At 37.1% G+C, this 132031-nt stretch overlaps 2 protein-coding genes across 2 annotated transcripts; one reads left to right on the forward strand and one right to left on the reverse strand.

Moving 5' to 3' along the window:
* Positions 1-3820: 3820 nt before the first annotated feature.
* CLDN1 (claudin 1) lies at positions 3821-18519 on the reverse strand. The gene is made up of 4 exons (XM_004460834.5): positions 18297-18519; positions 10295-10459; positions 7950-8034; positions 3821-6289 (listed from the first exon to the last, which is right to left on the reverse strand). The coding sequence occupies exons 1-4, from the start codon at positions 18517-18519 to the stop codon at positions 6127-6129; spliced, it is 636 nt and encodes a 211-aa protein (XP_004460891.1). The 3' UTR covers positions 3821-6126.
* On the forward strand, positions 18184-120812 carry CLDN16 (claudin 16). Its single transcript, XM_004460835.5, has 9 exons — positions 18184-19388; positions 78384-78633; positions 83884-83967; positions 97173-97241; positions 98297-98510; positions 110525-110627; positions 114791-114955; positions 117564-117755; positions 118392-120812. The coding sequence occupies exons 5-9, from the start codon at positions 98397-98399 to the stop codon at positions 118523-118525; spliced, it is 708 nt and encodes a 235-aa protein (XP_004460892.2). The 5' UTR covers positions 18184-19388; positions 78384-78633; positions 83884-83967; positions 97173-97241; positions 98297-98396; the 3' UTR covers positions 118526-120812.
* The last annotated feature ends 11219 nt before the right edge of the window (positions 120813-132031 follow it).

Here is a 132031-nt window from a genome sequence, read left to right on the forward strand (position 1 = left end):
TGAAGTCTATCACAATATTTCATGTTTTCTCTTCTGAAGTCAAATCAAAACATAATGTGGAAACCATGCTTTTTTCTAGCATTATCCTAACCACTATCTGATAGGTATTGAAAATATGGGAATCCAACAGAAGCAATTAATCAGAATTTGAAAATTATGAAAATTAAGAAAACTCTCCTACACATTTTTATAATACTATAGACAAGCTGTATTCATGTTCACATTTAAAAAATATAAAGTATCAAATGCATGCCATGTGCAAGCTCCCAAGCTAGATACTTTCTCATAATTCTCTAAATTTTCAAGTTTGAGTTTGTAAGGGTTGTCAGGTACATAGGCATATACAGAAACAATGGTTGTGCTATATCAGGATTCTGAGAATTAAAGGATTTACAGCTTGCAATAAACTCAGGGAAAAAAGCATGAATATTACAAGTTTCTGAGAAAAAACAAGTTTTTATAAAAGCAATTTCCCTGTCCCTAAAAACCTATAGCTTGTGTTAGACTGAGAGGATTATCCCTGATATTTTCCTTGGAGGATATTTTTTCCCCCTTTTCTTCTGAGCTGAACACCCCACGGTGAAGTTTAAATTTTAAAAGATTTTAAAAGATCAAATAACACAAAGAATTTTATCTCAACCTACTTAATTTCCTAGGATTCCTGGCCCAGATACTAGGCTGTTCTACAAATGTACAACAACCTGAGATCATGGAAGGGTTTTAATTTATTGGTGCAGTCAGCTAAGCAATAGAGTGGAAAAAGACCAGGACTTGGATTCAGAACATCCAAGGTTAAGTCTTGGCTCCCTCACAAATTTTGTAAGCTTGGGCAAACTCCTTTTTCTAGGTTTCAATTTACTTGTTTGACTATAAGGAGCTTAGTACCTCCCAAAGTGGATTGTCTTCTTACTTCTTTATTGTTTTTGATGAACTGAAGTTCTTCATTTTAATGTAGTTGCATATATCCATTTTTTAAATATGGTTCATTTTTTTGTGCCTTATTTAATACAAAATTTCTCTAACTCACAGTAAGAACACTATTCTCCTTATTTATGGAAGTTTTTAGGTTTTGCTTTACTTAGTCATTTGAAATTATTTTTTACATATGCTATGAGTTGGAGATCAAGTTTCCTCTCCACATGTATAACCAATTGTATCACATAATATACACAGTATATATTGATCTGCGACTGTCACCGTCTTCTATCACAGTCCATACGTGCTTGGGTTTATTTTGGATCTATTCTATCCCACCAGAGAGTTTGTGTTTCCTTTTGCTGAGGATTTCTGGGAAAGTTTTGATATTCTGACACGTGTACCATTAATTTCTCCTTGTGTTCTTCCCCTTTTTCTTCATCATCTTCTTGCCTGAAATAATAGGCAGAAGGTAGAATACCCTTCTTAAAGCCATAAAATGGTATGAGAGGAAACCACATGCTAAGGGGAAGCACATCCTCAATGGAAACAGGAAATATAATAGAAAAAATGACCAAAAAGGGGGTGGGGAAGCCACTTTGTGGAAACTACATGCTCCAATTCAGGTCATTTCATTAAAAAACACTTGTCCGATTTTCAAACTTTAGCTTTTCCTAATTGGTTACATTTTGGGCTTGTGTGTGTGTTTTTACATTTTCTTTTTGGGTGGTGGGAAGATCAAAGCAAACAAATATATAATGAAATAAAATCACAAAAATGCTGTTCATTTAAAATTAAATGAATAATGGTTAGGGTTTAGCAAGAACTTCCTTGATAATTCTGCATAGCAAAGAAAAATAACTCAGGCCCCACTTTAGACGTTCTCATCTTCTTGAGCTAATACTTTTTGTTAAACAGAAGTTGTTCTTTTTTTTCTTTCTTTTTTATTAGAGACGTTGTAGTTTTACAGAAAAATCATGCAGAGTGTACAGAAGTTGTTCTTTAAAACAGAATTTGCTTTGTATTAATTACTGGGGGTAATTTTTAAAACATCAAGAAAGGGGTTATTGACCAAAGAAATATGAGAAAAGCATCTAAAGACCACTCCCTTTAAGCACCCCCCTCCAGTTTGCTCTCCCCAAAAATATGAAAGTAGAAAATAAAACTGTCACATTAGAGAAAGAGTGAATAGATAGCAGTATAATATATTAAGGGCCTGGATATGTGTTTACTTAGAAGACTTTTAAAGGAGTATTTGTCTGGAGAGATCACATAGACCGGTAGTTGGCAACCCAGACTGTACATTGGAAGAACCTGGGGAGCTCACAGCTACGACCTTTCTCTCAGACACTCTGATTTCCCCAGTTTGGGGTTGGCCTGTGAATTGAATGGTTCAAAAAACTCCCCAAGTGATTCTTGCATGCTGCTATGGAGAAGAATCTCTGGAGAAGTTCAAGCCCTTCATTTTATAGGTGAAGAATCAGCCATGGTTCATATAATCAATGACAGAACTACTACTAGATTTAAAGTTCTCTTCTCGTTCTACTTAACATTTTTCACACTGCTCGGGCCCAGGACAGGGTTTTATTCATTTCTTAACTTTTTTATTCTGTCTCCATTCAACAGGGCTGGACCTATGGAAAGAGATCAGTAAATATTAATTGAATGAATTCATATCTAGTTTCCAACCACCAATACCACATTAGAAATCCCTAGTCAATGGAAGATAAGAATGCAAAATACCATGAGGTTTGCAGAGGTTGAGAATGTTGAGAAAGTTTCTGGTTGCTTGTTTTCAGGACCAAAAAAGCTGTCCCCATATAACCACAGAACTTGCAATGGCTTCTATTATAGTTTCCATGGTTCTAGCTAACTGAAGAGCCTTTAGGGCAGGCTGGACTGTGGGATATATGTGGGATGGGGAAGTTGGGAACTGCAGAAATCTTACACTTGGGCCACATGGAAGAAGAAGGAAAAACTTCACAACCAGATTGTGTTAGGATTAAAGACAGGCTTAAGAATGGGCATGGTGTGGAGTTTGTACTGGACCTACGCACAAGTCCACAGAGAAGGCATTAAATAAGGGGAAGGAAAAATGACCTGGTTTGTAGAACAATGGCTTCCAGATAAGGGTGAGCTCACAAAGAGGTGGGTGCCTACTTGATCTGATTTATGATCCAGGTTTTAACTCAGGAGTTCTTGTTAAGAGCAACCAAGGAAATTTTTTCCTCTTGAACTTTATGGTCTTGGTCCTTACCTACAGATTTAAATTCTGTAGAAAGAGTGGGATTCTGATGCATTTGCTTAACATAAGGGGATTTCAAATCAAACTGTGACATGCAATGATCTTCTTCTGCACCCATTACAAAGCTAGTGACCCCATCATTAGTGCTGCAATCCTTTGTTTACAAACCTGGTCTCTTTAGTATGAGAATTTCCCAGGGTGAGGCAACATTAAGGACTTTATCGGGTCTAGATACTTTAAGATAAGTGAGTCTCATCATTTTCTTTCCTAAGAACTAGTTTTTATAATGATCATTACAAAATCAATAATGGATTTCTAGTCTTTCACTCTTCCATGGAATGAGGAACATAGCCCTTTAAGTTTGCACATGCTTTACAGTTAACAAAATACCTTCATGTCCTTTTTTAGACAGTCATTATATCATGTTTCCTTTTTTTTTGGATGGGAAATTGACTAACTTCTCAGGCATCCTCTTGTATCACAAGCTTCTATGAGAAGCTCAGTTTGAGAGAACTAGGGCATTCTAGTGGGTGGAGCCCCTGAAATATTTGATAGATGGCCTATAGGGAACATGTAGTGCCTCAGATCCTATCCCAAGCTACTTCTGATCTCTAGCATGACAATCTTGAAGTAAATGATTAAAAAGCAAACCAAGAATCATTTTTATATTTACTAAAAAACAAAAAGTTTATTGAAAAAGGGCAATGCTTTATACAAATTCCCATTACAAAACAAATTAAGAAATATTTATTGGCCTGTTTCTAGGTGTGTAGTAGAGTATAAAAGGTGAAAATTGTTTAAATTCTTGTGCAAAAATTCTGGTGGTCATTTCAGACTATAGATTTCTCTTTGGATTTTAGCAAATAGTATCCATTTGTATTTGCCATCACGTATCATTGGGATCTTTGCATGTGGCAAAGGGTTTTTGAATTATATCTTCAAGGAACACAGACACTCAAGTTTTGAAGACACACTAAAATTTACCAGACCCAAGTCCTTGTTATGATAAACTCCTTTGGATAATTTTCCCATGTTGTTCCACTATGAAGTTCTGTTTCCAAACTAACTATCCTGGTGGTGTTAGCTATCTGCTAATATCAGTACCTCTGAGAGCATCACTTTATAGATAGAACCTTTTTCATTCTTGGAAGTTATGATTCAAAATCTCTTATATTGCCAACACTTAAAGCTTTTAACATGTTTCACTAGCAGATGCCCTAGGCTTAGTCTACATAGCTGAAAAGAGAAAAGCTTAGCTACAAAAAGCATCAAACTGCAATGATTGAAATAAACTAAACCCTAGAATTCTTTTCATTTAGTGAGTTGAACTTTTAGTGTCTCATTCCTTGAGAGACTAATTCAAGTGAGAAATCTATTTCTCAAAATTTCGCTTTTCAGTCATTTAAAAAGTAACTCCAAAACTTTTTTACTTGAGCTCCTTAATTCTTTTTTCCTGGTACAGCAATTTTCACCTTACAAAACCACACTTGCATATATGCCATCTCACTGGATCCTCACAAAAGCTCTATGAGGTAAGCAGGCAAGGAATTACCAGCCCCTTTTTACAGTTTAAGCAAAAATCTATGGCAGTCAAACACCTTGCCCAAACACATATAGTAACTGATAGCACCAAGCTCAAATCCAGGCTTCTAGACACTAAAAACACAACTAAGGTATATTTCCAGGTTCAAAGAACAAGAGCAATAAAATCTAATTAATACAGTACCTCTACTAGCTGATTAAGTATCATTATCTCCATGTTAAGACATAGAAAGATTAAGTGACTTGCTTACAGCTACAGAGAGAATATTTGTTACCAGATTATCACCACTCTGAAAGCCTAGCACTTCATTCAGGCAAACAGACCACACCTCTCCCAGAGCAGAGGTAGACTATATGATAATTACATAGGGGAAAACCAATTCAGTTAAGGAGGGGGAGAGAAAAAATAGAGTTTGGAGAATACACAATTGTGAATAAGTAGCTCCAAAAATTCAATGAATAAAATTGTGCTGCAACACCTGGGAAAGGAACACACAGCCACTCAATACGACAAATATTTTTAAAAACAAACAAGAATGTTATAGGTCAAAGTAAAAGGATCATGTGTGGGAAGGTTGACAGGAATATATCATTTTGGTCATGCAGAAATATTTGCATTCAAAGTTTAAATTCCCAACCAACTCTTACTGACTTTAGGAATTAAAATGCAGGCTTATTAAATTTGCTGTCAAATCTGGGGGTTAGAGACCAACCTAATAAAGAACAAATAATGGCCTCAAGGATGACCTACTGATGAAGAAACAAATGCTACCAGGTCATGGCTAAAAAAAAAAAAAAAAAGGATACATACATACATATATATATATATACACACACACACACACATATATATATGTATATATATGAAAAGGGTACACATGAAGAATCGAAACTTTGTAGAGTAGGTTAGTTCTTTTGTCTAAGACATTAAAACCTGATTGAGAGTAAATCATTTTAGAGTTATTTGACTATATGTATACAAATAGAAGAGAAATTTAAAAATCAACCACTTATTTAATCAGTATGGAATTAAATATACATTTTTCTTTTTAAGTGATATTGAAGTGTGCTGGTACCAACATAATGAGAATAAGAGTTTTATTCTGTTTAATATTTTTTATAGAAAAACATGTATATATACATATCTATATATATTTAAGGAGTGCCCCACCCCCTTTGAGTATGATCACTCTGTGGGAAGCAATAATTAAAATGGACAGGCCTTCCCTCATGTACTGAGATAAGAGGGAAAGGAGATAAAATAAGACTAAATCATATTTAGCAATGGGCATTTTTTTAAAAACGTTTTTTTAATACCAAGTTTGGACTACAAGAGTCAGAAGTCTAAGGTCTTATTGTCGATGACTGTATTTCAGTGTCCATTTTCTGATTGCCCTAACAGAGTTGTCTTCTTTTCTTCGGTGTCACACGTAATCTTTCCCAGTGGAGGGTGGAGGGTTTGAATGAGGCCATGGTGTTGGGTAAGAAGTTGTTTTTCGGGGACAGGAGCAGCAGAGTAATGCACCTCCTAGAAGGCAGAGAGAAGCTGCAGCCCAGCCAATGAAGAGAGCCTGACCAAATTCATACCTAAAAAGAAAAGGCAATTCATTTATTTAACCAATGAACCACTGGCAAATTTTCTAATATAGTTAAGGAAGGAAATCATATTCATTCATTCACATTGAGAATTACTTCCCATAATCCCTTAGGAAGTACTATAAGGTTTGTGAACATATACACACAAGAATGAATACCTGTAATTGTTGGCAATTCGCAATAGATCAGACAATATGACATGCAATATCAGGTTAATTATAAATATTTCTAAAAACTTTTCCAGATATAAGTGTAAGAGACTTGTAAGCATAGTTATATATTTTGGAAGAAGATGTGTTTGAATCATGGTTCTTAGGCTAAAGTTTAACTTAACATGTTATGCTATCACCTGGTAGCAACCATATTCTACAATGAAATTGCTACAGAGTGTGTTGGAGATTAAAAGTTGATCTAGGCACCTATATAAACTGAAATTTCAAATTTCTGATTTTGTAAAAAAGATTTCTGTGGACCATTCTGGATGAAGCTGATTCTGGTGAATGTATTAAACCAGGCTCTTAGGGTGAGATATCTGTAATTGAGTGTGGACAATGAGGATGGAAAAGAACTGAATCTGAATTATAAGGACTGGGTTTCTGCATCCTGACACAAAACTCTCAACTGCTGGAGTGGTGGCCTAGTAACTTCACCTCTCAATCTTAATGTCTTCTTCTGTCAAAACAGGATAATCCCATTTGCCATATAGGACTGCTTTCAGGATCATGGACATAATTTGTACAGTGCCTAGCCACTTATAAAGTGCACATGTATTATTACTGGTAGTATTACACAGGTAAAATTTTAGCCCTTTGACCTCCAGCAGTTTCTGTCCCCAGGTCATAAATATTATGGGATGGGCTCTAACATAAACACTACAGTATGTGTTCTCCTATATGTGGGTAAGTATATAAAAAAGAACATACCTTAACTCTCCAACCACTGGGATTTTTCATCCATTCATCCTGGCACTTAACAAACAATAATTATGTCTTAACTACCTGACTCTGAATGTAGTTATTAGGCTTTAAAGATGTAAGGACTGTGAGATGAAAAGCCTTGCCCCTGATCAAAGTGTTCGGTTACATGAGAGCCAAGAGTCAGGTCTTTAATTTCAACAATTTGCAATACCAAGAAAGATGACCTTTGCAAAGTTGAAATGGAATATAAACTTTCAAAGTGATATCTCAACTTACTGAAAAATATACCATAGCTTTAGATGTAAAATTAAAACTTTTGGGAGTAAAATATTATTCATTAACACCAATGATAGTACTATTTTTCTATTAATCTATAAACTTTGTGTTAATTATAGATAATCATACTTAGGCACTGTAAACAAAGAACACTTTAAAGAGAAACGTTCTTGAAAAACAGAAAAGAGTAAAATCTCAGCATGCAGTCGGAAAGTAGAGAAGTTGGAACTTTCTACTTTGAGGTGCATTTTGTCATCAATACAGTCTGTTAATGCAATTATCAAATTCATTTTAACTTGAATCACAGGTCATTCAAATTGTTTATAAGACTGACATAAAATTCCAGAAAATTCTTTCAAGTAAATCTGGGAAGTCATGAACTAGCTGGACTCTGCAGAACATAAAAATAGTATTTTCTTAGGGAAAAAAAACACTATTTTATGCATGAACAGCATTACCTGGTATTGACTGGGGTTTTTGGGTCATAGAATTCTTGAACAATTCTATTGCCATACCATGATGTGGCAATTAAAACAGCTAGACCTACAGAAATTCAAAACAAAAGACAGTTATCACTCTAGAAACCTGAGCATACATAAATATCCAACCCGTTAAACCTAAAAGTATTCCATGAAAAATAAAATCTCTGATATTTTAATTTTAGAATTAGGAAAACTGGTGATTCTGCTATGACTTATTCAAAGTCTTCTGTGAAAACAGACAAAAATATTACGTTGGAGTTAGACATAGTTTATTCTCTTCAGTGTCATATTATTCACTTTATAGTTCACAGTCACTGGCACAAATGTCACTATTTTCTTTTTTTGAAAAAATTAAATAGGTCCATATTGTTCAAGATCTCCTTTGATGATATTATTATACATTAATGTACTAAAAAACATTTGATAAAATTGATATCTTTGTTAGTATACTTAGAGGCATTTCTAAAAAGGAGGATGAAAACCTTTCTACATTCTTCTTGAGCAAACTCAAAATTTACATTTCTGCAGGCCAAAAGGAAAGTAAGCTGCTACATAGCAGAGAAAAGCAGGACCTGTCTCAGACCATGACAACACCCAAGTTCACATTGCCCCACTGACCAGACTTAACAATTTTTGTCCTGAGATTTGCTAAGGGTGCCATAGCAGATCAATTTATGCAGCACAATCCCAATTTCCCTTAGGAGTTCATATTTTGATAATTTCAGAGAAACCATTTAGAATTTATTCCATAATTTATAAGAAGTATAAAATATCTAGATTTTTCTCATCCAAAGAAACTAATGAACTCTTTTTATAGAAACATCTTAGAATTCCTCAATATAGACAGATATTTTATTTCCATGCCTGCTCTTTTCCCTTTAAAAAGTGGTTCAAACTAATTGCCTCTAATATGTGACAGAAAATACCATTGCTTTTGGCTGCTCAAAGAGACCATTAGAATGCTCTGAGGCATGCAGCCCTCATTCCCTAGGAAGTCACGGAAACTGAAGATGGAGGATACAATCACTTCCAGGAGTTACGCAAAGGAAGTTGCTGTGCAGTAAATTTATTCATAGGCTTTGATGCAAAAGTAAACTGTTGTGAATAAAATGCCATCCGTGTCTTTTCTGACAGGAGCTAATTTGTGTTTGGATGAACTGAAAAGCTGATCACTTTAAACTACCATGTCTGTAACTAAGCCATAGACAGTCTCCCTCCATTATTGGCTAATACATGTTGTATGCTGGGGTAAAAGCCCCTACAATGTTTTTTGTCAAAGAGAAAATAAGAGAAGAAATTGTAATTCTAGGTTTTCCTAGTAGTAGACATATTACCGATGTCATTTTCAAAAACAATATACTACTACAGGATAACCTATTTCAAATAAACCTTATTATAAATTTTTTTTTAGGAGGTACAGGGGAATGAACCCAGAACCCAGGGGAATGAACATGGGAAGCAGGTACTCAACCACTGAGCTACATCCACTCCCCAGTGAGAGGTGTTTTTTGTTTATTTTTTCATTTGTTTTTGTTTTCAGGAGGTATGAGGGAAAAAACCTGGGACCTAAAAAGTTTTAAAATTGAGCTGTCCATGTCTTCTGGTTCATTTTCTCATAGCATATATGTTTAACTCATCATTCAGCACTTGAATAGAGCAACAAATAGATGTCTATTTTCTCTAGGAAATATAATCTCATTCTTCCTTCACTCTGTATTATTTTCTTTTCTAACTATTGAACCTAGCTTCCTACTATTCCAACATTCTACCTCCACTCCAATTGGCTTGTTTCTTCACTGACCTATGAGCAACTCATGTTTACTTTGCCATCAGTTTTGCCTACCTGGAATGTTGTCCTCATTTCTCTCCAATAATTCCACCATGCACCCCTCAAGGACCTGTGTGATTCATGTGTTCTTATATTTTCTCTCACTATTCCCCCAAATTCTCTTCTCTCAGGTGTTATCACATGTCTGTACCATAAAATGGGTGCTGAATTCTGAATGACATAGAATTGTTCCTTAGTGTTTGCCAGCATTAAACATTTCTTTTTCACCCAGAGAAAGAATGGTTCCAACAAACCAGTTAGCACCTGAAACTTCAGTGAATGGGCCGGCCCACAGATCTCAAATTTTCATTTGGTTCCTCTATTTGGGAACTAGAATGCCAACTAAACTTAAGGTTCATGTTTGCAGATTTTAAAGGGATCAAAATAAACCAAGTGCAACAAATCCAACATAATCTAAGGAAACTGAAAGTGAGATCTCAAACTATATAAGGGTCAAGTCAGTAAGGTGAAAGGGAGGCAGGGCCTTTCTTACCTGAAATAAAAAATATTACACCTCCGATGACAGCCATCTGCATCTTCTGCACTTCATCATGTTCCATGCACTTCATACATTTCATGCCTATGCTAGCCACAAAGATTGCCAGCAGTCCCAGCAAGATGCCAATCACCATAAGGGCGCGGGTTGCTTGCAAAACGCCTGATAGAAAAAAATTGGAACACTTAAAAATCATCATATCTAGACAAACATGAGACGAGTGGTAGAAGTAACTAGGTATATTTTAAGATTGCCTGGAAACCCCAGTCCTAGTGGTGTTTGTGCTTGTTACAAACTCTGAGACCTAGACCACTGAACATGGCAAAACAAAACCTCACTATCCCAGACACATTTGAAGACAATAAGGGGTCAACTGTTCAAAATCACTGCTTAGAACTATGTCTTGAGATAGATCTACCCATACAACCCTGGAATCTTTAGAAGCGTGTGTGTGATGTACCTGTGCACCCTAATGAGGATGTGCCTCTTTAGGTTTTCTTCTTTAGAAAAACAAAAGCTTTGTGAGTATGTGTATGTATGTGCCTGTGCATAAATAAGAGGTCCCCCAGCCCTAACATTTTATTATTTCAACATAATTTCAAAATCGACCAGAAAATAATGAGTTAGTTGAATAGATTTAGCTGAGTTACTATAGCTTTAATTTTTACTAATAGGGTATTTTAATTCAGAAATTACAGTCATATGTATTCTCCTTAATGTTAAATCATTGCAATTAAAATGATTTACAATATATCTTGGTATTAGTCAGCAGCTTTATAGCCCATTAATCAAGCTTCAGGAAAAACTCATGAATTTGGAAGATAAGAAATGGATTTTTATGGCTGGGTTATTTGTCTCTCCAGCGACTATGGGGAAATATGAGAATAATTTTCTTAAAAAAATCTTTCAGATGTTACTTTGGAATATAGTATGTTCTTATTTGGAGACATCATCAAATTTTAAAACTATTTAAACTGTCATGTTGTAAAATAGAGAATACAATTATGTGATACCATCATTGTGGCACAAAAATATAAACTAGAAAAAAATTATCTCACTGATACTGTTAATAGGTGACAAATATTTTTGCAAATATTAATATTAATTATACAGTAAGAAATCATGCTATCTTGACTAAGCCACTTAATATTCCTTAGGACCAAGTTTCTATTATGTAAAATGTGAATGATGATACTCCTTACAGTGAGTTTGAAAAATTGACCCCTTGATGGTCTTCAAAAGTGGGTGAGATGAAGGAGAGGTTTTATGTCAATTTCTATTTTAGACTGAAGCTTGGTCTTTTTACAATTTGAGAGATGTTTTGGAAGCCAAGATAAATTTTTACTTGATTTAATGAAAAAATAAAGCAGATAGCCTCCTGCCGACATATCTACCTTCTCATAGAGGCACAGGTACACACATACATACATCTGAAGATTCTAGGGTGGGAGAGGTGCTGGTGTCTCAAAACACATGTTCCATGAACCGAAGCTGCTTATAAGATTATTATAAAACTTCTTCCTTGGAACCCAAACCCCATTATGGCATAAAGAGGAAAGTACCAAGAACTCCATTGTTTAAGGCATACTTCCTTCTGATTTACCAGCAGATTTTGCAAAGAAAATCATTACTTAGTAGGTAAATGAAAAAATTCCCTAAGTTCTTATATGTAATACACATTTCATATTTGGTCATAATGAAAGCATTCCAGGCAGAGGAATGCTGGAAGAGGAGATGCTGAAAGAAACAAAGATGAACCATGTGCCTGGAAGAGAGGGTGACCACTCATCCTACTGAGGGATGATAGGATGTAGAAAGCAAAAAGATGTGGGTTTTGCGAGATAGGAAGAAAGCATATATCATGCAGGGTTTTACAAACTACAATAGAGTTTGAAGTTTGTTCTAATTGTAATCAGAAGTCACTGGAGGATCTTGAAGAATGGGTGAAGTGATTTGGGTGCTATGATATTCTTCCTGTGATATCCCTTGATATTCCTATACCTCTTACATATCTTGGCCACTTCTACTTTCTCCAAATTTTCCACTTGTTCGAGTTGTAGGGCTCCAAACATAACTCAGCTAATTTAGTCATCATTCTGATTCTACTTTAAGTAGAAACAGCAAGCTACCAGCCTAACAGGTCTGAGCACTTGGATCATAGGTACTCTTCACAAGGAGTCTACTGGGTATCAACCCATGAGCCAAACATGCTTAAAACCACTGACCTCCCAGGCAAGGGGTATACCCACAAAAACTACTCTGGGGACTCTGTCTCTACCCACCTGGAATTATCTAATTTTTCCCTTCAAAGTCTCAAAGAAAACATATTTGATTTTTATCACATCTGTCTTACTCTGGATACTTCTTTTGCAAACAAAGTTTCTAAGAAGGAAAGGGGCAGACATCTTGTTATATGCTTAAATTCTACCGTGCCTTATCTCTTTATAAAATGATGTGTTATTTGTATACTGCACAAACAAAATGGAGAAAAGGAAAAGCCTGTGTTTGGGAATCATAGAAATCACACAGACCAAGAGGATGGCATCAAGTATCATTTTTTAAAATCTGATAAAGGAGAAGTGTGAGAATGATATTTTGCAGAGCAATTGTTTTTCCACTTGTGCAATTTCTTTGTACTTTGCAATACTATATTGACAAACACAAAATTTCACCTAATTTCACTGGAGAGACATTGGATAAATACTACGCTATAGTGGTAGGTAACGAAAATGAAAAAAAAAAAAAAAAGGCTAAGAATCATAACAGCATGAAAATTCACTAGCCAGGCATATGTAATGATGGATTACAAGTCTAAGTAAGTGTTGCATTACAAGTTATGAGGGCATTATGCGCAGATAAAATCTAAATTGCACAGTTTTAAGCTGAAACCAGATGAACACGTCAAATTAGGGTGTTATGGAACCCTTGTGGGTCAGAGATTTAAGATACATAATTGTGAACTTCATGATGACTTGAGCCAGATATTTATTTACATTTCCATTCACTAAGCACAACACCTGGAAGCCAAATGTGTACCACAATTATTTTCAATGCATTTGAATTAGAACATTTCTTTATCCTTTAAAAGTACTAATGTGATAGGTAAAAATACTTGCTCCCCCATGTTTAGATGCATCTTTGAAATAACACTGATGAATTTCTCCCTAGAAAAGCTATGGATGCTCAGTCTTGCTACATAAAGCCAAACGTAGCTTAGAGCCTAAAACACCAGAAACCCATGCAGGAAGGAAGAATTTGTACTTTTTGCTCAAATGGATCTACTTTTTAAATTATGCATTCAATGAGTTCCCAAGATGAAGTGCTCCTCAAGAGGAATGATGGGTGGCAGGGAAGAGAAGATGATATTTGAAAGCTATAAAATAATACGCTGCACCAGAGAGATACGGTTAATTGCACTATCAACTCTGCTGATCTGAACAGATCAAATCTAGGAGCAAAGGTGTTCCTTTCAAAAAGGTTTCTAGGCACCTCTACACTATCATGATCACTGACTAAAACTGTCTATAAAGAATCTGGTTAGCAAACAGTCCAAACGTTACACTATTGCTTCTCATTATTTAGCAGTAAACAGAAAGGCAGTCTTTTAATTACACTTAGCTAGGCCGATAATCTTGAGATTACAGACCCCCTAAGAAGTTCTCACCACTTCAGCCCAAAAGTATAATTAAAAAATATATATTTACAAAGGTATCTACTTATAAGACAAGAACTAAGTTTGAAGTTACTGACTTACTACAGTTAGATTAATCAACATAAGTATAAAAAGACAAGCATTGACAAGTATATGGAATTTTTTCCTCTTAAGCTTTAAAAGCTTGTGAAACAAATACCAAAGTCTCCTGTAAATACCTGACATTGCATGTGCCATTTACGCCATAGTACCATTTTAGTACTCTATACTATACATCATGAAAAAAATAAGACTTCAATTGTGTCTGTATCCTCACATAATACCTTAGTAGCTGTTTAATAAATATTATGTGAATAAATGAACTGATCATTGGGTAATTAGAACAAAAAAATCTTTTCTCCCCCACAATTAAACAAGCTCAAAGACTGTCACAGAGCTACACTTTCATGAGTGTACCCTTATTAAGTCCTCAATGTTGGGATTTCCCTTTATTGGCCATGAGTTGGTAGCCACTGGTTATGATCTCAGAACACAAGCACAGTCAGACTTAATACTGTAGAGTCAGGATTCACAACTTTTCAGGATATCCTGAGACAGTTTCATTACCATTTTTTATGTGTGTGTGTTTCTTAGAGAAATTGTCTAACGATTAAATTTACTCTTCTGTGTTACCTCCATCCCACTGCCTCATCACTCTAATCAAGACAAGCTAAACTAAGCCACTTGTCCTTTTCCCTTCAGTTAATAACAAAATATATTGCAGTTAATAACAAAAAATATTGACACTGGAAGGACCCTAGAAATCATCTTAGCTGCATCCCTATGACTGAGATTAGGTTTAGGCTCAGATTAGTTAAATGGATTCATCTCTCCATTCCTCTCATTCTACCCTATTTTTCACGTGGGGAAACTATAGCCCAAAGAAATCAAGTGGCTCTCCATGATACATATGACTAGCTGGTCCAAAATCAGAGTAAGAATTGAGAACTTTTCATCTCAATCCTCATTTTTTGTTTCAATTTCCATCATTCCAAGAGTTCGAACCAATTCTTGAAACAGATCTGAGTACCAATGGACCCTTTGACTACCCTGGATTCAGCAGGGACACTTAGTCTGGGGAAGCATAAATGGGTGCCCTTCTTTCTATCTGTGTCAAAGCCCATTCAAGTTAGTGAGTCTGTCTCCCTGAGTGAGCCTGACAAAACAGTAAGTGCTGGGAAACCTCACTGACAACCAATGCCCATTAAGCACACCTACACACATGTAGATTCATGCAAAGCAAGTTAAACAGGCTTGAGGAGCTTATAAACATATTACAGAATCTCTGAGTTACATGAGACTTAGGAAGAGTCTAGCTTAACCTCTCATTTGTGGTGCTTGGATCTTCCCTACTACATTCCTGAAAAATAATTACTCATTCTCTGCTTGAACACCTTCTACCATTCAGCTGCCAAGGGCTTCTCAGTCTTTGGACAGCTCTGGCTATAAAGGTCAAGGAAGAAACAGCAGTTAACTAAGCACACAAAACAAGCACCAGTTTCTCAAATTTTGAAAAGTGGATTAAAATAAGGTAAAGTGTACTGGGTAACCAAGAAAAATCTGCCATAACTGTATCTGTGCTCTCCTTTGTATATTCTAATTTTCATCCATAAGGGTCATTAATTCCCAGTTTGGGCTGAATTGACTTGGCCATAATAAAACCACACTGTACAATGCAACCTTTGTTTCCCCTAAAAAGTTTCTCAGTTATTTTTTCATAAAGTGTGTTGCAAGAACCACGTAAAAGAAGCCCTTCTATACCTCATTTTCTATGCTGCTTTTACACAATGTATACCTCTTCAGATACCTGATGGAGATTATGTTTTGTTTGTTTTTTTTACAGCTGATACTTGTTAGAAAATTTGAAATGCTCAGTGCTAAAGGCTCGAGAAATGGGTGTATAGAGATTGTAACACATAAAGGGGTTTCACTGGAAAAGACATCAAAGTACATCAAGTTTTCAGGAAACTTGCAAACAAGCTTTATATCTTAAAAGCTCTTCTTGAAATGCAAACTTTTCTCAGGAACACTACTCATATTTACAGCTAATCCTTTTCATTTCTAGATGTCACAGAACTATACCAAAGGCATCCAGTGATTCACCATCCCTGGTCTCCACATCAGATGGGAGTGAGCACCACTGCCTAGGTGAAGAAATGGAGACAAGTTATCTGGGCTCAAGCCAAAGGCATCCAGTGAGTCATTGGCAAGTGAGGGGAGAGAACATGTGAGTCAAGTTCTCCCTTCTGAGAATCAGTTTTGAGAGAAAGACCTCAGCCCAACCTTGGATAAACTTTGACTATAGCCAAAATGAAAAGAAGACTCTAATCTGGAGGAAAAAAACAAAAACATATCAGGAGGAACTCTCCAAAGAGGGTATGTGTGTGTGTGTTGGGGGAATTCCATCACAACTTTAAAAACTTTAAAAGGGTATTACCCAGAAATAAATAAAAACAAAACATTTTACTGTATTATCATGTGTAGCAATAATCTGTTTGAGTATTTAAAACATGGATCAATCTGATTCCAAAAGGTCATTAAAGGAGGCTAAAGAGATATCTATTTGAACATGTTGAAAGTGAACTATTTTAATCAGAGGACTAAAATCGACAACGAGACATTTCTGGAATTGCCCTTAGAATCCTCTTAACTGCCAACCCCTGAGTATGGTTCTCCAAATGTACAATGTCTGACAAGATTTCCTTAAATATACTTATCTTTCCATAGGGAAATTCAATAATAACTTTAAAAATGTAAATATAATGTAGGATAATAAGCAATACATAATTACTAAAATTAGAGATTAGTTTCTGGTATAAAGGTGAACCTTGTCCCCTTCTGGTATAATGGGAACTTGAAAAGCCAAAATGATAACACTCAAGACCACCGCGCTGACTGAATTCCACAGGTGTTAGGTTTAAATGCATCTTTTATAACCCTAAACTGTATATGTATATAGTTTTTAAATTATTTTATTTTATTTTATTTTTCACAAAACCACAAGCACTATGCTCCACAATAGGAGGTGAAAACTGAAGTAAACTTGAGCAATGGCAAAGCTGTTCACCCTCAGCACACAAGGGGCTGATGGGGGGGCAGGGGGCAGGCTACTGTGTTGCTTGTTTAGGTAAAGACTAAGGGAACTTCAAGCAAGTTAGAGCATAACAGATACACAACAAAGGTGGTTTCTCAAGGAAAACACTCCAGCTATGGCTCATTATTACCAAGTAGATGGCAATTTAATAACATTCTGATGAGGTACTCAAAGTGTTTACTTAAAAAAAAAAAAAAAAAAAGAACACCACACCCTATCATCCTTCTCCCCATCATCCTTAGAAATATTTCTCTCTGCAAGATCCTTTCCAACTTGGCAGAAGTGAGAAGAGAACATTCATCATACAGAAATTCCTTTGTGGAAGATGAGAACTTGGAGTACACTCATTTCCCCTCACTCCCTCACCTCCTTCCTCCCCCAGCTGACCTTTGTTTTCATCACCTGTGCCTATTTTGTCTTCACTCAACATTTCTTATGATCAGGAGGTTATTTAGGATCTTTCTTCCTTGTCATTGCTTTTTCACCTGCCACCAACCTTCTCTTTCTAAAATATCACTACACAGCCTGACTCCTCTGAAGACCCCCAGCCTGAAAACTGAATTCCTTCAAGGAATTGCAAGAGGCTTCTTCAAGGTGCTAATCCTTGGGAGGGAATGGAAAAAGACCTCCTTGCCCTTAATGAATTTTTTTTTTTTAAATTCAACTGCAAGTGCAAGTATGAGAAGAACACACCGAGATGCAACATTCCATGTAGGAATGTGACTTGCACTAAGAAAGTCCTAGTAAAAGTAATGTTTTTTGAAAAAGCTTATTTTCCTAATACTTTGGGATTATCTATTTACTTAATTTTACAAACTTGAGATGTTACTAGGCTCCAAACTTTTCAAGGCATCTCATTTTCTTATTCAAACCTTACCACTCCTCAATTAACACAGGCTCAGACTGTCCAGGACGTGCCAAAGAACTCAAAGTTTGGCTGGATTTTCTGTCCATCTCGTTCCCCCCAGCGGAATTTAAGATGAAACTATATCATCAGGGAGGGAAAAGTGTCACACGGTGAGTTAAGAGGCAAAACTAGAGCTTAGCTTTGGGCTTTCTCAAAAACCAGGGTTTTCTCCACTATCTCACCACAGAGCACATGATCAGAAGACTTGAGCAATTGAAGACTGCTGATTACATGATCACACAACAGAATCAGCTGATAGCCGCTAATCCATAAGGGACCGCGGTTTTGGGGTGGGGAATGCACTCACTGTCCAGGCTCAGCAAGGAGTCGTAGACTTTGCACTGGATATGCCCGGTGCTTTGAGACACGCAGGACATCCATAGCCCCTGGTAGATGGCCTGGGCGGTCAGGATGTTGTCGGAGGCATAGGAGTAAATCCTCCACTGGGGCAGCGCCGTGCTGACGATGGTGCAGATCCAGCCCAGCGAGGCCAGGAAGAAGCCCAGCAGCTGCAGCCCCGCGTTGGCCATGGTTAGTTCCCCGCGTCTGCGCCAGCGCCGCGCGGGCTCAGAGGCGGCAGGTGGATGGCGAGGAGAGACTGCGGAGGCGGAGGCGCGGCGAGGAGCAGCTGTTAGCGCACCGCGAGCCCTGCTCGCTGCGCCGCCACTGGACAGGCTCTGGCTCCGGGTCTGCGTCGGTCCTGGACTCTGGATGGGAAAATGTGCTGCTGTTCCCAGGTTCCGGGAAGGAGATGCCGAACCGCTGGGCGCGGAGATTTAAAGCAGCCCCGCCCCGGGGCCGCCGCGCAGCACCTCCTGGCGGTTTCGGGGACGTGCTCGGCGAGCGCTGCAGCGCGCCGCCAATGCGCCCGCGATGGGCTCGGCACTGGTGGGCACCGGGCAAGGAGAGTGCGCCCCGCTCGCTCCTTCTCGTTTCTTTCCTTGTTTCTTTCCTTTTGCTGGACTTCTCAGGCTTTTCATCCACCCACTCATTTAATCCACGTAAATTTACTATGTACGTGTAAACACTAAAAATGCTTAAATATGAAAAAGCTCTCAAGAGTGTTTTGTTTTTAAACTTTTTTTTTTTCAGTATTTTATGAAAAGATCTTTCCACTTGTTACGGGTTGACTATTGTCCCACAAAAAGATAAATTCAAGTCCTAATCCTGTACCTCCTGCGGTGTGACCTTACTTGGAAATGGACTCTTTTAAGATACAATTAGTTAAAATGAACGCACTCTAGCTTCCAGTGGGCTCTAATGCAATGTGACTGGTGCCCTCGTAAGAAGGGGAAAGGAGACCGCAGCCAGACACCTGGGGAATAGCTTGTGAAGACAGAGGAAGCAGAGAGGCACGTCAAGGAAGCCGACTGCTGACAAACACCAGAACCCAGAAAAGGCAAGTAAGGATTCTTCCCTACCGGTTTCACCTGGAGCCTGTCCCTGCTAACACCTTTATTTCAGATGTAATGCCTCCAAAACTGTGAGACAATAAATTCCTGCCATTTTAAGCCATTCGGTTTGAAGTCTTTTAAGGCAGACCCAGGAGGCTAATACACTAACTCTGTTCTCCTCCTGTCCCGTTCCCCAAAACTTCCCTTTCTTTTTTTGTTCGGGTTCCTCCCCACTCTCCTTTCTTCCTTCTTTCTCCATTATTTCATGGGCTCCACTGGAATCATATCTCTGCAAATGTCATAATAATTCTTTATATTGGATCAATTAGGAAACTGAGTCCCAGAGAGGAAATAGGATTTCCATTAGATCACACAGCAAGTTAGTAGCATTTGCTGCAATGGTACTTGATTCCCAGCCTACTCTGCTTTCCACTGCGTATTAAGTTGACAGAAATATGTCTTTTAACCTATTATCATCCTTATGAAAATGCAGCCACCCTTCCCCCCCCCCCCATGGACTATTCCCCACAGCAGTTTGGCTTAAGATCAGAAATTCATTATCAGAGGGACAGAGGGCTCTGGTAGTGGTCCCAGTGCACAGGGTATTTCATTAATGAATTGGATGGAATTCATCATAGGTGATTCTATCAGAAAGTCTTTTCCCAAGTAGAAAGAGGATTGGGTTGAGGCTTAGGAAGTCTGAGCTCAGACTTTTGTAGCCACTGGCTCTTCCATCCCCTTAGGTTAAGGTCTAGTTGAGTCTATGGTTTCCCTCCATGGGTCTCTAAACTTCCATCTTTGTGGATACTCAGTGGTATTGTGGTTGGGAACAATTAAAATGTTTTCCCAACTCCTTCTTGTTTGCGATATGAGTGTGGTGGGAGGGGATGTTTTTATAGTTTTAGTAAAAACAGACTCTCTGTAGAGGCAGAAATAAACATGCTAAGGAGAAAAGATATAGCCAATATCTACTATGGGAGATCTACTATTGTGCACAGTATGATGGTGGGAATGTAAGAAATGAAAACAACCCCTATCACCCTTGTCTCTACCTGGCTATCTGCAGATTCCAGGAAGGCTCTAAACTCTGTAGAGAGGACCACATCCATGATATATTCCCAGAACCCAGGTCCATAGTCAGAGTTCTTTGTGAGGTCAGATCGATGTTCTATGGGGTTTTGTGGGTGTGGATGAAGAGATATTGATATTTGACTTTTTTATTCCCCAGTTCCTTACTCAGAGAAGGGTCTCTGAATTTGCTCAAAGTCTAGGCCAATCCCATGTGAATCATATAATCTTATCTTTTTGTTGTTGTTCTGGTCAATTCAGAATTAAAAATTTTTAAAGATTTTTTTTTGTTATTCAGATTTTATTAAATAAGACAAGATTTGAGTTCAAAACTATATTAGAACCTGTTTCTAATGTTCCAGATTGTTCCTCATTCTCCCTGGGGAAGTAGAGGGGTGAATTCTGTGGTCAAGGTAGCCCCGTGTTATTGTTTTGCTTTATTTGTTCTGTTTAAGTCTGTATGAGGCTGATTACTTCACTGTCCACAGCCCTGTTTGTGAGACTGAGTTGAATGCTGTTTGTTTTGCTGCTGTCCATGCCCATCCCCGGCATCCCTAATCCTGTCTAGTTTTCTGTCCTTAGCCTGGGAGCAGAGCACAGATGAGATAATGGCTCAGCATAAATCCATCAGCTCAAGAGGAAAAACAACTTAGAAATGCTGAAATTTGATGCATGTGGCACAAACAATAAAGGCTTTTGCACTGTGACCAAGTGGGTCCTAGAAAGGCCTGCAATGGGATGGCAAATCCCCTAACCTGTCGAGTAGGAAAATCTGCTCTCTCCTTAGACAAACCACTTCTATTCTCTCTTTCTGTTCCCCATCAATAAAAGTTAGGGACTGACTTGTAAAAGTCCACCAAGTGTAAAGCTTTTATGACTAATAATAGCTGGCACTTGTTGGTAACATACTCTGTCATCAGGTGTTGGGGTCAAGGCTTTATATACGCTGTCTCCTATGGAGAAGATGACAGAAATACAAGTCCCTTGCCCAGGGTCACACTTGGTAAATGGCAGCAATGGGATTCCAGTTACACAGTTTGACCCGTAGCCCACGCCTTTAACAATTATCCTATTTAATACATAACAAGTTCCCTGAGTAAACTAGATCAGTTGAGGACAGTTGGTGTTTTGAGGAGGCTTGGACCTCCTTATCATGTGTTTCTTGCTCCGGGCAGTGTGGAGGTGTTCCACTCTGACTGGCCTCTCTGTTCCTTCCTGTCCCATCCCAATCTGCTGCCCACTAAGGCATTGCTGGCAAGGAGGGAGGTGTATGTTTCTTCTTCATATATGTATGTGACTGATGCTTGGGCTCAGTCATGACCCTGAGAACCAGAAGTAGGCAGAAGAGATGTACACAGGGACTGAAGGAAAGGTGGTGGGAGAGTGTCAAGAAAAAATGCAGGAGGGCAGATTCTCACATATGGTTCATTATGAGAATAAGAAAGCCTTTGGGATGTAAATTTTTCACTTTGTGATAATACATGTTCACGTTGACTTTTCAACGCTTCTCAGGTGACAAAGGTAGAATGGCTGGACACACTACTAAACCATCTCCTGTGTTATCATTTAGGGCCAGAGGGAGGGATCAGAGTGCAAATAATGTGAAGATAACACATGAATTTTAGTATTGGAAAATGCAGGTTACTAATATTTAAAGCCATGAAACTTTAGTGCATGTTTGTAAAGCCATGAACGTTTGATGTATTTTGACATTATTTATAACATCTCTTTGAAACTTCTTAGAGGTTTTGAGAGGTAATAGGTATAGTGGTTAAGAGCATAACCTCTTTGAAAACTCATTCAGTCACTTACTGGTAGAGTAACACTGGAAAAGCAGCACAACATCCCTATAGCTTGGATTCTTTTTTCCTCTGTCACTTGAGCAAAACCCTATTTCACAGTGTTGCTGTGAACATTAAATTAATTACTTCCCAGCAAGCACACAAGAAGTGATAATTATTATTATTTTATTTTAGGAGGTAGCTATAGGCTACATACTGGAAAATGCAGACATAGGGCTTTTCCATCATCTCAGATAGTTTTTATGTTCAGCACTGAACTAGAGGATTCTGGTCATGGTTCTACAATTAACTTGATGAATTTCTAGTGAAATTTTCTTTTTATTTCCCTCTAAAAATGAGTTTATTAGTTTTCTATAGCTATTGTAACAAATTGCCTCTAACTTAGAAGGTTAAAACGGTACAATTTCTTATCTTACAGTTCTGTAGTTCAGAAGACACAAATAGGTCTCACTGGGCTAAAAGCAAAGTATTGGCAGGAATATGTTCCTTTCTGGAGGCTTTAAGGGAAAATCCATTTCTTGCCCCTTCTGGATTCTGGAGGCTGTCCATATTCCTTGGTTTATGACCCTCTTCCTCCATCTTCAAAGCCAGCAATATTGGGTTAAGTCTTTTCCATGCTGCCATGTCTCTGCTTCTCTCTTCTGCCTCCCTCTTCCATGTTTGTTTGATTACACTGGCACATTCAGATAATCCAAAATAATCTACCCATCTCAGCATCAGCTGATGAGCAACCTTAATTCCACCTGTGACTATATCCACCTTTGGCTGTACTATTACATATTTTAAAATTCCAGGGATTAGAATGTGAACATCGTTGGGGGTTATTTTTCTGTCTTCCCTGATAAATAAATATTTTATAAAGTGCAGTGAATTTTTTTGGAGAAACTATGTAGATATAATTTTAATGTTTCTGATTTATCCAAAATTCTGATTACATATCTTAAATTAGTTAAGTATAAGAGAAATGAAATACTTATAGCTTATACTTAATGTGACAGTAAGGACTTACATGTATGGACTCATGGACTTAGAAATTTTTTTTCTCTCTCCCCTCCCCACCCCCCACTCCCCACTCCCCACTCCCCACTCCAGTTGTCTGTTCTCTGTGTCCATTCGCTGTATCTTCTTCCTTGTCCGCTTCTGTTGTCATCAGCGGCATGGAAATCTGTGTTTCTTTTTGTTGCGTCATCTTGTTGTTTCATCTCTCCGTGTGTGTGGCGCCATTCCTGGGCAGGCTGCACTTTCTTTCACGCTGGGCGACTCTCCTTACGGGGCACACTCCTTGTGTGTGGAGCTCCCCTACGTGGGGGACACCCCTGTGTGGCACAGCATTCCTTGCACACATCAGCACTGTGCATGGGCCAGCTCCACACGGGTCAAGGAGGCCTGGGGTTTGAACCGCGGACCTCCCATGTGGTAGACGGTTGCCCTAACCACTTGGCCAAATCCGCCACCAGCCTTAGGAATTAATAGTACCTTAAGTAATAGTTTAAGATAAAGGAGACATGGATATTAATCAGGAAAATAGGCTGCTCATTCTGACACTGGCATTTATTCACCTGGGCAATGTGTTTGGATTTAAGTTTTTCACATAGATAAAAGAAGCAGACCAGATAAAATTATCTCTAAGATCCCTTCCAACTCTTAGATTTCTCCTTTATGAATTAAGGTAGAAGAAAAGATAAGCTTACTTTTTAAAAAGGACTGTATTGTGCAATGCAGAATTGTTCCATATTACTTTAAAGTAAAACAAAAGAGTAGATACAGGAAGCCTAAATAGAGATGACCAATCAAAGCTGGTAGAGCATGTTTCTGTTTCTTTTTACAGGTAAAATGATGCCATGGCTGAAAAGGTAATGAGTATAGGTAAAAGTAGTAAAACTAAGCCTGGAAACAGTGATTGCACACAATTTGCTTTATTAAAGATGAGATTAGGAGGAGGAATACTGAGAGGATACTTGTATTTCCATTAACTGTCATTAACTCTTAGTCCTAATCATATTTAAACAACTTTTTATGTCCCTCCTTTATTTTACTGAGGTGCTTAGAAACACATATGAATATTATTGCCATTAGAAGTGCTACATTTCTATCAAAAGCTATCAGACCACACAAATAAAACTTGTCCCCAATAAGGTTCATAAACAACTGAGACTGTCTACACTGTAGGCATTTAGCATGTGTATTATATAGGAACTCACTGAAAGGTCATCCCAAAGAATGAGATGAAAGCTTTTTCTCCATAACATTAGCAAGGAGAAGATTTTCGGATGAGATCAGCCTCGGGTTTGAGAATTCTGCAGAGCCATAATTTTCACATCAAGGTATTCTAGAATTTATTTCCTCCAAAATGTGTTATCCTGGTGATTAATCAGGTTCTTACAAATCTTTGAGTTGATGATACTCTAAATATATTAAGAAATTAACAATGTTAAATATCTAAAATATTCTAATAAGTATATCTTTGCTCAAAAACTCTAGATAGAATTGCATATGCTATCAATTGAAAATTTTTCCTTACAGGAAGTAAGAACTAAATAAATACAACTACTGTATCTACAACTACTGTATCTACATAATCTAAATATCTTTCTAGCAGTCCTTTAGCTTATATATCATTTATCTATATCTACTATCTATCTATATGATATCTTAACTGTTAACTAGCCCAATGAACATGCCATATTATTAAAATCCCATTGTAATTTTGAGTTCTTCTGATCTGAAAAAGGGAAATATCATTTTCCTGAAAATTCAGTGATTTTCTCATTGTCCATTACATTCTTTCATTTAATCAATCAATCAATCACTTTTTCATCTTTCATATTCATTAAGGGCCTGATATTCACCAAGCATTGGAAATACAGTGATGGTAAAGTCTCACATACCAATGGGGGAGACAAGCACCTAAGCAAACCATTGCAATGCTGTATGATAGGTTCTATGAAAAATGTAGGTAAAAGGTATTACAGAAACAGAATGGAGGGCAAATATAATTTGAGACAGGGAGGAGTGACCCCAGCTGGCATTAAAAATATATTATTTAAAACTTGATCTTGAAGGACATGAATGAATCATTCTTTCTTCCGTTCATATGGCTACTCTGTGCCAAAGCAATGCAGAAGCAAAGCCATCTGTGTCCTCAAGAAATTCCTAGTCTATATGAGAAGAAGATGTAAAATATTAGAGAGTAGTAGTTGTGATAAAACTCTGTGTGTGGGGGATTAGCACAGTTGGGAGGAGTTGTGATTGGGATGGCAGGAAAATAAACTGACATCGAGGAGGGAAATACCAGGCAAGAACTGTAGTGCAGAAGCAGAAGTCTGAGGATATATTATACCAAGTGTATGAAGGGTGAGGCCTCAGAGACAGGCAAGAAATAGACTTAAGAAGCCAACATACTATGGACTTTGTTTTTATCTCCAGGTGATGTGGAAGCTATAAATGATTTACATAGAAACATTGTATATTTTCTGTGAACTCCTCTACATCCATTTTGCAACCTTTTCCACCTTTTTCAGTGCCCCAAGAAGCTCACCTTTATGGTCGTATCATGGGCTCTCTTGCCCTCTGACTTTGGCCAAAGAACATGCCTTCTAGGATAATAGAAGGCAGAGAAAGAAATTGGTATATCAGATGCTGTTGGTGTCCTGCCTAATCCTCTTTGCTATATTGTCTCACCCGTTTCCCAAGTGCTATCTATATTGTCTGCCAACAGCTCACATTATTAGCAGCAAGGAGGAAAGCCCTAGGCTAGTGGGGACCCTCTCACCAGGAGATGCCTAGGAAGTTATGCAGCCCTCCGCCTGGGCAGTCACCAGAAACTAGCGGATGACTAAAGTGAGGATATAACAACCTAGCCCCCTTCCGTCTAGGCAATACCTCCTCAGTAAACAATTTTCATTCCAGAAATCCTTGTGGCTTTAGGCTGAGGACAAAATTCTTCTGCAACCACATCTTTGTCTAGTTAAATCCCTTACCCTATCCTGCTTCCCTTACCTCTTTAAAGGTTTCTCAGGGGAGCAATCCCCTAATAAATCACTTGCTTTGATTCTCTGTCTCAGACTCTGCTTCTGGGGAACCTGATTTAAGATATTGTTGCCAGAAATGGTCCTGTATAGCAGACTCTAACCATTTGATTCTAGAGTTGGATCTTACACCAGCTGAATGGCAATGGGAACTCCATCCCTAGTGGCAAATGGAGTTCCTTGCATGTTGTAACAGTGCAGTAGCTAAGGTGAACTGCAATAGAAAATAGGTGGCTGGAGATGCATTAGCTTTGCAGTGTCTGGCATTTTAGAGACACAGGGAAACTAAGATTAGGGAATGTGGAATTGGGTTACTGTTGGCAAATGCCTTTTTAAAAAAAATTAATTTTATTTTTAAAGAAGCTTTAGATTACATAAATGTTGTATAGAAAATATACGGGATTCCCATATACCTCACCCCCTCTCCCTCCCACACTTTTCCCCATTAACAACGTATTTTTTTAGTGTGGTACATTGTTACATTTTGAGAACATCTATTGAAGTATTGCTAATAACCATGGTCTATAGTTTACATTATGGTTTATACTTTGCACCCCACAATTTTATAGGTTTTGACAAAATGCATAATGGCATGTATTCATCATTGCAATGTCATTCAGGACAATTTCAATGTCACAAAATGCCCCGTGTTTTACCTATTCTTCCCTCCCCTTCCCCTCAAAACCTCTGGTGACCACTGCTTTTATATCAGTGTTATAAGTTCTCCCATTACTAAGGTAATAATAAATCTATTTTAGTCCATAGTTGTATTCCCCTCGTATGTTTGGGCATTCCTCAATCTTGAGGATTTGGGGATGGTGATGCTCACTCTGCTTCCGATTGAGAGGGGGATTAGATCGCATGGGGCAGATCATTCCACCCACCTGGTGAATGCCTTCTGGTACATTCAGGAGGGAAAATGACTACTCTTCAAATCAGAACTAACTGTGAAAGTCATAGAACCTCCTTGACAGAATATAGAGAGATCTTTATCACCTACACCTGGAGAGCAGATCATGCTGAAGACCAGGTATGGATTTAATTGTGGCAATAGCAGATTTTAAGGGAAGACTGAATTCACAGTCTAAGTGAGACTTTGGATATCATGGCCACCGTGATAAGAGACATGCACTTCAGAGAGTGGGAGATAAGCCATAAAAAGAGTCAGGGCTTTAACATCTGTGAAGCTTTTAGGGAGCCAGTGGATTGGTTGTGCTGGACCATCCCTGACAATATAAACGGCAAATTATTGTACCTTGTACCTCCCTACCACTAAAAAAAAGCATTGTACTTGGGAATATTGCACTGAACAATTGACCGAGTGATTGTGGAAAGCTGCCAATTGTCTATGAATTTGTGAACAAGAAAGGGCAGGTCTAAGCTACAGTACAAGCAGCCCCACCACTTAGATCATGAGACCCAGCAGCTCCCACAGTGGTGCAATAGGTTTCTGTAGGAGATAACGATGTCATGTGGTGTCTCTGGCAAGTCTCAACAGAAGACTTTCAAAGCAAAAACCTGAGATTCTAGAGCAAAGCCATGCTACCTGCAACAGAAAACACTGATCTAAAAGCAGCTGCTGGAATGCTACTGGATACTGAAAGTAAATGTCTCACTAAGAGGCTCCCAGTATCCTGAGATGAGAGTTGCCCATTGTGAACTAGGAGTTGGCAAACCTACTGACGCATAAACTCAAGCAGACCCAGCAGTAATTCTTTGTAAAATAGAAGTGTTACATCTTTGATTAGGCTTAAGTAGGTCCAGAGAGAATGTATGCTGCCCTTATCCTCAATAGATGTCATTTACAGCACTCGCAAAACACTCCCTGTCCCAGGCTCTGCTTCCAGGCCAGCTGACTTAAATCAGCTAGGTGTGGCAAAGGCTGCAGTCCTCTGCAAATGACCACGGTTCTTCCCTAGTGGTCATTTCTTGTACCTGCAGCTCTCTGGATCTGGCAAAGGTTTTCTCCCTTTTTCCTTTTAGGATTCCTTGTGGTGGTGTCCTTCTGCTGTTGATAATCCAGGGGACTTTACTCTTCCTTGCATGTTTCCTCTAAGCCTGCTCACATCTTTGAAATTAGTCCCTTCATTTAACTCTTCTCAATTCCCCATGTGAGTGTGACACTGTTTTCCTGTCGGGACTTTAATACAGAGGCAATAAGGGAATGGTATGATCAGATTTTAGAAAAGATTTAGAAAAGATTTAGAACTATTATTCTGGCAGCAGTAGAGGAGAGATTGTAAAAAAGTGAGGCTAGCTGCAACGAAATCAGTTAGTAAGTTATTATAATAATCCAGAAAATGACAAAAAGCCTAAACTTCAATATGTGTGGAAATAGCATGTTAGGGCAAATTTGAGAGACAGGTAGGCAGTAGAACTGATTTAAGAATTAAAATTTCCTAAGGAAAATGAAACCTGTATGTTGTCTTATGAATTCATTAAACAATGATCATGTTTCTACAGATGTAAACAAATTTACTCTTACCCTCTAATAGCTTGTGGTCTTAATCCCTTTTTTTTTCCATCCCTCTCCCCCACCCCCACCCCTTGTGGCTTTTTTATGTTCTGTTTGCTCTCTGTGTCCTTTCACTGTACATTCTTCTTATTTATTTCCCTTCCCCCCTTGCGGCTTGCTTGCTGTCTGCTCTCTGTGTCCATTTGCTGCGGGCTCTTCTGTGTTCCTGCTTGTCTCCCTCTTTTTGTTGCATCACCTTGTTGAGTGGGCACTCCATGGCATCTGTGGGCTGGGTGGTGCCCCACAGCATGAGGGCAAACCTGCCTTCACAAGGAGGCCCTGGGATGCAAACCAAGGGCCTCCCATATGGTAGACAGGAACTCATCTAATTGAGCCACAGCTGCTTCCCAGCTTGTGGTCTTAATGAGGAACCATGCTTATTTTATAAAATGTAAAACAAAGCAACTGTTAAAAGCAAAAGACTGTGAAAGCAAATAGTAAGGATTAGTTATCACTCTAAGTTAATAAAGTATGGAATTGCCTAATTTCTGTAGCTAAACATTTATCTTCCAAAAATTCCTTATATTTCCCAAATACCACTGAGTAGCTTCTTAAAATTTCCAGAAAGGCCATGTATGGATTTCAGGCAGGTGTCTCCCAGGGGCCATGGTTAATTATCTTGATCATCTCCAAAGTACTACTCTTAAAAGTACTCCTGGGTACTGATGGATTACTATCAAGTACTGGCTAGTGATGCAACTGAAAAAAGACCTTGAATAAAAGGGGGAAATGGTAAAGACAAATGAGTTTATATGACTAAGAGACTTCAAAATGAGTCTGGAGATCATCAGAGAGGTTGTTATGCACGTCTCAGCAGGATGTCATAGAGTGCCAAAGTAGATGCTACCCTAAATAGCGGGACTCCTGAGGACTCTAGAGACACCCAGGTCCTATGGTCATGGTAGATAGCTCCAGAGTTTAGGGGCTTGCCAGTGAACCCTAATTTGGAAATTGTGCTCCTGAGTTTGACAGAGTTGGACTCAGATATGACTTCTCTACACATGCCTCTTCTATCCCTTTTATTGAACCAATAGTTGGTGCTGAAGTTGGTAGGTTGTCCAAGAGACTTGACTCTCTGGGCTATCAATGTGTCAGGTAGGCCCTGAGCCTCAACAGAGTTGCAACATCTACTTTCCGGTTCATTAGACTCACCCAGGACAACTATAAAGGAGGTGAGAATGGACAACCACCACACCAAGGAATCAAGAGAGTCTACAACTGCAAGCAAGAGTCCCATCCATCAGCATATGTGATCAAATCCCCTCTAAATTAGAAGTGGAGTGGGCATCACCATCCCAGAATTTTCAGGACTGGGGACTAAAATATGGACTAGCATGGACTTACTGGTATTCTACTATAGACTTACTGTGATTCCAGCAATGAAAGAAAATTATATCATTGATGTGGAGGCAGTGGCCACTGGAGTTGCTGAAGGCAGGGAGAGGGAAGAAGAGGTATAATATGGGGACATTTTTGGGACTTGGAATTGTCCTGAATGACATTGCAAAGATAAATATGGGACATTATATATCCTGCCATAACCTACAGAATGGAGTGGGAGAAAGTGTAACTACAATGTAGACTTTAATCCATGCTGTATGGAAATGCTCCAAAATGTGTTCATCAATTGCAATGGATGTACTATACTAATGAAAGAAGTTGTTAATGTGGGAAAAGTGGGAGGTGTAGGGAGTGGGACATATGAAAATCCCCTATATTTTTTTATGTAATATTTTATGTAATCTATGTATCTTTAAAAAATAAATTAAAAATATGTTAAAATAGAAGTACTATAAAATTGCTGTTAAATATTTAAATAATCACTAATATATAAATGATTTAATATGCATATAAATTGAAAACTTTTCTATTTTCATGTTTGTGTGGTAGAATAATGAATAATTTGTATGTATATATGTAAACTGCATAAGTATTAATGTTATGTAGTCTATATATGTGTATATATGAAAATATATTAAAATAAAATATTAAAATTATATACCATATTAAGATTATATATATGTGTGTGTTTATATGTAATTTTAAACCAAATTTTTACTATGGTAAGACAGTCAGAATCAAGTGAACAAATGATCCCTTTCTTCTCCATAAATGAGTAACATAAACAAAGGTACTAACGTGTAAAAAATTCTTGAAGATTGTAGAGAACAGTATGGATAGAATATTGGGTATATGAAGACAAATGTCTGAAGAGAGGAGAGTAAAAGTTAGCTGGGGCCAAGGTATAAAAATTCTCGTAGGCCATGGTAGAAGTTTGGGATTTATGGACTGGTTGGATATTGCATGAAAGGTATCAGATAAGCCATAGATGAGTCCTGAAAAACTGGTGTTAATTTTCCAGATGGATTGATTTGAGTGCATAAAATGTGATTTGCCCATAAGTATAAGCCAGTGTTAACACTGGAATTTGTGGATTTAGGTGATGTTATGGGTTGAATTATGTCCCCCTGAAAGATATGCATGTGATTGTATTTGTAAATAGGATCTTTGAATACATGGTTAAGAGGAGGCCATACTGGATCAGTGTGGGTCCTCATCTAACATGACTGGTATCCTTATAAGAAGAGGGAAATTTGGGTACAGAGATGGACATAAGAGAGAAGGCCCTGTGAAGACAGAGGCAGGGACGGGAGTACTATGTCTACAAGGCCAGGCATGCGGGGGGATTTCAGGCAGCCACCAGAAACTGGATAGCAAGAAAACTTCCTCTCCAGGTTTCTGAGGGAGCATGGTCTATTCAGCACCTCAGTTTCAGACTTCTGGCCTCCAGAACTGTGAGATAATTACTTTCTCTGTTTTAAGCCACCTAGTTTGTCCTACTTTCTTGTGGTAACCCAAGGAAATTAAGATGGGGCAAAGAAATCTGACTAAAGATACTACCCATTCCCACCCTGACACGTGCAGTGTATCAGTGTTTAGCTGCTTTTTAAGGTCCTGCTTCCTGTTGTTTCACTAACTCTGATGGAAACTAGGGAGGTAGAGATGTGGCAAGAGCTTCTCGGAGCAGGTAGGCAGGCAGGCATAACTTATCACTTGGAATGGCTGTTACGAGAGAACTAGGCTGTCATAAATTTTCTCCTCCTGCTCTGGTATGTCTTAATTTAGGGAATTTTCTGCACTCCTCCTCCCCCCAGTCCACACACACACTGCACTTAAGGTATTTGATTTCTTTTCCTATAGTTACTCATTTTCTCACTGCTCTTAAGGAATTTGAGTCACTTCCTATCAGTTTGAATCACTTTATGTAGCAATCCTGGAATTATTTGAACATACTCTCATCTCTTTCATTTTTGCTCACTATAAACAATTTTAATATTTTTTATGGATAAGTTCCTTCAATTGTGATATTTCTCATTTATTTTTTAAAGGTTCTGGCTCCATTCCTTTTGAGTATAAGCAGCATAATGTGATTAAAAGACCATTTAGTGAGAGAAAGGAATTTGGTCCTAGTTTTGCCATTCATGGCTATATGGTGTAGGGAAAATGCACTAGCTCAATGGACTTGAGGTTACTTATTCATGAACTATAGGAAAGGGCTGAAATAAATGCACTTTAGGGACTTTCTTACCCATAAAATGCCATGATACCTCAGTTTGCCTTGGATGACCTACCAGCCATCTTTTTTCCCATAAACTCATGATGTTCATTATCATATTTATTACATTGTACTTAAATAATCTTATTTATTGTCTACTTATCAATTTATGGTCTAGATATTTATCCAGCTAATGCTGACTCTATGCCAAGTACTGGACTAGGAACAAAGAACAGGACAGTCATGGTCAGTCCTCATGTCACTTACAATGTAACTGGGAATAAAAAATGAATAACACAAGTGTCCAAAAGTAACAGAAGATTGAAGTAGAGGATACAAGGGATATTCAACAGGGCAGTTTCTCTCCTGATCAGGAAATGCCTCCCTTAATGCAGAACTTTACACAGAGATCTGAAAGATGAAAAAGTGTTATTAGAAAAGAAGAAGGAAGAATGCTCCAGACGGAGAGAACAACATGTTTGAAAATCAGGAGATAGGAAGGAATAAGGATTTGAAAGACATTCTTTATAGCTGGAGAGGAGAGAATGAAGGAGAGAGAAGTATATAGAAATAAGTGTATAACCAGGGTATTTTGAGCCATGTAAAGTTTTTGGTACTTTATCCAAGAGTTGGGAAACTATATTATGTCCCTTTTGTAGAAAAAAAAAACAAAAACCCAACATTAAAGTCACATAGCAAAGTCTGTGGAATCAGGAAATAAACATAAACACTTGGGTGCCATTGATGAAAATCACCTTAAATAGTCATCCTACCCTAGTACTGTCTTTCATCTGATTGAAATTAATTTGTTAAATATTCACTGACACTATTTTGTGCAAGAGATTTTGCTTGACATTGGAATAACCACTTTCAGTTGAGTGGGGGAAACTTATATAAGCATATTATTTTCTTCCTTCTGGTCTGATCACCTCTTCTCCATGAAACCTAAGTCTCTATGAGACTTAAATTAACTCAGGCCTGTGTTCTAGGCCTTTGTTTTTCCACACTCTGTTCAGTCTCCCTGGGGGATATCTTCCATTCCCTTTGCTTAAATTAAACAAAAGCCAGCTTCTGTTCCTTTCAAACACACATACACGTGCATTCACCTGGAGGCTTCCTCTTCACTCGGCATCCCAGCTGCATCCTCTGCTACCTTCTTTCTCCTCCCTAGGCTTCCTAAACTCCAGCCATGCTGGCCTTTGTTCTGTCCCTCACAAACTATGGGGTCGTTCCTGCCTCTGGGAAAATGTTCAAATCAAGGCAGTACTTTCTTCCTGAAGACAGGCTGCTGGTGATCCTTGGCTCCTCTGTCACATGGCAAGGCACATGGTGGCTCTGCTGGTCTCTCCCTTCTTTTTTGGGTTTCATTGATTTCAGCTTCTTGCTTCTGCGGCTTCCTCTCTCTGGACTTCATTCTCTTATAATGGACTCCAGTAAGAGGATTAAGACCCACCCTGAAGGAGGCGAGTCACACTTTAACTGAAGTAGCCTCATCCAAAGGTCCTACTTCTAATGGGTTCACATCCATAGGAACGGTTTAAATTTAAGAACATGTTTTTTGGGGGTACATACAGCTTCAAACCACCACAATATCCAAAATGAGAGAACATGCAAAGATCATGAAAATCTAATAAGGTAAAGGGAATGCACTCTGGAATCAGGGACATAAAGAGTTGAATTTCAGCTTTTCTGCCTATCAGTGGCACCCATGAGAATGCACCTCCCACACCTGCAGGAAAGACAAGGAGCATAATTGGCTAATGACTCCAGCTGTTGACTTTGAAATCCAACACTGCATTTGGGCTAAGGCCATGCCTCCCAAAGGCTGCTTATACCAAGTACTTAGTGTGGCATAGACACTAGGGCATATTTGTTCCTGGGAGTCAGGGGACTCTTGTCAGTGACTTTGGCTCAAGGACTCCTGACAAATTTTCTAAGCTTCCTTAGCCTGCAGTCTTTCTAGGATATTTCCACCCAATCTTCACTCCCTCTCTCCTCTACTCTAGTCAGACTTGCATTGTGGTCTGGTACTTTTCCCAGGCTTCTCTACCTCTCTCCCTATTTTCTTTCACAGATACATGTGCATTTTCCCTTGTTAATTTTTTTCATTAGCCCATCTTGGCAACTGCTCCTTTAGCTGCCCCCCCCAAAAATGCACTAACCTCATTAACCATCAGTTTCCTCATGTGTAAAATAGAACCCGCGCCATAGGACTGTAATAAGGTTTAATAAGCCAAATGAATTTAAAACAAAAATTGAACAGTAACTGGCACTTATTAAGGGTTGGATTAACTAATGGAATTTTATTTTTATTGTTGTTCTTATTTTTAGTAAGTTGGTTTTTTGTTGTTGTTTTTTTTTTTTGTCAAAAACATTTAGCACATCAATAGTTCCTGGACTGGGGAACATCTCTTGCTGAGGAGAGACAGCCGTAAAACAAATGGAAAACAAAATAGAGCCTAAGAAATAAAGTAACAGAACAATTAATACAAATATAGTAGCCAAAAAAATCGAGAAGATCTAGGTTTCTTTCACCTATTAGCCATCTGAAGTGAAGGGAGATATTTGATCCCAGAGTTGAATAACATGACCTTGGTATTATAGGGCCATAAGGTGCTAAGCTCCTTTTTGGTTGTGGAAAAATTCAAGAGCATTCAGGTTAAACTGGGCCTTCTCCCAAATATGAAACAAAATGTCAGGAAAATCTCCAGCAAGAACAACAAAATGTTTTTTGGCTCGAATTATCCCAGTAATTGCATATATTCTATGTATTGCTTAGATTGAGAACATACAACTAATGGCCTTAATTTGATAATGATTATAATTTTAGGACCATGGTTTCCTCAAAATTGTCTGAAACTGAAACTGGACTGCAACTGAAGGGGTGTTAAAAATAAAGAAAAAAAATGAAATAGAGGATTTCAGGATTGTCTAATTTTAAACATCATTAAAAATTTTAAAGAAAAAAGGATTACCAAGGGAATATAGTTTCTCTCTTCCTAGATCTTGGCAATTTATTCTCAATAAGTATTTGTTGTATTTAATTATATTTGAAAACTTCAGAAATAGGATTCATACAAAGGCTTTTCTTCATGTAGATCTGCCCTGAGGTAGAAGGATGAACAAGATGAATGGTCAAGGTTTTTTCCAGCTTTGGGCATATTTACAACACAATTTGGGGCATTTCTCTAAAAGTAAATTTCACTTTCTGTAAGGTGTTGTTTGAATCACTTATCCCAGATAACTTATCAGGTTAGGTTTTAATCATGTAATTAAAAATCATATTAGCAATGGTTAAGAAAAGTTGCACAGAAAACTGTTGTATTTGAATGTGATGACTTTCTTTCTCTTCATGGCTCCTTAGTATAAGCCAAAGCTGCAATACCAGGACATCAGAAGGACATTGATATGCTACTGTTGCTTTCAGAATCATTTGAGGCCTGTGTTGAACACCCTTTAGAACTCTTCAGGACTCTATTGCTTTCTCAGAAAAATACTCTTTTCTCACTTCATTTGCCTCTAGGTAATGGTTAAACCCCTGGTTTTAAGCAATTCCAATCCTGCTAAGTAATTTCACAATTATACTTTCCTCTTTCTTCTGCCCTTTCTGTAATAGAATAGGTGTGAGACAGATATGATATCTCAGGATTTAGATCAACTCAATATTTAGAGTTTGTGTTGCTGAGAACCAGCTTGGCAATAGGTTTGCTCACAGGGAAGGCGACGCAGAACTTACAGAAATAACGGACAAAGTGAAACACGAGAGAGGAACCAAGGAATGAACCCAGGGGCTCGCAGCTTCTGGAACTGAGAGCCGCGACCCTAGTTTCTGCATCGTATTTATTAGGAACTCCAAAGCAGCTGTTCCTCCTCAGCATGGCAACGTTTACAATAACTGGGGACAAGTGCAACAAATAGGGAACAGGTATGCCAGTTTCCTACAACATTTCCCCCTTTTTGTTTTTGTAAAGCAACGAAGGTGGATTCAGTGGATTTTTTTTTTTTTTTAAGATTTATGTATTTATTTTTCTCCCCTTCCCCCTCAGTTGTCTGTTCTCTGTGTCTATTTGCTTCGTTGTCTTCTTTGTCCGCTTCTGTTGTCAGCGGCACGGGAATCTGTGTTTCTTTTTGTTGTGTCATCTTCTTGTGTCAGCTCTCCCTGTGTGTGCGGCACCATTCCTCGGCAGGCTGCACTTTCTTTCCCGCTGGGCGGCTCTCCTTACGGTGGATTCTTCCTGCTTCATACCCTGAAGGGCTCATTGCATGCTTCTGAGGACTAAGTTCAAAAGAAACAAGACAAACAAGCAATATTTCTCCCAGAATACCTCCTCCCCGACTTTTCCCCAAATCATAGGGTTTAGTGACTATAGTCCATCGGCAGTTCCAGCCATTGTTACATTTTATAATTTTTCTTCCAAGTTTAGAACAGCATTTTATACATAATCCATAACTATAGCAGATTATACAAACTTCCAACTAGCAATGACTTATTTCTTTTGGGTTTAAGATTTCCTACCAGCAAGACTATAAAGGCCAGTACTCAATCAAAAAGACCTCATTTTCTCTAATTTGTAAAGGTTGAGGCATAGGGACTGACAACTTATTGTTTCTTTCCCATTTTGGGCTGTGGGACAGCTGGACGTTTATCACATAATTTCAATGCCTTCATTAGTCCTGCTCTTAGCATCTTCACTGAGCCTGGGGCCGCAACTCAGTGTTGAATTTAAACTTAGTCCATCATTGTGAGGACTCTTTTCCCAGGCAGAAAACAATAGCTGACCTGTTATAAGAGTCCCGTTGCAGTGTCTGTAGTAGTGAAAGCGTATCTTGCCCCTTCCAAGAACAGGAGGGTGCTGATGTCACAGTCACTGAAGTGAGCATTAAGGCCACAAGCTGTTGGTGAATAGCAGGCAGCGGGAACTGCTGCACTGGGCACCACAAGGTCTGGTGTTCATGATGTTCACTTTTCCAGTGGAGGTACTCTGCTTCATTCTCAGGTGTCAGTTGTATGGCTCTGGGTCTCATGAGGCATCTGCCTCAGCAGTCCTGAGATGGACGTTAGAGGGGTGGGCAGGGACATGACAGACATTTACCTGTCACTACTTGCAGGCGTCCAGATGTTCTTCTACAAATCTCTTCCCCATAGAGGGTAATTCACAACATTCCATTGTTTCCGTTTTGCAATCTACCTCTGGAGAGGGATGGCAGTCTTCACAGTGACCAGACGCTATTGGATTAGATCTTTCACTTTCAGCAGGACTTGCTATGCTGCACAAAATCGCTTTTTTATATTGCACTTTTGGCCTCTTCCCATATTTGTGACTAAAACCCTAAGGGTACCCAATTAGAATATTGCCTTTGCCACAGACCCCACTCCAAAGCCAATATTGGTGCTGGCCACAGCCAATTCACAGGCTAAGTCAATATCCACCTTCCCAACTTTTTTTATTTTTTAAATCCCCCTGCTGGAGGTCCTACTCCCATGAAGGACCTTTCCGAATTAACACATCTTAGTGAGGGATAAAAGATTTTTAGTATTCCAACAATATTGCCAATTCTATTAACATGAGAAAACATTGTACTTTATCAAATACAGTAGATGGTATAGTTTTGCTTTACCCAACCAAACAACATTTAAAATTTGATAGAGTAGCAGGGACCTTACAACTTGTCCCAATTGTTTTCCTGTTTCAGGCCCTTAAAATATCATTGTCTCTGATGTTCCTTATAGGGTCACTGCCACAGGTTTCTTCTATGCAGCCAGATTCACTGTCATCAGGCCAGGGCAGAAAGCCTTGAGAAAGAACTGCAAAAGTCCATTGCTGACCTTTTCACAGTTTTTGTACTTTTTGCATTCATTCAGGTTCGTTTTACTTTTACAAAACACATTAACTCACTGAATACTATCACAATACTTTTACAACTTGCTATATGCATACTAGTTCTGTCCCACATATCTCCATTTTCTGATTTTATAAAACTAACCATTTTATTTTAAGACAAAATACACCTTAAATTTCAGTTAGCATTCCCGGAAATCTTTTACCTTTTTCAATATTTGCTTAATTTTTACATCCCATTTTATATTAGGACAAAATACACCTTATAACATTTCAGTTAGCATTCCCACAAACTTTTTACTTTTTCAATATTCACTTAACTTTTACATCTTTCATTTCATCCTATGAAGAAAAATAAATTATTCATTTCAATTTAAGCAAGAACTGTTTTTTATGAAGAGACATAGTAATTCTATTAATCAAGACTTACACTTTTTATTATTATAGAGATCTATTAACATTTTAAACTTAGGTAATAATATCAGCTCTTATTTATTTTTGGGCCATTTGTATAGAGCTCTTTGTTTTGGTTTTTTTTAATCAAATTATATCACCATCCAGAGGTATTAGAATATATACTGACAATGAACAATCACAAACAGTTACAACATACACTGAAACAATTACAACATACACAGTGACATTGAACAAACACAAACGCAGTTCCAAATCTAACTTAGAATTTCTTCATTGATTTTAATTTGACTTTTTATATGCTCTCAAGCTGCCCTGCCTTTTCTGTTTCTTTCCTCTAACATTCTTTTTGTTAATTCTTCTTGCTTTCTTTTATAATCCAACATTTCTTTTCCAGGTTTCCTCCTCTCAATTTCCTTCTTAATCTCTTGCTGTCCCCAAACCATACTTGCTTTATGATGCCATGCTTTAACAAGTTCTGTAGTTTAGATACTTTGATGTAAAGTCATTCTAGTCTTCGGAATGAGACCCAGCCATGTAGTTTTCAGCATCCATTTCTCCATCTACATGACCGGAGGTTCTGGGTTCCACAGGAACTTTCCTTGTCTTTTGGTGTTCCTGGTATGACTTTATCTGATGAGTTGGTACCCACACAGGACATTCTCCATCTCCTGGGGAAATGCAAGCAAACCCTCTTCCCCGAGTTAACAGCTTCCCTGTTGACCATTCATTGGTCAGTGGATCATTCCATCAAATTAAAGGTTTTTCAGACAGAATTTGGGTTTGAATTTTAGAAGTATTTTGGAAATGCCTTTCAGCTGCTGTCCCTTCCAGGGTTGTTCCACAGTTAAGAAAATTAAGAGTGAATAATGCTTTGTGCAACTGCACCTGCGGTGTCTCCCTGTCTCCCCACTTTAGTTTTTGTAACATGAGTTTAAGGGTTTGATTTGCTCACTCAACGATAGCTTGTCCTTGGGGGTTATAAGGAAGTCCTGTAGTGTGTGAAGTACTCCAAGTACCTAGAAACATTTTAAGAGAGACACTGGCATAAGCAGGAGCATTGTCTGTTTTCAGAGACTGAGGAAGACCCATTACAACTAAGCAAGCTAACAAATGCTCTCTTATGTGTCAAGCAGTTTCTCCAGTCTGAGCTGTAGCACAAATGAATCCTGAACAATTATCTATAGAGACATGAACATAACATAATTTTCCAAAGGAGGAAATATGAGTCACATCCATTTACCACAGAGAGTTAACAGTTATTCCAGGTTCTGATTGTTTTGGATTATTGAGAATTTGACAGGATGGACAAGTGTGAACAATGTCCTTTCCTTGCATCCATGCTAAAGGGAAACGAGCCCTGAGGCCAGCTGCATTCAGATGGGTTAAATTATGAAAATGAATAGCTTCTTGTAAAATAGGAGTAACTAATTTATCAGCTTCATCATTGCCTGGTACCAATGGTCTGGGTAAATATGAATGTGATCGAATGTGAGTAATAAAAATGGACTTTTTCTATTCCTAAATATCTGTTGAAGTGAAAAAGTATATAAAGTAATTGATTTATATTGGGTTTGATAAATGCTGTTTCAATTGATTGAATTACTTGAACGACATAAGCAGAATCCAAAAGAACGTTTATGGACTTTGGTATGACCTGCAATGCAGTAAGCACTGCTACTAATTCAGCCTGCTGAGCCAAGAATCCAGGAGTAGGAATTTTCTTGGTTTTATAACCAGTATACCCAGCCATACCACTTCCAGACCCACCAGTAAAGATTGTAGGGGCATCAGATATTGGTTGAAACCTAGTTATGTTAGGTAAAAGCCATTGAGTGCACTAAATGAATTGTAATATATGATTCTTAGAGTAGTCGTTATCTATTTATCCAATATAATCAGCAAGGGCTATTTGGCATTTGTAAGTGATTTTGTAAGCAAGCCTCAACTTCTTTGCATAAAAGTGGTAATATAGCCTGTGCATAAATTCAAAATTGTTTCCAACTGTATCTAGTCTCTAGAAATCCAAATAAGTAATACAGGCCCTACAGTCTTTGAATGTTCAGAAAGGATGTAAGACTGCATGTGCATTCAAGGTTGCATCCAGACAAAATGTAGAGGATATGCTAAATTCAGGCTGGCTTGGAATGTGGGGAATATGTGTTAAATCAAGCTTACCTGCAGGAAATAACCTATCTAATACTCAGATAAAACACTTGAAAAAACTAACAAAAAGTCTTTTTGCATACAAGCACTGTTTGTCTCCCTACTCTTATATCCTCTGTATAAAAGGGACTGAAAAATTCTATTTGGGGCTAGGTTTTTATTAGGACAGGAGTCCACCGAGTCCAGCCGGTCAAAATTAATCAACTTCCTTCTCAGAGTTCTCTTGTCCTGGCCTTCCATACCGCGTACACCCGACTTCTCTACAACATTTCGAGAATGATATGAGAAGGGTCCTGTCAGTGAAGGGCACGAGTGCGTGCACAGCCTTTAAGTATAATCTGGGCCGTAAAGTTCCCATAAGAAGTTAAAGTTTAAACAACACTATTAGGCAAAAATATCCATTCTACAGTATGATCTTGCTGCATAAGGACTCCCATGGGAAAGTGTAAAGAAGGCAAAATAAGCAATTGCAGTGAATGTTCTGGATTAATGCATTCAACTGGGACACTTTGAATTTTTTCCTCTATAAGTTTTAATTCTTGTTCTGCTTATTTTGTCAGAACACAGGGGCTGTTTAATTGAGGATCTTCTTGTAATAAAGAAAAAGGATTAGACATTTCTTATGTGGAAATGCCCACTTTGGGCCTCAGCCAGTTTACGTCTCCTAATAATTTTTGCAAATCATTCAAAGTTTTAATAGAGTTTCCACGAATCTGAACTTTCTGAGGCTTAATTTTAATTTTATCAACAATAGTTCCGAGATAAGAAATGGGAGTAACCTTTTGAATTTTCTCAGGGGCAAGTTTTAACCCTGCTTCAGTTAAGCTCTTTTCTAAGGCCTGATATGCTAAATCTAAAGTTTGGGAAGAGGCAGCAGCACATAATATATCATCCATATAATGTATAATGTAACAGGAAGGAAAAGCCATTCTGACTGGATCTAAAGCTTTGGCTACAAAGTTTTGACATAGAGTAGGGTTATTAAGCATTCCTTGAGGAAGATATTTCCACTGAAATTGCTTCATGGTTCTTTGTTATTGAAATAAGGCACTGAGAATGTAAATTTCCCACAGTCTTGGGGAGCCAAAGGTATTATAAAGAAACAATCCTTTAAATCAATAACAAGTGGACAGCTAAGAGGGATCATAGCTGGTGTAGGCAAATCTGGCTGCAGTGTACCCATATGTTGAATGACTGTGTTTACTGCTTGGAGGTCTGCTAAAACCCTCCATTTGCCTGCTTTTTCTTAATAGGAAACATTAGAGAGTTCCAAGGACTAAAAGATTCTTCAATATGCCCCTTATCTAACTGTTCCTTAACTAATTTATGAAGTGCCTCCAATTTGTCTTGAGTTAATGGTCACTGTTCCACCCAAACCAGAGAAGTTGTAATCCACTTGAGAGGAATGGGTTTGGGCGATCCAAGAAGGCTAGACTGAGCAGTGGCCATTATGGAAAAGGTGAATATCCTAATCCTTCACGATTACCATGAGCTGTGGGATCAATTGGTTTAACAATTCCCTGATGGAGTTCACCCAACCCTAATCCTGGAACATGTCCTTGTTTCCTCATTAATTATTGACTTTGTTTACTTTATTGGTCCTCCTAGGGGATATAAATTTCAGCCTGCCACTGTTCTAATAGATTGCATCCCCAAAGATTGATAGGTAAGTCTGCAAAATATGGCTGCAGCATGGCAGGTTGCCCATCAGGTCTCAGACATTGAAAAATCTGCACACTTTGTTTCAGACCTCTGGGAGTGCCAAGTCCCACAACAGAAATAGATGTATCTTGTAATGGCCAAGCAGGGGGCCAATGGTTAGAACTAATGATAGAAATGTCAGCTCCAGTATCAATAAGTCCTTTAAACCATTTGTTTTGAATGGTTACTTCACAAACAGGACGAGATTCTAAAAATTTTTCAGTTAAGAATACTCCTGTCATTCCTGTACTTCCAAAATCATCTTTCCCTTGAACTTTCTTACTAGCTCCTATCGATACATAAGGGAGCAACAACAATTGTGCTATGCGATCTCCAATATCGGCTTTCCAAGGAATTGAGGTGGACATAATAACTTGAATCTCTCCTTGATAGTCACAATCAATTATTCCTGTGTGTACTCTAACTTTCTGTGAGATAAGACTGCTTCTCCCAAGGAGAAGTCTGACTGTGCCAATTGGTAAAGGTCCTTTTATTCCCATTTTTACACAGACTGGGGTATCCCCTGGAAGCAAGATAACAGGTTCAGCCATAGGGATATCTATGGCTGTGCTTCCAGCTGTGGTGGGGGATAAATCCAGGACACTGCGGAGTGCTAGGGAGTGCTGGGGTTGCTCTACTGAACCGGGAAAACCCCCTTTTGGGGCAGGGCTGAGAGCAGGCCCAGGGGGGAATTCCCAAGGGGGTGCCATTCTTATGGTATTTGGACCGACATAGGTTAGACCAATGATATCCTTTACCACAGCGGGGGCACAGCTCAAGTCATGTCCAAGCTGAAATATTCTGTCTGAATGGCATTTTCCCCTCAGACCTTTTCCAACAATCTTTTTACATATGACCAGTTTTTCCACAAGTTAAACATTTTCCAGAAAACCTCTTATCGATTTTCATTCCAGCCATAGCCTGAGCCATCGTTGTATCATGTTGACCGTCTGTCCCTATATCCTGGCAAAATTTAATATATCCAGTCAAATCCACTTTACCCTTTATAATCCCTATAGCTTTCTGACAATCCTGATTAGCATTTTCATAAGCCATTAGCTGCAAAATAGTATATGCAGTCTCTAGGTATTGACCTGTTTTTTGATAGTCTCTTGTAACCAAGCAATAAAGTCAGGGAAGGGTTCTTTAGGTCTCTGTAACATTTTCTGGAATGGCACCGGAGGCTGACCTTTAATTTCAATCTTTTCCCAGGCTCTTAAGCAACAGCAACGAATCTGTGCCATGGCTTGATCATTCATCACTAATTGCTGATCTACTCCCACCCAGTTCCCCACCCCACTAATTGGTCCAAGGAAATGGGGATATTATGGGCTCTATTCTGAGCAGCCTGAGTCTCTGCATGATCTGTTAACCAGGTTTTGAATTGTAAAAATTTTCCAGGCCCTAGGATGATGTGTACTAACGCAGACCAGTCTGCTGGGATCAGCCTAGAGCCTTCAGCAAGCCCCAGCACTGCACCATAGGTAAAAGGAGAATTTGGACCATACTGTTGCACTGCTGATTTTAACTCTTTCAATATTTTAAATGGGACAGGTTTGTGGGTGAACTCATAAACTCCATTTGGGTTTTAAGTATCTACTCCGGGAGCTATTCTTTCTTGTATGTTAACTGGAAAGGCCATTTGAATGCCTCCAAATCACCCTCCCTTCTAGCCTGTAAGATGCCCTGTTGTAGAGTGGACAGCTTTGGCTGAGCATCTCCAGATATGGGAGGGGGAGGGAGAAGGGGAGAGGGAGTCGGTCGAGGGGAAACTGATTTTCTAAAGTGAGTTAATGAAGGGACTGGAGGCAAGACAATGGGAGGAATTTCCTCACATTCTCTATCTTCATCCTCTTCTGTTTGTGAGGGTTCTAAAACAGATTTAATTATAATCAAAGTGGGCCAGATTAGGGAACAGAACACCATGTACAGGTAATTTTTCTAACTCTTTTCCCACTTTTTCCCAGTCTCCTAAACTTCCTATTGCTAGGAACCATGAGCAATATTATTCTGTAACCTGTAACAATTCCAAAATACAAGGCTCAGTGACCATAGCTCCTTTTGCTTTGAGAAGTTGTTTCAAGAGACAGACATACAGGTGATATTTTGTTGAATTGTCTCTGTTTCCCATTGTAACCCTGCAAAAACACCTGAGAGTATCCTTACTTACTGAGGACTTGGAAGGTTTTCTGTACCACTCAGAGCTTTATGCCATTACACCACCTTTTAGTTTCCCTCCAAGGGAAAGTTCTTCCCTTCAGGCCCCACATTGGGCACCAGTTGCTGAGAACCAGCTCAGCAATAGGTTTGCTCAAAGGGAAGGCGATGCAGAACTTACAGAAATAAAGGACAAAGAGAAACATGAGAGAGGAACCAAGGATGGAACCAGGGGGCTCACAGCTTCTGGAAGTGAGAGCCTCGACCCTAGTTTCTGTATCATATTTATTAGGAACTCCAAAGCAGCGTTCCTCATCAGCACGGCAATGTTTACAATAATTGGGGACAAGTGCAACAAATAGGGAACAGGTAAGCCAGTTCCCCACAACATTGTGTGACCTTGGAAAGACCCCGTACCCCAATTTAATCTTTTTTTTAAAATATATTTTCAATTTATTTTTAAAAGATACTTAAATTACATAAAATGTTACATGAAAAAATATAAGGGCCAACTTAATTTTCTCCTTGGCCCCTATTATAGTACTAACACTCTAGTAACTCTTCATGTAATAGTTGTTGAATAAATTATTTTGTAAAATGAGAACCAACATACTACCTGCCCCAAAGAGTTATAATGAGGATTAAGGCACACAGTTGGTCATTTATGTTATTAGCCTTATTAACTATAGGACTATGCTATTTTAGTCCAAAATTTAGTCTGTGCACTTAGTATGAGTAATCTAACAACCTCTTAATTGATCTTCCTTCTATTAGTCTCTTCTTTCCAACCCACTTTCCATACAACTACCCTACTACCAAAATTTTGTTCTAAACATATGTTTTTAGAATAAGCCCATGACCCCAAGATTCCAAAAGTTTCCCATTTGTTATGGCTATGGCCTTCAAATTTTTTTGGTCACCTATTCCTAACAGTAAAAAAATAAAGCATATACCCCTAAAATATGTATATTTAACTATTTATTAATTAATCCATAGATCACTGAATTATTGCATTACTTTCAATAAAAATGCCTAAAAATAATTCTTAATAAAGGTTGAGATTGAAATGAAACACCATTTTAAAGGGTTTTGTTAATCATAGTGACTGTTTTAATATTCAAGGCACAATATTTACTTAAGATTAAGGTGTGTTTTTCACAATTGAGCTATAAATCCATATTTAAATAGTTCTCTTGATATTCCCTCTTTTAAAATGACTATAAGTCTTGCTTGTATCATAATCATTTCTATTTGTAGAGTTGCTAATGAAGAGCTGATGGTAGTATTAAAAGTGATACTCTCCTCAAGTGGTGGAGTTTGTCCATTCTTACATCATTAATCTTCAACCCATAGTTTCTATATTCATTTCCCAAGTTTGCTGTAACAAACAAACTTGGGGGCTTAAAACAAAAATTTATTCTCCCACAGTTCTAGAGGCCAGAAGTGGGAAATTAGTTTTACTAGGCTGAGATCAAGGTGTCAGCAGAGCGGTGTTCCCTTTGGAAGCACTAGGGAGGAAGCCATTCCTTGCCTCTTGCAGCTTTTCAAGGCTGGACTTGTGGCCCATTACTCCATGATGGCAAATCAGGGGGATCAGTCATCATATCGTATCCTGGTACCTGGGCCATAGTCATTGGTCCCAGGGATAGCACATGACCCAGTCTAGGCCAGTAAGAGTACTTTTCTGCCTTTTAGAAGTGGTGCCAATAAGAAAGAATTCTGTCCTCTTTGTGAGATTGTGGGGACTATAAGCCCTGGACTGCTTAAAACTATATGAAATTTCTGCCATTATGGAATAAAGTCAATAGATACAAAGAAGCAGATAGAAGAGTTGGGAAATCCTAAAGAGTTTAATACTCTGCATTTGGATGGCCCAAGACTGATGTGGGCTATGGGTGGGAGGCTCTTTGTCTCTTCGGAGAGAACCTTAACCTAAGCTGTCTGTCCTGACTTGTGGGTGTGGGATGGTGAGAGGCTGCAGTCCTGCCCTTGGTGACCATGGCAACGACTCCAGTCCCAGGAAACAGTTTATCAATGCAAACTCTATAAACTTTAAATATTCAGGGAAAATGCAAACCAAATGTGCTAAAAGCTTATCTAGAATGTATAAAGTCCATGCTAAAAGCTTACCTAGGATGTGAAAGATATATATACTAATTCAAACCTACTGAGCACTGAAACAAAGAACAAGTTAGCCCTTCCTCTGTATAAAAGAAACTCAAAATTCTTGTTTAAGGTTTGGGTTTATAACAGAAAGCTCCTGAGTACAGCCAGCCATCAATAAACCATTTTTCCTTCTCAAAATCATTCCTGAGTCCTGGCCTTTCTATATGCAAATAATTGAACCTCTTACAACTGCTACAACAAGACTAGATCTTATCTTTTGCTTAGTATAATTCTGGTGGGTTTCTGCACACCTGAGAGAGCTCTACTTAACACATTCTGAGTGCCCAACAAAGTATCTGGCTCACAGAATGTATTCACAGTAGCTGTTCAATAAATCTGCTTTGCTTATTCTAAAGTCTTCCATTATTTTTCTCTATCATATTTATCTGAAGAAAAGAAACTAAAAGAATCTCCTGTATATATAAAATAGTAAGAAGTTATTTTTAGACTTACTTTATGTTAGACTTATATATAACAAACTCTCCTAGTAATCTCATCTCTCTTTCCCACACCATTATTATACAATGTCAGATATAATTTCAAATGTCTATAATAAATAGGGTTTGGCATGGCTAGACTTAGAATCATTTGCCTTTTAGTTGCTGACACTTTTAATTTGTGGTTTTATATTTCTATATCCACCAAAAAACTGAATTGTGTGGTCATTCCCCATCCTACTTCAGCCAAATACTAAAAGAATAATTACTGACTTCTTGAAAATATCCAAGTCCTTTTTTTTTTTTTAATTTAAGGATACAAAGTCAATATACTATGGGTGTCTGTTTCTGTTGTTTGTTTTCTTGAAAACTTTCTAAAAGAAAAGTTTTTTTGTGTGAATAATTCCACCTTTTCTCTAGGATGGCTCAAACTTAATAGACATTTACAAGTAATCATCAAATCTCAGATTATTAGAAAGTTGTATATGTTATGGGCTTTACATATTCTGATAATTCTAAAAATAAGCATTTAGGTATTTGTTATAATTTATTTTTAAAAGGAACTTTTCCTCATAATCCTATGAGAATCAGTTTAGGGCATTTTAATGTACTATTTATATTCACTAATATTCCATGGCATGACTCCAGCATATAGTCAATGCCAAGAGCTCATTCATATACATAGGAAAATTGCAATAAAATAATCACTGTTTTAGCTGAGCAATGAAGTAAAAAAGGAGTGGGGGGAGAGGATGTGGCTCAAGCAGTTGAGGACCTGCCTCCCACATGGTGGTTTTGGTGCCTCCTAAAGAAATAAACAGACAGAAATAAGCAGACAATGAGCAAAAAAACAGCAAGAGGAAAATGAGTGCAAACAATGTGGAAAAAAATAACAACAACGAGCAAACAGTTGAGGAAGCCATCTTGCTGGGGGAAGGAATGGACAAATTCTCAGGTCCGTACTTAGATTTTTGGTTAGTGTTTGTTTGTTTGTTTTCCTATCTGTGGGAAATGTGAAGCCCTCAATTTCTAGCTTTTACAGTCTTTCACATGAAGAGATGCAGGGCCAGTAAAAAATGAACTGAGCCTAAAAGAAATCAAAGGTTAAACTATATGACTTTCGTATAAAAGAATAAAAAACATCATTTTGGTGGGCTAATCATGTGAAAAATTCTTTTCAGTTTCTTTTACCAAACAAGCATAAACAATATATTAATAATTACATTCTTTGGCTATTTTATAATGGCATTTATAAGGTTAAAAAACAGGTTTGACTATGTTTCTCTTTTTTTTCAGATTGTCCTGCTTTAATTGCTGATAAAATACTCCAATAGTCTGCTTAATATGATCTTAAAATTATAATAATGTCTAAATATAGATAATTATTGTTTATAACAAAATAATTGCAAGCATGGAGCATAGATACCTCATGTCTGGACAAATCTACAGATTTCCAGACGAATGTGTCTGTTGATGGAAATTTTTTGAATTGCCAGGCACAAATAAAACTGACGTAAATTACCTATCTGAGGCAAACCAAACACATGTTTATCCAAAATGATTACATACTCCTTCCTCAGTCTCATTTAAAACTCAGTGTTATTCATACTCAAACATAAGATAATTTGCTTTGTAATAAAGATGGCACTTTAAAACAGTAGGGAAAGATTCAGTAAGTGGTATTGAGATATCTATTTTGAAGAAAAATGTTGTGTTCTTCCCCCACATTATAAAATCTTGCTGAAATAAAAACTCAATGTTACAAAAGAGAGCAGTAATTTTCATTACAACTATAAATCATTTATATAATGGAGCACTGTTATTTCAGATGCCATATTCATCATTCAGGCTAACAATATTTATTATTCAATTATTAAGCACATAATATGGTATTGCATTCAAAATGACAAATTACCCTGTGTGAATTAATATGCAACTATATTAGTATAGTTATTATATTATTCTTTATGCTAGTTTATAGTCTTGTATTTTATTTTCTCAAAAGATAAAAATTAATACTTCATATTATAAAAAGGCTTATTGATTATCATCCTTGTCAGAGTCCTTGTCAATATATTCATTTTAAAAGAATTTGACTTAATTATAATCTTTTTTTTTATTCAAAGGCATTGCCTCCATCTTCATATGGAATGAATATCCTCACACGGAGTGTGTCCTGATACCAAATTCCAGCAGAATGCAGCTAGTCAATGGGAGAGCTGGGATTAAATTCAAACAATCTTGACTCTACATAAGCAGTAGTCCATAATCTTTTCTACCTGAGAACTTGGAGTTTTGTCTCTAAAAATGTTTTCAAATCCATTGTCTCCTCTCTACCATCACAACCAACACTTTGGCTCTTGTGTTGTTACAGTATCTTTGACTGGACTAGAACAGCCCTTTAGCTCTTTTCCTTTGCCTACTTTTTCCCCCCTCTTTCTAGTTTCTCTGCCACACTTTACTGCTATTCTAGAGAGATCTTTTTAAACCCCAAGCATGATCTTTAAGAGCCTCTGACTTCCCAGACTTAAATCCAGTTCCTTAGTATAACATTCAAGGTTTTTCCCAAACATGATCTGAATTTTCCTTTTTGGCTCCTGCACCATGCCCTGCACTCTGAATATGTGTGCCTACATTTTTCACTTTCACACTTTGGTGCTTTGCTCTGATTTTCAGACCAGATTGCAGGTCTACTTCTTCCTTGCCATCTGTAAATCTTTTCCTTCTTTTAATATACAGCTCAAACATCACAGCCTGTCTAAAGCCATCTTTGAGCCTATCATTAATCACATCCTTCTCCATAATCTCATAGCACTCTGTTCTAGTCTCATTATTCCCAATACATTTTGATCCATATTAACATTAATTAATTCTCTGTCACAATTTGTAAATTTCTTGAGGGGACGGATTTTTATTTTGCTTTTGTGTCTGTATCTTTCCTTGGACATAAGGACTAGTGCAGAGGTCTATAAATAATAGATGCTCACTATGTATTTGTAGACTAGGTTTCTAAACATATGCCTTATACATATTGAGGCATAAAAAGTGTTATAAAATAGGAGGGCTCTCAAACAAAGCTGCCTTGGAGTATCTCCTTTACATTTCCTCCTCAAAAGAGATTGGATATAATTTGCTTTGTGATTTGGTACTAAGGATTTATTTTTCTCAATTCCTCAAATTCCTCTTTTGTAGGCTCAGATTGTGACTCAGTGAATTTTATAACATAATAAGGGCCACTGAGAAGTACTATAAAGATAAATCAGAAATAAAATATGTTTTAAATTGCATGTTTTCTCACACAATGTAAGAATTTCTAACTACAAATGCACTCATTTTCCCAATTCAGCAACTTTCAAAGTAGAAATACCGCATAGGATTGAAACCTTAGAGTAGAATAAAAGTCTGGTTAATCCTTCCTCAGTACAAACAAATGGGTCAGATAGAGGAACTCACTTTACAAATTGTCTACCACATACAAAAAGTGGACTGGAAAGCAAAAGCATCTCCAGTGACTGCACCAATTGTATAATGATCGAAAATTGTGTGGGGTTTTGAGATGAGATTTAGCTGTTTATTCCCAGAATGTCTTAAGTGGGGGAAAAAAAAAGTCTCATCAGTGAAAATTTCCTGGAAGATTCAAATATGAGTTTGTTTTAGTTTGCTAAAGCTGCTGGAAGCAAAATACTAGTAATGGCTTGGCTTTTGTAATAGGAACTGTAAATGTCTAAATCAGGGCATCAAAGAGATTTCTGTCACCAAGGTCAGCTGCTGGCAGAGCCTGGACTCCTGCCATGTGGGAAGGCAAAATGGCAGCTCTCTGTCTGGGTCTCTGCCTTCTCCTCCAGGCCACTTTTTACCTAAGGTCAGCTGGGGGAGATCAAGTACATGGTAGGGCTCATCTCTGCAGCTTTCATCTGCTTCATGGGCCCTGCCTCTGGGAGGCCTCTTTCCATGTCTCTGTGCTGTACTTTCCAGCCTCTGGCATCTAGGACCTCTCTTGCGGTCTCTTGGGGTTTCTTTGTTTTTCTGTAACTGTTCGTGATCCTGGAGTCCTTCTTCACGTGGCAGGGTAAATGGCAGCTATCCTTCTGTGTGTGTGTCTGCTTTCAGTTCTCAGTTTATATAAGTCTCCAGAAGATGGATCATACCTCGTTGATGTAGTCAAATCAATCTAACCAAAGTGATCTAATCAAAGGTCTCTTAACTGAATCTAATACAATCAACGAGTTCCACACTCACAGGAATAGACCAGCTCCAAGAATATGATCTTCTCTGGGATTCACAGAAAACTTTGAACTGTCACATTGGCTGACCTATTGTACTGGCCTGCCTAAATCAAAATTCAAAAGGCATAGTGTTTAATTAGATCCAATTCTGCTGTAGATTGTGTTTTGTTCTTCCAGTTGCCATCCTTCAAGGACTGTAGTAGTTATTGAAATTTATAGTCCAATGTAACTAGTTCCTATTTTAAAAGCCAAGCCATTTCTGGTATTTTGCTCCCAGCAGTTTTTAGCAAACTAAAACAGCCATCATATGGTTTTTAGTACAATCTTGGCTTGTTAAAGTCTGAATTCTGCACAAATTAACCTTTAGCTTTCCATTCTCTAACCTCATTCTATTTTCTGTTGACCTTATATTCATGTTATTAACTCCATGAGATTAAACAACATATTTAGTTTATTATAACACAATCATACCATATGTGTTCTTTTATGTCTTGTTGGCTTCACTTAACATAATGTCCTCTAGGTTCATCCATGTTGTCATATTCTTCATGACTCATGACTTCATTTCTTCTTACCACTGCATGATAATTCATCATGTCAATACAACACAATTTGTTTATCCTTTCATCAGCTGGTGGACATCTGGGTTGCTTCCAACTTTTGACAGTCATGAATAATGCCACTATGAACATGGGTGTGCAAATGTCTTTCCATTGCTCTCAGTACTTCTGGGTATAAACTCAGTAGTGGTATTGCTGGGTCATGTGGAAAATCTGATTTAACTTCTTCAGGAACTGCCATACAGTCCTTCACAGTGACCGTACCAGTCTATATTCCCAACAACAGTGAATAAGAGTTCCTATCTCTCCACATCCTCTCCAACTCTTATAGTTCTGTCTTTTTAATAGTGACCATTCTGAGAAGTGCAAAATGATATCTCATTGTAGCTTGATTTGCATTTCCCTAATCGCTAGTGATGCTGAACATTTTTTCATGAGTTTTTATTTGCCATTTCTTCTTTGAACAAATGTCTTTTCAAATGTTTTGCCCATTTAAAAAAAATCAGGTTTTTGTCTTTTTATTGTTGATTTGTAGCATCTCTTTATATACAATAGATATTAAACCCTTATTAGCATTGTGGTTTTCAAATATTTTCTCCCATTGAATTGGCTGCCTTTTCACCCTTTTGACAAAGTCCTGAGGTGCAAAAGTGTTTAATGTTAAGGAGCTTCCATTTATCTCTTTTTCATTTGTTGCACATGCTTTGGGTATAAAGTCCAAGAAACTACCAGCTACCACAAGATCTTTAAGAAGTTTTCCTACATTTTCTTCTAGCAGTTTTATAGTTCTGACTTTTATATTTAGTCTTGATCCAGTTTGAGTTGTTTCTTTTATGGGGAGTGAGATAAGGGTCCTCTTTCATTCTTTTGTTTATGAATATCCAGTTCTTACAGCACCATTTGTTGAAGAGATTGTTTTGTCCTATTAGCATGGACTTGGGAGGTTTATCAAAAACCAGTAGGCTAGAAGCAGATGTGGCTCAAGCGACTGAGCTCTTACCTACCATATGGGAGGTCCTGGGTTCAGTTTCTGATCCTTCCTAAAAAAAAAGACAAGTACACAGCAAACATACAGGAAATGCAAACAAGGTAGGGATAAATAAATAAATTAAATAATCTTTAAAAAAAATAGTTGGCTGTAGAGGTGAGGGTTTATTTTTGAACTCTCAATTCTATTCCACTGATCAATGTGTTTATCTTTATGTCAGTACCATGATGGTTTGATACTGTAGCTTTTTAATATGTTTCCAGGTCAGGCAGCAAAATTACTCTCATGTCATTCATCATTTTTAGAATTTTTTGGCTATTCAGTGTACTTTCCCTTCCAAATGAATTTGGTAATTGTCTTTTCTATTCCTGATTGGTATTACATTTTATCTATAACTCAGTTTGGGTAGGATTGAGATTTTTACAATATTTAGTCTTACAATCCATAAATATGCAATGTCTTTCCATTTGTTTAGGTCTTCATGATTTTTTTTTAGCATTGTTTTGTAGTTTTCTGCAAGTAGGTCCATACTTCTTTGGTTAAATTGATTCCTAGATATTTGAGTCTTTTTATTGCTACTGTTAATTGAATTTTCCCCTTGATTTCCTCCTCAGATTGTTCAGTACTACTTTTAAAAAATTACTGTTTTTTGTATGTTGATCTTATAGCCTGCCACTTTGCTGAACTCATTTATTAGTTCAAGTAGCTTTGTGGCAGACATTTGAGAATTGTCTAAATGTAGGCCTTGTCATCTGCAAATAGTGAGACTTTTACTTCCTCTTTGCCTATTTGGATGCTTTTAATTTTTTTTCTTGTCTAATTGCTCCAGCTAGAACTTCTAGTACAATGTTGAATAAGAATGGTGACAGTGAACATCCTTGTCTTATTCCTAATCTTAGAGGGAAAGCTTTCGACCTTTCCCCATTTAACTACAATGTTTTCTGTGGGTTTTTCATATATACCTTTTATCATATTGAGGAATTTCCTTCTATTCCTATCTCTTGAAGTGTTTTTATGTAAAAAGGGTGCTGGATTTTGTCAAATGCCTTTTCTGTATTGATTGAGATGATCATGTGTTTTTTTTCCTTCAATTTGCTAATGTGGTGTATTGCACTGGTTGATTTTCTTATGTTGAACCAGACTTGCATACCAGGGAGAAATCCTGCTTGGTCATGATGTATAAGTCTTTTTTATTATATTTTTCTTCTAAAATTTTTAAAAATTTAATTGCTTTTTTTAAAAAAGATACATAGATCACAAAAAAATGTTATATTAAAAAATATAAGAGGTGGCGGACTTGACCCAGTGGTTAGGGCGTCTGTCTACCACATGGGAGGTCCACAGTTCAAACCCCAGGCCTCCTTGACCTATGTGGAGCTGACCCGTGTGCAGTGCTGATGCACGCAAGGAGTGCCGTGCCATGCAGGGGTGTCCCCAGCGTAGGGGAGTCCCATGCGCAAGGAGTGTGCCCCGTAAGGAGAGCCACCCAGCATGAAAGAAAGTGCAGCCTGCCCAGGAATGGTGCTGCACACACGGAGAACTGGCACAACAAAATGACGCAAGAGAAAGAAAAGCAGATTCCCATGCTGCTGACAACAGAAGCAGACAAAGAAACAAGACACAGCAAATAGACACAGAGAACAAACAACCGGGGTGGGGGGAAGGGAAGAGAAATAAACAAATAAATAAATCTTTAAAAATATATATATATATATAAGAGGTTCTCATATACCCCATACCCCACCCCACCCCACTCCTTCTACATCAACAACTTCTTTCATCATTGTGGCACATTCATTGCATTTGGTGAACACATTTTGGAGCACTGATGTACCGTATGGATTACAGTTTACATTGTAGTTTGCACTCTCCCCCAGTACATTCAGTGGGTTATGGCAGGATATATAATGTCCAGCATCTGTCCATGCAATATCATTTAGGACAACTCTCAGTCCTGAAAATGTCCCCACATCACATCTCTTCTTCCCTCTCCCTGTTCTCAGCAAAAGTAAAATATGGATTAGAGTTGACTTTCTGGTATTCTACTATAGAACTATTGTGACTAGCAATGCAAGAAATTGTATCATTGATGTGGAGAAAGTGGCCATGATAATTGTATAAATCTTTTGATGTGCTGTTGAATTCAATTTGCAAGTGTTTTGTTGAGAATTTTTGCATCTATGTTTATTAGAGAGATTAGTCTGTAATTTTCTTTTCTTGTAGTGGTTTTATCTGGCTTTGGTATCAGGGTGATGATGTTGGTTACATAAAATGTGTTGGATAATTTTCCTTCCTCTTCAAGCTTTTTTGGAATAGTTTAAACAGGATGCTGTCAATTATTTTGATATGCTTGGTCGAATTCACCTGTGAAACCATATAGTCCTGGACTTTTCTTTGTTGGGAAATTTTTGATGATGGATTCAACCCCTTTAAATGCAATTGGTTTGTTAAATTCTTGTATTTCTTGTAGTGTCTGTGTAGGTTGTTTGTGCATTTCTAGGAATTTGTCCATTTTGTCTAGGTTGTTTAGTTTGTTGGCATAGTTTCTCATAATATCCTTTTATGATCCTTTTTATTTCTGTAGGTTCAGTCATACATTCCCCCCTTTCATTTCTGTTTATATTTATTTGCATTTTTTTTCTTTGTTAGTCTAGCTAGGGGTTTGTCAATTTTATCGATCTTTTGGTTTTGCTGATTTTCTTTATTGTTTTGTTGTTGTTGTTCTCTATTTCATTTATTTCTGCTCTAATCTTTATTATTTATTTCCTTCTGCTCGCTTTGGAATTGATTTGCTGTTTTTTTCTAGTTTCTCTAGTTGTTCAGTTAAGTCTTTGAGTTTAGTTCTTTCTTCTTTTTTAATAAAGGCATTTAGGGCTATAAATTTTCTCTCAAGGCTGACTTCACTTTATCCCATAAGTTTTGATAAGTTATGTTTTTGTTGTCATTTGTCTCAATATATTTATTGATTATACTTGCAATTTCTTCTTTGACCCACTAATCATTTAGAAGTGTGTTGTTTAGCCTCCACACATTTGCAAATTTACCTTTATCCTATATTGAATTCCAATTTCATTCTATTATGATCTGAGAAGATCCTTTGTATAATTTCAATCTTTTAATTTTTATTGAGAGCTGCATTGTGCCCTAACATGTGTTCTATCCTGGAGAAAGATCCGGGGGCACTTAAGAAGCATGTATAATCTGCTAACTTCAGATGCAATATTCTGTATATGTCTGTTAGGTCTAATTCATTTATCTTATTGTTCAAATTCTGTTTTCTTGTTGATATTCTGTCTACTTGTTTAAGTGATGTGAGTGGTGTGTTGAAATCTCCAGTGATAATTGTAGAGATGTCTGTTTCTGCCTTCAATTTTGCCAGTTTGTCTCATGTATTTTGGGGCACACTGGTTGGGTGCATATATATTTATGACTGTTTTATCTTCCTGGTGAATTGTCCCAATTATTAATATATACTGGCCTTCTGCATCTCATATATATATATATATATTTGCATTTAAAGTCTCTTTTGTCAAATATTAGTATAATTACACATTCTCTTTTTTGGTTACTATTTGTTCGTACTATCTTTTTCCAACCTTTCACTTTTCAGCTGGTTTGTATCCCTGGGGCTAAGGTGAATTTCTTGTAAGCAGCTATATGGATGGCTCATTTTTTTAATCCATTCTGTCAGCCTATATATTTTGATTGTGGAGTTTAATCAATTCACATTCAATGATATTACTCTAATGAATTATTTACTTCCATCATTTTATCTTTGATTTTCATATATTATATCATATTTTTGTCCGTCTTTTTACTCTTTTGGTTACCCTTTCTGCTATTCTTTCTTCTATACTCTACTCCAGGCCTCTCCTATCTCTTTCTTTCAGGCTCTAAGGCTTCCATTACTATTTTCTGCAAAGATGGACTCTGTTTTGTGAACACTGTTAGTTTCTGTTTGTTTGTGAATATTTTATACTCACCTTCATATTTGAAGGATAATTTTTCTGTATAAGAAATTCTCATCTGGCAGTTTTTCACTTTCAGTAACTTAATTGAATAATACCACTGAATTCTTGCCTCCGTGACTTCTGATGAGAAATATGTGCTAAGTTTTACTTAGAGTTTCTTGTATATGATGGTTTTCTTCTCCCTTACTACTCTCAGAATTTTCTCTTTATCTTTGACATTTGACATTCTAAGTAGGGCTATTTGGATTTATTCTGATTGGGGTACAGTACACTTTTGGGGCATGTAAGTTCATTTCTTTTGTGAGAGTTGGGAAATTTTCTGCCATTATTTCCTCAAATACCCTTTCTGCCTGTTTTCCTTCTCTTCTTCTGGAATTCCCATGACATGTATTTCCTTGCATTTCATGTTATCATTCAATTCCCTGGGCCCCTCCTCAATTTTTTCCATTCTTTTCTCTCTCTGTTTCTTTCTTCAATTTCTGCTGTTCTGTCTTCAGTATCACTTATTCTTTCTTCTATCATTTGGAGTCTGTAGTTGTATGCCTTTAAAGTGTTTTTTTTTTTTAAGATTTATTTACTTATTTATTTCTCTCCCTTTCCTCTCCTGCCACCCACCCAGTTGTCTGTTCTCTGTGTCTATTTGCTGCGTCTTCTTTGTCTGCTCCTGTTTTTGTCAGCGGCACAGGAATCTGTGTTTCTTTTTGTTGCGTCATCTTGTTGTGTCAGCTCTCCGTGTGTGCAGCACCATTCCTGGGCAGGCTGCACTTTCTTTCATGCTGGGCAGCTCTCCTTACGTGGTGCGCTCCTTGCGCAAGGGGCTTCCCTATGCAGGGACACCCCTGCGTGGCACAGCACTCCTTGTGTGCATCAGCACTGTGCATGGGCCAGCTCCACATAGGTCAAGGAGGCTCAGAGTTTGAACCGTGGACCTCCCATGTGGTAGACAGATGCCCTAACCACTGGGCCACGTCCACGGCCTTTTATGTGTTTTTGATCTCACCTATTGTATCTTTCATTTCCATGAGCAGTGTTATTTTTCTATTCAGGATTTCAAATTCTTCTTTGTTTTCACTCTATGCCTGCCTGATGTTGTTTATCTCTTTAGGCATATTGGCTTTTTTAAAAAAGAATTCTAAATGTCACGGTGCTTTATTTATTTATTTATTTTCCTCTACCTCCCCTGCCTCTGCCCCTGCCCTGCTGTTTTTGCTGTCTGTGTCCATTTGTTGTGTGGTCTTCTGTATCTATTTCTCTTTTTGTCTTCTCTTCTCATCTTTCTCCTCTAGGATTCACTGGGATTTGATTCTGGGGACCTTTGAGGTGGACAGAGGTTGCCTGTCAATTGTGCTACCTCAGTTCCTGGTCTCTGCTGTGATTTACCTTGTCTCTCCCCTTCATCTCTCTTTTGTTGTATCATCATATTGCTTAGTTACTCATTTGTGCAGGCACTAGCTCACTGTGCAGGCATTTGGTTTGCTGCATGGGCACTTACCTTGCCATGTGGGCACTGGCTCACCATGCAGGCAAGGTCTTACCACATGGACACTCATACAGGCACTTGGCTCACCACTTGGGCACTTGGTTCACAATGCAGGCACTCAGCTCACCACACAGGCACTGGCTCACCATGTGGGCACTGACTCACCACAAAGGCACTCACATGGGTACTTGGCTTGCCACACAGGCACTCACCTCACCACCTGGGCACTTGACTCACTTGCCTTTCAAGTCATAAATTTGATTTTGGAAATTTGTACACATCTCATTAATTAGTTCTCTCAAATTCTGCATTTCTTCCAGGACTTTGATATATTCCTTTACGTGGGCCATGTTTTCTCTTTTCTTATTATGGCTTGTAAGTTTTTGCTGATGTCTAGGCATCTGAATAGGATGTAGTTAATCAGATGCTCAATATCTTTCTCTTTTGCAGGGATTTAGTGGCAGGAGGCTGTGTATTACTGCTGCTCTTTGATTCATGGTTCAACCTGGTTCATTATGATTGTCCCTATTAGTTGCTCAAAACTGGGCACTAGACCCAGTAATTGGTTGCAGTTTTGCTTCCTGGGGCATTGGCAGAGAAGGCTATAAAGTTCAGCAAAACCGTCTCTTACTTATTTGCTTTTTTAAAATATTTTTTAATTTTTTGTTTTTAAAAATTTTTTCCTTCATTATTTTTTTTTAAATGTTACACTAAAAAAATATGAGGTCCCCATCGTGGCACATTCATTGCATTTGGCGAATACATTTTGGAGCACTGCTGCACCACATGGATAGTGCTTCATGTTGTTGTTTACTTTTAATTTCTTGACATGCACTTCCTTAGTCTGCAAGCAGATGGTGCTCTTTGGCAGCCCTTTCAGTTCAATGCTGGTCAGAGTGTGTTTGCTGCAACACAGACCTGATCAATGTGACAGAGGTTCTTCCTGGAGGCTAAGAGCCTCATAATTCAAACTTTCTCAGAAGCAGTTCTCCAACTTTTGTTCTCTGACCCCTCCCATTTCTCAGGTAGGAAATAATTCCACTCCCTCTGCACCCTCAACAACAATTCCATCAGTAGAGAGGGATATTGAGAGGGTCTGATCTTTTTAGTTCCTTGCCAGCTCCCAAGGCAAACAATGGTATGGCTTCATCAGCCATGGAAGGTCTTATGCTACAGAGCAGACCAAATTTGTGTGTCAAAAGCTAAGTCAGCCTTAGACTGTGTCCCTCTCTCTCCCCTTTCCTGAGGAGGTGGATCCCTTTTATTGGTCACCACCTGTCCCAGAACCTGAGAATTAGAAAGTACGTTTAGGGTAGGGGAGGGGGCCAGCATGTGCAGCTGTGACTTTTAATTCACAGTTTTGCCATTATAATTATTTTCCTTTGCCTCTCTCTCCTAAACCCTAGAAGAAATTTTTCCAGGCCTTTTCTGCCTGTTCTCTAGCTATTTTTCTGGGATAGAAGAGAGTCCTGTGTCTTTTTGGTCTGCCATCTTCCTGGAAATTGTCTGGAATTCTTAACAGGTCTCAGCTGAACTGTATTGGCTGGGCAGAGCTGGGATTGAGGCATGGCTGATGCTTGGCCTCTAACCTATGAAGCAAAGAAGAAGTTGAATGAAGCATTTAGGGCAAAATAGAAAAGAAACCAACAAATTCTGCAAACCAAGTATGAATGCTCACAATTAATTAAAACTGAGACAGAAAATAGTCCAAGAAAAAGGGTCTGCAAAATTCTTTAAAATGGTATAAACATTACCAAAGAGGAAAATAAAGGCATTTCCTAAGGTCCAAATACTCAACTCTTGGCCCTCTTTTATAGATCAGACTCCAATAAGAGGATTAATACCCTGTGTCATGCCTTACTGAAGTAATCTAATCAAAAGGACCTTAACTGAAGTGTCCCATCCACAATAGGTTCACACCCACAGGAGTGGATTAGTTCTAAGGACATACATGATTTTCTGAGATCCAGCCAGCATCAAACTGCCATAATTACCTCTAGATGCAAAATGAAATGATAAGTCAAATAGGATTGTGAAAACAGAATTCTGTGACAAGATTTTGGTTTTAGAAATATTTATCTGGTATTGGTAAACCATGTGAAAAACTTGAGGCAGGAAGACAATTTTAGGAAGCTTTTTCAATCATTAAAATATTTATATTTCACTTAATACATTTATTTCATAATAGGGCAATCAAACAGTATTTGTCCTTTTGTGTCTGGTTTGCTTCACTCAACATAATGTCCTTCAGGTTCATCCATGCTGTCATATGTTTCACAACTTCATTTCTTCTTATCACTGCATACTGGTCCATTGGGTTTATACTCCACAATTTGATTATCCATTCATCACTTGATGGACACCTGGGTTGTTTCCAACTGTTGGCTATCATGAATAACTCTCCATGAACAGTAGTGTGCAGATATCTATTCATGTCACTCCTCTCAGTACTTTGGGTATGTACCTAGCAATGATATTGCCAGGTCCCATGACAAGTCTATATTCAACTTCCTTAAGAACAGCCAAACAGTCTTCTACAGTGGCTGTACCATTCTATATTCCCACCAACAATGAATAAGCATTCCTATATCTCCACATTCTCACCAATGTTTACAGTCAATAATCAAATTTATTTGGAAAGATAAGGAGCCCCAAATAGCCAAAAATGTCCTTAAAAACAAGAACAAAACTGGAGGACTCTCACTTCCTGACTTTAAAGCATGTTACTTAACTACAGTGGTTAAAAACAGCATGGTACTGGCATAAGGACAGACAGATTGATCAATTAAACTGAAATGGTAACTCAGAAATTGACCCTTACATCTATAGTCAGGTGATTTTTGACAGGCTGCTAAACCCACCCAGCTAGGCCAGAACAGTCTATTCAACAAATGGTGCTGGAAGAACTGGATAGCCATAACCAAAAGGAAGAAAGACCCCTAGATCACATCTTATACAAAAATTAACTCAAAATGGATCAAGGACCTAAATATGAAAACAACAACCATAAAACTCCTTGATGAAAATGTACGAAAACATCTTCAATACCTGACCGTAGGCAGTAGTTTCTTAAAATTTTCACCCAAAGCACAAGCAAAAAAATAAAAATAGGTAAATGGGACCTCCCCAAAATTAAACACTTTTGCATGTCAAAGGACTTTGTCAAAAGGGTGAAAGGGAGCTGACTCAATGGGAGAAAATATTTGGCAATCATTTATCTGATAAGGGTGTAATTTCCATGATATATAAGGAGATCATAAACTCAACAATAAAAAGACAAATTATCTACTTAAGAAGGGCAAAAGACTTGAAAGACAACTGTCCAAAGAAGAAATATAAATGACAAAGCAACACATGAAAAATGTTCAACATCACTAGTGATTAGGGAAATGCAAATCAAAGCTACAATGAGATATCATTTCATACCTATTAGACTGGCCACTTCTAAAAAGTTGAAGAGTTTCATATGATTTATATTAGGAGTTTGATAGTTCCACCTCTTATAATAAGGTCTTTAATCCATTTTAAGTTGATTTTTGTATATGGTGTGAAGTAGGGTCCGCCTTCTTGTTTATTTATTTATTTATTTGTAAATGGAGATCCAGTTTCTATGTACAAGTCCTTTACATCTATGGCTAGATTATTTTTAGATATTTGATTCTTTTAATTATTCTTGTGAATGGAATTTTTTCTTGACTTCTTTTTCTGACTGTTCATTGCTTGTATAAACACTACTTATTTTAGGGTGTTGATCTTGTATCCCACCACTTTGCTGAATTCATTTATTAGCTCTAGGAGTTTTCTTGGGGATTTTTCAGGATTTTCTGTATATAGGGTGTTATCTGCAAATAGGGAAATTTAACTTCTTCCTTTTCAATTGGATGGCTTTTATATATTTTTCTTGCCTAATTGCTCTGGCAAGAACTTCCAGTACAATGTTGACTAACAGTGTAGACAGTGGACATTCTTGTCTTGTTCCTGATCTTAAAAGGAAAGCTTTCAGTCTTTCATCATTCAATAGGCTGTTAGCTGTGGGCTTTTCATATATGTTCCTTATCATGTTGAGGAAGTTTCCTTCTATTCCTTGTGTTCTATGTGTTTTTATCAAGAAAGGATTCTGAATTATGTCAACTGCCTTTTTCTGCATCAATTGGCATGATCATGTGGTTTTTTTCCCCTTCATTCCATTAATGTGGAATATTACATTAGATTTTCTTATGTTGAACCATGCTTGCATAACACGGATACATCCCACGTGGTACTATTATATAATCCTTTTAATATGCTGCTGGATTTAGTTTGCTAATATTTTGTTGAGAATTTCTGCATCCATATTTAAAAGAAATATTGATCTATAGTTTTTTTTGATTGTGGTATCTTTATCAGGCTTTGGTATGAGGATGATGTTGGCATCATAGAATGAGAAAAGGAGAGTTCCATCTTCTACAATTGTTTTTGAAGAATTTGAGCAGAATTGGATAAGTCTTCTTGGAATGTTTGATTAAATTTCCTTGTGAATCTATCTGGTCCTAGGCTTTTCTTTGTTGGGAAGTTGTTTATTACTGATTCAATCTTTTTATTAGTATTTGATTTGTTGAGACCTTTTCTTTCTTTGTCAGTCATTGTAGGTAATTTTGTGTGATTCTAAAAATTTATCCATTTCATCTAGGTTATGTACTTTATTGACAAACAGTTGTTCATAATATCTTCTTACAGGGGGTCAGTAGTAATGTCCTTCTTTTCATTTTTGATTTTTGTTATTTGTATTTTCTCTCTAAGAGTTTGTCCATATTGATCTTTTCAAAGAACCAACTTTTGGTTTTGTTGATTCCATTGTGGGTTTTTTTTGTTTGTTTGTTTCTATTTCATTTATCCCCACTCTAATCTTTATCATTTCCTTCCTTCTCCTCACTTTGGATTTAGTTTGCTTTTCTTTTTCTAGTTCTTCCAGTTTTGAGGTTTGACCTCTGAATTGAAGTCTCTCTCTCTCTTTTTTAAATGTAGGCATTTAGAGCTATAAATTTCCCCCTCATCACTGCCTTCATTATATCATGTAAGTTTTGGTATGTTGTATTTTCATTTTTAATTAGTCTCAAAATATTCCTGATTTCAACTCTGATTTCCTCTTTAATGCACTTGTTGCTTAAGAGTATATATTTTAAAAATTTCTACATATTTGTGAATTTGTCCCTCTCTTCTGTTAATGCCTACTTTTATTTTTATTTTTTGCTGTTTTTATTGTACCATATTGATTGCCTTCTCATTTCTATCTGAGTATATTTTTAATCTATTTTCCTTGTGGTTACTATGGCATTAAAAGTTAATACCCTAAATATATACAAATCATATTTGGTTTGACACTGATTCAATTTCAGTAGCATGTAAAAACACTTTACCTTTACCCCCACCATATTTTGAGCTTGTTGTTTGTGTTTGCATTTTAGCACCTGTAGGAAGTAAGAAGTGTGTTAAATACCAAACAATACAATAATACTGGCATTTATAATTACCCAGAAGGTTACCTGTACCACAGGTCTTTATTTCTTTATGCTGCTTTGAACCATTGCCTAGTATCCTTTCCTTTCAGTATGGAGAATTCCCTTTAGCCTTGCTGTAGGGCAGATTTAGTGGTATGAGCTCCGTCAGCTTTTGTTTATCTGAGAATGTCATAATCTCTTCTTCATTGTTGAAAGAGTGTCTCCCTGGATAAATGTTCCTGGCTGGAAGTTGTTTTACTTCAGCACTTTAAGTATTTCAACCCACTGCTTTCTTGCCTACATTGATTCTAATGAGAAACTGGCACTCAATCTAATTGGGACTCCCTTGTATGTAATACACATGGCTTTTCTCTTGCAGCTTTCAGAACTCTCTCCTTGTCCCTTGTAATTGATAGTGCAGTCAGCATAAAAAGGTGTGCATTTTGCTGTTCTATAGGATTCTTGGATGTACATATTCAAGTCTTTTGCTAAGTTTGAGTAGTTCCCTGTCATTATTTCTTTAATTAATTCTTCTGCTCTTTCTGTATTTCTTCTCCTTCTTGGACTCCTATAATATATTGGTGGGTATGATTCTGTCCTGTAGCTGTCTTAGTTATTTTTGCTTTTAATATTTCTTTTGCTTTCTGCTCCCCAGCCTGCTCATTTGAAGTGTCTTGTCTTCAAGTTCACTGATTCTTTCTTCTTCCAGCTCTATTCTACTCTTGAAACTCCCCTGGAAATTTTCATTTCAGTTATTGTGGTCTTTTTTTTTTTAAGATTTATTTATTTTATTATTTATTTCTCTCCCCTTCCCCCTCCCCGACCCTGGTTGTCTGCTCTCTGTGTCTACCTGCTGCATCCTCTTTGTCAGCTTCTGTTGTTGTCAGTGGCATGGGAATCTGTGTTTCTTTTGGTTGCATCATCTTGTTGCGTCAGCTCTCCATGTGTGCGGCATCATTCCTGGGCAGGCTGCACCTTCCTTCACGCTGAGCAGCTCTCCCCACGGGGTGCACTCCCTGTGCGTGGGGCTCCCCTACACCCTGTGTGGCACGGCACTCCTTGCACGCATCAGCACCATGCATGGGCCAGCTCCACACGTGTCAAGGAGGCCTGGGGTTTGAACCGCGGACCTCCTATGTGATAGACGGATGCCCTAACCACTGCGCCAACTCTGCTGCCAAGTTATTGTGGTCTTGAACTTCAGGAATTCTATTTGGTTCCTTTTTAAAAAATTTCTCTCTTTGCTTAGGCTCTAATTTTTTTCATTCATTGCTCTCTTGATATCCTTTAGTTCTTTCTCTGTTTTACTTTATCTCCTTGAGCATGTTGAGGATCATATTTTTAATTGTTTGTTCTACATATTTAAAGTCTGGTCTTATTCTTTGATAGTTTCTTGATTTTTATATTGTTTCTTTGAATGGACCATAATTTCCTATTTCTTTGTCTTGTAACTTTTTCCCACACATTACATTTTAAAATTTTAAAGTGTTATCCAGGGATTTGGTCCTGAATGGTCTTTTCCTTTCATTTGTATCCAGCTAGTGATATGACAGAGATTTCCTTGGATGCCAGGAGCTAAGAAAAACTAATGCAAAGCACACCTTCCTCAGATTTTGCAATTTTTCTCTGCATTGGCTGGTACTCTCCTTCAGAGTTTAGACATCCTGTCAAGGAAATCAGTCATAGTGAATGCAAAATGCAGCATCCTTTCTGTCCTATCTGATCCTAACCCTTGCTCTGGGCTTATGCTTGCTCTTGGCCTTAAGAAATCCCTGTTTACAGGAATTTGAATGCCCTACTACTCCCTATGAAATAGACTTTCTCCCTTCCTGGGCACTCTATTTTATGACTTAAAGCAGGTAATCTTTTACCCCAGAAGGCTTATTTAATTTTGTCATATACTTCTTTAGTGGTTTGCAAACTGCCTCTGCCTGCACAGTAAATTCTGGCAGGGCAAGCTTGAGGTGAGTTTCCTGGTTCAGTCTTTCTGGCACCTACCCAATATATTGGCACCAACATTTAGGTGCATCAGTATGCACATGTGGGTTACTCTGTCTCCAGAACAGGGCCAGGGACAAACAGTGGGGACATAGGCTGCACAGGGGAGAGTATTTGCATAGCAAGAGTACCATGAGCTTCTTCCACTATATTTTTTGGGGGGCGCTACTGGGAATTGAACCCAAGATCTTATACATGGGAAGCAGGCACTCAACCACTGAGCTATGTCTGATTTCTCCCCTCCCCCTACTATTTTTAAAGCTTCATTTTCTTGGTTCTCACCCAGTTACTGCAACTCTTAACTGTTTTCTGGAGTTTTGAGGAAGATGGCTCTGTCAATTTTACTAGTTATTCAAAGATTTTATGTGGGAATGGCATCCTAGAGTCTTATGTACCTATATTGGTTGTCTGGACCTCATTGTTACTCTTTTTCCTTTAAGTAGCCAAATACATTTTTTCCCCTCTAGGTTGATGCACTTTATTCTATTTGCTGAGTTACGGGATCATATGAACACATTTTTGTTACACACTTATGGCCAACATTTCCCCTTCCTTTGTGCTGGTCATCATACCACTGCAGGCATTCATAGTCATAATATACTCAAAATGTGCAAAGCTAGTGACCTATGAGAAACCATGTCTCAGAGTACTATGTGCCTAGAACAGGTTGCCTATTGGTGGTGCTTCTGAAAGGGGGAGAGGTTGATTGTTAAAAATGAATTAGATCAAAATGATCATTTTCCATTTTTATTGATAAGGGTCAGTATGGAGAGTGTTAAATCCTCCCACCCAAATCTGATAGTGAACACTCTGCTAGAATAGTGGGAGGAAGACATGTTCCTGGTGGATGGAGCTTTTCTGCTAGCCATATGGTAATAAAAAATCATTTACACTATTAGGAATAAGTTGGTGGGCTTTGTTTTGTCCCTGACAAGTGATAAGAGTATATTGTTTCTTATAAAATGATTGGTATTTACAATGTGGCATATGTCCCTGTGCCTGAGTTATAGTACACTCCCTTTATTAGTTCCTTGTTCTTGTTACATCTTTTAATTCCATTCTTACATTGTACAAACTCTATGTTATTGACTTTTTGTATCTCCTCATATGGCACTTCATGAAAAGAGTGTCCTTTAATTCAGTGGAGATGTTTATGAACATTTTTATATTTGGTTTTATCATCACAGTAGTATGGATCAGATAATGATCTTCCTGGTACAATAATAATGTGCCTTATGAATTTTCTTTTTCTAGGTGCTCTGGTAGCCCTATACCATGAATTTGCTCCAAATAATCTTCAAAATTATCATTTATATCATTTTGTAAATATTAAGCATTCCTTAAAACTGCAATTGCAACAGGAGCAGTAGCAGTGGAGGCAGTGGATGTGTGCTGACCAGAATCAGCATAATTTCTTTGGGACACTATTTCTTCATATGGCTTTGATCAGTTATCTATTGTCCTATCACTTCATATGTAGAATTCCCTTTAGAATCTCTTGTAGGGCTGGACTGGTGGTGGTGAACTTTTTGAGTTTTTTGTTTATCTTGGAATATCTTAGTCTTTCATTTCTGAAAGACAGTCTTGCCAGATACATAATTCTTGATTGGCAGTTTTTTTGTTGCTGTTTTCAGCACTTTAAATATGCCATCCCACTGCTTTTTAGCCTTCATGGTTTCTAGTCAAAAATCAGTTCCTTTGTATGTAACACATTGCTTCTCTCTTATGGCTTGTTTTCTCTATCTTTGGCCTTCATCAGTTTTATTATAATATGTCATAGTGTCCACCTGTTTGGGTTTATCCTGTTTGGCATTCATTGAGCATCTTGGACATGTATATTTATGTCTTTTGTTAAATTTGGGAAATGCTTAGTCATTATTTCTTGAGTATTCTCTCTGCTACTTTGTCTCTTTTATTCTCCTTCTTGGATTCCCATAATGCATATATTGGCATGCTTGATGATGTCCCACACGTTTCTCAGTCTCTGCTCACTTTTCTCCAATCTTTTTTTCTTTCTGCTCTCAGATTACATGATTTTAATGCTTTTATCTTCAAGGTCACAGATCTTTTCTTCTGCCAGCCCCAATACAGAACCCTTCTAAGGAGTTTTTAATTTCTATTATTATGATTTTTATCTCTAATTTATTTTCATAATTTCTGTATTTCTATTGATATTCACTTTGTATTCATTCATCCAGTATATTCTTGATTTCCTTTAGTTCTTTGTCCATGCTTTCCTTTAGCTCTTTGAGCATATTTAGGACAATTTTTTACAAGTCTTTGTTTGACATGTCTCATGTCTTCTTCACCTTGATGACTTCTAATGTTTTAATCTTTTCCCATGCTTCATAATAAGCTGGTGAAGGAATGGTTGAAGTGTTTGCACAAGCACCAGAAGATCCTACTATTATTTATTTATTTAATTCATTTATTTATTATTTACACATGTTAATAAAGCATAAATCCATCCAAAGTGTGCCAACACTGGTATTCATTATAATCAATAGTTGTGCATTCATCACTTCAATCATTTTTAGAGCATTTTCATTAATCCAGTAATAATAATTCCACAAAAAAACAAAACCAACCAACCAAACAAATGAATAAAACTAATCACCTCTCAATCTCTCTATGCTTCCCCTTCCATACATACCTGTTTCTGTCTTACTGGTATACTTGTGTTTATATATTTTCAAACACAATCATATATGCTATCACCCATATTCATAATTTACATGAGGTCTCACTACATTATACAGTCCCATGTTATGTTTTTTAACTTTCCTCCTAGAAATATAAATGTCCTTTGGCTTTCCCTTTCAATCACAGTCATAGACTAATAATAACTCTGTTAGTCACAAACACCATGAAGTGCTCTCACCACTTCCTTTTATTTCCAAAGATTTATGTACAACCTTTTAACTACTTCTGCAGAGATTAACCATCAGCCTGCCATTCTCTACCCCCATACTATTTTCTGGTAAACTATATTGTAATTATTAATTACTATATTGTAATTATTGTAATTAAAAAACTATATTGTAATTATTGTAATTATGTAAATATGTTTACATAACATATTTAGTTCATAAGAGCACAATCATCCAGTATTTGTCCTTTGTCTAGCTTGTTTTACTCAACATAATGTCCTAGAGTCATTCATGTTGTCATATGCTTCATGAGTTCATATTTTCTTCTGACTGCGTAATATTCCATTGTATGTAAACACCAACATTTGTTTATTTATTCTTCAGTTGATGGACACTGGTGTTGTTTTCCAACTTTTGGCTATTATGAATAACACCATTATGAACAATGGTGTGCAGATGTCTATTTGTGTCACTGCTCTCATTTTTTCTAGGTATATACCCAGTAGTGGTATTGCCAAGTCAAGTGGCAAATTTAGTGCCAAACAGGCCTCCACAGTGGCTGTACATTCTGCATCCCTACTAACTGTAAGTAAGCATTCCTATCTCTCCACAACCTCTCCAACATTTACAGTTTTCTGACTTTTTAATGTGGCCATTCTAATAGGCATGAAATGATAGCTCATTGTAGTTTTGATTTGCATTTCCCTAATCACTAGTGATGTTGAATACATTTTTTCATGTGTTTTTTTGGCATCTTTATTTCTTCTTTGGACACTTTTCAAACCTTTTGCTCATTTTTTAAGTGGATGGTTTGTCTTTTTTATTGATGAGTTGTATGATCTCTTTATATATCATGGATATTAAACCCTTATTGGTTATGTGATTGCCAAATATTTTCTCCTGTTTTGTTGGCTGCCTTTTCAGCCCATTGACAAAGTCATTTGGAGTATAAAAGTGTTTCATTTTGAGGAGGTTCCATTTATCTATTTTTTCTTTTGTTGCTTATGCTTTGGGTATAAGGTTTAAGAAATTACTGCCTACCAAAAGGTCTTGAAGATGTTTTCCTACATTTTCTTTTAGGGGTTTTATGGTTATTGCTTTTATATTTACATCCTTGATCAATTTTGAGTTAAATTTTTGTATAAGGTGTGAGATTTGGGTCTTCTTTCTTTCTTCTGGTTAAGACTATCCAATACCACTTGTTGAACAGACTGTTTTGGCCCAGCTGGGTAGGGCTTAACAGCCTTGTAAAAATCACTTGACTGTAGACGTGAGGGTCTATTTTGGAGCTCTTAATTAAGTTCCGTTGGTCAATCTGCCTTTATGCCAGTATCATGTTTTAACCACTGTAGCTAAGTAATATGCTTTAAAGTCAGGAAGTGGGAGTTCTCCAACTTCATTCTCATTTTTTAAAGACATTTTTGGCTATTTGGGACCCTTTGCCATTCCAGATAAATTTGATTATTACTTTTCCATTTCTGCAAACAAGGCATTTGGGATTTTTATTGGGATTGCATTGAATCATAAATCAGTTTGTGTTGAACTGACTAAATGATATTTAGTCTTCTAACCCATGACAATATAATGTCCTTCATTTATTTAAGTCTTCTTCAGTTCCTTTTAGCAATGTTTTATAGTTTTCTGAATACAGAACCTTTATGTCCTTGTTTACATTTTTTCCTAAATATTTTATTGTTTTAGTTGCTCTTATGACTGGACTTTTTTTCTGATTTCCCCCTCAGATTGCACAGTAGTAATGTGTAGAAACACCATTGTTTTTTGCATATTAGTCTTGTATCCTGCCACTTTGCTGATTTAGTCTATTAATTCTAGTAGCTTTGTTGTGGATCTTTCAAAATTTTCTAGATATAGGATCATATCAGAAGCAAATAGTGAAAGTTTTACTCCTTCTTTTCCTATTTGGGTTCCTTTTATTTTTTTACCTAGCCTAATTGCTCTAGCTAGAACTTCTAGAGCAATATTGAATAATAATGGTGACGGTGGGCATCCTTGTCTTGTTCCTAATCTCAGCAGGAAAGCTTTCAATCTTTCATCATTGAATACAATGCTAGCTGGAAGTTTTTCATATATTCATTTTAACATATTGAGAAAGCTTCCTTCTATTCCTATCATTTGGAGTGCTTTTACTCAAGAAAGAGTGCAGTATTTTGTCAAATGGCTTTTCTGCATCAATAGAAATGATTGTATGATTTTTCTTCTTCAATTTATCTATGTGGTTTATTATACTAATTAATTTTCTTGTGTTAAATTATCCTTGCATATCTTTTTTTTTCTTTTTTTAAACTAAATTTACTTTTAAATATGTAATTCTTTTAGTGTGCTTTTGGATTCAGTTTGGAAGTATTTTATTGAGGATTTTTGTATCTATGTTCATTAGAGATACTGATCTGTGGTTTTCTTTTTTTGTAGTATCTTTATCTGGTTTTGATAGTGTGGTGATGTTGGTTTTGTAGAATGAGTTTGGTAGCATTCTTTCCTGTTCAATTTTTTGCAAGAGCTTGAGAAATATTGGTATTAGGTCACCTTTGAATGATTGGTAGAATTTGCCTGTGAAGCCATCTGGTCCTGGGCTTTTCAACTTTGGGAGGTTTTTGATGACTATTTCAATCTCTTCACTCATGATTGGTTTTTTGAAGTCTTCTGTTTTTCTTATGGTCAGGGTAGGTGGTTCATGTGTTTCTAGGAATTTGTCCATCTCATCTACATTGTCCATTTTTTTGGCATACAGTCATTCATAATATTCATGTATGATCTCTTTTATTTCTGCAGGCTCAGTATAATGCCCTCCCCCCATTTCTGATTTTATTTGCATCTTCGCTATTTTCTCTTTGTCAGTCTAGCTAAGGGTTTGTCAATTTCTTTGATCTAAAAGAACCAACTTTTGGTTTTGTTCATTCTCTCCATTGTTTTTGTTGTCGTTCTCAATTTAATTTATTTCTGCTCTTATCTTTACTATTTCTCTCCTTTGGCTTGGTTTGTGATTAATTTGCTGTTCTTTTTCTTTTCTTTTTTTCCTTCCATTATATTTTTTTAAAATTAAAGTTAATAGATCACAAGGAATGTTACAGTAAAAAACATAAAAAAACAAAAAACATAAGAGCTGCCCATATAATCCACTCCCCACCCCCACATCATTTTTGTAAATTGTATTTTTTGAAGATATACATCACAAAAAATGTTACATTAAAAAATATGAGGTTCCCATATACCCCCCACCCCCCCCACCCCACTCCTCCCACACCAGAAAACTTCCCCATCATTGTGGCACACTCATTGCACAAAGTGAACACATTTTGGGGCACTGCTGCACCACATAGATAATAGTTCACCCTGTAGTTCACACTCTCCGCCAGTACATTCAGTGGGTTATGGCAGGATATATAAAGTCCAGCACCTGACCTTGCAATATCATTTAGGACAACTCAAAATCCCCAAAATGCCCCCACCTCACATCTCTTCTACCCTTTCCTTGCCCTCAGAATTACTGTGGCCACTTTCTCCACCTCAATGCTAAAATTTCTTCTATTATTCATCACAATGGTTTTATAGTAGAATATCAGTAAGTCCATTCTAGTCCATATTTTATTCCTCCATTCTGTGGACCCTGGGATGGTGATGACCTCTCCACCTCTAGAACAAGAGGGGCTTGGATTCCACATGGATGATTGTTGTTCTTTTTCTAGTTCCTCCAGGTATTTAGTTAGATATTCAATTTTATCTTTTTTCTTTTTTAATGTAAATATTGAGGTCTATAAATTTCCCTCTGTGTACTACCTTTGTGGTGTCCCATAGTTTTTTTTTTGTTTTTTGTTTTTTTAGTTTTTTAAAAGATAGTTAGATTACATAAATGTTACATTAAAAATATAGGGGATTTCCACATGCCCTGCTTACCACATCTCCCACACATTCCCACATTAACAACATCCCTCATTAGTGTGGTACATTCATTGCAATTGATGAACACATTTTGGAGCATTGCCCCTAAGCACGGATTCGAGTTTACATTGCAGTTTTCAATCTTTCCCACACAATTTTGTAAGTTATTACAAGATATATAATGACCTGTTTCTGTCATCGCAGTGTCATTCAGTATAATTCCCAAGCCCTGAAAATGCCCCCATAGGTTTTAATATGTTGTGTTCTCATTTTCATTTGTCTCAAGATATTTGCTGAATTCTCTTGCAATTTATTCTTTGACCCACTGAATTTTTCATTTTTCTGTCCGTTATTGATTTCCAGCTTCATTCTCTTATGATCCAAGAAAGTGTTGAAACTTATCTTGTGAACCAACATATGGTCTATCTTGGAGAAGGGTTCATGAGCCCTTGAAAAGAATGTATATACTGCTGTTTTGGGGTGCAATGCTCTATAGATGTCTGTTAGGTCTAGTTCATTTATCATATTATTCAAGTTCTCTTCTTCTTTATTCATCCTCTGTTCAGTTGTTCTATCCAACACTGAGAGTGGTGTATTGAAATCTCCAACTTTTATTGTACAGACATCTATTTCTTTCTTCAGCTTTGTCATTGTGTGCCTCATGTACCTAGAGGCACTGAGGTTAGGTGCATAAATATTTAAAATTAGTATATTTATTTACTAAATTTACTAAATATACTAAAATTAGTATAGTTATTTCTTCTTGCCCCCCCTTTTTTTTTTTTAGTATATAATGACCTTCTTCATCCCTTTCCAACTTGTCCTTTTAACCTGGTTTTGCCCTTACATCTGAAATGAGTCTTTTATAGAAAACATATAATGGCTCTTATTTTTTATCCATTCTATCAGTCTATGTCTTTTGATTGGAGAGTTCAAACCATTAACATTCAGTGTTATTATTGTAAGGCATTACTTACTTCATCCATTTTGTCCTTTGAATTTTTGTTATTATATCATACTATTGTCTGTTCTTTTTTCCCTTTAATTTACACTTCCTAATAATGTTCATTTATACTCTTCTCCAAGTCTCTTTCCCTTGTTTTTTTCCTTTCAGGCTGCTACATCCCCTTTGGTATCTCTTATAATTCTTGTCTTTTTGTAATATATTTTAATAGATTTTGTTTGCCTGTGGAGGATTTCGAACTCACTCTCATTTTTGAAGATAGCTTTGATGTATACAGAATTCTTGGCTGGCAATTTTTCTTTCAGTACCTTAAATACATCATACAACTTTCTTCTCTTCTCCATGGTTTCTGATGAGAGGTTGGAACTTAATCTTATTGAGATTCCCTTATATGCAATGGTTTGCTTTTCTCTTGCTACATTCAGAATCCTCTCTTTATCTCTGACATTTTTCATTCTGAATAGTAGGTATCTTGACTTAGGTCTATTTGGATTTATTCTGCTTGAGGTTCATTGTCCTTGTATTTGACATTTAGTCTTTCATAAGGGTTGTGAAGTTTTTGGTCTTTATTTCCTCAAATATCCTTTCCTTTTCCATTCTCTCCTCCTTCTGGGACACTCATAATGCATACATTTGTATGTTTCATGTTGTCATTCAATTCTCTGAGACCTTGTTCCATTTTTTCCATTCTCCCCCTCTTTCTGTTTTCCTGTCTTTTCAAGTTCAGATGTTCTGTCTTCAAATTCACTTAATTCTGTCTTCAAGCAATTCAAATCTGCTCTTATTTGCCTCGAATATATTTTTAATTTTATCCATCATGTCTTTTGTTCTCATGTCTTTATGCTCACCCACTGCCTTCTTAATATCCTGTATCTCTTCAGTCATATTTTCTTTCAATTCACTAAATTGATTTAGGAGAGTTGTGTTATTATCATTTATTAATTGTCTTAAATCCTATATCTCTTCAGGATATTTGGTTTGTTTCTTTGGCTGGGCCATTTCTTCCTGTTTCCTAGTATGACTTGTAAATTTTTGCTGATGTCTAGGCATCTGAATATGTTGGTAAATTTACTCTGATAACCAATTTCTCTCTCTTGTATATTGTTTGCTTTTTTTTTCTTTCTCACAGCTCTTCTTTGATATTTGGTTCAACTTATTCTAAATTTGTAAAATTGCCCAGCTTAGGTTATCAAAATCATGCCAGGGATTCACTAATAGGGTGTAGATATTCTCCCAGGAGTTAGAGAACAGAAAGACCCAAAAGCAGTTATTGTCCATGCAATTTCCAGACTGGTGAACAGATGGTGCTCTTTGGTGCACCTTTCCATGGAAAGGAAATCTCCATTTTCCTTTGCTTTGTTCTGTCCAAAGCCAAGATTCAAAGTGGACTCCACTGACTGAATTCACTGATGAAAATCTCCCCAACTCCCTTCCCTTTTCCCTTGTAATATCTGACAGGAAGGAAGATGTCTGTTCCCATTTCAGTCAGTTGCAGTGAGTCAGGTGTTTTGCCCCAGCTTAATATCTTGGGGGAGGGGGAGGAGGACCCTTCCCAACTGCCCTGGGGGTTTGGTAACTCATATTTTTTGTTTCTTCACTTCTCTGTCCTTCACCCTCTAAGGCATTGTGAAGCACTGTCATAGTCCTCTGACCCCCAAAGCAGGTCCCTCAGGCAACTTTTGGCTCTTTCTCCATTGTTTTTGGAAGAGAGTTGAGCCCTGCCTGCCTAAACCCATGCCATCTTCCCACAATTTCCACTACATTTTTAAGTTGCCTTTTTCTTGATTTGGTGTTCCTGTTACTACAAATCTTTAACTTCGCAAAAGTGTCTTCCCAATTCCTGCTGTTTTTCAAAGCTTCTTTGTAGGGATGAAATCCTAAAGCTTCTCACTTCACCATATTGTTCTTTTATTCTCAAATAATTTTTAAAGAAATTAAGAAAAGAGAAGAAAATGGTATTTTATACTACAGATATGTTCCGCAGTTTTAGCCCCTTCCTTTTATCTGAATTTCTGTCTGGTGCCATATCCTTGAATTTCCTTGAGTATTGTGATTAGTGTAGATTTGCTGAAAGCTAATTCCCTCAATTTTTATCTGAATATGTCTTTATTTCACTTTATTTTTTTCTGAAAAAAAAATTTATTTTAATGACATAGATACTAAATACATAAATGTAATGAGATTACTTCATTCTTTTATTTAACTGACATTTATCTAGCACCCACTGTATGCTCCCACTTAATAGGCATTGCACAGTCTTTGTAGTATTTGTGAAGTAACCATTATTATTCAGGCACTTAAATGTGCAGTGTCCCATTTAGTACTTGTTCCACCCTCATTTTTAAATTTTCACTAGATATAGAATTGTAGGTTGACTTTTCATTTTGATATGTTTTATTTCAGTTCTTTAAAGTGTTTCTTTATTGTCTTCTAGCTTATATTATTTCTGATGAGAAATCATTGTTCATATCTCTATTTTCCTATATAAGATGTTTTTCTTTTGTTCTTTTGTTGTTTTTCTGTATACCTAGTGGTTTTTTTTTTTAAGAATTTGCTGTTATTTTTGACTTTCATGAAATTGACTATAAAGTGTCTAATTGTGCTTTCTTTTTTTCCAGTGTAGATATTCATTTAATGCATGCTTGTTGCGCAATCAAGGAGCATATAAATGTATTGGAGCTAGAGGATTATCAAGGTGAAAATTTTCTCCAAATGTCCAATTCACTATTTGCCAATGAGTATTCCATAGTATCTATTTATTGACAAAATGCTTTGTGCTGAAAGGAATTTTTGTCCAAAAAATAACCTGTTGGCTTAATTTTTTTAAAGATTTATTTTATTTATTTTTCTATCCCTCAATTACCCCTGCTGTCTGTTCTCTGTGTCCATTTGCTGTGTGATTTTCTGTGTTTGCTTGTATTCTCATTAGGCAGCTCTGGGAACTGATCTTGGGACCTTCTGGAGTAGGGGAGAGACAATTACTCTCTTGCGCCACCTCAGCAGCCTGTTCTGCTACATCTTCTTATTTTCTCTCTTCTGTGTCTCTTATGTCATCTTGCTATGCCAGCTCTCTGTGTTGGCTGACACTCCTGCTTGGGTTCGCTTTCCCACATGGGGGGCTTTCCTGCGTAGGGTGACTTTCTCTGTGCAGGGTGGCACCCCTGTGTAGGGTGGCATTCCTGTATGGGCTGGCACTCTGCATAGGCCAGCTCACCATGTGGGCCAGCTTGCCCTCACCAGGAGGTCTTGGGCATTGAACCCTGGACCTCCTATATGGCAGATGGGAGCCCAATTGGTTGAGTCACATCCATTTCCCTGTTGGTTTAATTTTTAAAATTTTATTTATTTCTCTCTCCTTCCCCACCCCACCACCAGTTGTCTGCTCTCTCTGTCCATTCACTGTGTGTTCTTCTTGTGTCCACTTGTGTTCTTGTCAGCGGCACCCAGAATCTGTGTCTCATTTTGTTGAGTCATCTTGCTGAGTCAGCTCTCCATGTATGCAGCACCATTCCTGGTCAGGCTACGCTTTTTCTGCACTGGGAGGCTCTCCTTATGGGTACACTCCTTGTGTGTGGGGCTCCCCTACAAGGGGGCACCCCTGCATGGCACAGCACTCCTTGTGTGCATCAGCACTGTGTGTGGGCCAGCTCATGACATGGGTCAGGAGGCCCTGGGTTTGAACCTTGGACCTCCTATGTGGTAGGTGGATGCCCTATCCATTGGGCCAAATCCACTTCCATGTTGGTTTAATTTTGTTTCATGAACTTCCCTGGCTACAGACCCAGTTTTTTTGGTAGAACTTCTTATAACACCATATAATCCATTAGAATTGGCATTGTATGGAATGTACTTTATGAACTTCTGGCCCCAATTTATTCTTTTTTTTTTTTAATTTCTCTCCCCTTCCCCACCCCCTCCAGTTGTCTGATCTGTGTCTATTTGCTGCATGTTCTTCTTTGTCCGCTTCTGTTGTCAGCAGCACGAAAATCTGTGTTTCTTTTTGTTGTGTCATCTTGTGTCAGCTCTCCATGTGCCATTCTTGGGCAGGCTGTACTTTCTTTGGCACTGGGCGGCTCTCCTTATGGGGCACACTCCTTCTGCATGGGGCTCCCCTATGCGGGGACACCCCTGCATGGCACGACACTCCTTGAGCACATCAGCACTGCACATGGGCCAGCTCCACATGGGTCAAGGAGGCCTGGGGTTTGAACCGCGGACCTCCCATGTGGTAGACGGATGCCCTAACCACTGGGCCAAGTCCACTTCCCTCCAATTTATTCTTGAAAATCTTTAGGGACTTCAGGTAGGTTCAGAAACAATTACAATAATTAGTAAAAAATAGAAAGTTGCAGGCAGCAGTGGAGACCTATTGGCTACATGCTCAGAATCTTTCCTGTCTTTTTCCTTCCCAAAGTCTCACTGGGATCGAATTCATGTGATAGGTACCCATATGATGTCAGAGAAGCTGATAATTCTTGCTGTAGAATGCTGTGTATAACTATGGTAGCCAGCCTCCAAGATTGTCCTTAATGAGCCCTTTCTTCCTGGTTTTCACACTGCTAATGTAATCCTCCCTCACATTGTACTCTGTTGGTCTGTGTGACCAATAGAGTATGGGGGAATTGATGATATGTTGCTTCTGAGGTCAGGTTCTATGAAGATTGTGGCTTCTACCTTGGGAGTACACTCCTTCTTTCTTTTTCTCTACCATACATTCAGTGGGAAGCCAGCTGCCACATCATGAAGATACTCAGGGAGCCTACAAGGAGGCCCATGTATGTAACAGAGAAAGTCAACAGCTGATCACCAGCAAGGAACTGTGACTTGGCCAAGAACAATGGAGTGAGCTTGGAACCAGATTCTCCCCCAGTCACCTTCACAGAAGACTGCAGCCCCAGATAATAGCTTGATTGCAATGTCATGAAAGACCTTGAATCAGAACTACCTGTGTCCCTGATCCATAGAAACTGTAAGTTAATGAGTAAAAAGTTTTGTTTCAAGCTGCTAAGTTTTGGGTAACTTGTTATGCAGGAGGAATTACTTTATACAATAACTTAAACTAAGCCAATCAGTGCATTTCATTTCTCTTTCCACAGTAATAGGAATTGAGGTGCACATTTGACTTAAGCTCATCTATGTGGCATGATTTACAGGGATTTTGATGGGAATTCCTAGTACATGGACATTCTCCCATCTCCTGGATGGGAAGCACATATCTGTGTATGGTGGAGCATATCAGGATGATGAAGCCAACCTGAGGACAAAACTACTATTCTGATAGGATAGAACATAAAGAATTGTGGAGATGGAGCCAGAATTCTGATAAAATATACTTGAAATTCTGTCTTTCCTTACATCTTTTCACTTATGGTAGCTAACCAAAACCTTTTCTTGTTTAAACTAGTTTGATTTAGGTTTTCTGTCACTTGCTACCAATAAAATTATTATTACTATTATTAAGCAGTAAATATTTATGTAAAAATTAGAAAATCTTGATAAGTAAATCACTCCCTCCATTAAAATAATCTAACGTATATCTCAGAGGAAATTTTTGAATTTTTCAAAATTTGGTGTTTATTATTATCGCCCATTTTAAATAAAAACTAAAAAGCTATGTATATACTTTGTGAAATAAGCCTTTACTAAGCATTTTGTTTATTAATTAGCTTTTTGCATTTAAAGTTTATCATGAGCATCTTTCCATGTTGACAAATAAAATATGTTAATTTGTTAATTGAGTTCTATGTAATCATAATTATTCTATTATTTATCTCTTTGTGTCTATCTTTAGGGAAAAGAGTGACAGGCTCATTATCATAAAATCATTAAAAAAATGACTGGAAAAATGTCTAAACTGGCTTTGGCTTTGTTGAGACTTGTTAGGTGGAAGGAAGAACTACATATTATTTTCCCTCGCTCAAATAAAAGTGGGTGTAGATAGATGAAACCTGTGACGGTTCTGTGTACTGAGTCAGAATTAGCACAAAGTTTCAACCAAAAGTTATATTCTGAGAAAGGCTGAAACATACTGAGAACATTTGCTTTCACCCTAAACAGTTGACATTCTTCTATATAAAGGGACATGACATTGTGGGGGAGGTGTACAGAGCATTAAACTGCCCTCAGGAAACATGGGTTCTGAATCCGGGATTTTCACTAGCACTTATACAACCTTGGCTGAGTGTCTTCCCCATTTAGAAATCTATTAGCAGTCTTCTAGCTCTGATAGTTTGTGAGTCTTTAAGATTGAATGGAAAGACGTGTTCTTTCATCAAAATTCAATCTTGAGGTGTAATTCACATAGGCTATGATCTGAGTGATGAACTAGAGTTATGTACTGTGCAACCTATACTGTGTTATGGTCATGTATGTACTCATGATTATTAAATATCTCATACAGGCAATCATGCAATATGACTAAATCACATATCTGTGAGAGATACATATTTGTTCATGATAATTTCCTTTTAATATATCTTCTGACATGAATAGTGAATTTCCTGCTCTCTCATTCTTCCTAACTCTATCCTTGCAGGTTCAATCCCACTCCAGTCTTTGAGACCAAATGTATCCCTATTATGAAGGCATTTAATAAGATATAAGCAAGCTAATAGTTCAAGCAGGGAGACACAAATCAGACTCTGATTTTCTCAGTTTTCCACTAGTATCTTCTCTTGAAATTATGTTCTTGCCTTGTTCCTTGATACTTTGGTGTATTAGTTTCCTGGCTGCTAAAACAAATACCATACAATGGGTTGGTTTAACAACAGGAATTTATTGACTCATGGTTTCGTAGGCTAGAAGGCTTGCTTCCCAGGGTCAGGATCTTCTGAGTGGCCAGCAATCTTTGATGTTCCTTAACTCTCCCTTCACATGGGAGTGCACAGGGAAGCCTATTCTCCTTTCTCATCTGGGTTCTGTTGACTTCCAGCTTCTAACTACTTCCTGCGATCTTTCTCTCTGCCACCTTCTCTATAAGGCCCTTAGTAATAGCATTAAGATCCATCCTGATTTAGTTGGGTCACACCTTAAATGAAGCAACCTCACCAAGAAGTCCTATTTAAAATGGATTGAGATTAAGAACATATTTTTTGGGGGTACATAACTCCAAGCCATTAACTTGGTTTCCTTCTTCCACTAGAAAGTACATTCTATGAAGACAGGGTGTTTTTTGTTTTTTGTTTTGTTTTGTTCACTGATATAACCACAGGCAATATTCATTATTCTATCCAATTCAACTGACAGCTATGATTTTGCCCACTCCTGAATCCTAGCCTTAAGTCAGGCACCTAGATGCCTTCCATCAACCTTTCTACCATTCTCCTTGGTTCTGTATATTGCCAGCCCCCATACTCCCTAACATTGAAGCCCACATAGCTGTTGTGCCAAGCAATTAAACATCTGTCTGGATGGCTACTGCCTGTCCACGAACCACCAAATCTTTTGTTTCTATTCTCTGCCTTCTAAGCTGTTGGCTCTTGCACCTCAGAGGTATTAGTCTGGCTCTGAGCACCTGTCCCAGTGTAGGCGGTGATCATCTCTAGGTCCCAGGCCCTACTTCCCTAGCCTTCTTTTTTGCCTACAGCATTCACATGCTGACAAACTTGCTGTATGTGAAGACTGGCTAGCGATAGATCTTTCATTTAGGTAGCACTCATAGATTTTTTTTTTTTTCCATTCCATTCCCTGGAATGGAATGGAAAAAAAAGAGGCAAACATTGCTGTCAGCCAGAGAACTCATCACCACATGGGGTTAGTGCCAGAACCTTTCAGGATTGACCTCCAGCTCTTTATGTGCCCTCAACAGTGGGCAAGCTACTAAAATTCCCTAAATTTTAGTTTCCTCAAAAGCAAACTGGAATTAAACAAGCTGGCTTTGTGGAAGTGTATAAAAGGGCTCTTGCCACCTAGAAATTATTTCTAAATCAGTTTTCTTTCAGTGCTTTCTTAAAGGGGAAATATAAAACTAGAGTTTGGCAAAGATCTGCCTTAGGTGTCAGGATCTTTCTAAAGCAGGTAGGTAGTATCTGACCTGCTTGTTCAGGCCTGCTCCTTCAGCTCCACCCAGCCTAGTTCCTGTTTTCTGATTATTGGCTTCAGGCTTTGACCCCTACCTTTGTCTTCTCCCTTATATTTATGCCTGTATCTTAATCCTTATTGCACTTGGGTGAGTTTGAGTTCTGGCTACTTACATCTACCTGACCCTTCAAGAAGCAGCCCCTTTGTTTTGCCTTCTTTTATTTTTTTCTCTCAAGTGTCCATTGTTTGACATATGTAGGTTTAGAACTCCAATTTAGAATAAGACTTTTAAATTGTTGAAAACTTCCTTCCCTTCCTTTATGTGGAAAATGAGGTTCAGAGCAGCGAAATTATTTTTCTGAAATAAAGAATCAAGGTCTGAGCTGGTGGATGAAACCTGGGTCTTCTAGAGCCTTAGTCCATTGATTCAACCATCCTGCCCCCTGTTCTCATCCATAACCTCCTGCCATCTTCAGGGTGTCACTGAATCTATTAGCTCACAAATTGTTACTGCACATCTATGATGATGGAAATATTTTAAGAATAGTTTCATTAAGCATACAGTTTAAGAACAGGCTATATTTTTATGAGTGACTCATTCATGAAAAAAATATGTTCCCTGAATCTTAATCTGCTTGGCAAGTTTAAGTAGAGAAATTTTGACTTAATTCTGTTTTCACCATGAAGTTTCTGAGATTCTCTCCTTTTCTGTACTTCATAAGTGAGAGGAGTATGCCTTAAATATAGTTCAAATATAGCACCTTGTATTTAGCTAATTTATATTGCCCTAAATAATGCTATTGTGCTCAAGATAGGTTGTGAGCAACTAGGAACAGAACTCTTAGTCAGCTTTAATTTTTTTTTAAAGATTATTTATTTATTTCTCTCCCCTTCCCCGCCCCCAGTTGTCTGTTCTCTGTGTCCATTTGCTGTGTGTTCTTCTGTGACCGCCTCTATCCTTATCAGTGGCACCAGGAATCTGTGTTTCTTTTTGTTGCGTCATCTTGCTGTGTCAGCTCTCTGTGTGTGCAGCGCCACTCTTGGGCAGGCTGCACTTTCTTTTGTGCCATCCTTAGGGGGGCACATTCCTTGCATGTAGGGCTCCTCTTCGCAGGGGACACACTGCATGGCAGGGCACTCCTTGCACACATCAGCACTGTGCATGGGCCAGCTCCACACAGGTCAAGGAGGCCTGGGGTTTGAGCTGCGGACCTCCCATGTGGTAGGCAGATGCCCTATCCATTGGGCCAAATCCGCTTCCAGTCAGCTTTAATTATCCAATTTCTAGTAGTGTTCAGGCAACATTTTTCTGCATAAATGAGTTCTTCAGAACCAGTAAATGATATAGAAAATACATGACAGGGATATATATTTCAAAATGCCCAGATTGTCTACATACATTTTAAAATATAAGACTATAATTACTATATTTAAAATAAAATATAGTATTGTTTTGGTAGTCTGGCAAGGGACCTGAAGATGCTTATATATAGTTCCCATGCAATTAAAAAACTCAAAAAAAAAACCAAAAAAACAAACTCATCGTACTTGTAAGAAACTTCTAACTCTTCCATTCCTCTCGCTTTTGTGAAGAAGAACCTTCCTAGGAGCTGAACTCTAGTCTCAGGTGCTTATCTTCCCTTCTGGGTGAGGAACGTATGGGTCCCTACCCATTTTCAGCAGTAGAATTATAATTTGTCAGGTTATATCTCATAAAATCATAGAACTCATACATAGAAGAGTTCTGGAAAGATGAAAAAGCAGATTAAAAGACCTCCAGATCCCAAGAATCCAGATGGATCTTCCAGAGAAGTGGGACCAACAATCAATGGGAGCAACCTTAGGTTTCTCTATTTTCTCTCCAGTGCAGAAGTTGCCACAACTGCTTCTTTCTGGCTTGCTCTCCTTTGTATATGTGTGTGTGTGTGGGGGGGGGGGGATGAGGGTGGGTGTGGGGGAGGGATCCCTAAGGCAGAATCAGAATCATCTTCTCTAATGTGTACAGGACCAAAGTTGTAAACTATCAACAAGTTCCAGGAAAGCTTTAAACCCAGAAAAAAATTTCACAGCTTATAAACTTATTTTCTCAGCTTAAACCTTTCTTGGAACTTTATGAAGGAGTGGCAAGCTGAATGTTTAATTCCCTTTCCTCCTGCCTTTTCTAACACCCTGAAATGTTCCATTTTTTATTGCTTTGCAGGACGGGACTCGCTGCTAGCCATTTGATTAGGAAACAATCTTCTTGTGGTTTAACCTAATAGATGCAACATGTGGAATTCCACGGGTAAGATTTGTGAGTTCTCTCCCTTCCCAGACACCAATTTATCTGGCTGAATCCAAACAAATGACTTATTATTTTCAGTTGTTCAGTTGATACTAATGTACTTTTTTAAAAAGGACAAAAATACCGGTTTGTTCATTTATTTTAAAAATGACAAAAATACAGGTTTGCTAAAATAAACAGAAAAGAGAGTTTGTTATTTTAAAAAGAGAGCTGAAGGCTACAATGCCTAAAAGATTTAAATAAATTTACATTAGTCTAGGCTGAGTTTTAATACTATGTTTGCATTAATTTTCAGCATTATTATTAGAATATAAGCAAAGAGAGTAGGTCTATCACTGGATTTGACATCTTCAAAATAAAGGTACAGAGCAAAAATTTAAATTAGTATAAATAGCATTAGATTTAAAGGTCTTTGGGATTTATATCTATACTATAATTCTTATAAATAGGGGCACATGCTTACAAAACTTTCAGAGGTAACTTGTGTGTTATTTTGACATGCTTTCTTTCTGATTCTTTTTCCATTCCTCACCCCTGTCATTTTTATTTCTTCAGACGGGATGTTTAAATTTCAGTTAGTGAGATGAACTTTAGGATAAAGAAGAAGCACACCTTTGTTTTCTTTTAACTTATAATTCCTGAAGGTGAAAGAAATAGTGTTTGCTTAATATCATACAGACTCCTTTTTTGCAAATGTTAAAGATCAAAGGGATTTAGGCTGTTTTATTTTGTTTTGCAGATTTAGCATTTAATTTTGCTTCAATACCTGGGCTTTTTGGAATGCCAGGGTATGAATGTAGTCACATTATATGTCTGAGTTAGGTCACTCAGAGAAGGCAGTTGGCATGCAGGAAATCAGCTGTAAGCAGAGCACATGACTCAGATGCACAGGAGTAAGAGGAAATGCCTCACATGAACATGGCTCATGAAGGAGAAACCAGTTTGTTTTGTGCTTCAGCCAGATTACAGCTGGGAGACTTAGGTATTCCTGCACAAAGAGGATTGCAGGGAGTTTAAAAAGAACAGGGTGTATGATGGCAGTACTTGACATCATGGCCATAAGTTGAAACAATATTCATTCATGCATTTACACATATATATCATTTATCTATTTATTCAGCATTTACAGGTAATCCTAGTATATTCCCTTTACGAGTCTTCTACCTCTGTGAACTACAATGTAAACTTTAATTCTTGCTTAGTGGCAATGCTCCAAAATGTGTTCATCAATTGCAATGGATGTACCTTACTAATGAAGGATGTTGTTAATGTGGGAAAATGCAGGAAGTGTGGGGAGCGGGACATATGGGAATCCCCTGTATTTTTTATATGACATCTGTATAATCTAAGTATCTTTAAAAATTTTTTTAAAAAGTCTTCTACTCAATGAGCAAAGCGGGTTAATGCAAAATGAATGCTCTACAGGTTTTTCACTTTTAGAGAATTCAGCTTCTCCAACTCCAACATGCTTTCCTATATTGACTTTATTTTGCCAATCTTTGTCCATTTCTTTACCTCTCTCTCAGCTTAGCTTTTCCCTCTTTTATCCCCGATTAACTACTTAGCACCAAACTTATGTCTTCATTGTCCAGCCTCTGGATCTCAGATCCTCACATCTGGCACAATAATTCTAATAACCAGCTTCCTAATTTTACCAAGCATTACAACCATTTTGTATACTCAGTACTACTTTTACTGGCAGGTCCTCCTGGGCATAGCTGGACCCTGAAGGAACATCAGAGTTGGATGGATGAGGCACAAAGTATAAGCTAACGCACATCACTGATTTTACATGAAATTGTGCAAAACCCATCAATTACCAGTTTATTTATAATTAAGAATCTTTTATTCAGTTTGTTATTTTTTTTTTTTTTATTTTTTTTTAAAGATTTATTTATTTAATTTCCCCCCCTCCCCTGGTTGTCTGTTCTTGGTGTCTATTCGCTGTGTCTTGTTTCTTTGTCCGCTTCTGTTGTCGTCAGCGGCACGGGAAGTGTGGGTGGCGCCATTCCTGGGCAGGCTGCTCTTTCTTTTCACGCTGGGCGGCTTTCCTCACGGGCGCACTCCTTGCGCGTGGGGCTCTCACGCGGGGGACACCCTTGCATGGCACGGCACTCCTTGCGCACATCAGCGCTGCGCATGGCCAGCTCCACACGGGTCAAGGAGGCCTGGGGTTTGAACCGCGGACCTCCCATATGGTAGACGGACGCCCTAACCACTGGGCCAAAGTCCGTTTCCCTATCCAGTTTGAACATATACGATTTTCCCTAGCCCTTGTGCAGGATGGCAAGGTGCCTCATCATAGTATTGATTATGCCCCACCCCCAAAGTTTAAAACCTCATCTCTCTCCCTGTTGGTTAAATTACTGTATACATGAATTACCATGAGGGTGGTACTTAATTTTTGTTTAAGAATGTACAGCTTTTACATGAGATCAATAGTATTAGAGATATTTCTGTAGGATGTTATGTGATGATATAACAGTGATATAAATGATTAGAAAATTAAAGAAATACAAAGTTTTGACTTCAAGATGGATGGACTATGTTGATAGTTGCTGAAGGAATCACAAAATTGAAAAAGACTTGTTCTCTGACTTCAGGAGCTTAGAACTCAGTGAGTGAGATGTGCAAATAAATACATATGTCAGACTATAAAGTTTTGTGAGAAAAATACACAAAAAATATCTGCCATGAGATTATATAGGAAACCTAAATTAATAAGGAGAATTTGAACAAAATATCAGAAAATAAAGGGGTAAATATGGTCATATTGTAGGCAGAAGAAAGAGTTTGAGCAAAAAATTTGATGATTTGCCAACTTCATTTATTTATTTACTAATCCAGTCTTCTCTAGAATTAGAAAAATGGAAATCATGTCTCATAACCCAGGAGGAAGGAATTACAGTCTGATAACTGATGTAATAGGGAGTAGTTTCAGAGGAGTTAATTAAGACAATGATTCCCTAGGATCCCCTGGAGATCTTTATAAAAATTACAGTGCCTGGAAATTATCATCTCTGTGGGCATGCTCATTCTGATAAAAACTCCCCAGGGGATTCTGATGATCAACCAAGATTTAGAATCAATCATTTAGAAGGTTATGAAACCAGAATCTAGTAGGAGGCAGAGGAGTTCGGTGGAGAGAGGAGAAGGCGAAGAGGAGGGATCTTCCAGGAAGAGGAAAGTGCCTTTGTTCAGAGGCCAGAGATAGTGTCATTGCTTTAAAGAAACTGTATATATTTTAGAATGGAAAGAAAACAGGCTGCATATTGGGGAGTCATATTAGGTGAATCTAGTGAAACAGAAAACATTTGGGGAAGATCTTGTATGCCATGGTGGATGTTCTATATTTTATCCTGATAGTGATGGGAATCTTTAGAAAGACAGTGAAGAGTAATGTGGTAAAGGAGATACAAAGGAAATACTGCTAATGCAGTTGACCCCCCCAAAAACTATGTTTTTTTCACTGATATTTGAAATTCTGTGGTTGGAACTTTTCACTAAAATGAAGATTGGAGTCACTTGACTAGTCTCCTACTATCATAAGTGTTGGAACACCAGGCGTGGATTTTGGCTTTGTCATTTTTAGTTAGTTTCATCTCTTTAAATTAGTTTATCTTAGCAGAACTTACTTGGTCCCTGATAGAAAAGGCAGTGTTTTCAGGTTCCCTGTTTACCATCTCTTTAGATGTACAAATAATTTACAGTTACTAGTTTGTAAATTATATATGTTAATAACCATGACATGCTCTGATACCTGTGTGTTCTAATTTGTAATCGCTGATCACAAAGAATTCCAACAAAATTTAATTCTTTAAGCATTTGCTATCAGCAAGTTGTATGTGAAATGATACTAGGGATAAGAGGATGAGGCAGGTACCTTTCCTGCCCTTATGAATCTTGCAATCCCTGTGGAAAGTGCAAAGTGGAGGAAGTTGGGGTCTCACCTCTCTCATTAACAGCTATGTCATCTTGGGCAAGATGCCTTCCTCATGGGCCCTCATTTTCCTCATCTATGAAATGAGGGGACCGAACAAGATCATCTCCAAGGCCCCTTCTAGTTGTAATCCTGGGCTCCAGGGATCTAATTGGGAAGTGTGTGGTGATAACTTTGAGGTAGATACCTATATATACATTGCTGTTAGGACCACATACTCTGGAGTCAGAAAGACCTGAGTTTGGATCTGACTTGGATCTGGGTTTGGATCTGGAACTAGACAGACCCAGGTTGGGCTCCATTATTTACCAGTTGTGAAAATAGGGTAAGTTAAATTATCACCCTAACCATCCATTTCCTCATCTATAAAATGATGTTAGTAATAGTAGCTCCTACTTATTATTTTTGGGAGAATGAAAAGAGGTAATACTGGAAAAGCAATTAACACAGGCCATGACATATAATAAGCCTTCAATAAATGTTTATAATAATAATAATTGTTAGGTTATTAAGAATTAATTGTTAAGAGTTAATGTTAATTTCAAGGTGAGATTACATGCAAATGAGGAATCACAAAAAGAAGATGGGAGACAATCTCAGCAGGTAGAACTGGGAGACGACAGAAAGACAGGAGTGGGAGAAGGCCTTTCTAGAAGAGGATGGAACTTATGCAAAGTTTCCACATATATATAAAACAGAATGTATATACAATAAAAACTTCCACCTCTCATGTGTGATGTCACTCAGTTTTGCCGCCTCCCTGAGGGCAGATTAGATGAAACTGTTTCCCTGGTAAATTCAAAGGAGTAAAGTAACTTGCTTCATAGTTTTAGTGGAGAACTTTTTTAGAATAGAACCAGAATGACAGTCCAACTACCATGAGCGTCAAGCCCCAATTCCATCCTTTTCAATAGTGGATGTAGATATTACATCTGAGTTTCCAGATTTTGGGTTTTAATGAGTCAGGATTTTGGACAGGTAACAGGTGGAGAGAAAGCCTGTGCCTGAACACTTGCCAAGTTTTGTTCTCCCCAGAGTACTTCCATTTCCATGACTCATGTGGGTTAGCTTTCACAATTTCCATTGGATGCCTGCCTGTGTTCTCCTTTGATTGTCTTGGATTCAAACCCTGGTTCTGCCACTTTCTAGCTTTTTCATGTTAAATAAATCACTGAAATGGTCCTCATTTTCTTATCTGTAAAATGTTGATTTTATGCTCTTCCAATTGTGTCTTTCAGTATAAATGAAATCATGGAAATAAACAATAAACTATAAATAAGACAAAAATGAGGATGTGAAAGAGTTCTTTCAGTTAATTCTCTAAAAACTGGAATATATATCTTTAATTCATTTGCGTTAAAGGTAAAAACATTTATTTGAATTCTTTGTTTTGAGCCTCAACTATATGGATTTGCTACCTAAAAAAGATCCAATTTACTGACCATTGTCAAAGTTCCACTACCCTTAGAATAAGCTAAGAAAGTCATATGTGTACCTTGAACTGAAGCCAGTTCCAATCCAGTGTTTTCCAAAATGTCCTGCCTCTTGACTGTAAAATATGTTCCAAACAAACCATATAAGTACTGGGCCATCTTAGAAGGATCCCTTAAGAATGCTTGCAGTAAGCTTGTGTCTTTATCTGAAAGACTGACAGAAAATATCTGTTGAGAGCCTAAATATTTATTGAATCCCTTTCCCCCACTTGGATGTCTTGTTCACTGATGAATTTCTAGTGCCTAGCATCATACGCACAGTACTTATTCGTTCATCATTCATTTATTCATTCAGTTAATAAATGTTTACTGATCCCAAACATTCAATAAAGCTAGTCACACAGTTCCTATTATCATGGAGATTAAATTCTTAAAGATCAAAGAACAAGCACAATACCATGGCATTTGGAACCCTGCAGGGATACAATCATTGTATTTGTATGTTGAGCATTTGTAAATCTAAGATAAAAACAGGATCCCTGCTACTAGCTTGTATATAAGATGCTTGTCAAAAACTCTTTCCTCAATATTGCAATGCATATTCACACCACTTTGTCTTTGCTTAAGCTCTTTCCCTTGTCTGGAACCCTCTTTCTCTTTTTTCATGCTTAGTGAATTCTTACTTATTGTTTGAGCCAAATCAACTGTCATCTTTTCCATGAAGCCTTTTGTAGTGACTGGTGAGAAATATGAATAATTGTCTCAATTATGCTCCTAAAACATTTTGCAGAGACAGGTAAACACATGTTTTGAATAGTGTTTTATTATCTTTGGATCCTAAGTGTTTTAACTCTGTGTCTGAATAACACTTGATATTTCGTGAATTCTTTTCTTTATTTTAATTTTTTTCCTTTTTGGTTGTAGACTTACAAACATGATCTGGAGACATCAAATTAACATAAAGAAAACTTGAAAACAGTGATATGCTAACTTTGTGATTACTGATTACAAGTCCAAAGTCAGAATGGAGACATCAAATGAGTCTTCATAAAGGAAATGATCCTCAAGGGATGGTTAGGATTTTAATAAATGGCAAGAAAACTAAGGAGCCTTCCAGGCAAAGGAAACAGTATTAAAAAATGTTTAGAGGCAGAAATAATCAGGAGTTAAGAAAGAAATTGGGTAATGATTGAAATGGGAACTTCTCTAGTTGATACAGACTGGGCAAGCAAAAAGGGGGTGATATATAAATGTCTTCATGAGATGCATAGAGAAAATATTAGGGAATAACAATTTGCACCAGAATTATCAATAAGAGAATTTCTAGAAGAAACATAGTTAATCTTATCCTTGAAGTATATGTAAATTTGGGACAAGTGGATTTGGGTTTTAGTGGTGGTCATTTCTAAATGACCAAACAGCACAAGCAAAGGTATATGTCAGGAAAGGACAGGGTATTTGTAGTTCCAGTAATGGCCATTTGCATAGAGTGCAGCATAGAATATAGAGAGGGAGTGGCAAAATGCCCCCCAAAATCTCCTGTGCACTCAACAATGAAGTTCTTTGAATTTCTGTTCTCCTCCCACTCCCTTCTGCTTACCTAGCTCAGGGCTTCCCTTGAAGATACTGATGAAAGCATAATGCATGGAAAAATTAAAAACACGAAGAAAAATTAGGCTTATGAATGTATTTCTAAATTAGTAAAGTATTTGATCATGTGCCAAGTAATTAAAGGTCTGGAGTTGATTCCCCTTAGTGGGCAGAAGGAAACAGGTCAGGTGAGGTTCTTGTCAAAGTACTGATGCAGGATAGGGTCCCAGGGACCAGGGCTGAGTTGGATGGGATGGTGATTATTCTGATTAGCCTGGAGGGTGAACACAAGCTGTACCCTAGGAAGCACCAAAGGTAAAAGTCAGAGAACCCAAAGTCAATTTTCAATTCCAAGTGGTCAGCCCTAGGATTTAAAGAACATAAACTCCAAAAGTTTGAAGGTAGAGACTATTGGAAGACTAGGGGCGATAGTCTGGAGTGATGTGGGGCAAAGAGAAAGGGAAACATGAAGTAAAGGCCAATATGGTTAATTGGCTAGTACTTGTTTTTATTAGCTGTCCAACACCAGTTTGTGGGAGGTCACACTGTTTTAAAGGCTTAGAGTTAGGGCAGATAGGAGTTAAGTTCACAGGTAGCAGTAAAAAGGGGTGCTACCTGAGCTGTCTGCTGCCTGATTACTGTTACTGTCTTGTCTTATGCCCAATAAATAGCAAATTAATTCATGCTCCTCAACCTGGGATTCTAGAACTGCTACGATCTTATGGTAACCTGTCACTCATGCTTCATTTTCCTCTACTGTCCTAAACATATTTTAAATTCCCAATATACCTGACCATTTGTTTCTTAATCTTAAACTTTTCCAACTCCTTCTGGCCCCGATAACATGATTTGTATTCCCAATGTCATTCAGCACCCAATTGTTCAATGATATTGGCCCCATTAGAACATGCTTAAATGTCTGGAGAAAAAAAGCAAGAAGAAAGAAATGAAGAATGGTGAGAAAATATTAAAAATGGTCAATTGAATATGGTGAGTCAGTTGAAGAAAGCTCAATTTGTGAGATTAAGGCTAATTCTAATAGTTTCATCTTCCTTCCAATGGAATAATGACTATGTGTAGAAGAATATAAACGTCATGTTAGAATGGCTTCATAAGTTTACCTGCTAACTTAAAGTGTTAAAGTGCTAACCTTTGACTCCAGGTTTATTCTGTCATGGTTCACTAAAAGCATCCTTGATGGCTTAATCATACTGTACCAGGATGAAAATCTTGTTTTTCCTGGTGAAATCAGTTACAGAATGAGTAATGACAGCTGTTTTGCCGCTGAACATGAGGTGTGATTTTTGATGCATGTGTCACTGAGATATTGTTGAGGTTTGCTTACATAAGACTCAAATTCTGTGACTGAAAGAGATAAATTAAAAGTATATATTCCCCAGTGCCCTACAACTCTTCCAAGCATTCTCCAAATCAGAGGTCAATTATTCCCATCAAGAACTGATTCATGAATCCTTTAGTTAACATCTCCACCTCTATATGGACGGATCACTATCAGGAAAGCCATTAAACCAGATCACTTTCCTTTCTCATGGTTGGAAATTTAGTCATGTTCTCTGAAGTCTCCTAGAAAGATAACAATTACTTTTCTATATGGCAACTCTCCTATAGTTTAAACACTCCTGCTATTTAAAACCAGTTGCCATATTTACTCTGCCTCTTGTTTAGATTTAAACCCTCTCCTTCCCAAATTTCTTTAGTCATTCCTCATATGAAATGGTTGCCCATCTCCTCACTAACCTCACTAACTGGAACCCTCTTCTCTAAGCGGCCCCAGTTTACCTATCTCCCTCCTAAATGACGGTATCCATGAGTAAACCTTGCCAATCTAAGTGTAGTCTGGCCAGGGTGAATAATAGAGTTCCAATGTCACCACAAGGCAGTCTAACACCATAGTATGTTTTTAAATTGAAAGCATTTTAGTCCCATTTTCAACTGAGACCATGTGACAATTGATACCACATTCCAACATGAGATGAGAGACCCCCAGGCAGAAGTTGCATAAGAGGTGCCTGAGAACCAGTTTTGCAACCCTTAGTCCTCTTCCTCTCTATCCCCATATACCTTGTTCTCCCCTTGCACCCCTTCCTACCAACCCATAACCAAGGTCAGAGAGGCCAATAAAGGAGCACAAGATTAGGATAACATTGTTGGTGAGCTGCTGGTGCTATTGATTCCCACTTACCCCACACCCTTCCTCCCTTTAGGAGGGGGTGAGGGTTCTTGCACCTCACTTTAAGCGTAGGGAAAGGGGTTTTGACGTGGCTACTCTGACAGCTTGGTATTAGTTCCCTGGATCTGGGGAGACACAGTGCACTGCCATCTGACTTGTGCCTAAGAAATGCAAATGGCAGAGATGGTGGCAGATGCGTTGTCTGGTTCCCACTTGAAGGAAGAGCATTTGCAAAGGGATCGGCCTATATACAGGAATATCCATATTTATATCACTGGAATGAAGCTTTATCCTTGTGACTGGAAAAATTTATACTATTGCCCAAGAATGACAGAAATGTTGTAGGGATTGCTTTAGATTTTACCCAAGGTATAGGGAAAGAATTGACTCATTTCAAATTAGAATGGATTTTAAAGGACCATACAAAAAAAAAAAAATAAAGTTGCTTTGTGATTACATCTTTTGTTTTCTGTGTATTCAATTTATGAATGTATATATATATATGCACAAATACACATTATACATACATATAATACAAATATACACAAACATGTTTGCACATGTGTGTATTTATATGTAATATATGGCTCATATGTAGAAGAGCAAGTTTGTAACATAAAAATCATTATAGCTATAATTTATTGATAGTTCATTATGTGCCAGACACTATACAAAGCCCTTTAAATATTATTATCTTATTTATTTTCACAGTCATCTTATAAGATAGAATATATAATTCTCATTTTACTGATAAGGAAACAGACTCAGGAAGATTAAATAATTTTCAAAACATCTCATAACTGTTAAGTGGCTTAGCCTGCTTTTGATCTTGGTCTGCCTGACCCTGAATCATCAAGCAATATTTTTGTGCAGGTTTTTTAGTTTATTTTTTTTCCCCCCAGTAAGCACTGGGCATTAAGAGCAGAATGAGATTACACATAAGACATAGTATAAACCAGCTTATTCTTCCTAAGAACTCATATATTTTTTATGACTATAGGAGGGACATTTTGCAATACTAGCAGAAACCACTGAGATAACCCAAAGAAACCTTGCTGTTTTGTTCAACTGAAAATGCAGGACTGCTTCCACCTGCAGGCCAAAGTGACAACTGCAGTATTTCCAATTTACTTTCTTTCAGCCCCCGTGCTAGGTTAAGGGCACCAGTCACCCCATCGGCAGGTGGCTCTAAAGCCTCAGCCACAACAGTGAATGAGGACACTGCATATAATGAATCGACTAAAATGTTTGTCTTTGAATCATGCACAACAAACAGTTCTGGGGCTGCAAACACCATCTACCCTGAGGGATCCTGGATGTTTCCAAAAGAGCAAGTCTAGTATTACTTCCTCTTTTATAAAATATGGGGACTGTGAGGATTAGATTAAATTCAAGATATATTTGTCAAGTGCCTACTAAATGCCACACAAAATTTTAAGCACTTGGAATACACTGGTGAATAAACAAAGATGCCTGCCCTCATGGGGCTTAGGTGAGATAATACATTGAAAATACTTTGAAAACCTCACTAAACCATATCTGTAGTGATAATTGCTCTTCTTGTTCATATTAATTGGGAAAATCTGCATATTTCTAACTAATGTGCCTACATTCTATTATTGGGAGTGGTACTATAACTTAACTTTGTATTCAAAGTCACCTGAACATGAGGAAGGAAGCTTGTCACTTCCTCTCACGTGTCCCTGGTTCACGTCAACTCAAGGACAAGGACTAAGTCTTCCATGTGATATTTACTTCTGTATCCCCAGGACCTAGCAAAGTACTGGGTTACTACCAGGCTCACCACAATTGCGAACCAAATTGAATGGAACTAAACTGACCAAGTTGATAAAGCTATATTTTGGAGTCTAACACATTGGACAGAAAGCAAACCAGATTTGTCTATTTGGCCTCATGACTTATTTAATCTTCCTCTACCCTCCAATCTCACAGTTCCCCGCACATTTATTTTTTCCTTAGAGATGCACTCAAGTCCAGCCCATAAAGACTTTCTCACTCTTTAAACCTGCATGGCTCTCGTTTCTTGCCTCTCCAATCACATTATGGCTTCACTTACAAACGAACATATAAACGTAATTGTCTTATGCTAGTCTCTAAAAATAACAAACATCTTAAATTCAGGAGCAGTTCCATAGCTACCTAATAATAATCTCTGTCCCCCTATCCCAAGCCCACACAATGTCCAGCGCAGTATTGGGAGCACAATAAGTTACATGTCACATTCCAGCTCTTTCCTATGGAGGAATCTCTATTTCCAGAGATCTATGTGCATGTGTATGTGCTTGTCTGTGAACATGAATGCATGTGTTTAGTGTTTTTCCTTCCTTCCTTCTTTCCATTAAGTTCTAATGTTTGGATTTGGGACCTGTCACTGGTACCAGTTAGGGAAGAGTTGGAACCAAAGATTTAACTCTGGTACCCTCCTTTCCCACAGCTTTATCAGTGATCTGTGGTGTATGGCTGTCTTCAGTTTCCTGGGGCCACCATAACAAAATACCACAAACAAACTGGATAGCTTAAAACAATGGAAAGTTATTGCCTAGTAACTCTGGGGACTTGCTGTCCAAAATCAAGCTGCCAGGGTAATGTTTCCTCTGAAGTCTGTAGGGGAGAATCTGTTCCGTGGTTTCTGGCAGTGGCTTAAGGTCAATTCTTTGTGTTCTCTGCCTCAGTCATCAGAAGGTGTTCTCCCCTCTGACTGTGTCCAAATGTCCTCTTCCTATCAGGACAGCAGCCATATTGTATTAAGAACTCCCCCTATTCCAGTATGACCTCATTTTTTACTTGCATAATTCCATCTCTATCTCCAAATAAGGTTATGTACTGAAGGGCTAGAGATTAGAATTTCAACATGTCTTTTTGGGGGGGACATAATTCAATCCTCATCAATGACTGAAAAATCAGCATATTATTTTTCAGTCTTTTCTTTTGAACTAGTGTCTAAAACCATGGTCATCTGCATCAGAATCAGCATTTAATAAATGTGAAGTCCTGGCATCCACTCCCAATTTGTGAATCCAGTCTTGTGGGGAGAGGAGAACACTGGGGTTTGCATTTATTACAAGTGGCCTTGGAGATTCCAGTGTGCATTCAAGTTTAAGAACCACTGCCCTAGGCTGCAGTGTTAGCAGGAAAAATACATTGTGGAAGGCCTCTGGGTGGAAAGCTAACGACTAAGTCGGGGACTTTTCCTGTAATGAGCATGTGCTTTTGGAATTGGTTTCCTCTCCCAGATCAATAGAGCATGAGCTTTTCAAATGTTAGGGCACAGGGAAAGATTCGGTCATGACTCATCAAAGCAGCATGCCTGTGTTGTAGCTGCCTTACACCATAGGTCACTACATTCTCTAAACACTTTGAAAACATTATTTTTTCCAGTTGTTAAATAAACTGGGAAAAATAAACTAAGTATACTATGTAAAATAAATTAAGAAAAATCAAAGTTATCTGTAATGCCACTCCCAAAGTAGCCAAAACTACTGTTAATGTATGTATCCTTATTTATAATAACTGGACTTATATTCCACCTATAGTTCACATCCAAATCAAAATTACAACATAAAAAATATTAGTTATAAAAGGGTTATGATTTTAATGTATTCTTGGAGGATGTCAATACCAATTTAGCCTTCTCCCTAAATACTATGACCAAACCATTCTTAAACTAGTGGCCTTGATGACTTGTTACTAAAATAACTATCTTAGTAGATAATTCTTTCCAGAGTAATGACCTATTTCTAATTGTTTTCCCTGCTCTTTTCTCTCTTTCTTTTTCTATCCTTTTCTCTCTCTGGTATGAAAACCCATGCAAATTTTTTTGATTATCATATAAAATTTTCACTTTAATATAGAGAAGTCTATCTGATGTTGATAAAATGGGTGTATGTATACTTTTTAAAGGTATTTTTGTTTTTAATTATTTTTAGTGATTTATTTATTTCCACCTCCCACACCCCATTGTTTATGCTTGCTGTCTGCTCTCTCTGTCCATTCACTGTGCGTTTTCTGTGTCTGCTTGTCTTATCTTTAGGCGGCACTGAGAACCTATCCTAGGACTTTCCAGAGTGGGAGAAAAGCACTCAGTCTCTTGTGCTATAAGGTATTTTAAAATGTCTAGTGGTTATGGATCATCTATACACAAGAAGTCACCAGTCAGGAGTAAGTAAAACTCCAGTTGCCCTTGCTAAATCCAAAAACCTTTTTTTAGGAGGTACCAGGGAATGAACCGAGGACCTCATACAGGCAAAGGAGGCACTCAATCACTGAGCCACATCTGCTCTCCAAAACCTCTTTTTAAAAACATAATTTTTGCCTCATTTAAATGTTTAATTTTTCATTACACATGTTTTCAAGCATTGGTCCCTGGGAGAAAAGACTGATATAGGGTATTCTTGGTTCTGTTGATATTTACCACTTAGCTATTATTGTCAGACACTATCCTAAATGATTTACAGGCACAATATCACTTAATTCTCACAGACACCTTATGAAGAAGACTTATGCCATGATTTTACAGAAACTGAGACTCAAGTGCCCTCAGCCTATAAACTTCAGAGCAAGGCTTTACCCTCAGATTTGTCTGTGTTAAAATGCTCACTTGGTCCAGTCCACTCTGCTGTTCGGAGAGCTGGGGGCCAGGTGCTGCAGCTCCCTCACCGCCTGCTCTGCCCAACACTTTGGAATGCAAACTCCCTTGAGCAAGCACTAGCCTGTCTGTCTAAGGTAGTCAGAGAATATTAAAATAGTCCTAATAATAAAATAGCACTCAGTCAACCGTGTAGGCTTCTCACTGAGGGGGAGGAGAATAGCTCACTTTCCCTGGAGGGCCCATGAAAGAGCAGTTTACAGGCTCCAGTGTGGGGTGTGACCCTCCTTCCCTCCATCTTTACACTTGCCCAGACCTCCTGGGACCATCATCTCACACCAGCCCACAATCTGGGTAGCACACTTTACCATGACTCTTTTTCTTCCCCACCCAAAACATAATCAGTCCTTTCACTGATCTGGCTTCTGATTGGAGGCCGATCGCTTGGGATAATGACCTCTGGGACCCCTCTGTCGGTTCCAGCCTGTTTGTATTATTTTTACCGCAACCTAAGACACCTACAGTGGGGTGTGAGGAAAAGTAAAAGGCCGGCGTTTTCATCCTCCCAGGTACCAGAATCACAGAAGACTCTGAGAGCGGTCGGACTGGCCGCGTGGTCCCAGGGCCCACATCCGCCCATGCGTCCCCTCCGGACAGCTGCTCGCCAAGATGAGGCATCTTCTGCAGTACATCGCTTGCATTTTTGCCTTTTTCTCCACTGGGTTTTTGATTGTGGCCACCTGGACAGACTGCTGGATGGTGAATGCCGATGACTCCCTGGAGGTAAGAAGTCAACTACTTCTCTTTCTGACCCACGCCCTTGCAGACCTTCTCTAATCTTCCCCACTACCTCATAGAAAAGTCAGGATATTTACCAGGACTAATGATTACAGTAATAATAGCCAACACGGACTGACTTCTTATGAATTACTTATTATCTTTATAACTCGTTTAATCCTCACAGCCCGTCTGTAAGGTCGGATACTGTTGTTATCCGCATTTTATAGACAAAGTCACTGAATAATCCTCCTTTATTTCACACAGGAGTGATTACATAATCTCTGTCACTGAGTCTCCCAGAAATTCATCTCTCCCATTGTTGCAAATACCAAATTGAGTAACATTCCAGTAACTCCTCTCCTCTCAAAGACACGTTTGCTAACCTGGATGACAGTGTAGAAAATATGTACAATAGATTTTCTTAAGGAGTGATAATAAGCTAAAAAATTATTAATTGAGCTGAAGGCATATAAAATGTATGCAATTAGCATGCAAAGAAGAATTATATTATAAGGAATTTCCATAGTAGGCAAAAAAATTCCAAGGGAGAAAGGGTCTTTTCAGTGCATTCCAAGGTACAGGAGACAAATGTGGGTTTGAAAATCCTCTCTTAAGAAAGAGTTGCTCTTGGTAATTGATGCTGTGTAAGAAATGGGTGAGTGGGTTCACATATGAGGATTTTATTTTCATCTCTGGAGAAGCTCTGGAAGAAGTCATTTTGAAGTTCAAAAGTATTTCCTGTGGCCATAGGAATCTGAGAGAGGTAGACATGAGCAAAAATATCTTTGGAATTTGCTGCTATTCATTAGTAAGGCTTAGGAAATGGAAAGTAAGAAAAAGAAACAGTATTATCAGGAACTCAAATGAAGAGTATGTAGCAATCCAATGTGCTCTTTTATGTACCCTTGAAAGAAACAATTTACCCTAATAAATACTATAATTTCACCTCCATGCAATATAGGAAAGATACCCTAGAACATATATATATGTTCTATATATATATATGTGTGTGTGTGTGTGTGTGTGGTATATATATGTATATGTTTTTCTCCTAATTTTATTTAACAAACTCTCAAGTTGGACTTAGAACTGGGAACTATTAATCTTTCTATTTTGCTATATATTATTTTTGCAATTTATTTTTCTTTGCTTTAACTTTGTTCTGACATCTCTGGCATTTCAAAACCAATTGAGTTATAAATTCCTCTTTAGTGCTAGAAAGTTTTATTTCTAAAAATTGTGCTAGAGTTGAAATATTGCGAAGGATATCTTCTATAAGTGAGTACAGACACACATTTTATCTGGCCATGCATATAAGCCGAGAATGAGAAAAAAGTCCTTTGAACAGTCAGTGCTCAGGGAAAAATGCAGATAAAAAGGTTCTGCTGCTTTAGCTAGCCATTATCTGGGCTGACAGCAATAGGTGATTAATATATAAATATGTTGGATCTAAGCATATTTAAAATTATGTCTTTAAAAATGTTTAAGAATATGCAAAACACCATATGAAGGTACTGTTAAAATATTTTCTAAAGCAATTTGAAAATCTTTGTGCTTAAGCTGACCAAAATTTGGTAAGTTCACTTGACAAGGAATATAATTTTAGAAAGGGTCAAACTTTGCTGAGAGATTAGGAGTCCTGACCTTTAAAGTGCCTTCTTGTTTTCCTTTAAGTACTCCAACCAATTTGCCATCTGCCCTGTGAAAGAACACTTCTGATTAAAATTGAATGAAGTGAGCAGCCCAGGTTATTCACCTCAAATAAATCCTTGCTAACCTTGGATAAGAGTTAGTACTTTTTAGCTTCTTTCTTATTTCCCATACTTGAAATGTATTGATATAAATATCCCCAAGAAGGTTCCACATCACAGGAATAACAAATGAGGCACCCTTTTCTCCCAATGATCTCATTATTTGTCAATGTTTTTAAACAGACATGAATCTTTCATAATAATTGCTCCTTTGGCCATAATATAAATTTATGTAATTATCTATAAATTTGAGGTTTGGAAGCTCACTGACTCAATTATACTGCTCTCCTTTCTTGCCCTCATAGATTATGCATCACCTGTGATCCATATTATTATCTCACTATAAACAACTATTGGGCAAAAGTTGATACAACAAAAGTCTTTTAAACAATAAAACTAAACGGCATACCCATGGAAATTTTAAACAAGTAGAGGAATTATGAATTTCTAGCTTGGTACTATTTTAAAATGATAATGCAATGACAATTGGAAAATAGGTCATCCATTCAATGCAACATGGCAAACATATGACATATATAACATAAAAAAGGTATGTTAGGTATGCTAGGAAAGGCAAAGGTAAAGCAAAAGTAGACCCTGCCTTCCAGGAGTGTACATTTAGTGGGGGGAAAAATATACTTGTGCAACAATAATAAAAAACATACTTCTATTCATAATGTGAAAAGAAACAAAGTATAACGGAGTAGAGAAAATAAGGTGACTATTTCCTATTATGGACATGGAAACAAGCCTCATGTAGGAAAAAGCATTTGAGCAAAGCCTGGAAAAGATGCAAAGAATTTCAGAAGATAGCAATGGCAGTAGGGAATTTCCAGGCAAGACGACAGTGCAGCAAAAGTGCAGAGTGAGAAAAAGCTCAGAGCTTGTTAGAAGTGTAAGGTGAGAGCTCAAATATATATCGTTGAATGTAGTATAAATAAAGTTCTTGAATGTTAGGTCAAAATGTGAGATGAAAGAGAAGGCCTATGAAACTGCTGCATGCACAGCCCTAAGTCAGGGCCAGAAACCCCAAGCTATCATCCTTCTCCTGCCATTTTTTATCCACTTGTATTTCTGGGAGGAGACTGATATGGTGAAGAGAACTTGGATTTTGAGATTAGCCAAGTCTGTGTTTGCATCTTAACCTATATTAACTGCCTTCTGCTGAGCCAGTCACATCCCTTGCCTTAGATTCATGTTCCGCAACTATATAATAAAATTGAATTAAGGCCCTCTTTTAGTCTTTACGTTTTTAATTCCCCTATGTCAGAAATTCCAGAAAAATGGCCAATAACTGTAGGAATCTAGTATGAATATTCTCCATTTTTCTGTAACTTCATATACCTTTTTTCCCTCCCTCCTGACTTCTTTCCTTTCTACCAGACTTGCTCCCTTCCTTCCTTTTTCCTTCCTATTTTTTCTTCCTCTTCTCCCCTTCCATCCCCTCTCCTTTCCTCCCTTTTTCCAACTCCCTTCTCTTTTTCTTCCTTTCCTTTTTCTTTCCCCATCTTTCTCCTTCTTTTTTCCTTCACTTTCTGTTTTCCTTCACTTTCTGTTTTCACAAATATCCCTTGACACATCTTGTATACCTGGCACTGGAGTGGATGCAGGGTTATGAAGCAGAATGAGATCTGGGGCTGCCTTAAGTTGTTCTCAATGTCCTGGGGGTGGCAGACAGGTAAATCAATAGTTACAGTATGATATGGTAAGTGCTATGATAATTAATAACCCCAAGTGGGCAACTCACCCAAATTTGAATAACCAGTGAAGGCTACCCAGAGGAAGAAGTAAAAACTGAGTGAGACAGGAGAAGTGGAAAATATTCCAAGTCCAAGAAATGGCATGCTCAGAGATTCAGCTATGATAGCACTGTACGTTTGTAGAATTTATGTATTTCTGCATGGTAAAAGTTTCTAAAGTGGGGAGCAGAAGACGTGGTCTGGGTAATCAAAGGCTTTGTATATTGGATAAAATATAGTTCTTCTATTTCAGGAAAGGATGCACCATTAGAGTGTTTCAATCAAACCTAAATGCATTTTAGAAAATTCGGTTTTTCTAAGTACTTGTGGGGAATGGGTGGAAGGAGTAAAATGAGTTGCAGGGAAACCAATTAGGAGGTTTTTTCCTATAGACTAGGAGTGAGACAACAGGAGTTTGAACAAGCATGGAGAGACAGTAGATTTTGAAAACTCTAAAAAACTCAAACCAAGGGGTTGCTTAATTGATTACATGTGGGGAAAGATTGTGACAGAGAGAAAGAAGTCAAAGTTGAAATCAGCTTTACTGTTTTTGGGCAATTGCAGCAATGGCAGAATCATTCACCTAATGCTTAAATGGTGGAAATTTAGTCACTGTGCAAACTTCATCATGTAGCAAAGTCTGTGGACCATTCCACTATTTTTTCTGGCTTAGTTTATTATACAGCACCTAGAGGGAGGCAGGAATACAATGTTTTATAGTCGTTAAAATTTTAGGGTTAGCCTTTCTTTGAGGACAAAAATCCCAAAATGTTCAAAAATAATTATTATCTCATAGGATCATCCAAAACAGAGGGTTCCAAATTTAAGCTTTCTCCTTCTAACGTGTGATTTGCGTATGAACCAATAACATAGAAAATAATATGAAATATTTTTTTAACTTTATTTCAGTAAATATGTTGAAGTGAAGAGTGGATTATCTCCTCAATAGGGAGAATACAGCTTACCCAAAGTGTAACAATAAAGTAGAAGTCACAAATATTAGGCCAGCATAAAATTTTTACTAATAATTAATTGTCAATTGTTAAAATATAGGGATTTTACAGAACAGTCTGGATTCCTAGCTTCCCTTGGAAACATGGTCAGTCTGGCCCTGTCCTACACAGCAACGATTAGTAAGAGCTAATTGTTAGACAGGGTTTGTGCTGCAAAGTTCCCCAGAGTTCCTATATAACACAGTAATTTTATCGTATTTACAGCATTCATAATATTGCATTACCTTTTTCACATACATTTATGTGTCTTTATTTCCCAGGTCTGTCTGTTGGTCACACTTGAAACTATATTCATTGAGTAACTGATATATGTCAGTCAATATACTAAGTAAAAGCAGGGGATAGAGCAATGGTCAGGACAGGTAAGGTACCTTGGTTCAAGAAGTTTAAGGACCCTACTTAATAGGTGCTCAATAGATGATTATTGAAGAAAAATATCTAATTTTCTAATCTACATACATTAACTCTAATTTGACTTTGGGTAGAATGTGGTTACTGATATAGTGTATTCACAATTGATGCTTAATATGTGCTTTTAACCTGACTGAGTAAACTAGAACAGGATAAATCAAGTAGCCAAAGAACTATTATTTAGACAAGTGAGTTAATACTGCACTGGTGCCAACCTGGACACTACCTACTCAACTGGTTCTAGAAAGTGCTTACTACAGCACTAAAGATAAGCAGGAAACCACTCAGAAAAAATTTTAGGAAAGCATATTGATGATGACTCTTCCAAGTTGAGTTTATAGTGGCATAAACTATTTCTTGATCCTGAAATTTCTTACTCTGAATCTTATAACATTCTCCTATTCAGATTTCTTTATCCCAATCTTTGCCAATTTCCCTTTTCATATCATTCCTAACATACTTAATAGCTGCAAAACACGGTTTTACCTGACTTGTTTTTGTTTACTGTAGTCTTGGGTTGTCTTGCCTTCACCATTTTATTTATCTTTTGAGAATTAAAGACCTTCAAAAATACTCTATTCGTTTATTTCTTTTCCAGGTACATGGAAGATTATATGTGTATATTATATATAGTTATTACGTACAGTAGACTTAGTTAATATTTACTATTGGTAGACCACTATCAAATAAATTTTCTTTTCTTTTATATGCATTAGGTTGCAAATGTCTACTCCAAATATAATATATATGGGAAGAAGAATGTATAAACCAAAAAAATAAGAAGGAATAAGCCATCAAGATCTATTATTTTTTAATCCATCTTGTATTCACATACTATAGGAATTTATAATTTTTACAACACTTTACCATAATTGGCTAATATACTTTTGTATTTTAATATATATATCTGGGCCTAGTTAAGTTGCATCTTCAATGTTAAAGTGTTTTTTTAAAATTTTTTATTGAAGTATATCATTCATACATGAACACACATAAACAGTAAGTGTATAGTAAAGATTGCGAACTTATAAAATAAACATACATAACATCACACAGGGGTCTCATACATCACCTCTCCACCAACTCTTTGCATTGGTGTGAAACATTTGTCACAAACGATGCAAGAGCATTGTCAAAATATTATTATCAACTATAGTTCTTATCTTACATTTGGTGTATTTCTCCCCCAATCCACACTATTTTTTTTAAATATATTTTTGTTACAGATATTGTAAACTTACAAAACAATCAAACAGATGTGTAGGTTTCCCATACAACTCCACACCCTGGTGGTACATTTGTTACAGATTATGAGATAATGTTATCAGACTATTACCACCAATCATGGTCCATAGCATACATTTGACACATTTTTTTCCATATACTTCCATATCAATACAGTACAGCTTGGCATTGATGCAAGAATATTATAGAATTGCTGTTAATCACAATCTATAGGTCACACCAATTGTAGTTTTCTCATGTTTCTCCATATTCCCATCACCCAGTAATAGTGATATAAATGTTCTCTAGCTCACAGGACTCTCTTGCAAGTTTTAATAATACTATAGTAAGTGATACATTCTTATACCAAAACTTGAAAAATTTCAATTTTAACAACATACAATGCTTTTGCATATTTTACACAAGGATTCTGAATTTTTTGTTCTTTGAATTTTATTATTTACTAGCCCAGGGTCTACAAGAACTTAAGTCAGGCCTTAAGAAGAATGAGAGAGCAAGACTAATATAGACATAATATATGCTGTCTTTCTTTTTTTTTCTTTTTTTCTTTTTCTTTAAGATTTTATATGCTGTCTTTCCTTTCTACTCTCTTTGTGTTTGATATTTATAAGATGTTGTACATGATAGAAAACCACTAGTTTAGTTACTAAGATGTATTTGGTTTAACTTGCCTGGTGATTTGTGAAGCCCTGGCTGAAAGTATAAATGGCAAGCAATGGAACAATGCAAACTTAGCAAGTAAGATATAATGTTTGTGATCTTCGTGGTAAAATAACATGATGTACATGTCTGAACTATTCAAATATTTTAGTTTTGACATTTATTGTGTAATTTATAAAAGCTACTTATTGAATCATTTTATATTGTTTCCTTATGAAAGTATGGTATCACAACTTTGCAATGATTACCACCCAGTGACAGAGATCACAATTTATATTGAGTGAATGATTACAAAATAATAATTTCCTTCTTTTCCTTTTCTCCTTTTCTTTCTAAGCTTTGAAGCAGAAAGTCTATATTCTCTAGATCAGAATACATGCCTTACCAACCTTATTTGACATCTTATGGGATTAGATCTGTATTCCCATCTTATTAAAAAGAGGGACCAATTCTGTATTTTGAAAAGAAATAAATTGTAGCAAGTTAAAAGATCTTGTGTGGTTAAAAAAAAAAAAAAAAAGGTGATGGTTTCCCTGAAGAGATACTTCTAATTTAGGCCTCAATGTGATCTCCAAAGATCCTCTCACATGATATTTCATCTATTCATTCTTGCAAAAAATATGACAACTATCTTAATAGCCGCTCCATCAATTCATGTTAACAAATGCACCATCAGTTCTTAGTATGTGTAAGTCAGTGTTTGGTGCTGTATGAGATCATAAGATGAATAAGAATCTTTGTAACCTCAAATGTCTGCTGAAGGAATTTAAAATCAATTGGAAATTAAAATTAGTATATCAACAATCAACATACATGCTAGATAAAATAGTTATAATATTTATTTTGTATGGAAAGAATTGTTCTATCATTAATGCAAATAGAAACACTTAGGGAAAACCTGATTATGGATATAAAAAAATTTGAGTTTGGGGAACTTTATTTGAAATATTAAAATTTTAATCTTAACGGTACTTAAGTATTGCAGGTTCCCAGCAATACTTAACAAAAGATGAGATGAAAATGGGATAATCTTGTGAAAATATTTTTCTCCTACTGAAAAACCAGTAAATTTGTGAAGAAATTACTTTTGTATTTCAGTTTGGAAAACTAAGAATTACATATATTACCATAAAATTAGCATATTAATAGTTATAATTCATAATTTATTTTCTTCCATATTTGTAAGCATTTAATAGTTAACTTACGGTATTTTGTCTCAGTTGTCTGCCTTATTTTCCTGGTTGGATGAAAAGGAAATGGAAATATAAAAAGCTAAGAGAAGTAAACAATTTTTCTCTAAGAGAATCAATATCAAAAATAGGAATCGAACTTAAATCTTCTTTCTCTTCAGTGAACATTATACAAAATGTCATCTCCTCCTCTAAAACAAAAACCAAACAATGAACTAGAAATAGATAATAATATATCTAACATTTATTGACAGATTTGTATTTGCCTGGTACTGTGGTAAATTCTGTAGATATACAAGCTCATTTACTCCTCACAAGAAACTTATGATGAATGTATTATTCTCCTCCCTTCATAGAAGGTGGAGTGTGGTTTACAGTGGTTTAAAAGCTTGTCTAAATTCACACAGCAACTACCTGGCAAGGTGGGGCATAATTTCAGGTTCATCTGGCACCAAGTCCAACCTGTAAACGTCCCCACTAGAAAACATTTTGGTTTTTTTGTCCTTTAAAAAGGTTAACCCTAACATTTTAAGCATCAGTCTGCTTTTTAAGAACCTCATCTTAAAAAAAAAAACTTTTTAAGAACTTAGATTTGTTTATCTTTTAAAGAGTTCCTAAGAAGCCATCTTACAATGGAGAGAAAGGTAAATGAAGTCTATATGCTACAGACAAGGAGGGTGTTCCTAAATATGATAAGTGTTTTAACCTTGTCTTTCTTGCACAAAGGCACCTTTAAGGGTGTCTGCAGGAAGTGCTATATTAACACAGAGGTTTAGTTAATTACAGCCACTATTCTCACGTCCCTTAACCGAGTGTGAATGCCAAGCAGTCTAATGGTGTGCCCCTGAGCCTTAATACCTAATGAAATTGGATTCCTTGTTTCCTCTAATGAGCTCATTGCTTTTCTAAATATGGTCATTGCAAGTAAATGATCAATAGCCTTGAAAATGACACCACTGGATTATTTTGGGAACATAGAAATGTTCATTTTAGTGCAAAATAATAGATTTCTTTCTAAATAATCTCTCATCCATAAGAATGACTGTAGAAGACTTGTCAGTTTGTTTTAATGGGTGAGTTTGGAAGCAGGAATTTGTGAACAGTCACTGTCTGACTTGAGCAGGGCCTTCAAATCCACATTACCCAGATCAAGTTGGAATAAACTGGATCCAGTGTATTTCTGTTAACTGAGAGATCAAAGGCCAAAAGGCTATGAAAAGGCCACTTTTCTTTTATGGTATAACAGTTCAGTGCAAACCGTCTTTACTGTCTGAGATTCCTAGGGCTGCCGTTACAAAGACTGCAACCTGGGTGGTTGCGGTTGCACACACGTTCTGGAGGCCAGAAGTATGAAACTAAGGTGTCGGCGGGCCAGACTCTGGAGGCTCTGGGGACAATCTGTTCTTTACCTCTTCCAGGTCCTAGTGGTTATGGGTGTTCTTTGATTTACAGTCACATCACTCCGATCTCTGCCTGTTTGGTCACACTATCTTCTCTCCTGCAGATCTGTGTCTCTTGTAAGGATGTCTGTCATGGGATTTAGGGCACACCCAAATAATCCAGGATGATCTCTTTATCTCAACATCCTTGACTTAATTCCATCTGCAAGGAGCATTTCTCCAAATAAGGTAACATTCATAGGTTCCAGAGATTAGGACATGGATGTGTATTTTTGGCAGTCACCATTCAGGCACGACCTTCCTCGACTTTCATTATGGCTTGTCAGTAAAGCTGGACACAGCCATTGCTCTATATTATGATGCTGAAACACTTTAATGATATCATTTGTTGAGCAAATCATTTATATCATGTGTGTGCTTATAAGTTTTGGATCATATGACCACCCTATCATTATATCCTTTATACAGAAAGGGAAATTGAGGCTTAAGAAGGTAAGATCTTGGGGAGTGATGTGGCTCAGGAGTTTGAGCCCCTGCTTCCTACATGGGAGGTCCTGGGTTTGGTCCCCAGTGCCTCCTAAAAACAAAAACAAAAAAAGCAAACAACAGTCAAGCAAATGAAAAAAAAGAAAAAAAACTTCGGGGAGCCAAGTGGATCAGTGGTTGAGCGGCAGCTTCCTGTATACAGGGTCCCGGGGTTCAATCCCTTGCCCTGGTACCGCAAAAAAACACAACAACAACAACAACAAAAAAAACACAAAGAAATAAAAGAAAGGTAAGATCTTGTCTAGTATTACAACACAGCTAAAAATAGTGTCAATTGGTACTTAATGTCTGTAGTTTTTTTTTTCATTTTTACTTGAATTTCATGGATATATAAATTTAGATGTTCACATTCTTGTTTAAAAATTGATGTGTTAAATTTCACAAGACCAATTTTCATGGTCAGATTTTTGGTCTCTGTGGTTCCTTGAATTCAATAATCTTCCATAACATCCAGAACATCACTTCTGGATTTAACCTTTGGAAGAGCAAGCCAAAGTGAGATTTTGTAGAACTATGACCTTGGGATGAGATTCAAGTTAAAACTTACTTCATTCAATGTTATCTTCCAATATCCAATTTTTTAGCCTGGAATGGATTTGGATTTTTTTAAATGGGTTTTAAGTACACTGCAAAGCTTTTAAGAACCGTACTCTTGGATTGCTGTATCTGAATCCTATCACCGCATTTATTAATCTTGTTTTCTTGAGGATATCACTTAATCTTCCTGTGACTCCATTTCCTTATTGGTAAAATGCTAACATCTATCTCATAGCGTCCTTGAATAAATAAATATCACTATGCTTAAATATTACCTGCTTTATAGTAGACACTAAGTATAGTATTATTAATTATCATTATTTTACATATAAAGTACTAATAGAGGTATCATATTCAAAACTGTGATGGACTTGCAAGCACTAGAGTTTTATTTGGCACACAACACAGCTTCAAAGCAGAACATGGGCAAAGTTTCATATTGCAAGTATTCCCAGTTTTGATTTCCTTTTTGTGCTTATGCCTCTTCCTTTCTCCCCCCATACCAATTATAACCTCCTGCTTCTCATTTCTCTTTCCTCTCTGATGAGTTATCTATTTTTTTCTTTGAGGAAAAACGTAAGTTTTCATTTTCTAAAGTATTTCTTGGTTAAACCTTACTAAACTCTTCTCAGATTTCTAAGGTAATGTGAATCCATAATTGAGTCAGAAAGAACAATCATTTTAGCTCTGTTCCATATGCATGAGCTCCATCAAGAATACTTGAAGGTATTTTCTGTTGGCATGTTTACAATTCTAAGAAGTCTCCTGTGGCTTACATTTTATGAAGAATGAGAAAGTTCAGGGCACTGGTACCTTTCAGCTCTAAGGGAACCCTTAGCATCACCTTAGCATTTCCCAGTGAAAATGGTTTCCATTTGTCAGATTGTATGTAATTTATGCTCAGTTTACATTCCTATCATAGCTGAGGTATTTGTAAACTATCAGTGGAGCATCGAGGAGGCGTCTTGAGGCCTTTACATTACATTTATTAGTGATTTTATGTACAATTTCTTCGGCATTTATTTTAAATTTATGAATCAAACAATATAATCACGCTGTTCTTCATGCAACTCATTGTTCATATGAAGAAAAACTAATGCACATTCCTAATAGACTCAAGGTGTCAACATTCACCTTGTATTGTTATGTATATTTTAACAAATGAGTAAATGTCAGCATGGAGAGTTGAAATAAATTGTCTCCATGTTAAACTATGACTCAGTGATGGAACCAGCCATAGACATTCAAATATATTTAGTTCTGATGTTAGCCATCTTTGCCATGAGTAATTTCTCCCTCAGAAATCAGGAAGTAATTACTTTCCTGGTGTTGGAAATCTTTTAATTGTCAGTGCTTAAGGGAAAATACTATAAAATGCATTATCTGCTGTAAATGAAATTCTGAGCACGCTTGTAACTACTATATTTTGCTATCAAACTCACAACAGCCACGTTTCTCCCTTTGATCAAAGGGGGCAGAAGTGTGTCTGCGTGAGTTGTTTCACACTGTGTCTTCCTACCTCCAGGTGAGCACAAAATGCCGAGGCCTCTGGTGGGAGTGTGTCACAAATGCTTTTGATGGGATTCGCACCTGTGATGAGTACGACTCTATACTTGCTGAACACCCCTGTAAGTTCGCCTGAGAGCTCTGTTGTCAGTGACAAAGGTTTTATGAAACTGCTTGCCAGGAAAGGAATACTAAAGAATACTGTGTTTTTGTTTTCTGCAGTCCTTTCTAAGGTTCTGTTCAGTTTTAAATGTTTCGATTGAAAATTGAGTTCATTTCTGGTATGTGAATTGAGGCTTTTTTTCGTATGTGTTTTTCTTTTCCCATGTTCTTATCAATTCCTTGAGGAGAAAAAAAAACTATCTTATCCATCTCTGTTATCCCTCAAAAGGGCCTGGCATGCTGCCTTATATTAATACACAGTCAGTTTATAATAAATGCTTTTTGAATTGAAAGGCATTCTTCACGGTGCTGTGATTTTATGATTAAAACCGAAAGATTAGACTAGAGGTAATTCAGAAATGTCTTTGAGCTACCACTTAGTTCAAATAGGAAGTTTTCAGTTATTTCAATGGAAGGTTTGCTAAGAAAGAGATGTAGAGATTGACGGGCAGAGATGGAAAGAGAAAAACAGACAGACGGATAGTCAAAGAGAGATTCACTGACTCAAGGGACCAGAGAATGAAAAAAATCAACATGTGTGACACATTGTTAACATGAATATCAAAGCCAGATCCTTACACTGTTCTTAAATTTCACTTTAAATAAAATTAGCTATCAGGAAGACCCAGGTTTAAATGAAAAAAAAAACAAAACTTAGATTAAAAAACCTTCTTGGTTTTTTCTTTCAATCCTTCTCCATAGCATTTTTTCTTTCTTTTTGAACTTTGAACCATGCCAGGAAATACCAGTCCTATTATTAAGCAAAGTGTTTTAGTCTCTTTCAAAGCAAATGATGGGCAATGGCACCACATGACAACTTCTTTTCTCAAGCTAAATGAAAAATATACTCTTGGAATGTGACTTTTCCCCTGAACAGCTGTTTCAGTCCAGGGGGAAAGGAGCAGTGCATTAAAATGACTTCATTTGCTATTTAGGAATTGGGTGCCCTCAAAAATTTTTAACCTAATTCATAAAGCTTTTCTTTCTTTCTCTCTTTCTCACTCTCTCTTTTTTCCTGCCTTCCTCCCTTCCTCCTTTCCTAGGTCTCTTAATTCTTTTCCTCCCACCCCCTGCTCTAAACCATTCTACCTACTAAAAAGCATGATTTGCTCAATAAGAATGGAAATTCATAAGGGCACAGGACCTATTCTAGAAATACAGTGAAATGGTCAGACCTGAGAAGAGAAATTAATATTTCAAACTTTTAAATATGATTATGTTATCAGATTTTGTCTAGGTTCTTGACTGTGCTGCAGAAATGAATTTCAAGAGAATGTTGAATGAGTTAGGCCCGTAATTTATTAAGGTAGGGAGGTGGAAGAAAATAACATACCATGGGTCCCAGATAGAGAGGAAGGGGCTGAAAAGTGATAAAGCAGGCTGACTCACAGACTACAGTTTCCCATTATAGATTATAAATGCTCAGGTTATACTTGCATGGTGACGCAGGCAGGGGAAAAATCACAAGAGCAGAGCACAGAAGGCAGAAACAAGGGTCCAAAGGTGAGGGAGCATGTTCAGGCCTTGTGCCTGCCTTTTGAACTGTTAATTATTCCACCCCTTTGCTAATGGCCTAGGAGGAGTACCAGCTCTTTACTGTTTTGATTGATTACCTCCTCATCAATCCCCCGGGAGGGCCCAATGATAAAGTCCTTGGGGAATATCCAGGGCTTTTCCTGGCTTCTGGAGGAAATGTTGTTCTGGATGGCAGAATCTTGTGGGGGGCGGGGGGAGAGGGTGGGTCTTCCAGAAACCATCTTGGGGTTATTGATGTCCACGTGAATTTCTTGCCAAGTTCCAGATCCATCCATTGATTCCCTATCTTACTAGCCAGTTTCAATTATGTGCATTTGTGTAAGAAGAAAATAAAATCACCCATAAGCTCACTACAAAGAGAAAACAACTGTTCGCATTTTAATACGATACTTTTTCATCTTTTGCTTACCCTATTTCATATTTTTTTCTTTTGATAAGTTCTTATCTATTAATTTCAAATAATATGCTAAAGACCCATTACTTCTCTTTTAATAATTCTCTCATCTGCTTAAGGGCAACAGAGATAAAATTGTATTCTGGTAAAATAATGTATTTATATCCTCTGGACAAGGATATTAGCTATAAGGAAGTAGGATTTCATTTCTAATATTTACTGTCTTTCATACATCACAATTAAATGACCCTTCCTTTCCATTGCCCTGTATTGCTGTGTGGAACCCAGAAAATTTATTTTGCAAACCCTCTGTTGATATAGAATATTGAATTCTCCCACTCCTACCTCTAAATCAGCTTGATAACACCATTTTGGCAGCCATATCACATGCAATTCCCAAAAAACAAAATTCCTCACTGGCCAACAATGGCAGTCTGCTTTCCAGGTTGCCCTCCTGTAACTGAGCTGGTTACTGGGCTCCTAGAAGACCCAAAGGCATGAGCACTGGGGTTGAAATAGAGAGCCCACAGATTCCCAAAGGAAAAGAGGTGACCATGACCTACAAGTGTCCAGTTGAGTTTAAGGGCAAGCTGTTCTGATGACACTGGTGGCCCTGGCTCATCCCAGGTTCTAACAGGGGACTTAGACAATTTCAAGGGAGGTACTGCAAAGTACAGGGACTCCTGAGGTCTAAGGGCACTATTGTGTTTTCCATTTAGAGGATCAAGAGGATCTGTTGTTGTGGGGGAGAAGTGGGGTGAGGGGGGTGGGGGGTATATGGGGACCTCGTATTTTTTTAACATAACATTAAAAAAATAAATAAAGATAAAAAAATGAAATAAATAAATAAATGAGGATCTGTTGAAATATAAAAAGTGATATGATGTAATGAGTCATGTATTTTCCCTTCCTCGGTTTTTAGAACAATGGGCTTTACATTTGGAACATTTTAGTTTTCTAAAATAATGCCAATTTTTGAGATCTGATGAAATTCCATTCTAAAAACAAGCATATATCAAAAATATTAACATAATAAATCATTTTATATTCAGCTCTTAATAAGGCAAAAACTGATTTTACGCATTGATTTCTTCTCTGTTATAAGCATCATAAAATATTTTTTATTTTAAATAAGGAAAATCAGCCACATTTTTGCAAATAACCTATTACCTAATAGGTCCTAAGGTCACCTAATGATTTGGGAAAAAATGATTTACAATGCAAAGAAACTCCAAATCACTACTAAAATAAAACATAATTAAACGTTATCATTAAAGGCATAAATTTTATTACTTCTATTCATCAGCCAACTAAAGTAGTAGTAATTCTGAATTCAGTTAACCCTCCATTCTTGACATAATTTCCCTATTTTTAATTTAGCATAAATGTGACACATAGTTCAGAAGGCTTTCACAGTTGAAGATGATGGTTCTACTGAAGAAGGCGCTTGCTATAATCCACTTTCGTTTACCTAATCTTCTCTTCTCTAGACTCTACCATTTATAATTCTTTGTTCAAGTTTTAAAGTATTCTCAGTTGCCAATGCAAGGTTGAAGGGTTAATATGGAGTGTTAGGCAACAAGGGTCTATTCAAGTCTGAAAGAGAACATGATCTGGCTTCCTGAAGTAGTCTACTCAACAGCACAAGCTCACTCCCTTCCTTCTAAAGATCTACTGATGGCTCCCACCAGCCTGAATTGGCAAGAGAAGACTTGGGATAGTTTATCTTGTTCTCCTGTATGAAATTTTAGCCAGTTTTCTTTTAATTCTTCAGTAAAACTTCAAACAAATGTAGTGATCATGTATTCATTCATTCATTCATTCAATACATATTGGGTAACTAGTACACAAAGAATACACTACCTTAAATTAGCATTCAGCTATAATACTTGTGAGCAAGACTCATTCCAGAGCAGGAGACAGAAAGGAAAACATTTATTTAGTCCCAACTATATGCCAAGCATTGTGCTAGGATGCCAACAAGACCAAGTTGTAATTGTGCTTTAACAAATAGGAATGCCAAGAGTCTCATAATATTTGTGAGTGTTAAGAAAAATTAAAGGTACTCATTTCCAAACTCATGCAAATGTAAAGTCTGACTTCTATCACTGGATCCGTTTTTTGATGTATGTCTGTGAGTTAACATCTTTCCTTCCTCTGGCAATGCTGTAACCACATGACCTGGTCTTCCAGTGAAGCTGGTGTTGACTCGGGCGTTGATGATTACGGCAGATATTCTAGCTGGGTTTGGATTCATCACCCTGCTCCTTGGTCTTGACTGTGTGAAATTCCTCCCTGATGAACACTACATCAAAGTCCGCATCTGCTTTGTTGCTGGAACCACATTACTGATAGCAGGTACTGGTCTGGATTAGTGATAAGGGTAGAAATATTCATCTGTGGATTTGAGGTGAGGGGGAAGAATGCTGTTCAGAAGAAGAAATTCATTTTAGCATAATTTGGTGCTTGCTTCTCTAGATGGAAGAAAGAACATGTTTTACCAGCGCTATTTTCTTTAACTTTGTAATCAGATAATTAATCTTTTATTTATATATCAGATCAAGGTTTACCAAAATCCTTAAACTGTCTTAACCATTTAAAAATGTTTATAATGCTATAAAATTTTTAGATACATTTTTGTTTTTATTCTTGAATTTATGTCCTAGAGTAAACCCCAGGCCTGTACCCCATGTATACTGTTGCTCCTACCACCACCAGTTCTTTTTATCAGCATACTATATTGTGCAAGTCTTATGTCTAGGTTTTTCTTATATGCCAACCCATTCATAAGGTTGCAATGAACAGATCATATTATTTCCTGCTTAAGAAGCAGATGAGGAAATGAAGTTCTGAAGATTAACAATTCAAGCATGACAAATAAACAGTAAGTCAAGAAGCACTTTGCATGGTGTTTATAAATGAAACGGCAAAGCTGACATTTTACCCAGGCCTGTCTTCAACTTCAAAGCTTAGTCTTCCTCCATTGCAACATGAGGTCACCTTTGGATCTTAATGCAAGATGGGAGGTAGTATATTGTTGAAGAAATCAAAATGAGCGAAGATTGGAAACCAAGGACCACACCCTCCAGAGAGAAAGTCACTTTCTTATATGATAGGTGTAAAAAGTTAGTAAAGCAATTAGAAAAGGAACATGACAAGTCAGGGTGGAGCAGCAAATGTATAGGAACTTTGGAACTACCCATATTTGGAAATATATCTGGGTAATGTGTGACCTTAGACAAGTTATTTAACCTATCTCTCTGCTAATCTGTAAAATGGAATGAAGTGGGAGCCATAATACCTACCCTGAATTGCCATTGCAAAGATATAGTGTAATCAGAGCAAGATCATAATAGAAGACCCAATGCATCACACTAAAAATGGGGATCTCCCAGATTTTGTCACACATGTACAACTGAGTCAAGGTTGTACTAAAAAGTGACAAGAATTTAGAAATTCTTCCTTTTTAAAACATCCATCGCCAAATCTAGCCTAGTTGTGATATAAAAGTTTTGTTTGTAGCAATTGATTTTGGGGAAATCACTAGATACCCTGTTTTAAAAAATAAAACAAAGCAAACAAAATTTATAGAAAATGCAAATAGCTGAAGAAAATCCCAGCAGGAATAACTAAAGAAATGACTAACTTAAATTGGCAGGGGTGAGGAGAGGAAGTAGCTCAAGTGGTTGAGCTCATGTATGAGGTCCTGGGTCCAGTTGCCTGAAACTCCTAACAATAAAAACAAACAAGCAAACGACAACAAAAAAAACAACTCAGGGAGCAGGTGAAAGTCAGTGACTGAGTGCTGTCTTCTCACATATGAGATCCCAGGTTCAATCCCTATCCCCAATACCTCAAAAAAATAAATTTTAAAAAAATTGTCAGGAATGACTAAAGGCTTGGAACCATCATTCAAAATTAGTTTGCTACATGAAAAATTTTCCATAATCTCTAACTTTCAAGAAAAGGAATCCCCATCCTAAACCTGTAGGTAATAGCATTATAGAAAAGATGTGTCAATTTATACTCTGTTTTCTAAAGATTATATATTCTTGGTCAGATTCTTATGAAACATCTTGCATTAAACAATTGAAGGATGTGAGAAAATTATGGCTTAATTAAATATCCCATACTCCTTAGAAAAAACAATAGGAAAGGTTTTTTTTTGAAAACTACAAATTTCAAAAAACACACTTTTCACATAGCATTTTGTTCTCATTCCCAGCACCTTACATTTCTTTCTTGCATCTAAGCTCTGATTTGCAATTTGTACTTTAAAGTCAGAGAACTTAGTAGCATCATTTCATTCCAGTTAATCATGAGATAGGCTAATCTAATGGGATCCAACTTTATTTAAAAGGAGCATATTTCTTTTAAATAATCTGATGTTTACTTCAGTCATTTATTTTTAACCCCAACTTGCTAAATGAGTGACTTTAAGCATAGAGCTTCCTTAGGTGTGCTGATTAGTTGGAGTAGCTTCAATGTGGGTCTGGGGGTCAGGTGGGAGAACAATAGGATACTTTTAATGATACAGACTTTCAATTTTAAAAATCTATATAGAATGAACATATTCTCTACATTGTTTGCCTTAGATTGTGTGTTTTTTCTATGTTTTTGCTTCATTTTTACTATTTTCCTTCTTACAACACTAAAATAGCTTTGGAAGGAGGAAAATTAAAGAAAAACATAGTGACCATTTTAGGCTTACACAAACAGATGAGCACTGCTCTATTTCATTTTTGTATTTCCTTTATGCAAATACTGATATATAATTTGGAAGAGATACATGATAGACAGTCAAAGGAAGAGAGAGAAAAGTCCAAAATATAAGTTGTCCCTGAGTCCATATTATCATTATTAACTCTCTGAATGGCACCATGCATTTTGGGGAGTAAGCAGGACACCTTCGGTTTAAATGTGGAAAATTCCCAGTATTATTTTTAGTATCATTCCATTCTTTCAGGTGCCCCAGGAATCATTGGCTCCGTGTGGTATGCTGTTGATGTTTATGTGGAACGCTCTTCTCTGGTTTTGCACAATATATTTCTTGGCATCCAATATAAATTTGGGTGGTCCTGTTGGCTTGGAATGGCTGGGTCGCTGGGTTGCTTTTTGGCTGGAGTCGTCCTTACCTGCTGCTTATACCTCTTTAAAGGTAAGAGCAAAATAAAATAGCACATTTCCTTGCTGCCAAATATTTTCTTCCCACTCCAGTGGAAACATGTTTCACCAGCACAAAATAATGTTACATATTTAATCCCTACCTATTACCATTAAGAATTCCAATTCAAGGATAACTGAATTGCAATACTCTAGCCTTATTAACCAATCAGTGGTATATTTGGTGAAAAGGAAAACCCACAGCTAAAATTGCTCCAATATTCAAATATGTAATGATTACTTAGATGCATTATAATCTTATGTATCTATCGTCAATCAATCTATTAAATTTATATTTAGAGTTAAATGAAGAAGTGGCTTGAGAGCCAAGCAAATGTTTGTTATTGAAGAATTTAATGTATTATTATTTGGTTTCCAAAATTTTCACACAAAAAATGGAGGAATCCCTCTTCTAATCAGAGAAAAATGGAAATGACTTGAATGAATTTCAAATCTAAAAATAACTTTCAGAATGAAAATCCTGGATTTTTCTCAGATGATTCCTACTCAGGATATTTGTATCTATGCCCCTTTCCTGGAAGAACATATAAAATGGCATTATTTTTCTGTTTTCCATTGTTTACTGAGCAATACGTATTTTTATATCTCTGCATTTGTTTCTTTCAAACAGATGTTGGACCTGAGAGAAGCTATCCTTATTCCATGAGGAAAGCCTATTCCACTGCTGGTGTTTCCATGGCCCAGTCATACATGGCCCCTAAGACACAGACTGCCAAAATGTATGCTGTAGACACAAGGGTATAAAGTGCCACATGTCAGCCTGTGTTTATAATTATTTAACTAATCAGTCAATGTATTCAAGTTAATAAAATAACAGGTCAGTCCAGGAACAGTGACTAGACTTTATATTCAATTTAATAAAAAGTTTGATTCATCTACCATTTCTCCTTTCTATTATTCTCATATTCTCCCTCATTCTCCTCACCCACTCTACCCACTTCTCTACCTCTTTCTTTCACTCTCTTTCTCTCTCACACACACACACACACTTCCCCCATACTTTAAGATAAGGTTGCTAGGACTTAAAAATATTTGTTTGATTTGTATATTCTTATACTAGAGATGGTGACATGGTAATCTTAAAATAAAATGACACTTTAAGAATGGAAAACAACTTTCAAAGGAGGTCAGAGATTTCTAATCTTTGCAAGGATTGACAAACTCTCCCTTACTTTTGGTTCACTTTTTGTACTCTCAGTTGAGTGGATTATTTAATTACTTTGACAAAGATGAACCTTCCAAACTCAAACTACTATATGAAAGCTTACCATTGCATTGATTCTATTTAAATAGAAAATGAAAATAACAACTTCAAGTACCAGCCACAGGTGAGAGTTAAAGAAGGTCCCCTTCCACACTCTAAATGTCCACAAGCCAATGCTAAATTAATACTGGAGTCAGTGGTGACTTTCTACCTCATTTACAACATAAGAGATCTGTGTATTATTTCAACACTACTCTAAGTTAACATATATATTACCAAATTATTAAATTTCAATGGTAATAGCTAAGCTAAGGAATCTAGGCATTTATTAATTGGACTTCCAAATATGTTTCATGAACGTTCTAGATTAGAATTCATCAATTCAGGTGCTCATCATTCACCACTGGATCCTCAGCACCCAGTATAATATCTGACATATGATAAAGTTTAGTAAATATTTGTTGAATGAAGGAAATAAAGGATCACAGCTCTCTACCAAGAAAAGTCAACTTTCCTCATATAAAATATGTACTTTATTGAAAACAGAATTATAGACACACTTAAAGAAGTCAAATGGGATTTCATTCATATTCATAATGTAATCATAATGAATTTATTTAAATGGTAGAATTTTTCAAAAGGTTATAATATTTAATCTCGAGTTTTTTGATTCCTTGTTATTCACATGAAAAACACTAGTGCCCTTGTTTTACCTTATAAAGAATGTCCACTGAATTAGAAATTAGTTCACTGGAAAAATGGAAATTAAGTTAAGAACCTCTGAAGACCCAAAAAGAAATGCTTTCAAATTTAAAAAGCTAGAGATAATGTGAAAATGAGATGATGAAATCCCAGTACATATTCTAATGTTGTTGAGGATGTCTTTCATGACTTCATACAGTATCTATGCCCTTTACCAGTTGTGATGGTTAGGCTAATGTGTCAAGTCGGCCAGATAATTGTGCCCAGTTGTTTGGTCAAGCAAGCCCTGGGCTAATTGTAATACAAGGACATTTATGGACTTTAGTCATCAGTGAGTATACTGCATAGATGGCAGATTGTATCTACATCAATCAGGGAGATTGCCATCAGCAATAAGTGACGCTTTATCCAATCAGTTGAATGCCTTAAAAGGGGAAGTGATTTCAGCATTCAGGGAGAATTTCCCAGCTCATCTTTGGGCAGCCAGCATCTCCTGGAACATCTTCAAGGATCTTCACTGGACTTTCATTGGAGCCCCTGGATTGCAGCTTGCCTGCTGAACCTGGACTTGTGCATACCCGTAGTCACGTAAGAGACTCATAAAATCTCATATTATTGACAGATATCTCCTGTTGATTCTGTTTCCCTGGAGAACCCTAACTAATACACCAGTATTCTCAGGAGCAATTTCAATCTAATCTTAGAATCAAAAACTATTCATTCTATTTTATCTCATGGATATTATTGTATGTAAAATATTTAAAATTATTTGTGGGTTAGAGTAATGCTTCCACTATTAATAAGATATGGGTACTATGCTAAACATTTTAAAACTCATTTTGTGTTCTACTATCTTCTTGTCCTTGGTTTTATTTTTTAAATTTTTATTACCAATTTTATGTTATGATATATTGTCATGTTTTATATATCCTTATAATCTATTGAAATCATTATGGGGGAAGGTAGAATAAAAATTAATTAAAATAGTTCATCAGATTTTAAAGATGTAAATTATTCCCTTTTAAAGGCTTCATTTGTATGATGGACTATTTCAGAGAATTATAGTGATAAATGAAATGTTTTGAATTTTCTCTCAATTAAAAGTTTTGTATATCTTGGGAAGAATACCAGTGTTGGTTTTTGGTGTTTTGTTTTTTTTTAACCCCTCGGTAATATTTATTGCTAATATATTATAATTTAATGAAGCATCCTGAAATAAAGCATAGGAAAGATTGTAGTTTGTATTGCAACTAGTAAACAACAGCAAAAAATTATTAAATGGTGAAGAAGTAATAATTGACAGGGTAATGACTCAAATGCCAAGAAAGAAAAATATAATAGAAGCTCAAAATATACAGGCAAAGAACTATTAGGGTGAAAATTAAAATAGCTTACTAAATTCTGGGCAATATAATTTAGCCATGACATAGTAATAGCAACAAAATACCAAAGAAAATTTATAAAATTGGGCAATTTTATTTACCCATTCCTTTATTAACTGCTTTCTAAAATCAATTTGTGTTTAATTAGGCTTTTTTATTATAAAAGTCGTATATGTGCATTGAAGAAAGTTGGAAAACCCAACCAAAAGTATATCTTATTTAAATAGCAAGACACCGTATTCCCTCTACCTAGAACATTCTTCAGAACTTTTGCATTTATATATATACACACACACACACGCACATAAATTTTTTGAAAGATATCATTCCATATGTGTTCCTTTAACTTCCTTTTCCATTCAGTTAACAATCTATTCCTTTGCATTAAAATACTTTTCATCTTATCTAATGCCTAGCCCATATTTAGATTTCTTCAAAAAGCCCAAATAGAGCTGGCTTGAGCATTTCATTGGCTATTATGCCCCTTGAGTTTCTTTTAATCAAGCTTTTTATTCTCTGACTGATCTAAAAAAATATATAAATCTGGTTTTCCTACAGTTTCTTCCACTTTCTGATTTGTCTGGTGTTGCCATTTAGCTTGTTTCTCTTTGCTTTACATTTCCAATATACTGGAATTTAAATCTAATGAATTGATGGAAATAAGTTAATTCATTTCTGGCTTAAATACACCATTGATAAAGTGACAGCCCAATAGGAAACCAGACTAATATTGGATGGACCTTACTCTTAGTTTTGTTAAAATTGTTCGTTGGGAGATTTACAGCAAGAGATGGCAGAGTAAGGAGCTCCTAGAGTCAGCTCCTGCTACAGGGCAGTTAGTAAACACCCAGAGCTCTCTGGACCTAGCTGAAACACCTGTTTGGGGGCTTCAGGAGGCCAGAAGAGCATCCTGCAATGTCCTTGAAGGAATGGAAGGAGGAGACTGCCCATCTGCCGAGAAGACTCGTAAGTAGAGCACTCCACGCCCCACTGGAGCCACAAACCTCCTCAGGAGCTGTTCTGTGACTGGAATTGAAAGCTCCACTTCCCAAAAATGGGGGAGGGAGAGACACTGGGCACCAACTTCAGCTAATGATGAGTAAAATTCAGCGGGCTAAAGTATAATCCTGAGAACAGCTGAAGTTTGAGCCTGTCCAAGTAGAAAGAGGCTGGGAACCGCCACCTTAACCCCGCACCTGGCACAAGGAGAAGTGGGGTGGACTGAAAATCCCAATGCTGGTGGGGACCAGTTTTTCCATCCATGTCAGATTGCAGGTTGAGCCTAAGACCCAGTGCCACCTCTGACAGGAGGAAGCTGCAGGCATCTGCACCAGCCTCTCCAGGAAATTGCCAGCCAAGCCGCAGAGGCCGCTAATTGTCCTACTCTGGTGGTACAAGCCACCCCAGGAACTCTTCTGTGACCAGAATTGGAAGCTCTGTTTCCCAAAAATAGGGGAAGAGGAGAAGGTTGGCTGCCGATATTGGCTACTGATTGGTAGATGGATGGCTGAGGAATAACCCTGGGAACAGCTGGGTTGCGAATTTGTCCAAGTCAGAACAAGTCCAGTGGCTGCCATTTTGACTCCACCCCTAGCCTGAGGGGAAGCTTGCCTGACAAATATCACAGTGATGGTAGGAACTGGTTTCTTTCACCTGGATCAGCCTGCAGCCCTAGCCTAGGCTTCAGTCCCACCTCTGGCAGGGAGAAGACTGGCTAGCTCAGCACCAGGCTATCCAGGTAACTGAGGGTACCTTTGGCTGGCACAAACTGAATAATTTACAGTCTCCTGGGACAACTGCAGTCATCTTGGACCTGCGCTGCATAGACTGCTGCCCATACCTGCAGCTCCATCCATGCCCCAGGCAGGGGAGAAAGGGGCGAGAAGCTTTGTCAGTCTCTCTGGGTAACTAGAGTCTAGGCCTGCACGACTTGGATTATTCCACACAACTGTGATTCTGTCCCTACCTCTGGGAAAGGAGAAAGTTGGGAGAAGCTTCATTCATCCCTGGGGCAATGAGGGCTGCTTGAGCCTCCAGTTTATAGCACCAATTACATCCTTGGCTCCTACTGCATAACCAGCAAGGGAGAAAGGGCAGGAAGCCCTAAACTAAAAAGAAAAACTGCACCCAGAAAAAATACTCTAGTAATCCAGATGCCAAGACACCAACCAAAAATTACAGTCCACACCAAGAAACAGGAAGCTATGGCTCAGCAGAAGAACACACAGCAAATGGACACAGAGAGCAGACAATGGAGGGGGGGGGGGAGGATGAGGGAGAAATAAAAAAAAAGAAAAAAGGAACAAGGTAAGCCTCCAGATGGTAATAAGGAGTTGAGACAACTAATCATAGATGTTCAAACAAATTTCAATAAATTCAATGAGATGGCTAAAGAGATTAAGGATATTAAGAAGACACTGAATGAGCACAAAGAAGAATTTGAAAACATGATAGAAAAATAGCAGATCTTATGGGAATGAAAGGCAAAATAAATGAAATTAAAAAAACATTGGAATCATATAATAGCAAATTTGAGGAGGCAGAAGAAAGGATTGGTGAACTTGAAAAAATGGCATCTGAAAGTAAATATACAAAAGAATAGATGAAGAAAAGAATGGAAAAAATTGAACAAGGTCTGAGGGAACTAAACAACAGCATGAGACGTGCAAACATACATGTCATGGGTGTCCTAGAAGGAGAAGAGAAGGGAAAAGGGGCAGAAGGAATATTTAAAGAAATAATGTTAGAAAATTTCCCAACCCTACTGAAGGACATAGATATCCACATCCGAGAAGTACAATGTACTTTCATCTGAAAAAATCTGAATAGACCAAGTCTAAGACATATACTCATCAGAATGTCAAATGCCAAAGAAAAAGAGAGAATTCTGAGAACAGTAAGAGAAAAGCAATGCATAACACATAAGGGATACCCAATAAGATTAAGTACTGATTTCTCACCAGAAACCATGAAAGCAAGAAGGCAATGGTCTGATACATTTAAGATACTATGAGAAAAAAACTTCCAGCCAAGAATTTTAAATCCAATAAGACTGTCTTTCAAAAATGAGGGCAAGATTAGAATATTCACAGATAAAACTGAGAGAATATCTAAGCAAGAGACTAGATGTTCAGGAAATACTAAAGGATGTGCTAGAGCCTGAAAAGAAAAGACAGGAGAGAGAGACCTGGAAGAGAGCCTAGAAATGAAGATTATATGAATAAAAGTAACTGAAAGTGTCAAAAGAGTGGTGAAAATAAAATATGACAGATAAAACTAAATAGTCAGGAATAAACTTAACCAATGATGTAAAGCACTTGTAGTCAGAAAACTGAAACTCAATGTAAAAAGAAATCAAACAGTTCTAAACTGGAAGAACATTCCATGCTCATGGATTGGAAGACTAAATATCATTAAGATGTCAATTCTACTCAAATTGATATACAGATTCAATGCAACCCTGATAAAAATTCCACCAGCATTTTTTTAAAAAAATTGAAAACACAATTAGCAAATTTATTTGGAAAGGTAAGGGATCCTGAATAGCTAGAAACATCATAAAGGAAAAATGAACCCTCATCTCTGAACTTTAAATCATACCACCAAGCTATAGTGGTCAAAACAGCATGGTACTGGCATAAAGACAGATACATAGACCAATGGAACCAAATTGATGGCTCAGAAACAGACCCTCACATGTATGGTCAAATGATTTTTGATTAGCCTGTCAAACCCACACAGCTTGGGCAGAACAGTCCATTCAGCAAAATGGTGATGAAAGAATTGGATATCTATAGCCAAAAGAAGGAAAGAGCACCTCTATCTCACTCCTTATCCAAAAATTAACTCAAAATGGATCAAAAACCTAAAAATAAAAGCAAGAACCATAAAACTTCTAGAAGAAATTGTAGGAAAATATCTTCAAGACCTGGTGGTAGGTAGTGGATTCCTAATGGAGATAAGAGAAGGACTGAGATGGACTACTGATGCTTAATGTATGTAGAAGTTTTAATTAGCTTTACTGTAAAAGTGTGGAAATGTATAGAATGGATTCTAAAAATAGCAATAGCTAGTTTATAAGTAGGGATGTGGCTGAAAATGGTAGTCTAGTTATGTAAATGACAGTTGACAGAATGCTAGAGAATAATCTAGGAACCGAATAGCACAGTAAACCAAGAGGTGGATGAGAACTGTGGTTGATGGTACAGATGCAAGAATGTCCTTTGTGAGCTAGAGAAAATGAATACCGCTACTGCAGGGTGTTGGGAATGTATGGGAAAAATACAACTGGAATGACCTATGGACTGTGGTTAGCAGTAATAATATAATATTCTTGCATCTATGCCAGAGATGTATTGTGTTGATAATGGGGCAGTATGGAAAATGTGAGCCAAATGTATACTATGGATATGGTAACAATTGATGATATTATCTTATCTGTAACAAATGTTCCACCACAGTGTGGTGTGTTGCTAGAGGGGTGTTGCTTGGGAATTCTGCATATGTGCATGATTGTTTTATAAGTTTACAACTTCAGTCATAAAAAATATATTAAAAAAAAATAATAAAGTGCTATCAAGGACTTTTCCTTTACTTACTGAAATTTGACAATTGGATCATTAATTACCCTGTTAAAAGGTTTAAATCAGGTAATTACAGGACAAACTATGATTCAGTCACAAGTAGAGAGTTAGAAACAAAAACACAAATGTAAGATAAGGACTATAATTAGTAGTAAGATTTTGACAATATTCTTTCATAATTTATAACAAACATCTCACAACAATGCAAAGTATTGGTGGAGGGTTGATGTATGGAACCCCTGTATGATGTTATGCATGTTTGCTTTGTAATTTCACAACTTTTACTATACACTTAATTGTTTATGTATGCTTTTATATAAATGACGTAAGATAATAAATAGGGAGGGTTGGGGGAAAATACTTTGGTTAGTGGTAAAATTTTGACAATGCTCTTTAGTCATTAGTTAAAAAGGTTTAACAACAATGTAAGGTGTCGGTGGTAGGGTGAGTTATGACAGTCCTGTATGATGTTATATATGTTTGTTTTGTAAGTTCACAATTATTACTATACACTTATTGTTTATGTATGTTTGTGTGTGGGTGATATCTTTCAATAAATAAATAAATAAATAAATAAAAATTGTTCACTGAATTAGGGTGATGGCAGTCTGATCTTTCTATTGTTATATTTTTGTCATTTGGTTATGAAATAAGTAAACATTGTGATGCTTGTTTGGAACTACAGGAATATCTGATTTCCCATCAGACATAAACATAATAGTTTTAACATCAATTGAGAATCTTTACCTGAGTCAATACTTTGGTTAGATTTTGTAGAAAGATGATTTACTAATATATAAATTCTTAGTTGGAATTCTTCTGAAAATAAGTTTTTTTTCTCTTCACCTATACTTACTTTGAAAAGATAGGATAAATGTGGATAAATGTTCAGTCCTTTCCCTTTATTTACTAATTTACCAACACAAAGTAAGTAGCTGGATTATTAGTGGGTGATATATAATTTATTACCCAAACTGGAACATTTTGAGGGTAAAAATGGGTGCAACTAATAAATAAGTTGGGGCTTTCCTGGGAAAACAAGGAAGTATGGTAACTCTATTATCTCAGATGATAACATGTATGTGTGCTTTTGGCATAGCTTAGTAATTTTTTTGTAGTATATGTTCTATATGTTCTAACATTTGGAAAGTTTTTAGCTTAATGAATTTTCACAATCTGAGTACACCTGTATAATCTGCATCCATAACAAGAAATAGATTACTAGCCCCACAATAGCTCCCTCCCCACCCCTTCCAAACATTATCCCCACCATCCCGTGAGTAATTACTGTCCTGACATGGAACACATTGATTAGCTTTGTCTGTTTTTTTGGTAACTCTTTGTGTCTGACTTCTTTCACTCAAAATTATGTTGTGAGATTCAAGATTCATCCATGTTATTTGTAGTTTAGTTTATTAATTCTCATCGTATGGTATTACTGCATGAATATACAATTATTTTATCCATTATAATGATGATGGTATTTGGTTTGTTTCCAGTTTTCAGCTATTACAAATAATGCTACTATAAACATACTTGTGTATGAATTTTGGGAAATCCTTTCACTCCTTTCTCTTGAGAATTATACCCAGAATGGAATTGATGCATTATAGGTATTGTATGTTCAGCTTTAGCTGATATTTCCCAGTAGTGTTCTAAAGTGTTTGCACCAATTTATACTTCCACAGCAGTAATGAGAGTTCTAGCTGCTCTACATACTTATCAACACCTGGTTTTGTCTCTATTTTTCATTTTGCCCTGCTAGTAGATGTATAGTGGTATCACATTACAGTTTAACCTGCATCTCTTCCTGATAAATCTGTATAGGTAGTAAGCCATATGCATATCCCATTTAGTGAAACAAATGTTCAGTTTCTTTGCCAGTTTATCTATTATGTTGCCTGTCTTTTTCTTATTGATTTGTAGGCATTCTTTTCATATTAATAATATAAGTATGTATTATAAGTATCTTCTCCTAACTTCTGGGCTTCATTTTACTCTATCAATGGTATCTTTTGATGGGGAGAAGTTCTTATTTTTAATGTAGTTTAACCAATCTTTTTTTAACTTTATGATTAAATATGTTTGTGTCCTGATTAAGAAATCTTTGTCTGCCCAAAATCATGGTGACTTTTTTTCTTTATTTTTATGGAAGAATTAGATTACATATATGTTACATCAAAATTATAGGGGATCCCCATTTACTCCACCTCACCATACACACTTTCCACCTTTAACAACATCTTTCATTATATTGTGGTACATTTGTTATGATGATTTTTTAAATTGTTTTCTTCTAAAATATCTCTTTTAATGATCCCTTTTTTTTCCCCATATTAGAACTTCATTGCAGTATAACATATATGTAGAAAATTCCGCAAATCCGGATGCTTAGTTTCCAATTATATAATTTTCTTGTTTAAAGTATACTACGAACTTTAAAATTTTCAGATATGAGAGTGTTCCAATGTAATGACCAAAATATAGTTCACAAACAAATGTATTTTTTAAAGATTTTATTTATCACACTCCCTTGTTGTTTGGGCTTGCTGTCTGTTCTGTGCTTCTCTTTTTTTTTTTCTGGCAGTTCTGGGAATAGAATCCAAGAGCTACCAGATGGGAGGGAGGTGCCCAATCACTTGAGCCACATCTGTTTCCTGCTTGTTGTGTTTCTCCTTGTGTCTCCTCATTGTGTCTCCTCAGTTGCATCATCTTGTGTCATCTCATTCTGTCAGCTCACTGTGCCAGCCTGTCATGTCAGCTCTCTGTTTTGTCTTCTTTAGGAGGCATTGGGAACTGAACCCGGGACCTCCCATGTAAGGGTGGGTGCCCAAGGGCTTGAGCCACATTAGCTTCCCAAATTTTTATATGAAGTCAATCAGTTGATTTAAAAAAAAAATTTTTTTAATGTAACGGACCTGGGAATGAACTCAGAATTTGTATGGGGAAAGCCGGCACTCAACCTTCGAGCCGTATTGGTTCTCCCCTTTTTTTTCAAAGATTTCTTTTTATTTATTCCCCCCACACACACACACATACACATTGTTTGAACTTATTGCCTGCTCTCTGTGTCTGTTCGTTGTGTGCTCATCTTCTTTTTTTTTTAGGAGGCACTGGGAACTGAATCCGGGACCATTCCATACAGGAGAGAGGTGCCTAATTATTGAGTCAACTATGCTCCCTGCTTGTTGTGTACAAACAAATGTATTTTTAAAGCACTTGATTGATTACACACAAATACAGACAGACACACAAGCAATATTTATTAGGATTAAATTCAAGTTGAGCACTTTGAGTGTAATGTTGAGGGGTATTTTTTTGGTCTCTATGATTTCATTTTTCCGAACAGTATTTCGGGTTATTTCAGATATTGTAGAAACCTAATATTTCATCTTGTTTGAAAGCATGAACAATGGTTTCATTTTAAATATAGCAGGATTCTGTATCATTTACTCACTTTGGCAATCAAGTTTGCTCCTGAATTTAAATATGAAAATTAAAACATGTTTGTAAGTAAACTTATTTTAAAGAATAAAACAAATTATTCCCATAACTAGCACTTTATTTGTAGATGAAAGAGTCATGCGACATCCTATGCATACCAGTAATTAGTGTATATATGACAGTTTCTCAAACCAATCCATTTAAAGATAACTGGCTCCTTTACAATGTTTTTTCAGTTCTTCAAAAATAAAAATTTATGACATGTATAAAAACAAACTACAGAGAGAAATAAAGAGGGTGAGGATATTCTAGAAATTTTTAATAATGTAAAATACAGTCAGAAATAAAAGAAGGGATAAAATATTATGTAGAAAATTACCTTCAGCATTAGCTCTGTTTATAGGATGGTCTTCCATAAGTAACACCTACTGGTTTACTTATTCCCAACACTCTCCTTCATTTAATCTTTTCCCATTCATTTAAATTTAACCCTCATTTTAGAAAGAACTAATCATACAAATGAGGATTCTGAGAACCACAGAGTATAGAAACTAATTCTTCCCACAGAACTAGAAATTCACCACTCACAGACATTTATTCATGTATTACTATATGTAATACATTTATGAATATATATATTTGATAATAAGGAATGCAGCTATTTTTTCAAAATATTTTCAAAACTTAAAAACTCATTTTTAAATTTAGAAAAGAGTCACTACTTCAATGACTGAAATTTGAAAGCATATAATAATCAAAATTTCATCCTGGAATGGATTTTTTAGGTCATCTGTTTTACTCCTTCATTTGACAAATGTCCCTACTATCTCGTTATTTTGAATAAAAACATGATAAAAAATAACATGGCATCTTTAAGAAAATAATGGTGCTAGGCACTCTTCAGTGTTATTAACATTCTAGGAAACATGACTTGAATAATCTATGTCCAAGACTATACAAATCTATATCGGTTCAAGTTAATTCATTCAAAAACATTTATGCCATTTTTCTGTGGGCTAGATACCAGGAATTTTAGGCTTAATAGAAAAACCTAGAAGCACCTTTGACTCTGTGACAGTCTGAATTTTGTGAATCCCAGAAAAAGATTATGATCTTAAACTAAGGTATTCCTGTCATGCGGTAACTTTTGATTGCATTGGATTCACTTCAGAAACTTGATTAGATTGTTTTTTATTGGACTGCATCAATGAGGCATGACTCAGAATGAGTCTCCACCTTCTTGCTGGGTCTTATATAAATGGGGACACAGAGACACAGACACAGAGAGAAAGGAAGCCACCATTTTTGACCCTGCTATCTGTGAGAGGAGTCAAGGATCATTATCAACCCAAAGGCCCCAAGAGGCTGGGACCATGGAGCAGTTCAAGAGGAGACGAGCCCAACCATATGACTGATCACCATGTGGCAGGACACCAGGATCACCAGTAACTGACTTTGGTGAGAAAGCATCTCTGATGGTGCTTTAATTTGGACATTTTATAGCCTTGGAATTATAAGTTTTTCCCCTAAATAAAATCACCATTATAAAAGCCAACTTATTTCTCGTATTTGCATCAACAGCCCTTTGGCAAACTAAGATAGACTTTCTCTTCACCTTCACCTCCACTGCCAACCAAACATTAAATGCTACAGATTCGAACTCCTTAAAAGCCTTCTAAGACATCCTCTTAGTCCAAGTAATTTTCTTCATCCTAGCACAAATTATCTTCTGTCTCCTGGATAATCCCAGTAGATTCCTGAGTGCTCACTCTGCCTCAACACTTTTCCTTGTTCCAATCCATTCTTCACACTACAGCCAGATGGAGTTTTTAAAAATACATTTTGAATCATGACACTTTCTTGTTTAAAATGTCTTCCTAGAATAAATTAACAAAACTTCTAACATTTTTAAAGCTGGCCATGACTTGGATCCTGGATACCTCTTCTACCTTGTCTTTCACCACTTTTTCCTTGCTTGCCCACCCTCCACACAGGCTTCATTTCTTCTTCTGTCCCAAAGGCCTTTGCTTCTCTTTCCTTTAGTCCTGGAGCAAGTTCTTCCATTCCCCATTCTTCCCTGTAACAGTCTTCCTGTCTCTAATTACAAATCTCTTCTTCAAGGAGGTCTTCTCTGTTACCAAACAGGCTAAGTTAGGCACTGACATGCTCCTAACACCTAAGGACTTTCATTTCATTACACCCCATCACTAACCACTTGTGAGTGTGGTGTCTTGTTTCATATCTCAATTTCCTGTAAGACTTTAAGCACCAAGAGGGCAAAAAACATTTTGCTTTGTATACAGCAGTGATTCCAGTGCCATGAACATTGTCTGAGGAATAGTAGTTCCTCAGTAAATATTTTTGAATAAATGAGTAAGAATGGTAATAATACCCAGGTCTAGAAGAGCTAAACATCTATTGCATGCAATTTATTTGTTTATTGGTATATTCGTTCCTTTTATTCATGCATACATTTATGCAATTTTATTAAAAATATCATATCTGTGTTTTCAAGCAATATGTGGCATAGAAGGGACACAGATTTTTTAAAAAAGAGTGCAAAACAATAATTGCTATAATGTGGGTATATGCAAAATGCCATAGGACAAGTAATCTCTAGGTCTACTTGATGGAGTCAGGGAGAGCTTCACAAATGAGGGAGCTTTTAAATTAAGTAAAGAAAAATTATAGGCATTTTCTAAGCAAACAAGTTAAGCTAAAGTATTCTATGCAAAGAGAACAACAAGCACCAAGAAATAGAATCAAGAGGAGGCAACTGTGGCAGTTTGAAACTTTTGTGGACCCCAAAAAATGTCCTAAGGTCAATCCATTCCTGTGAATGTAAGTGTCCTTAAGGTTAATCCATTCCTGTGAATGTAAACCTATTGTAGACGGCACCTTTGGATTAAATTACTTTAGTTAAGGGCCTTTGATT

This window comes from Dasypus novemcinctus, chromosome 4, assembly GCF_030445035.2.
Source record: "Dasypus novemcinctus isolate mDasNov1 chromosome 4, mDasNov1.1.hap2, whole genome shotgun sequence".
Taxonomy (NCBI): domain Eukaryota; kingdom Metazoa; phylum Chordata; class Mammalia; order Cingulata; family Dasypodidae; genus Dasypus; species Dasypus novemcinctus.

Coding starts and splice junctions, on each gene's coding strand:
- CLDN1 (XM_004460834.5), bottom strand. CDS start 18,519: ATGGCCAACGCGGGGCTGCAGCTGCTGGGCTTCTTCCTGGCCTCGCTG. Junction 10,460..18,296: donor CTCCTTGCTGAGCCTGGACA/GTGAGTGCATTC, acceptor TTTTTCTATCAG/GCGTTTTGCAAGCAACCCGC. Junction 6,290..7,949: donor AAAACCCCAGTCAATACCAG/GTAATGCTGTTC, acceptor TTTTCTTTTTAG/GTATGAATTTGGTCAGGCTC.
- CLDN16 (XM_004460835.5), top strand. CDS start 98,397: ATGAGGCATCTTCTGCAGTACATCGCTTGCATTTTTGCCTTTTTCTCC. Junction 98,511..110,524: donor ATGCCGATGACTCCCTGGAG/GTAAGAAGTCAA, acceptor TCCTACCTCCAG/GTGAGCACAAAATGCCGAGG. Junction 114,956..117,563: donor AACCACATTACTGATAGCAG/GTACTGGTCTGG, acceptor CCATTCTTTCAG/GTGCCCCAGGAATCATTGGC.